General features: G+C 38.0%; 1 protein-coding gene across 1 annotated transcript; it reads right to left on the reverse strand.

The window, feature by feature from the left end:
- Nucleotides 1-12,416: 12,416 nt before the first annotated feature.
- Nucleotides 12,417-70,953, reverse strand: LOC128049527 (transmembrane protease serine 11F-like). The gene is made up of 10 exons (XM_052641769.1): nucleotides 70,876-70,953; nucleotides 53,942-54,149; nucleotides 47,293-47,411; nucleotides 33,535-33,599; nucleotides 31,471-31,634; nucleotides 29,213-29,251; nucleotides 23,919-24,120; nucleotides 20,104-20,363; nucleotides 18,869-19,011; nucleotides 12,417-12,575 (listed from the first exon to the last, which is right to left on the reverse strand). Exons 1-10 carry the CDS (start codon nucleotides 70,951-70,953, stop codon nucleotides 12,417-12,419), a joined length of 1,437 nt encoding a protein of 478 aa, XP_052497729.1.
- Nucleotides 70,954-144,179: the final 73,226 nt, after the last annotated feature.

Below are 144,179 nucleotides of genomic sequence, written 5' to 3' on the forward strand. Positions count from 1 at the left end.
CCTCCAAATTAGTAAAAGGAAGGAAATCATAAAGATCCAAGCAGAAATAAATGAAAAAGAAATGAAAGACACAATAGTAAAGATTAATAAAACTAAAAGCTAGTTCTTTGAGAAGATAAACAAAATTGACAAACCTTTAGGCAGACTCATCAAGAAAAAAAAAGAGAAGAATGAAATCAACAAAATTAGAAATGAAAAAGGAGAGGTTACAACAGACAATGCAGAAATACAAAGGAGTATAAGAGACTACTATGAACAATCATATGGCAATAAAATAGATAATCTGGAAAAAATGGACAGATTCTTAGATAAGTTCAATCTTCCAAGACTGAACCAGGAAGAAATAGAAGTTATGAACAATCCAATTACAAGCCCTGAAATTTAAGCTGTGATCAAAAATCTCTCAAAAAACCAAATCCCAGGGCCAGATGGCTTCACAGGAGCATTCTATCAAACATTTAGAGAAGAGCTAATGCCTATCCTTTTAAAACTCTTTAAAAAATTGCAGAGGATGGAATACTTCCAAACTCATTCTATGAGGCCACCATCACCCTGATACCAGAACCAGACAAAGACAACATAAAAAAAGAAAACTACAAGGCCAATATCACTGATGAACATAGATGCAAAAATCCTCAACAAAATTTCAACAAATAATTCAGCAACATATCAAAAAGTCCATACATCATGATCCAGTTGGGTTTATTCAAGGAGTGCAAGGATTCTTCAATCAATGTGATACACCATACTTACTAATTGAAAGATAAAAACCATATGATCATCTCGATAGATGTAGAAAAAGCCTTTGACAAAATTCAGCACCTATTTATGATCAAAATTCTTCAAAAAATGGGCATAGAAAGAACCTACCTCAACATAGTAAAGGCCATATATGATAAGCCTACAGCAAACATTATTCTCAATGGTGAAAAACTGAAAGCATTCCTCCTAAGATCAGGAACAAGACAAGGTTATCCACTTTCACTACTATTATTCAACATAATTCTGGAATCCTAGGTATAGCAATCAGAGAAGAAAAAGAAATAAAATGAATCCAGATCAGAAAAGAAGAAATAAAGCTCTCACTGTTTGCAGATGACATGATACTGCACATAGAAAGCCCTAAAGATAGTATCAGAAAATAACTAGAACTAATATTCTTGCCTGGAGAATCCCATGGACAGAGGAGCCTGGGCTACAGTCTACGGGGTCGCAAAGAGTGGGACACAACTGAGTGACTTCACTTTCACTTTCAATCAGTGAATTTAGCAAAGTTGCAGGATATAAGATCAATACACAGAAATCACTTGCATTTCTATATACTAACTGAAAAATCAGTAAGAGAAATTAAGAGTCAATCCCATTCACCATTGCAACAAAAAGACTTAAATATCTAGGAAGAAACTTACCTAAGGAGACAAAAGAACTGTACACAGAAAATGATAAGACACTAATGAAAGAAATCAAAGACAACATAAACAGATGGAGAGATATTTCATGTTCCTGGGTAGGAAGAATCAATATTGTGAAAATGACTATACTACCCAATGCAATCTACAGATTCAATGTAATCCCTATCAAATTACCAATGGCATTTTTCACAGAACTAGGACAAAAAATTTCACAATTCATATGGAAACACAAAAGACTGAATAGCCAAAGCAATGTTGAGAAAGAGGCATGGAGCTGGTGGAATCAACCTTCCTGACTTCAGATTATACTACAAAGCTACAGTCATCAGGAGAGTATGGTACTGGCACAAAAACAGAAATATAAACCAATGGAACAAGATAAAAGACCCAGAAATAAACCCACGCACCTATGGGTACCTTATTTTTGACAAAAGGATAAGAATATATGTGGGGCAAAGACAGCCTCTTCAGTAAATGGTGCTGGGAAAACTGGACAGCTACATGTAAAAGAATGACATTAGAACAATTCCTAACACCATACACAAAGATAAACTCAAAATGGATTAAAGACTTAAATGTAAGGCCAGAAACTATAAAACTCTTAGAGGAAAACATAGGAAGAGCACTGGATGACATAAAGCAAAGCAAGATCCTCTATGACTCACCTCCTAGAATAATGGGAATTAAAAAGTTAACAAGTGGGAGCTGATTAAACTTAAAAGGTTTTGCACAGCAAAGGAAACTATAAGCAAGGTGAAAAAACAACCCTCAGAATGGGAGAAAATAATAACAAATGAAACAACTGACAAAGGATTAATTTCCAAAATATACAAGCATTTCATACAACTCAATACCAGAAAAACAAACAAGCCAATCAAAAAGTGGGAAAAAGACCTAAACAGACATTTCTCTAAAGAAGACATACAAATGGCTAACAAACACATGAAAAGATGCTCAACATCACTCATTATTAGATAAATGCAAATCGAAACTACAATGATATATCACCATACACTGGTCAGAATGGCCATCATCAAAAAGTCTACAAAAAATAAATGCTGGAGAAGGTGTGAAGAAAAAGGAACACTTTTGCACTGTTGGTGGGAATGTAAATTGATACAGCCACTATGGAAGACAGTATGGAGATTCCTTACAAAATTAGGAATAAAACCACCATATGACCCAGCAATCCCACTCCTAGGGATATACCCTGAGGAAACCAAAATTGAAAAAGACACATGTATCCAATTGTTCATTTCAGCACTGTTTACAATGGCTAGAATATGGAAGCAACCTAGATGTCCATTGACAGATGAATGGATAAAGAAGTTGTGTTACATATACAAGATGGTATATTACTCAGCCATAAAAAGGAACACATCTGAGTCAGTTCTGATGAGGTGGATGAACCTACAACCTATATTATACAAAGTGAAGTAAATCAGAAAGAGAAAGATATATATTGTATATTATTGCATATATACAAAATCTAGAAAAATGGTAATAAAGAATCTTTACAGTGCAACAATGGAGAAACAGATATAGAGAATAGACTTATGGACACAGGAAGAGGGGAGGAGAGGGTGAGATATATGGAAAGAGTAACATGAAAACTTACATTACCATACGTAAAATAGATAGCCAAAGGAATTTGCTGTATGGCTTAGGAAACTCAAACAGGGCTCTGTATCAACCTAGAGGAGTGGGATGGGGAAGGAGATGGAAGGGGATATATGTATACCTATGGCTGATTCTTGTTGAGGTTTCACAGAAAACAAAATTCTGTAAATCAATTATCCTTCAATGAAAAATAAATTCAAAAAATAAAAAAAGACAATTTTATTTTTCCTATCTAAGTTGTTGTGCTCTAGATTAAGTACTTCTTATAGGAGTTGGAGAAAATAGAGGTATTTAGAATTAGAGGTGCAGGAGCATGAAATAGAGGACTGCAAGTTTGGAAAAAGATCATTTTGAAGTTATTCCAATAAACCAGAAGTGATAGAAATGGAAAAGAAATTAAGGTCATTTGGATTTATGAGTTCAAAGAATTGAGGCTAGATGTGGATTATCCATTTGGATGTTGAAATTGACCAGAGTGAAATTAAGAGTCAGATAGAGAGGTCTATTTTGAGCAGATGGTTAGTACTTCAGCTAATGTGTTGGGGGGTGGTGTCCAGAGCCTAGAAGTTATTAAGAGGGGTAATATGTGGTATAGCTAGAGGTATGAGCCTAAGTACTAAAAATATTAGTTTATATGTTTATGCTATTGTGCAACAGGTAATTGTTGGATGAACACAAATATTTGGAAGCTTTTAATGGGGAGTTGGAAGAATATTGACTTAGTATGAGATCCAGAGAGAAAGAAGAATCACTTGAGAGGGTTACAGTGAAGGCATATGTTAGAGACATCCAGACTGAAGTAAGAGGATGAGGAAACATTCTGTGAAATGTTGAAGGTACAGGAAAATTTTTGATTAAAAAAAAAAAGAAAGATTAAGCAGAATCAGCTGAGAAAAGGGGGTAGTAATGAGGTGTTAAGCCTATGAGGAAGACAAAGAACTGTATGAGAAGAAACCAAAGGTCTAATGAGAAAGAAGCAATGTAGAGGGAAAGATAGGTGAGTATTAGGGGTCTTCCTTCATGCAGTATAAGAGGGTTCATGGAGTGAGGAAGGGGAGGATGCCATGCTTTATGACTCATGACTCTGACGTAAAATTTAGCTGATAGCAGGCTAGCCTGATGTTCTGGGCAAGGTCAATGTGGTGTAAGGATCTATGTATCAACTCAAAGGTAGCCATTAAAAATGATGAGTATCCTAACATGTGGTCATTGAAAAATATATGGTCTTAGATGGAGAAATAAATAATTTTAAAAATGCTACTTTGTCAATTTCATTAAATACATGTATGCATATATACAAAAATTGGAAGATAAAAATAGTTGTAAGTCGATATAATTTTGTGCCCTCATCCTCTCAAAAAGTATTAGTTATAATGTTCCTGTAGGCTTTTCTAAAGTGGAATAAATAAATCATTCATTTCCTGTAATGAAAAAAAAGAAAAGCTTTTATTCTGTGGCCTACTTTTTTTCTCTATGACAATTCTATAAAGTGGATTTCGCTTAATGTATTTGTCTTTCCAATGGTTTCCTTTTCACTTTCAGGTTCTATTTACTTCTCCTCTCCACTTTTAAATTCTTCTTTTCTTCATTGTGAATTTCAACCAAGCATTAATTTCCTAATCCTCTTTCCCTAAGGATTACTACTTATAGGACAAACACTAGAGGATTGTTAAAAATTTCCCAAGCATTCACTAATCTCCACCTAGATCTAAGCAGGAAGGTAGGAGTTTGAGGTTCATAAGAAGGCACTTGTTTTGAATACAGATGAAGGGTAGCTGAAACCATTAGGAAAGTAATCCTATGTATTTCTGAAACTTGTCCTCCTGAAACTATTTAATAGGGGTATATCAGAACAACTTTTATGGAGAATACTGATGTTTGGGAGTAGAAAGGGAAGAAAGATCTAACAATGCCCTCCTCATCTCCAAAGCTAAATTTTAAGTAAAAGTTGGGACATAGATTCTGACAATGGAACAAAATGTATACAAATAGAACTTTGCAGGAAACCTTTAACATCTTTAGCATACTTTAGCATACTCACAATTACATAGCTCTGTGACTTAAGGTGAATCTTAAATGGTTCAGAATGCAGTACTAAGCAGCGTACTTGAAATATACTTTGTTAAATTATGACTTTGGAGTGATTTTGATATTTTACACTGTCAGTTATAAGGTAGCTTTAACAATATTCCCAGTTGATTGACTATAGAGTTCTCCAATATGTTATGGTAAAATACATTGTTTAGTTGCTAAGTCATGTCCAACTCTTTTGTGACCCTGTGGACTATAGCTCACCAGGCTTCTCTGTCCATGAGATTTCTCAGGCAAGAATACTGGAGTGGGTTGCCATTTCCTTCTCTGGGGGTTATTCCTGACCCAGGGATTAAACCTGTGTCTCCTGCATTAGCAGGCAGATTCTTTACTACTGAGCAACCAAGGAAGCCCAAAATATGCTGTAAATAAAATGAATTGGGACTGTATTCATTCTTAAAGTTATCAAGTGAACAACACTTTTCAAGATAAATTAATATTACTCATTCTAGCTGTGGAGTTAAAGAGCCTCTTGATAAAGGTGAAAGAGAAGAGTGAAAAAGCTGGCTTAAAACCCAACATTCAAAATATGAAGACCATGGCATCTGGTCCCATCACTTCATGGCAAATACTTAGGGAAACAATGGAAACAGTGACAGTCTTGATTTTCTTGGGGTCCAAAATCACTGCGGACGGTGACTCTAGTCATGAAGTTAAAAGATGCTTACTCCTTGGAAGAAAAGCTATGACAAACCTAGACAGTGTATTAAAAAGCAGAGACATTACTTTGCTGACAAAGGACCATATAGTCAAAGCTATGGTTTTTCCAGTAGTCATGCACAGATGTGAGAGCCGGACAATAAAAAAGAGCAATCCCCCAAGAACTGATGCCTTTGAACTGTGGTCTGGGAAAGACTCTTGAGAGTCCCTTGGATAGCAAGAAGATCAAACCAGTCAATCCTAAACGAAATCAAACCTGAATATTCATAAGAAGGACTGATGCTGAAGCTGAAGTTCTAATCCTTTGGCCATCTGATGGGAAGGGCCCACTCACTGGAAAATACCCTGATCTGGGAAACATTGAGGGCAGGAGGAGAAGGGGATGACAGAGGATGAGATGGTTGGATGGCATCACCGACTCGATGGACATGAGTCTGAGCAAACTCCAGGAGATGCTGAAGGACAGGGAAGCTTGGCATGCTGCAGTCCACAGGGTCACAAAGAGTTGGAAACAACTGAGTGACGGAACAACAAGTATGAGCTATATTATATATTATTTCTCTTCAAGAAAATAACTATAATTTCAACAAAACAGTGGTATTTGAAAAATACATAAAGCAATACTAATGATAAACACAAATGCTAAGACTGTATAAAAACTTAATGAAATCTTAGTGCGTGTGCAGCATCAGCTGTGCTGTTACCAGTTTATAATAATATACTTGTCACTTTTCAAGCTGTTTGAAACATTCTCTGAATTTGGACTCTCTCATTCAAGAAGAAAATCTCACAACATTGTGAGGTAGATAGGTTAATATTCCATTTAAAAAGTTAAGGGCAATTGGGAGCAAATATATATTTCTCTTAATTGCCTGACATGATTACATTTCTCTCATTTCTTATTAGCCAGTTAAAACTTTCAGGCCAGAAAAATACTGAAACATGTAAAAGAATGTTCATTGTAAGCGTTCACAAAATCATCTTAATCAAAACGTCTAGTTTGCTGCATTTTAGTGCACTTCCTGTAGTTTTGTTTATAAAACAGATTTTCTAATGAGGCAGTAAAAAGAGCAAAGTTCAAAGCAAACACTTTGTTTTAGCAAGATCTGAAATCTTTTGCTGCTCCTCTGCCGGGGTCCAGCCCCGGTGGATCCAGGGTGATTCGAAGGTGGGGACGGAGTCGGCGTCTTTGGAAAAATACATATTTAATCACAGATATAGAGAGATTAGAAATGGATAGTGTAGTAGGAAGATTAGTGGAGAAAAAGAGGCTGAATAACTTGGATTACGTGGAATAGCATCCATGCTCCAGATGGGAATTCAGCCAGAAAAATGAGGGCAAGAAAGAAGCGACATGGGGGAATCAGTCTTTCTGGAAACTGATCCGATTTCTTTACTTTTGGGTTTGCTTATATACCTTTTGTTACACATAGGGATGAATACAGAGTCACGCGGGAGTCAGCAGTCCTGACCTGTATCAAAATCAGGTGCTTCACATAAAAAGGTCTTAGGGATTTTATGATCCTTTCTTTCTGATAACCAAAAAACTTATTTTTTCCAAGGGTTTTTTCTTAAATCAGGCACCACCCTCCAAATAAAGTTACATTCCTATAGGGTGAGGGTGTAGTGAGTTACAATCAAGAAAGAATTTATTTAACCCAAGGTTAACATGATTAGTCTTAAAGGTTAATACTTATTTCTTCCTATATGCTAGTTATATTCATTATAAGGGTAGGGAACATGGAGATTTAGCAGCAAACATCAGCCCAACAAATGAAAATCACCAATGCTCCCCTGAAGATCTATTAGTCTTAAGATATGATAAAGTTACATTTTTACATAGCAAGGACACAGTGATTTATAACAAAGTACAGTGATCTATTACAAAAGAGAAAATCCATTAACTCAAAAAGTCTAGTATTGCTAACATCAAAAACTACCATATTTCCTTTTCTATAGTCCAAATATATTGATTAATATATTCCCAAGTGCCTAAGGATATGGAGGCCTGGCGGCAATCATTGACTCAACAAGAAGAAAAAGCCCTATGCTAATTAAGACTCTCAAAATACTCCAAAACTCTCTGTGCTGTTTATGGTTAAGAGGTAGTAAACAATCATGTGGCAGGAGTATGGATAATCCTGTCACACAAGCTAGTCTGTCAGCAGAGAGGTTTGACCTGAGACACCCTTGTCCCACCCAGAGCAGGGAATTAGCAGCAATTATTGACACAACAAATGAAAAACCCTTCACCAATATAATTCCTAACCAACCCATTATACTAATAATTTCTAACTCCCCAAAATAATTTGCCTTTAGTAAGTCTAAAACATCTCGTGCCTCTCAGATTGGGAGGCTGTAAACAATCACATGTGGCCGGACAAACCTATACAGGCGGGCTAGATAACCTTCAGAGGAGTCCGTAAGCTGAAACACTCTTGTCATGCCCAGGAATTTTTATTGCCTTGGAGCTGCACGTTTACTCCTTCTCCAAGAGAAACGGTTATGGGGGAGAGCCCCTCATAAAGTCAGAGGTGTAGGTGAGAGCATAAAACAGACTCTGGTTTTGGGGTAGATGCTCGGGAACAGGGGGTTTCCTGAGGCTTGATCACGCCTTTGCGTATGCCAAGCCTCCTTCCTCATGACCTTTGCCATGGGCGGAGTTCCTCACGCTGGCTCCCGGCACTCATTTTAAAATATGGTATAGATTCTTAATTTACACCACATAAAGGCTTTAACTAGAAAGTTTAGTGTGGAGAGATGAGAAAGAGAAGGGATATTGTGTAGATTTGTAGGGGAAACTTTCCATGGATTATTCTGACCTGCCAATTTAACTAGCTCTACAATTTCACCTACATTAAAATCATCCTTCATTTCCATAGTTATAGCTGGATATAATTTTAAGTGGTATTATTTATCTTAACCATAAAGCTGGTTTGATTAAATGACATACTTTGGCAAACACGATGTGAGTTGAACTTTTTTCCTAGGAGAAACACTGGTCTAGCAATAATCATTTCATTCCAATGACTTCTAGAACCACAATATCCCTGTCTAGTGAACATGTGTAACTCATGACTGAACTGGATGAAAGAGTTCCTGCATTCTCTTCCTCTATTGATTATCATCTAATGTATTTCCTGGGGAAATTCTCCTGGCTTTGAATTCTTGAAAAAGAAGTTTCATATAGATAATCTCTTAGGTCCTGTCCAGCTCTAACAGCTATAACTCTAGCATTAATTTCAATAATTTGTAACAAGTTCATTTTTCACTTCCATAATGACATGAATGAATGCCTTGCACATATCCCATCTCTGTCAAATAAACATGTGAGCAAAGCATCAAGTTCATTGGATGATTGTTATTAATGTGTTTTTGCTCTTAGTGTTATTGAATCATGAAGATTTTCCTGAGAGGTTGTTAGACATTATAAAATTTTTGTTTCAATCTTGCTCTAGCATTAATAATTAACCCTTTTATCCACATGGCACCCCAAATTCTACCAAGATTCTACAGGAATTATGTGCTACATCATTTACTATCAACTGAAATGGCTTTGACCTGTCTTTTTAAAAACAATGAGTCAGACAAATTGCAGAGTTGTTGTTGTTGTTTTTTTTTTCTATGAAAAGTTGTGTGTGTTATTATAGTATTCACAGCATACAAGACACAGCCCAGGCTTTTTTTTTAACCACAAAATATCTGCAAAATTCACAAAGCAATACTATTGATAAATAAAAATAACACTGTAAAAAAAACCCACTTCTGTATAATTTTAATGCATTTACAGCATCATCTGTACTAATATCAGTTTGCAGAAATATACTTTGCATTTTTTGAGCAAATTTTAAACATTCATTGATTTTTCAACTTTATTATTTTGCAAGAAAGCTTTACAACGCCATGAACTAGATCACCCAATGTCCCATATAGTAGATGGAAAACATGAGGAAAAGCTATTGCATGATCCTCGTATCACCACGCAACAGATCAAAATCAAACTAGAAATAGTATATATAAATCTATTTTTAAAATCTGCTCTTCCATTTCTTAGATTTTCATAGTCTATTGCATTTATTCCTCTCCTATGCGTCAAAATGTCATTGGGCTGAATTAAGTTAACCGTATTATAATTTAAATAAGTATACGTAGTTTCACAGATATTTATATGCAAAGAGTAGTCACAGTCTTCTGAAATAAAAATATAGGTACACAAAAGCACATATCCATCCAATCTAGACAGATTTGTTTTCTTTTGTCTACCAAAGGCTGTGTTAGGCTTTAATATAAAGAAGGTACATCATCAATCAAACAGATTTTGAACATGCTAAATATTTGCCAAAAAGTTTTGGCTGTATCTCTACATATAAAAGGAAGCATAAGGATTTAAATTTTTATTCTGCTTTTTCTGTTGATATTTAGTTGCTAGGAGTTATCAGATCAGAAATTTGGTGATTTTTTATTTTCAAAAAGGAGGTATGTATGAATAACCATTTTGTGTCTATTATATCTTAACATTTATATTAAATGACTAGGAGTTGTTTAGTTACATTTATCTTGTTTACATATACATTACATAAACACACATACATGCAAATTTAAAGTTTCGGTCATTAAAGAAACTAAGAGGCTAGATTATTCTTAGATAAATCAGAGCAACAAGTCTAGAATATGAGACCTCACGTTTGGAACCTGAGTGTGAATCCAGCTGCATCTCTGTGGCCATAGCCCTGATGACAGATGACAAGCATCTTATGACTACTTGTGTATAAACAGACTTGGTTAGACATACATTACTGAGGCATACAAAACTGATTTTGAAAACTTAGTAATTCACCTAATTTTTTACAATGTAATTTAAACTATTCTGAAATCAATTACATGATTTTAAAGAAGCAAGGTACAATTTTTAAGAAGTATATTGTTTTATTGAGTCCAAAGCACATTAATAATAATTCATAGCAGCTAATCTATATACGTGCTTCCCAGGTGGCTCAGTGGCAAAGAACCGACCTGTCAGTGCAGGAGACATGGGTTTGATCCCTGGGTCAGGAAGATTCCCCTGGAATAAGAAACAGCAACCCTGGAAAATTCCATGGACAAAGGAGCCTGGCGGGCTTCAGTCCATGGGGTCACAGAGATAGATACAACTGAGCATGCCCACACAGCATGACACATAGTCCATATTGAGAGCCCGCTGTGTAAAGACACTGTTCCAAGTAATTTACCTGTATGAATGCATTTAATCCTCATAATGGTATGAGGTAGGTACCATTTTTATTCTCACTGTAGAGATGAAAGTGCTAATGCAGAGATGTTAAGGACCCATAGTTTATACATGGCAGAGTCAACATTCAAGCTCAAGCAGTCTGATTCGAAGCCTGTGCTCTCTCCCACCAGACCCGGGGCTGGTTTAAGCCCCATGTCATTCACTTATTAAATAAATTAAGTTAATTTACTTTAAAACTCATAAAGGCATTCCTTCCCATTATAACAAACCTTTATATAGTGTATAATATATGCCAGACACTGTGCCAAGTATTGCACAAATCAGATTTCCTAAGCTGACATTCCAGTAGACATCTGACTTGTCAGAGAACTTAAGACTTATAAAAGCACTGTATATGATATAGATATATCTAAATGATAATTCTTGCCTGGAGAATCCCAGGGACGGGGGAGCCTGCTGGGGCTGCCTTCTATGGGGTCGCACAGAGTCGGACACGACTGAAGCGATTTAGCAGCAGCAGCAGCAGCAGCAGCAGCAAATGATAATTGGAGGTCTCATTCCACCAAAAATCTAAAGAGTGCTTGTTTTGTTAGTAATTATTTGAAACATCTCTGATAGCCTAGGTTCCATTGGTTCTTTTTATCCTCATTATACCCACGAAAAAGTGCTCCCTAGAGTTGTCTCCTTTTCAGTCTAGCTTCAAATGTGTGAATGGAAAGATGTTGTTAAAGAATAAACCAGAAATGCTTATTAACAATACAACATGCATCCTGAAGCTAGCACTGATGTGTATAACCCAATGTTAATAGCAAGTTCAGATATATTTAAACACCTTTTAAATGGCAATTCTCATGGTTAATGATAATGCTCTGTATTATTATTTGTAAACACAGGTTAGAATTCAAGTTATATTGCAAATCTCACACACTCCATTCAAGCCACTGAAGGTCCAGTAATCAGTCCTAGAATGCTGGAGCCCTGAATCCTCAAGGATGGTTTCTGTTTGATATTTTTCTAGATGAATCCCAAGTGTTCCAGGTACTATATGAAGTAAGATTTTGAGAGCCCTGGCAGCTCTTCATATCCTCTGGAAAATGATGTTCCCATCTTCAATGGAAGGAAAGTATATGTAAATATTCATCTGATTAGTAGGATCACAATTTCCCATGTGAGTGAGGAGTTGGTGCTACCTGTCATTTGCTGTATCTTTTTCTCTTAGGGTAGAGAAAGATTTCTGTCCCATATACACAAAGTTCACCTCATGATATTAGATTGCTCTGCCTCTGAAGGACTTCTTGACATTCAGCAAAAGAACTGATCCAAATCACAAGAATATAAATAATACATAATATGCAGGAGTTTTAGCTCTATGTGCGATGTATAAAATTCAGGATCAGTTCACACTAGATACCAGTCTTGGAGGCAATCCAGTCTCGATACTGAGACACTCTTGTGTAGACCCCAGGTTTTTTGGGAAGAGCACATGATTGTCCCCAACTTACTATACCAACAAGGTACCAGATTTCATGATTTTCATAAACCAGAGGTCCACCAGAATCTCCCTAAAGAAAAAAAAATTGAGATTGTTAACTCTAATTCAGTAGGACAATCACTGCAATCATCTTTCTTCCAGAGGAAAAATGGAAACAGTTACGTAGAACATGCAACTAGATTAAAGACAGATTATACGATGGTTTTCTTGACTGAGTTAAAATTTTGTGCTAAATTATTAAGTAAATTATTTTCTAGAAAGACCAATACTAATTTATATGGAATGGCTACATTATTTATGCTTCAGCATACATATATTTTTTGCTAGTTTTATTAGGCACTGTAAGCATGATTTAGTAAGCATTTATCTAAAATATTTAATATGAGGTTGGTATTTGTACATTGAAGGAAATGGCAACCCACTCCAGTATTATTGCCTAGAGAATCCTGTGGACGGTGGAGCCTGGTGGGCTGCTGTCCACAGACACGACTGAAACGACTTAGCATGCATGCATGCATGCATTGGAGAAGGAAATGGCAACCCACTCCAGTATTCTTGCCTGGAGAATCCCAGGGACAGAGGAGCCTGGTGGGCTGCCGTCTGTGTCACACAGAGTCGGACACAACTGAAGCAGCTTAGCAGCAGCAGCAATTTTCTGTGATCTCTTCTGAGTATGTTAGCTCTTGATTGTATTTTATGAACCTACTCTGGCTTTCCTTTCTTTCACTTACCTATTTCTATCTTATGTTTGCTTTCTGAATTTTATATAAGCCTTCTTAAATCTCTTTTGGATCAGAGAAGATTATGCAAATAAATAGATGCAAGTATCAAGGTTAAAATTGTGGTCTCAGTAGTTGAACTGCCCGTTTCAGGTCCAGCTCTATTAATTACTTGTGCGATCTTAGATAAGATATACAGGATAAATTCTCTGTGCCTCTCCCACTTGTTTCATTGTTGTTTCTTTTATCAACTATTGAGTTCCTACTATATGTCACAGGGCTTCCTTGGTGGCTCAGATGGTAAAGAATCTGCCTGTAATGCAGGAGACCCCTGGGTATTGAGGACGCCTGGGTCAGGAGTATCCCCTGGAGAAGGGAGTGGCTACCCAATCCAGTATTCTTGCCTGGAGAACTCCATGGGCAGAGGAGCCTGGGGGGCTACAGCACATGGGGTTGCAGAGTTGGACACAATTGAATGACCTAACACTTCGCTACATGTCTCAGGCATTTTGATGGGCATTGAGGATTAACAATGACCAAAAATGAACTGTCCCTATGCTCATAGAGCTTGACATTTAGGATAAGAAAAAAACAATATGAAATAAGCCTACAAATATGCAAATGACAACTGTTATGAGTGCTATGGAGACATAAAATAGGGGAATTTGACTAGTCAGGGAGGTTGGGGATATTTCCCTTGGTGAAATGTAATCAATCTAATAACTGAAGGAAGAGGAGTAAATCATGAAAAGCAAGGCATGAATGAAATGCGTTTTAGACAGAGGGAAGCATGACAAATGCTCTGTGGCATGAAGCAGCCTGGCATATGCAAAGGCTTGTAGAAATAGGAGACTGGAGAGAGGACAGCAAGTGGGCAAGTGGTACAGAATGAGGCCATAGCAGTAAAGAGAGACTATTCTATATAAAGTCCTATGGGTCTTTTTAAGAAGTTTTTATCATAAGAGAAAAATAAAGGTAAAACATTGAAGATTTAAGTGTTTTAAGGAGGGTGTTAACATGATCAGATTGCATCCTGTTAGAAACCATACTGAATTCATTCGACTAATGCACTACAGGATCATAAGAATGAATACAAAGAGATAAACTAGATAGTTAATGTGTATGGGAGGGTGTCAAGGGACAGGAAGAGGAGGAGAGGTTGAGAGAGGATAGAAAGGCAAAAGATAGTGGAGAGAGATTTAAGGAAGTAAAATCCATGGGATTAGGTGGTTATTTGAATATGGGAAAAAGAGAAATTACAATGGTTTCTAGCCTTTGGCGTATCTAACAGAATGAAAGGGAATACCATTTGCAGAAATACAAAACACAGAAAGAAGATTAGTTGGGGAGAAGAATCAGAGCAGAATCGGGTACAACATTTGAATTTGAAGTGCCTTTGAAATATCCAACTGGAGATAAACAGGCATAAATTAACATGTAATGGGTGGGATTAAGAGAAGGACACTGCAAAGGAGATAGAGAAGGAGCAGACAGAGATGCAAAATGAAAATTATTACAAGCCAAGGGAAGACAATATTTCAGTAAAGAGGGAGTGGTAAGCACTATTAAATACTGCTAAGAGGAAAAAAAGACCCCCTCAAGTTGTTGATGGTCGTTAGTGATTCATTGAAAATATTAGGAAGAGAGATTTTGATGAAACGATAAGGCAGGAACCATATTGAAGCAGTTTGAGGAGTTAGTGAGAGATGAGAAAATTGTGACAATAAACATTTTCTCAAATATTTGATGGTAAAGAGATAAAACGAGAGGCTAGCTGAAGGCATTATGGGTCAAAAAAAAAAAAAAATTGCTTTTCTTTTTTTTCTCCGTGACTTGAGAGATCTGAATAGAGAATTTAGTTACAAGAGAAATGTTGACTCTGGAAGGAGAGAGACTGTAATTGCTAATATATGCATGCTAAGTCACCTCAGTTGTGTCCAACTATTTGTGACCCTATGGATTGTAGCCTGCTAGGCTTCTCTGTCCATGGAATTCTCCAGGTAAGAATACTGGACTGGGTTGACATTTCCTTCTCCAGGGGGTCTTCCTGAGGATCAAACCCTCGTCTCTTACGTCTCCTGCATTGGCAGGTGGGTTCTTTACCACTAGTGCCACCTGGGAAGCCCAGTTGCTAGTGTAAACTTCCCCAAAAGGTCAATAAGAGGAGGCATCTGAACAGTGGGGAAGGGGCTATTCTTAGTGAAGGAGCAACTTCTCTGAAGTGACCTAAGCTGAAGGTGGATGAAAAGGGTCCAGATAAAGGCAGATCTGCAATGTTTGAAGCTTAGGAAGGTGGGGAAATTCCCTACCATGGCTTTTATTTATTTATTTATTTATTTTTGAAAATTCAGAACAGAATCATCAGTCGAGAATAAATGAGCAGGAAAAACTGGAAGTTAAGAAAAGTAGAGAATGGTGGGAGAATTCAGAGAAAGGTAGATTTAGGAAAAAGCAACAAAAATAGTAAGGTTGTCAGCTTTGTTATGTGGAACACATACTGGAGCTATGTGTTCTGTTGTATTTTTTTCAGGAGCATATGATTTCCCAGAAGCAGGCAGAGAGAGAGTCTGAATAACTGAGTTCTTCCAGGTTTGGAACTTGTCAGACATAAACACTAGGAAGAGAGAACATCAAGTGGGTTTGGGGTATAAGCAAAAATGTTTAAAAAAGGATCACAGTGAAATCTAAATTGGACAAGTGAACAGTGGAAGAAAGGAAAGAATTAATGGACTGTGAAACAGCAGAGAAGCTGTGCTCTACAAGACTCTGTGAAACTGAAGAAGGGTGGTATTCAGCCAACAAATATTTGTGCCAAGACTGATTGAGGTATTCATGAAACAGAGGTAAATAAAATAGATGCTCTAAAATAGGTGCCTTCACAGAATTCACTTTCTAGGCTAGTAAGACAGTTAAATAAAATATATTGTGCATTGAATGGTGTAAGAGCTAGAAATGAAAATAAAACAGAGAAGAGACGCAAAGAATATGTGTGTAAGTTGTGTATGTTGGGCAGTCAGGATTGGTAGGTTGGATTATAACAGTGTGACCAAAGAAATAGAAGTAGTTGAAAATCAGGCAGAAAGGACTGAGGATAGTTGTTAAATAGGAAGATTTGGGAATTTAGTGTCATTGGAGATGCAACAGGTTTTGATGATAAGTTTCAAGGTGTGGCCCTAGGAATAGGTGACTGAGGAGGAGTTAAGGTCCCTGGAAGTTGAGATCTATGAACTAAGGATCCAGTATTTAAATGAATTGATGACAATATTGCAGAAGTTAGGATGAAGGTGGAATCTATTTTAGGCATCAATGGCATGAAAGAATGAGTGGAACAAAGTAGAGAGATTAGGAGGTAGGGAGATAAAAACAAGATAAATGAGAGACGATACAGCTGAATAAAGTGCTTTTCAGAGGAGAGATTTCTCTGCCTTTTGACTACAAATTTGTTTAAGAAAATAACAATAGAGCATAAGAGGTTGTCTGACCCAGAAACTGGAGCAATAGACTAATTTTCTAATTTATAAATAGTACTACATCATGGTACTATGTCAATAGTACCACACAAAGATGGACACAATAAAGGACATAAATGGTATGGACCTAACAGAAGCAGAAGATATTAAGAAGAGGTGGCAAGAATACACAAAAGAACTGTACAAAAACGATCTTCAGGACCCAGATAACCATGATGGTGTGATCACTCATCTAGAGTCAGACATCTTGGAATACAGAGTCAAGTGGGCCTTCCTTAGGAAACATCACTATGAACAGAGCTAGTGGAGGTGATGGAATTCCAGTTGAGATATTTCAAATCCTAAAAGATGACGCTGTGAAAGTGCTGCACTCAATATGCCAGCAAATTTGGAAAACTCAGCAGTGGCCACAGGACTGGAAAAGGTCAATGTACATTCCAATCCCAAAGAAAGGCAATGCCAAAGAATGTTCAAACTACCACACAATTGCACTCATCTTATATGGTAGTAACATAATGCTCAAAATTCTCCAAGCCAGGCTTCAACAGTATGTGAACTGTGAACTTCCAGATGTTCAAGCTGGTTTTAGAAAAGGCAGAGGAACCAGAGATCAAATTGCCAACATCTATTGGATCATCGAAAAAGCAAGAGAGTTCCAGAAAAACATCTACTTCTGCTTTATTGACTATGCCAAAACCTTTGACTATGGGGATCACAAGAAACTGGAAAATTCTGAAAGAGATGGGAATATCAGACCACTTGACCTGCCTCTTGAGAAATCTGTATGCAGGTCAGGAAGCAACAGTTAGAACTGGACATGGAACAACAGACTGGTTCCAAATGGGAAAAGGAGTACATCAAGGCTGTATATTGTCAGCCTGCTTATTTAATTTATATGCAGAGTACATCATGAAAAACACGGGCTGAATGAAGCACAAGCTGGAATCAAGATTGCCAAGAGATGTATCAATAATCTCAGATATGCAGATGATACCACTTTTATGGCAGAAAGTGAAGAACTAAAGAGCCTCTTGATGAAAGTGAAAGAGGAGAGTGAAAAAGTTGGCTTAAAACTCAACATTCAGAAAACTAAGATCATGGCATCTGGTCCTATCACTTCATGGCAAATAGATGGGAAACAGTGGAAACATTGACAGACTTTATTTGGGGGGGCTCCAAAATCACTGCAGATGGTGACTTGCTCCTTGGAAGAAAAATTATGACTAACCTAGGTGAGATGAGGTGAAGTCACTCAGTCGTGTCCGACTCTTTGCGACCCCGTGGACTGTAGCCTACCAGGCTCCTCTGTCCGTGGGATTCTCCAAGCAAGAATACTGGAGTGGGTTGCCATTTCCTTCTCTAGGGGATCTTCCCAACCCAGGGATTGAACCCCGGTCTCCCGCATTGGAGGAAGACGCTTTAACCTCTGAGCCACCAGGGAAGCCCATGACTAACCTAGACTGCATATTAAAAAGCAGAGACATTGCTTTGCCATCAAATGTCAGTCTAGTCAAGGTTATGGTTTTTCCAGTAGTCATATATGGTTGTGAGAGTTGGACTATAAAGAAAGCTGAGCATTGAAGAATTGATTCCTTTGAAATGTGGTGTTGGAGAAGACTCTTGAGAGTCCCTTGGACTTCAAGGAAATCCAACCCATCCATCCTAAAGGAAAACAGTCCTGAATATTCATTGGAAGGACTGATTGAAGCTGAAGCTCCAATACTTCGGCCACTTGATGCAAAGAAGTGACTCACTGGAAAAGAGATACTGAGAAAGATTCAAGGCAGGAGGAGAAGGGGACGAGAAGATGAGATGGTTGGATGGCATCACCGACTCAATGGACATGAGTTTGAGCAAGCTCTGGGAGTTGGTGATGGACAGAGAGGCCTGGCGTGCTGCAGTCCATGGGGTTGTAAAGAGTTGGACATGACTGAGTGACTGAACTGAATTATGTCAATCTCATTATATTAAATGAAATAATGTATAGAAAGTGTTTAGCATTGTTTTTGCATAATAAACACTCAATATAATAATTTTTATTATCATTGGTTATTTAGGTAAACTGATTCTTTGATAAAATTCATGTTATTTTTTTCTTTAAACATATAGGCCCAAATTAGAAATCATTAATGGAAACTTTCCTTTTAAAGTGTTGACCTTGTCTTTGAACTTACCTTACATGCATCTACTTTTCCTTCCATGAATCCGGCACACAACATTCCTGAAGTTATCATGCCATCATATACATCCTTTCTGTTACACACCTCAGTGCTTATGGTTTCTACCCTGGCTTGCCGTAGTTTATTTTGTGTTGGTCCTATTACACAAACAAATGAAAAAACAAAAAACATGTTCTTTGAACACAGCTATATCTAAGACTCAGAAGACACATGAATTGTATATTCTTAGGAGTAAAAGCATTAGATTTTTCATTATTAATGATTGCCTAGTTTTATTTTCTGTGGTATAAATGTCTACATGCAAGGAAACAGTACACATATATGTGGTGTTGGTGGTTTAGTTGCTGTCATGTCCAACTCTTGCGTTTGTGGACCTTCAAAAGTTCTTTGAACTCTCAAAACTACACACAATATTGTATGTATATGACTTTTCATGATTTTCCACATAAGGAAGCTGAGGCTCAGAGAAGTTCATTGATTTTCCAAAATCTACTCAAGTATAAACCAGGACACAAACTGCACAGGTCTGTTTGCCCTGCTCTATGCTACACACTGTTATTTCAGAATGTCTCAAAGCAAGAGAAACAAAGCAAATGCTGAAGATATATCAACATATGACACCAGCAGAGAAGAAGGCCAGTGGTTAGGAGGAAAAAATACTGCACAAGTTAGTCTCAAAACATTCACAAACCACTTCTATGTTTATGACCATTGTATATCCTCATTAAAATTAGGAAGAATTTTAACAACAACAAAAAAAAGCATATGAAGTATACACTAGCCAGGAGTGTTTACATCTGGCGAATATACAACTTGTAGTAATTTACTTCCCTGTACTCCCATAGCATTTTGTTCCTTCTTAGTGTAACCAGAACAGTCTGTTCATCTTATCCATGTTATAGAACTCTCCTCTTCCCCACGACTGCTCCAAATAATTGTGAACTCCTCAAGGATGGGTATCTGATTCCTTTTAGTTTTTTTACTTTAACACATAGCACCTTGTTCTTCTCAGAGCCATACTTTCCTTCTCCATGGAATCTTCCTGACCCAGGGATTGAATCTGGGTCTACTGCACTGCAGGCAGATTCTTTACCATCTGAGCCACCAGGGAATCCCATACACATTAGAAGCATGAACATTTTAATGAAAAGTCTAAAGAGGTACCTTCTAGATGGCACATTAGATCCCAAGATAAATTTGTACTAAGTAAATTACATTGAACAACTCACCATCATCTACAATGGATCCAAATCCTGTGACAAATACACCTGTTTTAGGTCGCAACTTTAAGGATGAATTTGGGAGGCAAACTCTCTGAACTACATTTGAAAACTCAACTCGGGTAGCAAGCTGAGCCAAAGCAATGTCATTTTCATTTGTTTCTTTACGGTAATTTTCATGAATGATAATTTTCCTCAAACTTCGTTTCACTGTGGGTGGTGTTATAGTTATACCAAAAGTAACAATCCATCTATTTGGGTCTTTATTTCTGCATAAAAATAAAGAATAATATTAGTGATACTTAACTGTATCCTTTAAAAACAATTGAGACAGTATTCTTCACAACTATTGGAATTATGTCCCTGAAAAATTCCTATAGCGAGAGAATTTGCAAGTGATGGCCTGATGATACAAGTGAGAGTAGGAAACCTCTTAAAATATTTCACAAGCTCTAAAATTTAAAAGAATACAATAGCTAAGTGGAATTCCATGCTGCAGTTGGAAGAATAATAATGGATAGTATACAATTAGTTTATAACATTTTAATTCTACCATTTTAATTAAACATTTTAATGTTAAATTAAATTAACAGTTTTGTTCATTAGGAACTCTTCAAATTTGATTTTTTCTCTAACTTCAATGAAGTGTATAGAAATTAATTTTGACCTGTTTTGGACATTATCACCCTAAGAGGTATTTCCTTCTGTATGAGGCATTCTCTCCATTCTTATTTTATGATTTAACCTGTTGACTCTTGTTTTTGAGTCTTACCTTGATCTTTGAGACAAAGTGTAATTTGTCTTCTTCACAAACCCTCATGTGTATACAGGATTATTTCTCCACTCAGTGCCCATACCCTGCCCCAATACTCAAGGGCTAAAAGCAGCCTTAACTCATTATTGTGCTGTTAGAGCTCCCACTACCCTTTCATCTGCCCTGGTCAGTCCCCCTTACTGTTAAGGCTTTCCCTTAACACAGATGCTTTTCTCTACTATGAGATTACACTACAAGCAAATTTTGCATCCTTCTATCATCTCTTTACTCCCTGTTCTACCCTAAACCACAGTTTCCTCTTTTTCTAACCAGCACATTCAAGAATGACAAAAATATATAGAAACTTGAATTCTCTATGTAAAGGAAAATTATGTAAAAGGAAATTACACATAAGAGAATTCAAAAAGGGAATTTCCCTGTTCATGCAGGATTACTGTGTTGGTGAATCATAAAGTTTTAACTGTAATGCAAAACCTGAAAGATCAGTGGTTTGCAAAGTACTCTGTACTGCCCCAAGGATGAGCAGGCAGAGCCTAGGGGCCAAGGAATTGGGGTATGCAGGGATCTCCTCTCTCAGCTGCTCTACTTATTTACACTTTAAAGGAAGGTTTAATTCAAAGCAGAAATCTTAAGGATGAAGCATTCATTTGAAAACTAGAATTCTGGAAGCTACAAATACTTATGTTACTTCAGTCATTAAGGATCTTGTAAACCAACTAAGTAGACAAAACAGAAATACCTTCATACAGGCATGAAAAACCAGAAAGGGAGACTCAAGTAATAGGCACAGTTCAGCATGCTCTACAGATAAGAACACTGAAATTCAGAAATTAAATGACTTGGCCAGGTACATGATATATTCAGCTGGTTAGTGTCAGAGACAGATGGCCCAAGTCTCATGATATCCTGTCAATAACTTTTCCCTATATACACTTGTGTCACAGAGACTGGGATCGTTTTTCATGGGCATAAAGGTACTAACATTTGTCTTATATATGATTTTTAAAATATAGTATTTCTGTAGGAAAAAAACATAAAAATTTTAAAAGTATTTGGATAATTGTGATATTGTCTTCAAAGTACCTTTATTTTTCCTTCACAATAGTGCACTTCATTATGCAATTATATGAAATTATATCACATGCAAAATTGATCCCTTCCTCTCCAGGATCATTATCATTTCAAACTCTTTATTATTATTGGCATAAAATATACTATCACATTTCTCATATTAAAAAATAATTCCTTCTTAGAATCCACAGCCACTGTGGACTATCAAATTTCTCTGCTCCCATTCATTTAAAAACTCCTTGAAAGTGGGGTCTAAACTCACTACATCCAATCCTTATCTTTCTTTTCTCTCTTGAATTCATTCACACCCCTATCACATCTTCACAATTTCTTTTATCAAGATCACCAGTTATCTCTGTTTTATCAAACTCAGTGGCCAGTCCCTCTATATGTCTGCCCACACAGAAATGGCAGTGGACCTGCTAGAACATGTATCTCAGTCTATATAGCTTATATTCTTCACTAAATAGTTAAAGACTTTACATTCTGAGCTTATTTCTTTTTAATTTATGTAAGCAAATATCAGTTATAAATTTTTTTAATGTATGAAGAATGGAGGACTATATGAGCATGAAAAAATCATAAAGCCTTGAAAAATTAGTGAGACTCAAGTTTACCTAAGCATGATGATATTACTGAGGTTGTAAATACGTACGTGTGCATCCTTTTTCTCTTTTTTCATGAGACAGTGACAATCACCTTAAATCCATTAAGTCATTCTCACTACACATCTACTCCACAAATAAAGGTGTAGGCATCTTAGAACAATTTGGGTGTTACCCTTAGAAGGATGATCAAGCGCCACCTAGACTCACCAAGGATAGTTTCTTCTGAAAGGGTGTGTGAACAATGTTGTTGGCCAGGACTTTTTTCAGAACTTTTGTTTTTTGAGGGTTTAAAAGGAAAAACTCTCTGTACCCTGATGTTGAAACCTCAGGGAAAGAAGATAGTGTGTCCCTGATCTTGGGCAATAGCGTGCCTGTGCGTGTCTGTGTATGTGAAGTGATGTAGCTGAGTGTTAAGGGTTACAACTGTGAAAGCCCAACAGAGAGCTCTTTTCAGGTTTATATGACCCATCTTCCACACTGTGAGGGCAGTGATATAGGTTGGTAGATCTCTCCCACCATCCACACACCTCTCTAGTCCAGAAAAGCCCACATGAAATGAAGTGAAAGTGGCTAAGTCACATCTGACTCATTGTGACCCCACTGACTATACAGTCCATGGAATTTTCCAGGCCAGAATACTGGAGTGGGTAGCCTTTCCATTCTCCAGGGGATCTTCCCAACTCAGGGATTGAACGCAGGTCTCCTGCATTGCAAGTGGATTCTTTACCAGCCCACATGGTTCTTGGATAATTGGAAGCTGTTGCTTTTTAGTTGCTTCAGTCGTGTCCAACTCCGTGCAACCCCATAGATGGCAGCCCACCAGGCTCCTCCATCCCTGGGATTCTCTAGGCAAGAATACTGGAGTTGGCTGCCATTTCCTTCTCCAGAATTGGAAGGGAGACCTTCAAAAATGATACCTTTGATTTTTTTTTTTTCCTATAAGTGGTGGTGGATGTTGATAGTTGGAGGATAGATGAAATAATTTTTTAAAAGTGAAAGTGGCTGAATTTTCCTTAAATATGCAGAAGAGTTTAAATTTGTACATGTATAATAGTCTTTAAAATAATTTACGATGTAGTAGAAAAAGATCACATAGTTTCATGATGCTACATACAAGGAAACAGATGGTATGAGCCACAAGAATGGCTCTTTGGTTTGGTTTTCACCAAACCAAACATGATATATATTGAGAGAAGAGTGAGGGGATGAGTTCGATTGGGGCATGGAGCAGCCATAATGCATTTAGGGGATGGCGTGCATCCAGAGTGGAGTAGACGATAATTTGGTGAGATTAGACTCTTCCCAGGCACTAAATTGATGGTAATTAATAACTGAGTAAGCAAGACTCACAAGAGCTCTAATAAACTTACCTGCGGAAGCAGTGAGCTGCCGTGAGCAGCCATGTGTTACTGATGAGGCTGGCTCCACACTGATGGCCAGCCCCTATGAGCTGGAGGCTGGCCTGCCATGGCCACTCCCCTTCCAGAGCTGCTTCACTTCCTTGGACAATTCTTTCAGTAGATGCAAATGCTGGTAATGGCATGTATGAAGGTGTCATCCTTATTCCACAGCCTGTCACAGAAACAAGTGTTACCTTGCTTTCATGAAAACGAGGGGGGAAAAGCACATCTTGATTTGCATTGGGTGCAGATGCTTAGAGGGTCCATTGAACCTGTTGCTCTTTAACCCATTTCTAGCACTCAGTCTCTGGGGTTATTCTCTAGGGGTGCTACTATTCCCAGAGGGGTTCAAAAGAAATATTTACCAACATTTCAAGGCATCCAAACCAGGATGAACTTCTGCTTCTGTACAGAGCATATACAGATGAATAAATAGATAAGTAGATAGATAATTTAAGAGCATAAAAATGTGTAGATCCTCTGCTGAGAGTTTTCAATACATGTGTAGCAAAACACTTTTTAAATGAGAAAACTCAGCCCAGCAAAAAGAACATAAATTACTGAAGGTAACACAGCTGGCAAGAGACAGAGTTGGATATTGGAAGGATTCAGTTCAGTTCGGTTCAGTTGCTCAGTCATTTCCGACTCTTTGCGACCCCATGAATCGCAGCACGCCAGGCCTCCCTCTTCATCACCATCTCCCGGAGTTCACTCAGACTCACGTCCATCGAGTCCGTGATGCCATCCAGCCATCTCATCCTCGGTCATCCCCTTCTCCTGCCCCCAATCCCTCCCAGCATCAATCTTTTCCAATGAGTCAACTCTTCGCATGAGGTGGCCAAAATACTGGAGCTTCAGCTTTAGCATCATTCCTTCCAAAGAAATCCCAGGGCTGATCTCCTTCAGAATGGACTGGTTGGATCTCCTTGCAGTCCAAGGAACTCTCAAGAGTCTTCTCCAACACCACAGTTCAAAAGCATCAATTCTTCAGTGCTCAGCCTTCTTCACAGTCCAACTCTCACATCCATACATGACCACAGGAAAAACCATAGCCTTGACTAGATGGACCTTAGTCGGCAAAGTAATGTCTCTGCTTTTGAATATACTATCTAGGTTGGTCATAACTTTTCTTCCAAGGAGTAAGCGTCTTTTAATTTCATGGCTGCAGTCACCACCTGCAGTGATTTTGAAGCCCCCCAAAATAAAGTCTGACACTGTTTCCACTGTTTCCCCATCTATTTCCCATGAAGTGATGGGACCAGATGCCATGATCTTTGTTTTCTGAATGTTGAGCTTTAAGCCAACTTTTTCACTCTCCTCTTTCGCTTTCATCAAGAGGCTTTTTAGCTCTTCTTCACTTTCTGCCATAAGGGTGGTGTAATCTGCATATCTGAGGTTATTGACATTTCTCCCGGCAATCTTGATTCCAGCTTGTGTTTCTTCCAGTCCAGTGTTTCTCATGATGTACTCTGCATATAAGTTAAATAAGCAGGGTGACAATATACAGCCCTGACATACTCCTTTTCCTATTTGGAACCAGTCTGTTGTCCCATGTCCAGTTCTAACTGTTGCTTCCTGACCTGCACACAGATTTCTCAAGAGGCAGGTTAGGTGGTCTAGAAGGATCTATGTTGAAATTTATATCCTTACTACTGAGACTGAATGTCAGCCATGATTCTGCCTTTAGATAAATCTGTACATTGTCTTTGAAAAGCCCTGAATTTCAACCATCTTAAATATTAATGACTATCTTTTCTAAAATTTAAAAAGACTGTTTTTTAAAACATATTCTGATTCCCTGATAGCAAATTCTCAGTTGATTAGACTTCAACCCTAAATAATACCTGAAAGTGCATTAGTATACTTTATTAATGTGCCTTCTAATTATCAATGTTTATATTTTTATTAACAATGTATTTTTTAAAAAAGAGGTTTTATTCAGAAACAGATTAAAAAAATAGTTTCGAAATCATATGTATAAATTTATCACAATTCTGTCATGTAGAGTTTCTCCATTAATATGGTGCCACATCAGTAGAGTCTAATGCCTCCTCTCCCAATTTCCTCTAAAAATAAATGTGAAGGTAATAATAATAAAAATAATATCTACTAGTTATGATCTAGACCCTGTACATAGTGTTACATATACTTGCCCTAATTTTAATAACTCTGTTATTATCTCTCTGTTATTAGATCTTATTATCCCAAGACTGAAGATGAAAAATTTGAGCTTATGGTATTACTCAAAGGCAAAAGGAACAAAATCATCAAAAATTAAGGAAAGATAAGAAAAAAATATATACATTTTGGAGGTAATTTTCAGTAACTGCAGTATTCAGTGGGTTGGTTTAAAAAACAACTTCTTGGACTGCCCAACCTATTTCTTTGAACCAGAACTGTGTGGAGAACCCTAACAATTCTGACAAAGCCACTGATATTGTGATTTGCCACACCAGAAATAAAGGTATAGTTCACCAGTCCCTCGCCAAACAGAAGCTATAGTTCAAAACTTCCAGTCGTGACCCATCAACTCTTTTCTCTATGTATGCATTCAGAAGCCACCATGCCTGCACACTATCTTATCTAGGAACACAGGAAAGATGAAAGGTTCTATGAAAATGTGGTTATTTCATGCAATGGTCTGAATGTGTACTCCCCAGATTTATAGTTGAAATCCCTAACCCTTAAAGGTGGTAGTATTAGTAGGTACAGCCTTTCAGAGGTGCTTAAGTCATGAGAGTGGAGCTCTCATGAATGGATCAGTACCTTGTAAAATAGTCTGCAGAGGAACCCCTAGCCCCTTCCACCACTTGACTGTGCAGCAAGAATCTATGAGTAGGAAGTGGGCCCTCACCTCACAACAATCTCAGACTTCTAGCCTCCGGAACTATTAGCAATATATTTCTGCTGTTTATACACTACCCAGTCTATGGTAGGTATTTTTTATAGCACTGTGACTGGACTTATGAAACGCAATTTAAACAGAGAACGACAGAAAGCACTGGCACCAGTGAATGCTGGAACTGGTGGTGCCCTAAAGTGGGCGGTTGATGTAGTTTTCATATACTCTGTTTTTAAAATCCAAATTTAATCCTATATCTAACTGTATGGCATGGTTAAGATCCTCAAAATAAGATGATATATAAGCTTAGAAGACAGACATATCACTGAAAATTTTCCTCAGAAATTTTCAGAACTTGTGCTGGGTATCAGCAAAGATATTCAAGAAAACATGACCTTAATAAAACAAAGGTAGCCAAACATAAGGGGAAAATATACTCTGATAAGAGCACACACAACAAAAGATTTGTATGTCAATCAAGAAAATTCAAGAAATCACAGAAATGTCATAACAGATAATAAATCCACATAGGAGAAGAGAAAATGTGACACCAGACAACTGAGGTAAGAGGTTGTCAGGAGTATAGATCTGATGAGATCTTTCATAATGCGCTGAAACTGAACTAGAACTAGAAATAATGATTGTTATAGAGTTCAGTAAATGGACATTCAGATAAAAAATTATTTGTGTTCCTGAGGAAGGAAAAAAAACCAAACCAATCAAAACAGAGTCAATTATCAAATTTATAAAGGAAGAATATTTTTCCAGGATGAAAAAACCAGTGTTCAAGTTGAAAATCTCACAGTGTCCCAGACAAGGTTCAGTGTCAAACACACAACTAGATCTCTTGGCAAAAAAAAATGTTATAGGATAAAGATTTCCTACCTTATTCCAGGAACTAAAAAGATAACTTAAAAGAATAAAAATCACACCAGCCTTAGACTTCTGCTCTATAACAATACACTAGAAGAAGGTGGAATTATATGCACATAGTTATTTGAGAAAATTTACGATCCAAGAATTCTGTAAAACATTAAGATAAAGGCAATGGAAAGAGATTCTGATGTATGCAACTTCTCAAAAATACACCATCTATGTAGTTGTCTTAACCAAAAAAATAACTTAAAGATACAGTGTAACAAGCAAAAAGGTGAATTTAAATCAAGACTCAAGAAAGCGAAATAGTAAATGTATAACAAGAAACTTTGATCCTGAGGCTAAGTTCCGACAATTTGGCCACCTGACGTGAAGAGCTGACTTGCTGGAAAAGACCCTGATACTGGGAAAGATTGAAGGCAAAAGGAGAAGAGAGCGTCAGAGGATGAAATGGTTAGATAGCATCACTGACTCAATAGACACGAATCTGAGCAAAGTCCCGGAGATAGTGAAGGACAAAGAAGCCTAGCATGTTTCTGTCTTTGGGGTCACAAAGAATCAGCCATGGTTTAGTGACTGAACAACGATCAAGCAAGAGACTTTAGTGATGGGTAAATGACTGTGACTGTTGGGATAAAATGGAACATATTGTTCTGAAAAAGATTAGTAATAGAGTACATAAAGTTTGTGCTGGTGCTCAGTCATGTCTGACTCTTTGCAACCTCATGGACTGTAGCCTGCCAGTTCCTCTGTCCATGGGATTATCCAGGCAAGAATACTGGAATGGTTTGCCATTTCCTCCTCAAAGGGATCTTCCTGACCCAGGGATCGAGCCTGTATCTCCTGTGTCTCCTGCATTGGCACGTGGATTCTTTACCTCTGAGTCACCTGGGAAGTCCATGTAAAGATTAGTGATAAGCAAAATGTGAAATTGGTCTTCCCAGGTGGCTCTAGTGGTAAAGAATCCACCTGCCAATGCAGCAGACATAGAGATGCAGGTTTCATCCCTGGGTAGGGAAGATTTCCTGGGGAAGGGCATGGTAACCCACTCCAGTATTCTTGTCTGGAGAATCCCATGGACAGAGGAACCTGGCGGTCTATGGGCCATAGGGTCACAAAGAGTTGAACACGACCAATGGAACTTAGCACACATGCATGCAAGATGTTAGAAATATAGCTACATATGTTATGTATGTAATATCAAGAATACTGTGTAATTTTTTACCACATTCTGTGAGTCAAAACACTAAAAATTATATTTGGCATAAATGTATAAATTTAAATGTCTTAAAATGTCAACAGTAATAAAACATAATAAAAAGATTAAGTGGTTTACAACAGAAAAAAAAACAGCTTGGTATTACTGTTATGATCATTTTCAAATACAGATAACAAATAATTATACATTGTATGTTCAAAACTAATACAATGTTATATCAATTATACCTCATAAAAGAATGTGGTAAATTCTACTTGTAACTTTCTGGGCTTTTATTAATTATCTTTGCTATGAAATAGACAGTTAATCATGGGCTTTGGAACTTACGGCTGTTGAGAAGATTCCTCATCTTTTTGTTGTCGATAGCTGGAATAAACAAAACGTGAATTAGTTGGTGGAAGTGTATGTCCCTATTTTCATGTGATTTTGTTCAAATGGTTACTATAAAATGCTTATTGCCCAAAGAATCCATATAAGATATTTTTGTAACCAAGAAATATATAAATAATCCTCTACTCTGATTCAGTTCAAAATGTATAATTTTACCCTAAAAAGGTAGCATTTTGTTTTCTGATTTTCGCTAAGAAACCAAAAAAACGGAAGTTAGGAAATGAGGAAAGAATGATTAGGATAAACGTCCATGATTGATTTCTGTGGGAGTTCCGATAAAACTAAGGGAAACGACCTCTATTCCCATCACAACTGGTGTTCACTGTAGCAGCTGGACTGGCCTATGTGTGTTAGGCATATGGCTGGAAGCCAGGTTGACAGGCATCCCAGGTCCCTCACAGACCAACTCCCAGGCCTTTGACTACAAAGGGTGGGAACTTGGTCCTTGCAGGCTGATAGCTTCTCTCACTGAGGATGACTCTCACAGTGAATACGGTGGAAGTCAGCAGGTACTGGAGGCATGAAGGTCTCTTGTATACAGCCAGCCCCCCTATTTCTCCCTCCACTTTATGTCTCCCTTCTGAGACACCTTTTCCCTTTCAAATTTATCTTAGTGTTCCTTATAGTCAGTTTCATTTGATTGGGGTGGTTTGGTATTTGTTTTATTTGTTAGAAAGTAAGGAAAGTATATCATATTTTCTGCAAGAATACTGACTTTCCCCTAAGAGGAATGTGAGCCCCAAATCCTATTAGAAGTCTCCTGGACATTTTACTTCTCTTTATTTAATGTGAGCTTTGTATGTAGCAGAAGAAAATGTATGTGGTAAAAGTTTGGTTATCAAGGATGGTCATAGAATATCATTTAATACAATCAATTAAAACAACCTTTATAATAAAAAGTCAGTATACATGACCAGGTAGGCTGAAAAATGATTTTTAAAATTGTAAAATAAGAAGCTCTACAATTTTAATTTATGGTGGATATTTTACTTTAGCTTATATAATCATGTGTTAGGCACAATTATATTACCAGGAATTGAGATTTAGTTTGAGATTGCCATTTACAGAGTGCTGGAAAATGCCATGTTTTTCCTTGGAATATAATTGATTTTAAAATAAAGGTGGATACCATATTCTTCATCATTTCTAATTACTCTATGAAGAAGCTATCACTATTGTGCATGGGGATTCTATCAAAATGTATTTAAAGGATTTTCCTGGTTTTCTACCAACAGAGAAATTAGACAATCTGTGTTTTAAATTCATAGTTGTTGGGAGGGGAAACGATTCAAGATCTAAACGACAAGCCTTATTTTTTGGTATTAAATCAGAAGCAACCACATTGGGAAATACTTAATTAGAAACAATGAACAGAGTTGGAATACCTAACGCCTGTGAGACATATGCTAGAGTTCAGGGGGAGGAATAAGAAAATAAAAAGACACAGTCCCTGATCTTGGCACTTATAGTCTTATTTGAAATACATTATTCTACTTTCTCTAATTTTGTGTTGGTACAGAAAAACAGAAATGTCTCTCAGTTTGGATTCCCACTAGCTGTGAGGCAGTTTTAGTTTTACTTTTATAACCTTTTTGAGCTCCATTTTTTTCTGCTTTGGGGGGAAAATGAAACGACAGCTTTTCTGAGTTTGAGTGAGGAGATGACTACAATTGTTTTAAATTGGAAATAAGCTAGAGAGAATCTCTTTATGGTTCATGTTAGTGTTTCTTCCAACAGGCTTCAACCTTCATAAAGATTCTGTTTCTTTGATACTATGGAAGCTAACCCCCAGAACTGGCCTCTGGGAGTCATGATACCTGTGCTTTATTACCGCCCTCGCCGCCCCCTGCCGCCAATGCTTGCAGGTCCTGTCTGACACCTTCCCTGAGTCTAGCTTCCTTAAAATGGTGCAATTAATGCCTACCCTTTCAGGCTTTTGAAAAGATCCAACATGAAAATTCTTACACAGGGGTGAATTAAAAACCCATAGTGATGCCAAAGTTAAATATGAAAAAAAAAATCATAAAACTAGACTTTACCTCATAGCGAATTTTTATTTTAGTTTTAATCCACACTGACATACATCCATCAAGGGTGAATTCTTGAAATGAGAGAATACATTGACCTGAATTCTTATGAAAAATAAAAAAAGGATTGTGAAGGGAAGAAACCACAAAGATGGTAAAAGGACTTACATGTGAGTGTAAATGATGGTTTGTATATAGTCAAAGGCATCGATTCTCTCTTCAGACTTTGATATAGAATCCTTTCAATTTTTTTCCTGACTTGCTCAGCACTATCAGTAGATGGGAATCGAAACACAAGCACCATAAGAATGTTCATACCATTTTGATCTGGACTAAAGAGGAAAAAGCAGATAGAGGTAATCATAATAAAGTCAGTTCTCTAACCAGGAACTAGTTTTACACACTAGATTCACACCAGATTTAAGCTAGATTCACACTAGATTTAAAGAAACATAGTGAGTGGAATGTGTGCATATCAGATTTTTAAATGATCTCTAGGAATACCAGCTAAGATAAATAGCTGGAAAAAAACATTATTCTTGCCTCTAACTTAGCTCACCATCTAGCTGTGAGATAATTTTAGTTTCATAACTTATTTGAACTTCAAAATGAGGAGGTTGTGGGAGGAGGACAGGTTTGTGAAATCATGCTCTACACATGCACTTAAGTGATTTACTTTTTAAGGGATTCTGAACCAAGTTGTAACCAAGGTCATTATTCCTCTGTTGTGGTGTGGAAAAGACAAAGCTTTGCATTCACCAAACCCTTCTTCTAAGCTTTGCCTTCTAAGCAAGAGCTAAATTTCATTTCCTAGCCTTCCTTGAAGTTTATTGAAATTCTCTAGTGAATCCTGGACAGTGAAATGTGGGAAGAAATGATGTACCCTGCTCCCAGACCTGGCCCTGGAAGACCTCCTGTGCCATCCTCCATGCGTTCACTCTTCCCTTATTTGCCAACCAGAGATTCAGTGGGCAAGTCCATTCTACAATCCCAATCATTCCTACATCCACTTATGCTACTTCTGTTTGGACTGTACTGTGGAAATTAAATAGATCTTTATTGTGTTAAGCCATTGGTGTTTAGGGGCTTAGTAGTCAGTTAATATGAGTTTGAAACATGGATGATTAAAAAAAGAAATTATAAAAGGAGATCATTTGATAAGTTCAAATATACAAATTTATAATAATGTGTAGAGGTCTAGAAGCCCTCTAGTTATATTTTGAGAACAAATTTAATTGGAAATATATAAAAAATGAAGGAAGAAAGGAGAGTAGAAAGGGGAAAGTGGATAGAAAAGACATGGGCTCCTGACCATATGTATATTTACCATCAAGAAGTGAAGTAAATAAGTATTACAAGTATATATGTGTATTTACATATATATATGTATATGCATGTTATCACATGTGTATATATCAACATATATATAGATATATATGTTGTTTAGCTACTAAGTTGTGTCTGACTCTTTGCAATCCCATGGTCTGTAACCTGCCAGGCTCCTCTGTTCATGGGATTTTCCAGGCAAGAATACTGGAGTAGGTTGCCATTTCCTTCTTCAGGGGATCTTCGCAACTCAGGGATCAAATCTGAGTGTCCTGCCTTGCAGGTGGATTCTTTATCTCTGCACTACCTCTGAAGCTCGTGTGTATAAATATGTATGTGTGTAAACTGATTGATATCCACAATAAAATTTTTAAAATTTCATCAATTTTTATCAAAATTGATAGAAAACAAGATATATTATTTCAGTAAATGCCAAGCCTTTTGGATATTCTATTAAAATATATTCAGGATAAATTTCAGTAACTTATTTTAGTCTCTGATAATGCATACCTTCAATTTATATATGTTGCCTTTTATCAGAACAAAGAGTGAAAAGGCATTAGAAATAAAATAATGCAGGAACATCCAAGGTAAAACCTTATTGAAGAGAAAATCATAGTCTGATTTTGGGTAGGCGTAAAGTGAGGATAATCAAAAGGGGCTGGCCTTTATGTGCTAAGTCACTTCAGTGGTGTCCAACTCTTTGAGACTCTAGGACTATAGTCCACCAGGCTCCTCTGTCCATGGGATTCTCTAGGCAAGAATATCAGAGTGAGTTGCCATGCCCTCCTCCAGGCGATCTTTCCAACCCAGGGATCGAAACCATGTCTCCTGCATCTCTTTCATTGGCAGGCAGATTCTTTACCACTGCTGCCACCTGGGAAGCCCCAAGCCAAGTTTACATACCTTAATTTGATAACATGAGATTTGATAAACCGACCCTCTCCAGAATGTTGAAATATCCTAGACATCTGAATAGAAAAAAATTTAAAGTGTTAATCCTAAGAAAATGTTACTCTTCATCTTATCTAGAGACATATGGAAAAGTTAAGGATGCATTTGTTCCCAGACTTGTGAACTGGCTATATGCAGTGGTAAGACTTAAACCAAGGTCTAATCCTTGTAAAACTGAACAATCTTATCATTATAGTTTGATTCTGCTCTAACATGATGTAACAGAGTCATGTACGTTGTAGAGTTGTTTTGAGGATAAAAAAAACCAATGTATACCACATGTCACACATTGCCTGATATACTAAACACTATTCATAATGTTCATTTTGATTGTCAAATAATTTAAACTATTGGTGCTATTTTTCAAGGCAGCATTCACCTACCATATATTTTCCTCATTCTCCAATATGGCATTCTAATCTCTATTGGTATCAATTTGCTTATTTCTCACATTAATATCCCTTATGAGAGCATTTGACATAATATGTATCAACATCTGTCATGTGACTCTGATACCCTCACTTGTTAATCTTCTCTTTGGCAGGTCTATATTTCATCACACTTCATACTGTCAGTATTTTATTACTTGGCTTTTCTAGTCTGAACCATCGAAGGATTTTGGATATTCTGTGAAATTATCTCCTAAAGTTACCTGATCCCCAAAAGAGTATTGAGGCACTGCCTGAAAAGATTTAAAAAAAAACAAAAAAACACCAGAGTGAAAGTCAAAATTCAGAAATTGCAGGTCCGTGTAAGTTTACATAGGGACCAGTTCCATGGTAATCTTGCCTTCTTTGGGAAGAGGGAATATTGGTTCCCTTGCCCAATAGATTCTTCCTTCTCCTTGATTCCTCTAAATTAATAACAGTGCTCAGTAGATTTTACCTCATTAAATACTGAATTTCCCTCTCTTCCTTCCATCTCACTGCTGTGGTCTAAAAATCAGCTCCTTCAAAACTTGTGTTCAGGCTTTCGCAGTGTTCCCCTCACTGGCACCTTTATGTGATTCAACTCTGTCTTTCCTCCCCTACTTGTTACCCAATATGCCAGCAGCCAGGACGAGATCCCTAAAGCACAAGTCTGAGTATATTACACTCCTGCTTGAAACCCAGTGTCTCTTAGTATGAGCTCCACAATCTTAACCCTTCATGGGCCTTGTTGTTGTTGCTGTTTAGTCACTCAGTTGTATCTGACTCTTTGAGATCCCATGGACCGCAGCATGCCAGGCTTCTCTGTTCTTCATTATCTCCCAGAGTTTACTCAGACTCATGGCCATTGAATTGGTGATGCCATTCAACCATCTCATTCTCTGTCATCCCTTTCATCTTCTGCCTTCAATCTTTCCCAGCATCAGGGTCTTCTCTAATGAGTCAGTTCTTCACATCAGGTGGCCAAAGTATTGGAGCTTCAGCTTCAGCATCAGTCCTTCCAATTAATATTCAGGGTTAATTTTCTTTAGGATTGACTGGTTTGATCTCCTTGCAGTCCAAGGGACTCTCAAGAGTCTTCTCCAGCACTACAGTTCAAAAGTATCAATTCTTTGTCCCTCATCTATCTTTATGGTCCAACCCTTACATCTGTATACAGCTACTGGAAAAACCATAGTTTTGATTATATGGACTTTTGTGAGCAAAGTGATGTCTCTGCTTTTTAATACAGTGTCTAGGTTTGTTATAGCTTTTCTTCCAAGGAGCAAGCAAATTCTTGTTTTACGGATGCAGTCACCATCCACAGTGCTTTTGGGGGCCCAAGAAAATAAAGACTGTCACTGTTTCCATTTTTTCTCCATCTGATTGCCAGAAAGTTATGGGACTGCATGCCATGATCTTACTTTTTTGAACGTTGAATTTTAATCCAGCTTTCTCATTACCCTCTTTTATCCTCATCAAGAAATTCTTTAGTTCTTCTTTGCATTCTGCCATTAGAGTGGTATCATCTGCATATCATGGTCCTTTTTTAATCCTACTCCTATTATCTTCTTTATTACCTGTACTTTCCTAATCTTACTGTCCTGGTTCACACCTTTACAATTTTGCACACTCATTTCCCTCTTCCTTCAGTATACTTTTTTTTTCAGGTAAGTTTCTTCAATGACAATTATGGTATTCTTCAGTGACAACTAACTTGTCTTGACTTGCCTTCCTCAAACAAAATTAAATTCTCCTTTTCATGGTAAATAGATGGAGAAACAGTGGAAACAGTGGCAGACTTTATTTATTTTTTATTTTTTGGCTCCCAAATCACTGCAGATGGTGACTGCAGCCATGAAATTAAAAGACTCTTACTCCTTGGAAGGAAAGTTATGGTTATGAGCAACCTAGACTGCATATTAAAAAGCAGAGATATTACTTTGACAACAAAGGTCCATCTAGTCCAGGCTACAGTTTTTCCAATAGTCATGTATGGATGTGAGAATTGGACTATAAAGAAAGCTGAGCGCTGAAGACTTGATCCTTTTGAACTGTGGTGTTGGACAGACTCTTGAGAGTCCCTTGGACTGCAAGGAGATCCAACCAGTCCATCCTAAAAGAGATCAGTCCTGAATGTTCATTGGAAGGACTGATGTTGAAGCTGAAACTCCAATATTTTGGCCTGATGCAAAGAGCTGACTCAGTGGAAAAGACACTGATGCTGGGAAAGATTGAGGGCAGGAGAAGGGGATTACAGAAGATGAGATAGTTGGATGGCATCATCGACTCAATGGGCATGAGTTTGGGTAAACTCTTGAAGTTGGTGATGGACAGGCAGGTCTGTCATGCTGCAGTCCATGGGGTTGCAAAGAGTTGGAAATGACTGAGTGACTGAACTGAACTGAACTGAAGCCACCCCAGCATCTTGCACATGATTCTATTGTAGCAATTATCACACTGGTTTACAATTGTCTTTCCCACTCTGGACTGTATGTTTATTGTTTGACTCAATGCCTGGTCCACAGTAAATGCTCAATGTATGTTAGATGGATTAAATAAATTAATGAATAAATGAGAAAATGAATGAAAGTTCAAGAAGACCATAAAGGAGAGAAAACAATAACATGGTTGTTTTTGCTTTATCTGCAAATCATGTTGCCAAGGGTAAGTTAAACTCTGTGGGAATCTAAAGCAAGGCAGAAGCCAGGAGACCCCAGTAGTGACTCTCACCCCCTTCATAAGTGGTCATTCCAGGGGTTTGGAACAGTTCTGATTTATGTCACTTATGATTCACTAAGCTTTTCAGAACACATTTCATTTTCATTTCTCAAGGAACAAGGAGAATATGTGATGTTAAGATCTCTGCATATGTGCAGGCATGCTCACATGTCTGACTCTTTTGTGATCTTATGGAACATAGCCTCTGCTCGTCTGTCCATGGATGTCCCCAGGCAAGAATACTGGAGTAAGTAACCAGTCCCTTCTTCAGAGGTTCTTCTCAACCCAGGGATCAACCCCAAATCTCCTGCATCCTGCTTTGGCAGGCAGATTCTTTACCACTGAGTCATCTAGGAAGCCCTTAAGATTTTCAGCACTTTAATATAAATGGCCTCTGAAATTCTGAACTGTGTACATAATGGCACTGTAGGAAAGGATCAGGATTCTGTCATATCAGAGTGTAAGAAATTACTAAGAATCTATTTGAACTAAAATGTGATATTAATAAGACCATGGTCCCTTGAGGAGTTGACCTCTATTTAAGAAATGAGTAGATTCTGGTATAGTACACCATTGGTGTAACCACTAATAATAGCTTACATGTATTAAGTCCATACTACATGGTAGGCATTGGACCAACTCCTTAGTCAACTTCATACAGCCTTATGAGGTGAGTATTTTCTTTATTCTCATCAGTCCCATTTTATAGGTGAAAAAAACTGAAGCTCAAGACACTTCATTGTCTAAATTGGCATTGGAAGTGGTTGTTCTGCCATGTGAACCCAGGACATCTGGCTCGAGATCTTGTATTCTTAAGCATTAAGTGACATTGACAATCCCAAGTTACTTATATGCCTGATGACAGATTTTCAGGTTGGTGGGGGTAGAGGTTTGGGGGCAGGAAGCCCTTAAAGAAGTCCTCAAAGCATCTTTTATTTCCTGAATCTAAACCTAATAAAAGATAATCTCCTAGGAATTTGCTTTTTTCCTGCTTCTAGTTTAACAAGGCTAAGGGAACCACTTCTTTTTGGACACCTAATCATTGTTGTAACCAATTTCTGGAGAAGTTAAATCTATGTTTATATTTATCTACTGGAAGATCAGTATATATAAGTTTATGTTATATTTAGTCCAAATTACAAAAAAATTAATTGTATCCTTTTTTTTTTTAATGGTCTAAACTTAAGAGTGGTTTGGCTTGGAAATTAACAGAGATCATTCTGTTGTTTTTGAGGTTGCATCCAAGTACTGCATTTTGGCCTCTTTTGTTAACTATGATGGTTACTCCATTTCTTCTAAGGGATTCTTGCCCACAGTAGTATATATGATGGTCATCTGAGTTAAATTCACCCATTCCAGTCCATTTTAGTTCCCTGATTCCTAAAATGTTGACGTTCACTCTGGCCATCTCCTGTTTGACCACTTCCAATTCACTTTGATTCATGGACCTAACATTCCAGGTTCCTATGCAAGACAGCTCTTTATAGCATTGCACCTTGTGTGCATCAAGAGCCACATCCACAACTGAATGATCTCTGTTCATTTCCAAGGCAAAGCACTCAATATCAGGGTAATCTAAGTCTATACCCAGACCAATAATGCTGCAGAAGCTGAAGTTGAAAGGTTCTATGAAGACCTACAAGACCTTTTAGAACTAATACCCAAAAAAGATATCATTTTCATTATAGGGGACTGGAATGCAAAAGTAGGAAGTCAAGAAACACCTGGAGAAACAGACAAATTTGTCCTTGGAGTAGCAAACACCCTCTTCCAAGAACACAAGAGAAAACCCTACACGTGGACATCACCAGATGTCAATACTGAAATCAAACTGATTACATTCTTTGCAGTCAAAGATGTAGAAGCTCTATACAGTCAGCAAAAACAAGACCAGAAGCTGACTTTGGCTCAGATCATGAACTCCTTATTTCTAAATTCAGACTTAAATTGAAGAAAGCAGGGAAAACCACTAGACCATTCAGGTATGACCTGAATCAAATACTTTAAAATTATACAATGGAAATGGGAAATAGATTTAAGGGACTAGATCTGATTGACAGAGTACCTGATGAAGTATGGATGGAGGTTCGTGACATTGTACAGGAGACAGGGAGTAAGACCATCCCCAGAAAAAGAAATGTAAAAAAAGCAAAATGGCTCTCTGAGGAGCCCTTACAAAAAGCTGTCAAAAGAAGAGAAGCAAAATACAAAGGAAAAAAGGAAAGAGATACCCATTTAAATGCAGAGTTCCAAAGAATAGCAAGCAGAGATACGAAAGCCTTCCTCAGTGATCAGTGCAAAGAAGTAGAGGAAAGCAATAGAACGGGAAAGACTAGAGACCGCTTTAAGAAAATTAGAGATACCAAGGGAACATTTCATGCAAAGATGGGCACAATAAAGGATAGAAATGGTATGGACCTAACAGAAGCAGAAGATATTAAGAAAAGGTGGCAAGAATACACAGAAGAACTGTACAAAAAAGATCTTCATGATCCAGATAATCATGACGGTGTGATCACTCACCTAGAGCCAGACATCGTGGGATGTGAAATCAAGTGGGCCTTAGGAGACATCACTATGAATAAAGCTAGTGGAGGCAATGGAATTTTCATTGAACTAGTTCAAATCCTAAAAGATGATGCAGTGAAAGTGCTGCACTTAATATGCCAGCACATTTGGAAAACTCAGCAGTGGCCACAGGACTGGAAATGTCAGTGTGCATTCCAATCCCAAAGAAAGGCAATGCCAAAGAACGTTCAAACTACTGCACAATTGCACTCATCTCACACACTAGTGAAGTAACGCTCAAAATTCTGAAAGCCAGGCTTCAGCAATATGTGAATCATGAACTTCCAGATGTTCAAGTGGTTTTAGAAAAGGCAGAGGAATCAGAGATCAAATTGCCACCATCCGCTGGATCATGAAGAAAGCAAGAGAGTTCCAGAAAAACATCTACTTATGCTTTATTGACTATACCAAAGCCTTTGACTGTGTGGATCACAATAAATTGTGGAAAATTCTGAAAGAGATGGGAATACCCTACCACTTGACCTGCCTCTTGAAAAATCTATATGCAAGTCAGGAAGCAACAGTTAGAACTGGACATGGAAAAACAAACAAATAAGAAAAGGAGTATGTCAAGGCTGTATATTGTCACCCTGCTTATTTAACTTATATGCAGAGTACATCATGAGAAACGCTGGGCTGGAGGAAGTACAAGCTGGAATCAAAATTGCTGGGAGAAATATCAATAATCTCAGATATGCAGATGACAACACCCTTATTGCAGAAAGTGAAGAAGAACTAAAGAGCCTCTTGATAAAAGTGAAAGAGGAGAGTGAAAAAGTTGGCCTAAAGCTCAACATTCAGAAAAGTAAGATCATGGCATCTGGTCCCATCACTTCATGGCAGATAGATGGGGAAACAGTGGAAACAGTGGCTGACTTTATTTTGGGGGTCTCCAAAATCACTGTAGATGGTGATTGAAATCATGGAATTAAAAGACGCTTACTCCTTGGAAGGAAAGTTACGACCAACCTAGACTGCATATTAAAAAGCAGAGACATTACTTTGCCAACAAAGGTCCATCTAGTCAAGGCTACAATTTTTCCAGTAGTCATGTATGGATGTGAGAGTTGGACTATAAAGAAAGCTGAGTGCCAAAGAATTGATGCTTTTGAACTGTGGTGTTGAAGAAGACTCTTGAGCATCCCTTGGACTACAAGGATTCCTTTACTGAGCAGATAGCTCAAATTCATGTCCATTGCGTTGATGCTGTTATCCAACCATCTCATCCTCTGTTGCCCCCTTCTCCTCCTGCCCTTAATCTGGTAAAATGAAAATAAAACATTTTCCTTAAAATCAGACACAAACTGTAGTCCTTGATGTGACTCCAGGATCAAAATTAAAAGAGCACAATTGAAAAAATATGTGTGGCCCTGACTGAAAGTACACCCAGTAACCAAAAGTTATTGTCTTTGGCAAGCTTGAGCTTGCGCCTTCCCTCTGGCTGGGAACTGCATGCAGATTAGGTCTTTATGGAAGATTAGTAGTTACTGGTGAGAACTAGGAAATCCCTTTCTGGGCCCACCCATGAAAGTAATCAGACAAGTTCTGCAGATACCCTGCTTCTTTCAGGGGAAAAGCTACACACAGACACACAGACACACACACACACACACACAACAACCGAACAAAAAAATACCCCCTTCCCAAACCACAGTAGACTGCGTTCCTCTCCAAGGAAGCTTTTAGCCAGCTCAAAGAGATGTTTACTTCCTCTGAACCCCTAAAATACTGATTATTTGAGTCATATATTAGACTATTATATTTTGCAATATAGCAGCTCTAGTTTATCATTCAGTCTTGTAAGCTCTTATATGTCATATCATTTGCTACATAAATTATCTTTTTCTAATATTGTCCATGTCTAAACTTCCACATATAAACAATATTATACACTCCAAATAAAGAAGGAACTGTACTATGTAGACCTTGGCATTTTTCATTAGCTTGCACAAAAGAGGTACACAGTAACATTTTCATAAATTCATTGATTCTCCAGGTATGGTTAATCTTACTCAATGGTATGAAGAAAAAAAAAATGCTGGCTTTTGCAGTGCTTCAAGACTCTGTCATTGTATCCCATTGTTTCCTTTTTTCTAACTTATCTGTTCATTCAGAACAATTGGCTAGAGTATCCTAGATTTGTTACTGTGACAATACTGGATAAAGAGTAGGAACAAAATGCTGTGGTCCCTGGGCTCATAGAATAGAGAGATAGCCAGTAATAAACAGTTAAATACAAAGGCTGGAATTTGCTGGTGGTCCAGAGGTTAGAACTCTACACTCTCACTGCTGAGGGCCTATGTTCAGTCCTCGTCAGAGAATTAAAATGCCACAAACTGTAGAGTGGCCCCCCCTAAAAGGTAACTAAAACAGTAAAGTAATTCAGGATAATGGCTGAGGGTCTATAATTACCTCCAGAGAGGTAACATGATACATGAAGGATACAGGAAGGATCAGAAGAAGTAAGCAACAGAAAGAGTGGGATCAGGGGGTGCAGTTCCAGATAGAAGGAAAAAAATGTGTAGGCCATCTCAAAGAATTGATGCTTTTGAACTGTGGTGTTAGAGAAGACTTTTGAGAGTCCCTTGGACAGCAAGGAGATACAACCAGTCTATCCTAGAGGAAATCAGTCCTGAATATTCATTGGAAGGACTGATGCTGAAGCTGAAACTCCAATACTTTGGCCACCTGATACGAAGAACTGACTCATTTGAAAAGACCTTGATGTTGGGAATGACTGAAGGCAGGAGAAAAAGGGCATGACAGAGGATGAGATGGTTGGATGGCATCACTGACTCAATGGACATGAGTTTGAGTAAGCCCTGGGAGTTGGTGATGAACAGGGAAGCCTGGCGTACCGCAGTCCATGGGGTCACAAAGAGTCAGACATGACTGAGTGACTGAACTGAACTGAATCTCAAAGAAGACCATTATGGTCAGAGAATAGTGAGCAAGGAGGAGAATGTGAAAGTTGGAAGAATAGTCAGAACCTCTGGGTACTAGATGCCAGCAGCTTTCCTCCTCCCAGTGTGACGACAACAACAAAAAAATGTCTCCAGGAATTGCAAAATATCTTTAGGGAAACAAAAGTGCCCATAATTGGAAATCACTGGACCAGACTGTGGATAAAGGCAGCTCAGCCACAAAGGGAGTCTCTCTGCTCTAAAAGCTCCAGGAGAGACTCAGCACTTGGAAATACCACATGAGAAAAAGGAGACAGAGTGAAAAGGGGTTATAAAAGCTCGTCACATTTCTATACACTGGTAAAAACCATTTTTAAAGAATGCACTTTGAAAAGATATCCATTAACAACGACCAAAAACAACAAAAAAAAAACCCATATACACATAAAACCAAACAACCACAAAACAATCATCTCAGTTCAGTTCAGTTCAGCCTCTCAGTCATGTCCAATTCTTCACAGCCCCATGAACTGCAGCATGCCAGGCCTACCTGTCCATCACCAACTCCTGGAGTTCACTCAAACTCACGTCCATCGAGTCGGTGATGCCATCCAGCCATCTCATCCTCTGCCATCCCCTTCTCCTCCTGCCCACAATCCCTCCCAGCATGAGGGTCTTTCCAAATGAGTCAACTCTTTGCATGAGGTGACCAAAGTATTGCAGCTTCAGCTTCAGCATCAGTCCTTCCAGTGAACACCCAGGACTGATCTCCTTTAGGATGGACTGGTTGGATCTCCTTACAGTCCAAGGGACTCTCAAGTGTCTTCTCCAACACCACAGTTCAAAAGCATCATTTCTTTGGCACTCAGCTTTCTTCACAGTCCAATTCTCAATCCATACATGACCACTGGAAAAACCATAGCCTTGACTAGATGGACCTTAGTCGGCAAAGTAGTGCCTCTGCTTTTCAATATACTAACTAGGTTGGTCATAACTTTTCTTCCAAGGAGTAAGCGTCTTTTAATTTCATGGCTGCAGTCACCATCTGCAGTGATTTTGGAGCCCCCCAAAATAAAGTCTGACACTGTTTCCACTGTTTCCCCATCTATCTGCCGTGAAGTGATAGGACCAGATGCCATGATCTTAGTTTTCTGAATGTTGAGTTTTAAGCCAACTTTTTCACTCTCCTCTTTCACTTTCATCAAGAGGCTTTTTAGTTACTCTTCACTTTCTGCCATTAGGGTGGTGTCATCTGCATATCTGAGGTTATTGATATTTCTCCCAGCAATCTTGATTCCAGCTTGTGTTTCTTCCAGCACAGCGTTTCTCATGATGTACTCTGCATAGAAGTTAAATAAGCAGGGTGACAATATACAGCCTTGACATACTCCTTTTCCTATTTGGAACCAGTCTGTTGTTCCATGTCCAGTTCTAACTGTTTCTTCCTGTCTTGTATATAGGTTTCTCAAGAGGCAGGTCAGGTGGTCTGGTATTCCCATCTCTTTCAGAATTTTCCAGTTTATTGTGATCCACACAGTCAAAGGCTTTGACATAGTCAATAAGGTAGAAATAGATGTTTTTCTGGAACTCTCTTACTTTTTCAATGATCCAGCGGATGCTGGCAATTTGATCTCTGGTTCCTCTGCCTTTTCTAAAACCAGTTTGAACATCTGGAAGTTCACAGTTCATGTACTGCTGAAGCCTGGCTTTCAGAATTTTGAGCATTACTTCACTAGGGTGTCAGATGGGTGCAATTGGTGGTAGTTTGAGCATTCTTTGGCACTGACTTTCTTTCGCATTGGAATGAAACAATCACTTAGGATTAAATTTAACTAAGATATACGAGACATTTAAGAAAATAATTTTAAAGCTCTATTGAAATATAGCAAATAAATATGAATAAATGGTGTCAATTATTTCTCTAGATTTCTACATTTGAAACACGCTAAATCAAAACCTCAATATGAGGGGATGTGTGTGTGTGTGTGTATGTGTGTGTGTGTGTTTACTTGGTATGGGAAATAAAAGGGACAAGAAAAACTACAGTATACCTGAAAGAGATGATGATAAATCCAGGTGTATGGGTTGAATGCTGGCCCCCTAAAGATACATTTGACTCTGGGAACGTGTAAATGTGCCCTTACTTGGCAAAGAGTCTTTGCAGGTGTAATTAAGGATATCAAGATGAGACCAGTGTAGACATCATCCAGGAACACTTTGAATCCAATGATAAGTATCCTTATCAGAGTAGAGAAACAAAGAAACCCAGAGAAGGCCAGGTGAAGATGGAGGCAGAGATCAAGTTCATGTAGTCACATGACAAGGAATGCCTGAGGCTACCAGAAGTTGGAAGAGGCAAAGAACTCTTCTCTAGAGACTTCCAAGGCTGCTGACATCTTGATTTTAAGATTTCTGGTCTCCATAACTGTGAGGGAATAAATTTCTGTTGTTTCAAGTCACTAGTTTTTTGTAATTTGCTACAGCAGTCCTAGGAAATTGATACAACAGGTATTGACACATTGTCAAACTGTAGAGGTTAAAGTATCATGGTACTGACCCAGTGAAAAACAAGCTGATGGATGGAACAGATTAGAGATCCCAGCAGTATTCCACATCATATATGGAAACTTGAATTGTGGTGGAAATGACATGGCAGATCAACCAGGAAAGGACTGACTATTCAATCAGTGGTGCTAAAACAACTGTTTATTCACATGGGGGAAAGAACAAACTTAAATCCCTAAATCAACCATACTACACCGCTATTAGTCATGCAATAGCTGAGACAGGGAAGCAAACTAGGTGTTCATCGATGAATAACTGGATAAAGATGTGGCATATACATGAAATGAAGTGAAGTCGCTCAGTTGTGTCCAACTGTTGGCGACCCCATAAACTGTAGCCTATCAGGCTCCTCCGTCTATGCGATTTTCCAGGCAAGAATGCTGGAGTGGATTGCCATTTCCTTCTCCAGGGGATCTTCTTGACCCAGGAATCGAACCTGGGTCTCCCGCATTGCAGGCAGACACTTTACCATCTGAGCCACCTATTCAGACATAAACAAGAATGAAATCTTGCTATTTTTGACAATTTACTGACAGACTTTGAAGGCTTTATGCTAAATGAAGTAGGTCAGACAGAGAAAGATAAATACCATATGATCTCACTGATATAGAATCTAAACAAACAAGCAAAACCCACAAATTCATATCTAGAGAACAGATTGCTGGTTGCCAGGAGTGAGAGATGAGTGTTAGGCAAAATGGGCTGAGGTGGTCAAAAGGTGCAAACTTCCAGTTATAAAATAAATATGTTCTTTGGGATATAATGTATAACATGGTGACTGTATCTACTAAGACTTCATTGTATATTTGAAAGTTGCTAAGAGAGGAAACTTAAAAGTTCTCATTATAAGAAGAAAAATTATCACTACCTGTGGTGTTTCATGTTAACTACACTTATGGTGGTGTTCCTTATCAATTTATACAAATATCAACCATTATGTTGTACATCTGAAACTAACATAATGTTATATAACAATTATATTTCAGTTACAAATAAAAAATCCAAATAAAGCCACCTACAAATAAAGTTGAAAAAGAACTGTGGCAACAAAACTGTAAAAACATTGTCCTATTTAAATGCAAAACCCTATCTAAATAGGTAAGAAAAATAAACCAGTGTTTGTTTTCAACCTTTAGAATGGAACTACATATAATAGAGCTATATAAGAATAAACAGCCAAATAAAATGCAAATACTTTCTTATGTTGTTAACAATTAAGAGAAAGGAGAGTACAATTAAGAGTGGGAGTGCTAAAGTCCTCCTCCCTTAATTAAGAGATAGTCTGTTTGACATATGGTAATGTATATGTTTCAATGCTATTCTCTCAAATCATCCCACCCTGTCCTTTTCCCACTGTGTCCAAAAGTCTATTTTTTATGTCTGTGTCTCCTTTGCTGCCCTGCATGTAGGATCATTGGTACTATTTTTCTAGATTCCATATATATGAGTTAATATATGATATTTGTCTTTCTATTTCTGACTTACCTCACTAAGTATAATAGGCTCTAGGTTCATCCACTATGTTAGAACTGACTCAAATGTGTTCCTTTCTATAGCTGAGTAATATTCCACTGTGTATATGTACTACAACTTCCTTATCCATTCATCTGCCAGAGGGGTGGGGTAGGTGGGGAGTTTCGAGGGGGATTCAGGATGGAGGGTCACATGTATGCCAATGACCGATTCATGTTGATGTATGGCAGAAGCCATCACAATATTGTAATGTAATTATCTTCTAATTTAAATAAGTAAGGAAATAAAAAAGAGAGATAGTGTCTATAGCTAATCATAAAAACCATACTAATTAAGTCCCTTTTCTATAGACCCCTTACTTCCTTGTTAGAATAACTCTCATGACTTTAAATTATACTCTAGTCTAATGCTGTGGGTTTTGCTAAAGAAATCTATAGTCTCTAAAGACATATTTTTTATTAAAGAAAAATAAACTCTTTTATTTGACTTTCTGCTATAACAGGCAAGGATTTTGCTTGCCTGATATACTTTAAAAAATTAGAAATGCCTTGATAATTGCCTAGGTTTTCAAGGAAAGCCAAAATAATTGAGGGACATAATTAAATTTGAGATTCATAAGAATCATAGACACACAGTCTTGTATGTGACCCTTTATGTGTTTCAAAATCAAAATCACAAAATGACGAGACAAAGCATCACGATCCTATTTTCTTATGTTGAAAGAAAAATTTAAGGAAAATGAACCAAGAAAGGAAATCAAGAGTTTAAAAATTGATCTGTTTTTAACAGAGAAATTTAAATTTAAACATAACTTAAACTGAGAATACCTGTTTCAACCAACAATTTCCTCAGATGTTAATTAGTTGCCTACTCTAATCTACGTATGTTTAATGGCATATGACATTACTCTAAATATTTTACATGCATTCTGCTAAAACCGTATGACCTACTATATTATCCTCATTTTATAGAAGAAGAAACTGAGCCATGGAGAAATTATGTTCCTATAACAATCACATTCAATGTCAGGCAGAGAAACATTCATAAGCTTTCAAAATTTCTATTGGGCTTACCATTCTCTCAATCTGATGACTCCTTTCTATAAACTGTTTTGAGGTTCTCATTCCATAACATTCTCTATATTTTATATTCGTAGCTTTAAAAGAGGCAAGATAGTAGAATGACTTATCATCTGAAAGGTAAAAATAAACAAAAGATCCATGCTTAGACATGATCAATTGCTTGTCCCCTTCCCCCAGGAAATCGATTTACAATAACACAGCTTATTTCTTCTTATCATTATATAATTAGTCATAGTCATTTTTAAAAATATTGTGTAATTTTTATCATTGCATCCAACTAAAATAGATTATACTTTCAGAACATCCATTTATAGTGTCTATGCATATAAAATTTTTCACACAATCAGATACACAACATACAATAAAAATTCAAATGCTGAAAACAATTGCTGACAGTCATATAATAAAAATTATCATTTTCCTTAAAGAATTGTAATATAGGTATATTATAACTAAGCTGCATTATGAAGCTATATCGAACAGGTGATCACTTTTTTCTACACTAATGACAAACTTACTTAAATATAAACCAGTATTTTAAATCTGCATTTCCTTTTTGCCCATGCAAGCATCAATTTTCTGTAATGGACTCTTAACAAACCACTGTAGCTGCCATTGTTAAAGGCAAAACAGTTATTATATCTAAGGCCATATTTATTTTGGTCTTTTTCAAAAATCATCTTGATTTCTTAGCAGACTTAATCATATTCCTTGAAAGCTTGTCTTTGGCTTTACGAAGCCATCTTCTGATTTTCTCTCTTGCTCTTGGCCTCTCACCAGTTACTTTGGAGAACCCTCTAGTTCTGTCCTTTGTTGTTGCTGAATAGTGGCCAAGTCGTGTCCAACTCTTTTGCAACTTAGCAGACTGTAGCCCTCCAGGCTCCTCTGTCCATGGGTTTATCCAGGCAAGAATACTGGAGTGGGTTACCATTTCCTTCTTCAAGGGATCTTCCTGACCCAGGGATTGAACCCATGTCTCCTACACTGGCAGGGAGATTCTTTACCACTGAGCCACCAGGGAAGCCCACTTCTATCCTTAACCAGGATTATTTATCTCTTTTTAGATTCAAACCTTGCTTCATTTCCTGTTTTCTATCTTCTGAACAACTTATTCGTCTATACATTCACCCAAGTTCAGTTCAGTTCAGTTCAGTTCAGTCGCTCAGTCGTGTCTGACTCTTTGCGACCCCATGAATCGCAGCACGCCAGACCTCCCTGTCCATCACCATCTCCCGGAGTTCACTCAGACTCAATCCATTGAGTCCGTGATGCCATCCAGCCATCTCGTCCTGGGTCGTCCCCTTCTCCTCCTGCCCCCAATCTCTCCCAGGATCAGAGTCTTTTCCAATGAGTCAACTCTTCACATGAGGTGTCCAAAGTACTAGAGCTTCAGCTTTAGCATCATTCTTTCCAAAGAAATCCGAGGGTTGATCTGCTTCAGAATGGACTGGTTGGATCTCTTGCAGTCCAAGGTACCCTCAAGAGTCTCTCCAACACCACAGTTCAAACGCATCAATTCTTCGGCGCTCAGCCTTCTTCACAGTCCAACTCTCACATCCGTACATGACCACTGGAAAAACCGTAGCCTTGACTAGATGGACCTTAGTCGGCAAAGTAATGTCTCTGCTTTTGAATATGCTATCTAGGTTGGTCATAACTTTTCTTCCAAGGAGTAAGCGTCTTTTAATTTCATGGCTGCAGTCACCATCTGCAATGATTTCGGAGCCCAAAAAATAAAGTCTGACACTGTTTCTACTGTTTCCGCATCTATTTCACATGAAGTGATGGGACCAGATGCCATGATCTTCGTTTTCTGAATGTTGAGCTTTAAGCCAACTTTTTCACTCTCCTCTTTCCCTTTCATCAAGAGGCTTTTTAGTTCCTCTTCACTTTCTGCCATAAGGATGGTGTCATCTGCACATCTGAGGTTTTTGATATTTTTCCGGGCAATCTTGATTCCAGCTTGTGTTTCTTCCAGTCCAGCGTTTCTCATGATGTACTCTGCACATAAGTTAAATAAGCACGGTGACAATATACAGCCTTGATGTACTCCTTTTCTTATTTGGAACCAGTCTATTGTTCCATGTCCAGTTCTAACTGTTGCTTCCTGACCTGCATACAGATTTCTCAAGAGACAGGTCAGGTGGTCTGGTATTCCCATCTCTTTCAGAATTTTCCACAGTTTATTGTGATCCACACAGTCAAAGGCTTTGGCATAGTCAATAAAGCAGAAATAGATGTTTTTCTGGAACTCTCTTGCTTTTTCGATGATCCAGCAGATGTTGGCAATTTGATCTCTGGTTCCTCTGCCTTTTCTAAAACCAGCTTGAACATCAGGGAGTCCACGGTTCATGTATTGCTGAAGTCTGGCTTGGAGAATTTTGAGCATTACTTTTCTAGCATGTGAGATGAGTGCAATTGTGCAGTAGTTGGAGCATTCTTTTGCATTGCCTTTCTTTGGGATTGGAATGAAAACTGACCATTTCCAGTCCTGTGGCCACTGCTGAGTTTTCCAAACTTGCTGGCATATAGGGTGCAGCACTTTCACAGCATCATCTTTCAGGATTTGAAACAGCTCAACTGGAATGCCATCACCTCCCCTAGCTTTGTTCGTAGTGATGCTTTCTAAGGCCCACTTGACTTCACATTCCAAGATGTCTGGCTCTAGGTGAGTGATCACACCATTGTGATTATCTGGGTTGTGAAGATCTTTTTTGTACAGTTCTTCCATATATTCTTGCCACCTCTTCTTAATATCTTCTGCTTCTGCTAGGTCCAGACCATTTCTGTCCTTTATCGAACCCATCTTTGCATGAAATATTCCCTTGGTATCTCTAATTTTCTTGAAGAGATCTCTAGTCTTTCCCAATCTGTTGTTTTCCTCTATTTCTTTGCATTGATCGCTGAAGAAGGCTTTCTTATCTCTTCTTGCTATTCTTTGGAACTCTGCATTCAGATGCTCATATCTTTCCTTTTCTCCTTTACTTTTCACCTCTCTTCTTTTCACAGTTATTTGTAAGGCCTCCCCAGACAGCCATTTTGCTTTATTGGATTTCTTTTCCATGGGGATGGTCTTGATCCCTGTCTCCTGTAAATGTCACGAACCTCATTTCACAGTTCATCAGGCATGCTATCTATCAGATCTAGACCCTTAAATCTATTACTCACTTCCACTGTATAATCATAAGGGATTTGATTTAGGTCATACCTGAATGGTCTAGCGGTTTTCCCTACTTTCTTCAATTTAAATCTGAATTTGGCAATTAGGAGTTCATGATCTGAGCCACAGTCAGCTCCCGGTCTTGTTTTTGTTGACTGTATAGAGCTTCTCCATCTTTGGCTGCAAAGAATATAATCAGTCTGATTTCGGTGTTGATCGTCTGGTGATGTCCATGTGTAGAGTCTTCTCTTTTGTTGTTGGAAGAGGGTGTTTGCTACGGCCAGTGCATTTTCTTGGCAAAACTCTATTAGTCTTTGCCCTGCTTCATTCCGCATTCCAAGGCCAAATTTGCCTGTTATTCCAGGTGTCTCTTGACTTCCTACTTTTGCATTCCAGTCCCCTAGAATGAAAAGGACACCTTTTTTGGGTGTTAGTTGTAAAAGATCTTGTAGGTCTTCATAAAACCGTTCAACTTCAGCTTCTTCAGCGTTACTCATTGGGGCATAGACTTGGGTTACTGTGATATTGAATGGTTTGCCTTGGAGACGAACAGAGATCATTCTGTCGTTTTTGAAATTGCATCCAAGTACTGCATTTTGGCCTCTTTTGTTGACCATGAAGGCTACTCTATTTCTTCTGATGGATTCCTGCCCGCAGTAGTAGATATAATGGTCATCTGAGTTAAATTCACCCATTCTAGTCCATTTTAGTTTGCTGATTCCTAGAATGTTGGCGTTCACCCTTGCCATCTCTTGGTTGACCACTTCCAATTTGCCTTGATTCATGGACCTGACAGTCCAGGTTCCTAAGCAATATTGCTCTTTACAGCATCGGATCTTGCTTCTATCACCAGTCACATCCACAACTGGGTATTGTTTTTGCTTTGGCTCCATCCCTTCATTCTTTCTGGAGTTATTTCTCCACTGATCTCCAGTAGCGTATTGGGCACCTAATGACCTGGGGAGCTCCTCTTTTGATATCATATCATTTTGCCTTTTCCTACTGTTCATAGGGTTCTCAAGGCAAGAATACTGAAGCGGCTTGCCATTCCCTTCTCCAGTGTATCACGTTCTGTCAGACCTCTCCACCATGACCCACCCGTCTTGGGTTGCCCCGCAGGCATGGCTTGGTTTCATTGAGTTAGACAAGGCTGTGGTCCTAGTGTGATTAGATTGACTAGTTTTCTGTGATTATGGTTTCAGTGTGTCTGCCCTCTGATGCCCTTTTGCAACACTTACCATCTTACTTGGGTTTCTCTTACCTTGGCGTGGGATATCTCTTCATGGCTGGCTTAATTCTCATTTGCAATATCCCATTTTTCAGTCTTAAGATCTATGAATTCAACTTATTAATATCTTCTGAATCCCTTATCCCACCCAGAAGAGTTATATCCTTAATTCAGATCCTCATCATCCCCATAGCTAATGTCTATCCAAAACAAAATGACCTTTCTATTAAAAAAGTACTCTGCCTAGATTCTCTATCTTAAATTCTGTCATCACAATCTACTTCATGACCCAGACTGGAAATTTTAAAGTACACTTTGATCTCTTCCTATTAATCAACAGATCCTGAAAATTTTATCTCCTAAATTGTAAAACTTCATCATCTTTTCACAAATTCTGTTGTCATTAATGCTCTCATCCATTTCCTCATCATTTATTGTCTGGAAAGTGTAACAACTTTCTAACTGGTACCCTGCCTCATGTCCTGTTTTCCTCAGTTCTATTCCCCACATACCAGCAGAAAAATCTTTTTAAATTGCAAATTTGACAATATCACTTCTCCAAGTAAAACACTTTCATTTTTCTCCATTGCCAATGGAGAAGGAGTCACAACACTTTACTATGATTTATAAAGGTTTTCCTTGACCTAGGTCCTGCTTACCTCTTGAGCATATTTTTTGCCATGTTCCCTTAATAATTTCTGTTGAAATTATAGCAGACTGCTTATATTTGTCTGCATTCACCACACAGTCTTCTTAAAATTTTTCTTACATCATCCTTTTCATCTTTTTATAGACCACTCCACTGAAGTGTAGGAGCTTCAGCTTCAGCATCAATTCTTCAGTGAATAGTCAGGGTTGATTTCCTTGAGGATTGACTGGTTGGATGTCCTTACAGTCCAAGGACCTACCTCTGTATTAATTTCCTATTGCTGTTGTGACCAGTGACCAGCAATTTAGGTCAAAAGTTTGAAATAAGTTTTACAGGGCTCAAATTAAGACCTGTTTGTATGTCTGTTTGTTTTTCTGTAGGATCTAAGGGGTGAATCTTTTTCCTTGCCTTTTTTGGCTGCTAGAGGGATCCTGGTTCCTTGGCCTGTGGTTATACATCACATTGTTTTCCTCTTCCCTACTTCTATTGTCACATAGCCTTTTTCCTTCTTTGGACTTTTTGCCTGTCCTTTATAAAGATACTGGGATTACATTTAGGGCCCATCCAGAAAATCCAGACTAACAGCTCTTCAAAATGCTTGAAGCGATCACATCTGGAAAGTCCCTTTTGCAGTATGAGGTAACACTCATCAGTTACAAAGGTTAAGACACAGATGTATTGGGGTGTGGGGACATTATTCAACCTAACACAACTTCTATGATATTTTAAAAATACTTTTTCCCATTATTTATATTATTCCTTTACTTTTTTATTTCTTGAACACATGAAATATTGAAGATGAACTGCATTCTAAACACAAAAGATATTAACAAGAAAGACAGAGGTTAATGTAGTTTATTATTTTATTATATGAGTTTAAGAAATGAATATGATCAATCCCCCAATAAAGTAGGTAAGCTAGTAAGCTGAGCACATTGGACAATAATTCATCCACATTTGGGAATTCTTTCAAATATGGTTTTATTGTTATGGGTCATACAATTTTGTAAAATTTTTGGCAAAGTCTCAGTCATATGTGATTATAAATACACACACCAAAGACAAAGGTAAATGACTTTGGTTGATTGTCATTCGGTTTAAATGTGGTACTGACTCTCTATTTTTTCACCTAAGGTAGAATAATTCTGAGTTTTTCTTCTTCCTTCAGTCATAAAACAATGTCTTTTTTCTTTCAAAATTAATGTTTAACCTTTAGCCCTTTAAAGATATTTTTCATGTAATTTTCTCATATTATTAGTTTTTCTTAGAGCATCTCATTAACATATTGATTTAAAAAATATATATATGACACTCAACACATGATGTGATTTGTTTTTATTCTAAAGATAATGTTTTCATTCTTTTAAAAAAATATGTATTTGTTTTTGATTGTCTTCATAATAATGTAAATATATTGCAAGCATCACTGGCTGGAAATATGAAACATAGGACTCAATATTGGGGCAATCTATAATTTAACATCAGTAAAAGATTAATAATTAAAATGCTAATAGCATGCAAATGGAATTTTTATATGACTGAGAATTTCAAGATATTAAGTCATGGAGCACTGAGGCAATAGAAATGTGACCTGTATACTTACCCTCAACAACAAAATGAGTAACAATACCAATGGCAATTCCTATGATTGCTATGATTGCCAATGTGAAAAGAGATAGACTTATAGGGCCCCAGCATTGCTGTCTTCTTTGATATTCAACTTGTGGGTAATCAGCTTGTGAACATTCAAGTGGTCTGTGATAAATAGAAAGAAAAATAGTAAGGTTAAAAAAAAAAATTGTAGTACAGTTCTATTCCAAGTCCATGTGTGATAGAATTCTGTGAAGATAGTTTCTACTGCTAATTCACAATAACATACTTAGATTTTGATAGGAACACAAGGTTTTGTTTACCCTCCCCCAGCACCTCAATCCCAGTATGTTTTAATTAAAGCTCTACTGATGTTGACATTGAAGGGAGGGCATCTCCCCTCTACATTTTGTCAAACACGTTGGCAATTTGAAATTTGGGTGGTGAAGTACAGAGACTCATGTAATAAAAAGGTAATTTATAGATAACATCTTAATATTTTAAAACAGAAACTTTTAGCAACAAAGTTGCATAATAATCTCACTGGTATCTCTTGATTAAAAATAAAAGGTTTTAATATGTATACTTTTCAATGACCTTAAACTTTTTATTAATTGCTTATTTTAAAAGTAACAACATAATGGAGAAAAGATAGTCTCTTCAATAAGTGGATGCTGGGAAAACTGGACAACCATGTATAAAAGAATGAAATTAGAACACTTCCTACACCACACACAAAGATAAACTTGAAATGGATTAAAGACCTAAAAGAAGACCAGAAACTAGAAGACTCTTAGAGGAAAATATAGCCAGAACACCCTTTGACATAAATCAGGGCAAGATCTTCTATGACCCACCTCCTAGAGTAATGGAAATAAAAACAAAACATAAACAAACAAGACAAATTAAAACCTTTTGCACAGTAAAAGAAACCACACATAAGAAGAAAATACAGCCCTCAGAATGGGAGAAAATAATTGCAAATGAAACAGTTGACAAAACATACAAGCAGCAGATACAACTCAATATCAGAAAAAAAAAAAAAAAAAGGCAGCCCAATCAAAAAATTGAAGAAGACCTAAACAGACATTTCTCCAAAGAACTCATCTGGATAGCTAATAAACAGATGAAAAGATGTATAACATCACTAATTATTAAAGAAATGCAAATCAAAACTACAATGAGGTACCACCTCACTGGTAGGAATGGCCATCATCAAGTATCTACAAACAATAAATGCTGGAGAGAGTATGGATAAAAGGAAACCCTCTTGCACTGTTGGTGGGAATATAAAGTTATATAGCCACTATTGAGAATAGTATGGAGATCCCTTAACAGAAAACCAGGAATAAAACTACCATATAATCCAGCAATCCCGCTACTAGGCATATACCCTGAGGAAACCTAAATTTAAAAAGATACATGTACCCCAATGTTCATTGCAGCACTATTTACAATAGTCAGGACATGGAAGAAGCCCCAGATGTTCATCAACAGATGAATGGATGAGAAAATGTAGTACATATATACAATGGAATGTTACAAGGAAAGAAATTGAGTCAGTTTTAGTAAAGTGGATGAATCTAGAGCCTGTTATACAGAGTGAAGCAAATCAGAAAGAGAAAAACAAATATCGTATATTAATGCACATATGTGAAATCTAGAAAATGATACTGATGAACTTATTTGTAGGGCAGCAACAGAGACACTGACATAAACAGACTTGTGGGCACAGTGGAGGAAGGAATGGGTGGGATGAATTGAGACAGTAGTGTTGAAACATATACATTACCATATGTAAAATAGCCAGTGGGAATTTGCTCTTTGGTTCAGGGAGTTCAATCCCATGCTCTGTGACAACCTAGAGGGATGTGATGCGGTGGGAGGTGGGAGGGAGGTTGAAGGGGGCAAGACATATGTATCCCTATGGTTGACTCATGTTGATATATGGCAGAAACCAACAAAACCTTACAAAGCAGTCATCCTCCAATTAAAATAAAATTTTTTTTAAAGAGTAACAACATTGCTCTTGAAGTTCTGACTACAGTTCTTCCCATTTTTATTAGTGAAACCACAAATTGCAAGTTATACTTGATAAGATTTCAGTCCCTACGGAAACTCATTTCCATTTTACACTTGTTGTTGTTGCTCAGTCGCTAAGTTGTATCTGACTCTTTGTAACCCCATGGACCACAGCATGCCAGGCCTTGCTTTCCTTCACTATCTCCCAGAGTTTGATCAGACTCATGACCCTTGAGATGGTGATGCCATCCACCAATCTCATCCTCTGTTGCTCCCCTCTTCTGCCCTCAATCTTTCCCAGCATCTGGATCTTTTCCATTGAGTCAGCTCTTTACATCAGGTGGCCAAAGTATTGGAGTTTCAACATCCTTCAGTGTCAGACTTTATTTTTTGGGGTTCCAAAATCACTGCAGATGGTGATTACAGCCATGAAATTAAAAGACGCTTACTCCTTGGAAGAAAAGTTATGACCAACCTAGATAGTATATTCAAAAGCAGAGACATTACTTTTCCAACTAAGGTCCGTCTAGTCAAGGCTATGGTTTTTCCTGTGGTCATGTATGGATGTGAGAGTCGGACTGTGAAGAAGGCTGAGCGCCGAAGAATTGATGCTTTTGAACTGTGGTGTTGGAGAAGACTCTTGAGAGTCCCTTGGACTGCAAGGAGATCCAACCTGTCCATTCTGAAGGAGATCAGCCCTGGGATTTCTTTGGAAGGAATGATGCTAAAGCTGAAACTCCAATACTTTGGCCACCTCATGCGAAAAGTTGACTCATTGGAAAAGACTCTGATGGTTGGAGGAATTGGGGGCAGGAGAAGAAGGGAACGACAGAGGATGAGATGGCTGGATGGCATCACGGACTCAATGGACATGAGTCTGAGTGAACTCCAGGAGTTGGTGATGACCAGGGAGGCCTGGCGTGCTGTGATTCATGGGGTTGCAAAGAGTCGGACACGACTGAGCGACTGAACTGAACTGAATGAAAATTCTGGGTTGATTTTTCTTTAGAATTGACAGGTTTGATCTCCTTACTGTCCAAGGAACTCTTATGAGTCTTCAGCATCACAATTCAAAAGCATCAATTCTTTGGCACTCAACCTTCTTTATGGTCAAACTCTCACATCTATATATCACTATTGGAAAAACCATAACTTTGACTATATGGACTTTTGTCAGCAAAGTGATGTCTCTGCTTTTTAATATGGTGTCTAAGTTTGTCACAGATTTCCTTCCAAGGAGCAAGCGCCTTTTAATTTTGTGGCTGCTGTCAACCTCTGCAGTTATTTTGGAGCCCAAGAAAATAAAATCTGTCACTGCTTCCACATTTTCCCCTTCTATTTGCTGTGAAGTGATAGTACCAGATGCAATGAGCTTAGTATTTTGAATGTGGAGTTTTAAGCCAGATTTCACTCTCGTCTTTCACCCTCATCAAGAGTCTCTTTAGTTCCTCTTCGCTTTCTGCCATTGAAAGTGAAAGTTAGTCACACAGTTGTGTCTAACTCTTTGAAAACCCATGGACTGTAGCCTACCTGGCTCCTTTGTCCATGGAATTCTCCAGGCAAAACTACTGGAGTGGGTTGTCATTTCCTTCTCTGATTTCTGCCCTTAGAGTGGTATCATCTGCAAATGTGAGGTTGTTGATATTTCTCTCAGCATTTTTGATTCTGGGTTTCCCTAATGACACGGTTGGTAAAGAATCTGCCTGCAATGCAGGAGACCCAGGTTTGATCCTTGGGTTGGGAAGATCCCCTCAAGAAGGAAATGGTAACCTAAACTAATACTCTTGCCTGGAGAATTCCATGGACAGAGGAGACAGACAGGCTACAGTCCATGGGATCGCAAAGAGTCGGACATGACTGTGCGACTAACTTTCATTTTTCCACTTCCAACCTTGATGGCAGCTTGTGATTCATCCAGCCCAAAATTTCATATGATGTTCTCTGCATAGATGTTAAATAAGCAGGGTGAAAATATACAATCTTGATGTACTCCATTCTCAATTTGGAACTGGTCAGTTCCATGTCCAGTTTTAATTATGGCTACTTGACCGGCATACAGGTTTCTCAGGAGACAGACAAGGTGGTCTGGTATTCCCATCTAAGAATTTTCCAATTTGTTGTGATCCACACAGTCAAGGGCTTTCCCATAGTCGATAAAGCAGGAGTAAATGTTGTTCTGGAATTCTCTTGCTTTCTCTATGATCCAATGAATGTTGACAATTTGATCTCTTGTTCCTCTGCCTTTTCTAAATCCAGATTGCACATTTGGAAGTTCTCCATTGATTAGACTGAAGGATTTTGAACATCATCTTGTTGACATCTGAAGTGAGTACAACTGTGTGGTAGCTTGAATACTCTTTGGCATTTCCCTTCTTTGGGATTGGAATGAACACTGACGTTTTCTAGTCCTATGGCCACTGCTATTTTCCAAATTTGCTGACACATTGAGTGCAGCAGTTTAACTGCATTATATTTTAGGATTTGAAATAGCTCAGCTAGAATTCCATCACCTCCACTAACTTTGTTCATAGTAATGTTTCTTAACATGTGTACACCCATGGCGGATTCATGTTGATGTGTGGCAAAACCAATACAATATTGTAAAGTAATTAGCCTCCAATTAAATAAATTTATATTAAAAAAAAAAAAGACCCACTTGGCTTCACACTCCAGGATATCTGACTCTAGGTGAGTGACCACACCATCATGGCTATATGAGACATTAAGATCTTTGTATAGTTCTTCTGTGTATTTTTGCCACATCTTCTTAATATCGCCTGCTTCTCTGAGGTCATTACCATTTCTAACCTTCTTCATGCCCATCCTTGCATGAAATGTTCTCTTTTTTATCTCAGATTTTCTTGAATATATCTCTAGTCTTTCCCATTCTGTTTTTTTCCATCTAATTCTTTGCATTGTTCACTTAAGAAGGCTTTCTTATCTCTCCTTGCTATTCTCTGGTACTCTACATTCGGTTGGGTATATCTTTTCCTTTCTCCCTTGCCTTTCACATTTCCTCTTTTCTGGGTATTTGTAAAGCCTTCTCAGAAAATCTCTTTGCCTTCTTACATTTCTTTTCCTTTGAGATGTTTTTGGACACCACTTCCTGTACAGTGCTACAAACCTCCATCTATAGTTCTTCAGGGACTCTGTCTACCAGACCTAATCCCTTGAATCTATTCCTCACCTCCACTGTATAATCATAAGGGATTTGATTTAGGTCATACCTGAAGGGCCTAGTGATTTCCCCTACTTTCTTCAATTTAAGTCTGAATTTTGCAATAAGAAGTTCATGATCTGTGCCACAGTTAGCTCCAGGCCTTGTTTTTCGCTGAGTGTATACAGCTCCTATCTCTTTGGTTGCAAAGAACATAATCAGTCTGATTTCAGTATTGACCATCTGGAGATGTCCGTGTGTAGAGTCGTTACTTGGGTTATTGGAAAATGCTGTTTGCTATGCCCAATGTATTCTTTTGACAAAACTCTGTTAGCTTTTGCCCTGTCTCATTTTGTCTCTTACCTATCCCAACTCATGTATTACCTGTCCACCCAAAATACCTTAAGTAATTTAAATTATCTTTCTCCAACTTGAGAACTGGTGTTTATCTGCTTTATGTTCTGAATCCCCAAATAGGATTCAATATTTAATATTTTACAAGTGAGATATTTTGGAGCAGTTTTTATGTTTTTAATTTTATCTTAAAAATTCTATCTTAATTTATTTGAACTTAAATCCTTTAAATGAGATGATCTTGAGAACATTCTTGAAATTATTCTAGAGCCCAAGAAGTATAAAAATTTTAAAATATGTATTTAGGATGCTCATATTATAAATGAGGACATAGACATAGAAACAAGTAATCAATAGACAGTATGAACTATGCCAAAAGAAAATTTAGTACAAGAAGAGAAAGCAGCCTCTTAGAGTGCTGTGTCAGGGAGTTTTATCAAGAAAGAAACATCTTTAAAACTTTGATAAAAGTTGTCCAGGAATAAAAGAGAAGAAAGGAACAGAGGCAAAAAATAGTATGTGCAAAAAATAAAAACGAAAAACACTAGGGAGGTGAAACAGCATTTTGCAATAATAATTACACTGGGAAAATACATACATAAAATAAGAATTTTGCCCTTAAACAATTATGTCTTCCAAAGTATATCCATGATGGCAGGTCTTTCACAGCATTATTGTACTCAAAAGAGGACATGGTAAGGCTAGAGGGTTGAACCAGCTCATAAGGAGTCTTATAACCCAAAGTAAAGAGCTTGAAATTTATTCTGTCGAAGGTGAGGTGACAAACCCATAAAAGTTTTAGTTAGGCTGAGAATTTAGAATAATTTCAGAGGTATGACTGAAATTTACAGCAAGAGTGCAGATGGAAAGACCAGTTTGGATGTCATTTTGAAGGTCCAGGAGAAAGGGCAATGGCTTGTACTAAGGCTGAGGCAGTAAGTAGGGTGGAGAGAAGAAAATGGATTTTGCTCTAGTTCTTGAACTTTGTTGATTTCTTAGCTGTCAAACAAAGAAAAGATTAATGGCTCCCTTGTTTCCACGATAGTGCCTCCAGGCAAGATGAGGAAAATTAAATGAAGAGAAAGTGTTTCCAATGTAGACATAAATATTGTTAATAATGAGCAGTGTATGTTCCTCATATTTGGTCTCAAATGGGAAGTATCCAGTTTGCATCTTCTCTTTGACTCATTTTATTTTAATTTTGTCACGAACACCTGTTTGTATGACTCTAATAAAAGTAACTATTAAAGTTGATATCACACAGCCCAGAAACGATAAAAAAAAAAGTTACTTCTGTCTCCACATAAGTAATATATTCCTTCTCATTCATAACTGAAATCTCCAGCTCCAAAATCTATAACATTAACTATTCTCAATTGTTTAGTTATAGATATTTTGTTTGCTGCAATTTAAAAAAATTCTCACTTCCTTTTCCTGTAAGTTTTGTAAGTTTGGTTTTAGTACTCTGGGCCCTTCTGAAAGCAAGAAATGACAAAAGTCAAATTTATGGGGATGTTATTAATCATGATATTATATCATGATAACTCTATCTTATGAAGGAGATTTTTTATCATGGCCATATTTAATTTTTTTTCTTTTTTTTTCCAGTTTTTTTTTTTTTGTGCTCTTTATTTTTTATTTATTTATTTATTTATTTTACTTTACAATACTGTATTGGTTTTGCCATACATTGACATGAATCTGCCACGGGTGTACATGAGTTCCCAATCCTGAACCCCCCTCCTGCCACCCTCCCCATATTTAATTTTAAAATGAATTTTGTTTGGTAATCAGCTATTCTCAGTCTGTTACAGCTGGAATATAGACTTTTTGCCTCACGTGGAAGCCTAAATTTTAACCAAATACTCATTTCTATGTTTTGAAGTAGAGCTGGAGGGAGCATTATGCAGACACCAGATAATTATAAAGGAAGTGCTTTATCCTAATAGAGAAAAATAAAGTGGTAAAAACAAACAAAGCATTCAGGAAATTTAAAGAAGTTTATTAGCTAGACTGTTGTGAAATGTTTGTATGAGCATAATATACAAAATGCATTCAAGGCAATTTTAAGTGTGCAATGAACTTTGAGAACTTGGCTGTGACAAATTGGATTTTTTCAAAATGTATAACTGGTTCAAACTTTGAAAAAATATTGCTTTATTTTAGTTACTTATATTCCCTTTACATTATTCCCATATGTTTATTCTGACTTGTAGATTACAATTATTTACTCATCGAATGTGATTCAGACAATAAGGGGAACTTTTTACTGTTTTTAATAGTGCCTAGTATTTGATCTGTTTAAAAGAGAATTAAGCCTAAGTTTGTCCTTTTAAAGAAATGCATTAAAATGAACAAAATACAGGAACTAAAGTCTTTTGGTAAATAGAAATAAAACTTGAGTGGTTACACAGATGAAGTATGTATGGAAACAACACTAGAAAAAGTAGGACATTCAGCATCAGAAATCTAAGGTTCAAGTCTTTGGTCGTATATTGATCTTTTTATGTTGATGCTCTGATTCTAAGAATCCCTTGTCTATCAAATTAGAGTGATGATATCTGCCCCTCCCCCATTTTAATGTGGTTGTATTTTAAGAAAGTATATATGAGACATTTCCTAATTCTGAAGAACTATATGAACAGAAATTGTCAGAAACCAGAAGCTTGACAAAAGTGAAAGTGAAGTCGCTCAGTAGTGTCTGACTCTTTGAGACCCCATGGACTGTAGCCTACCAGGCTATTCTGTCCATGGGCTTCTCCAGGCAAAAATACTGGAGTGGGTTGCTCTGTCTCCAGGGGAGCTTACCGACCTAGGGATCCAACTCGCGTCTTCCACATTGCAGAAAGATGCTTTACCCTCTGAGCCATAATAATCAGTTCAGTTCAGTCCAGTTGCTCAGTCGTGTCCGACTCTTTGCGATCCCATGAATCTCAGCACGCCAGGCCTCCCTGTCCATCACCAACCCCCTGAGATCACTCAGACCCACGTCCATCTAGTCAGTGATGCCATCCAGCCATCTCATCCTTTGTCATCCCCTTCTCCTCCTGCCCCCAATCCCTCCCAGCATCAGAGTCTTTTCCAATGAGTCAACTCTTTGCATGAGGTAGCCAAAGTGCTGGAGTTTCAGCCTTAGCACCATTCCTTCCAAAGAAATCCCAGGGCTGAGCTCCTTCAGAATGGACTGGTTGAATCTCCTTGCAGTCCAAGGGACTCTCAAGAGTCTTCTCCAACACCACAGTTCAAAAGCACCAATTCTTCGGCACTTAGCTTTCTTCACAGTCCAACTCTCACATCCATACATGACCACTGGAAAAACCATAGCCTTGACTAGACGGACCTTGGTTGTCAAAGTAATGTCTCTGCTTTTCAATATGCTATCTAGGTTGGTCATAACTTTCCTTCCAAGGAGTAAGCGTCTTTTAATTTCATGGCTGCAGTAATAGATTACTCTAATACTCTGCATCTAATGCTAATAATACCTAGCATAATTCCTGACATAAATGTCACTGCTCTTGGATGAATGAATGAATGATGAATGAAAGAATTTCAGTCTAGGTCCTACATCCAGAAAAATTAGTTGCATATAAAAGCTAAACAATTCTAAAATGTGTTATTATCAATACTTACCAAACAATTATATCACAAACACTATGTTTTAGGCACTAATCATTATTGAATACACAGTAAATAAAATGAAAACACATTATCCTTGCTGTCATAGTGTTTGTAGTCTAGAAGAGAGGAAAGATAAAACTAGTAAGCATATAGATCCTTAAAAGTTGGAATAAGAGCTTAGAAGAAGTTCAATAAGATATCTGTGTTTGAAAATAAGATTTTATAGATTAGGTTGGGAGAGAGGGTGTACTTGAAAAAAGTAATGGATGACAAAGAAGATGCGTAAAATAACCTATTAGTGGATTGTACAAATCACAGGAGAACACTCGTGATAAGAGAGGTTGCTCCAAGCAAGAGTAAAATATCCTTAACCACGAAACATCACTATCAGATATTCTCTGGGTGACATAATTGAAGATTCAGATGACAAAGGATTACTTTAAAATTTATATTCAGGATTTATTTTCTGCCTTTTTTCCTTGATACAACTTCAGTCACTAATTTGAGACACTTCATAGCATGTGGTTTGGCACAGTACTATGTGCCCCTTTTCAAGCTTAATCCCTTAGTGCTTTAGTTTATTCAGTTATAAAATTGAAATTTGAGCCAATTCATTATTTGAACCAGCTTGTTACTGACATATCATTATTGGCACTACTTTCCCCATTTCTAGACTTCACAATACAGTTGGTGTGTGTGTGCTCAAGTGCACATGTATGTGTTTGATTTTCTAAGATTATTTCACCAGAGGCATTAATATATTGTTGAATAATTGTGTGTTGGTTTAGCATTGATGGACTATTTCTCAGCTTCTCTGAACTCATTGTACATATTGCTTTCCAGGGTAATATATATGTGAGACATATATATATATATATATACTTATATTAAAAATGATATATATATGAGACATATTAAACATATATATATATCACACATAAATCATGTTTAACTTTTTTATAATAGACATACTTCAGATCTATGTACTACAGTACTTTATGGATTCAGATGCAAAGCTTCTCGGAAGCTTTGTAAACTTGGGTATTATCAATATCTACTGTCTCTAAACTCCAATTAGATTAGAAGGTTTCCCAGTCCTTTTCTCTCCCACAGTCTTGCTATGAGTATTAAGTTCATGGTAAAGGTCCTAAAACTATTTGTTAATAATAAGACAATTGGCTTATTCATGTTAAACATGTCAGGTGTTCCTAGGCAAAACTTTGGTAGTACTGAACTTGGAACATACCCAGAGCCACATGACACATGATCAGGTCAGTAGGGTTGTCACATGCCCTTTCGTTATACTTATTTCAATTCTATTTAAGAACCTTTTATTACGTGCCTAATATATTCCAAGCACTGGGTGGGGATACACAAATTTAAAAACAAAACAAGGATACTGACTTAGTATTCAAGGGGCTTATGGTAGAGTAGAAAGACATAATAAAATCAACAGAGTGTCATAGGAAAATAATAGATCTACCAAGTATTGTAATAAGGAACAGAGAATTGACTAATAAAAGTTGTTTGGGAAAAGTATAGAAATAGATACAGGTAAGACTTCTCAGATAATATGACAGTTGGGTCAACCCTTGAGGGCTACAGGAAGTTATTCAGCATGTGATACAGGTTAAACATATCCTTCCCATTTTACTCCTTGCTTACAAGCAGAACAAATTCTCATGATCATATTCTCATTATTCTTTTAAAACAGAAATATGACCATAGAATTTATTTGGAAGTCAAAGAAAACTACGTGATTAATAGCATTTTCCACTACTACTGAAAAGAAGATTTGATGAAACTGACAAAAGAGAACAATTCACAGAAGATGAGAAGTGGAAAGAGTTTAAGAAAATCTGGGGAACCATTTTGGTAGTTTAAACAGTCTAATTTACTTCAGCTATGGCAGTGCAGTTCTCTTCAGAAGATTTCTTTCTATGGGAGGACTGTTAATAACACTGGAAAACATGTCAGAAACATTGGCAAAATGATGTGTAGTTAAAAACAGGAGTTGATTGGATTGCTGCACCACTTAAATGATCCAGATATCTAGGTAGTGATGACACTGGTATTTTCATGACAAGGCAAAATCTGTCTCAAACTTGATAAAGATTCCATGAAGTCACAAATCAAAGGGCGATGGAAAGAAATGTCCTTGGTTTTGTCCAAAAGACACATGTCATATTCTGTAAATGTCAGGGTAATAAGTGACTGCAGAAGCTTGAGGAGCTGGCAAAATGGGGAGAAACTGGGGGAATTTCAAGTAAGAGTTAGTCATCAAATTAACTTCCCCACCAGCCAGATATGACTGGCTTGACAGGCAATGGAGGAGGGCAAAGTTGCAGAGTGTGGGCAGAAATTGCATAGCATCGTAACCCTTTGCTGCAATGTGTGCTCTGTATATGGGCGGAAGGGAGGAGGAGGCAGAATGCTAGTCTTATTAAATCCTATTTATATAGTACAATACAGTATAAAAGCATGTGAGATATGTCAGGATATCACAAAAATGTCATATGTTTTACAAAAATTCCTTAAAATAAATGTTTAAGACCTATAAATTCTAGAGCCAGCCTAAGATCTATTCCCCTTTATACCTGACCTTCAAAATCATGATTGCCATCTTATCAGCACCCAGAAGCAACCTCTTCCCATGCTATAATATCAGCAAGTTCAGTCCTACCTCTGAAAGAAGCTACATAAGCAATATTTACTAATTTAATTTAATTGCTTATGCTACAAATATGAGCAACATTTCTATGGTTTCCCTGTGTCCTTCAAAGATATGCCAGAGAATACATAAACTGAGGTGGGAATTCAGTCCTGCTCCTGCCAGGGATGACGGTGGGAGCCCAGAGTGCCTTTTTCCTGCCTGAAAATGGGCAGCAATGGGAGGCCAGGCGCTGAGCAGTCTGAAGGGGCAGAGATAACTCAGAGACGGTTGTTAGAAGTCTGAGAGTGTAACTGCAGGAGTGCATCTGTGTTCTTTACCCCGTGCCAGGAGTCGGAAACGGTTACTACAAAAATTGCCTTAGAATGATCACATTTTTCGCCTCAAGAAGACTTATGGCTGCTATGACTATCAAGCACACTGCACCCTTTGATTTTATTCATTAACTCACCACATTTTCATTGAGTATTGACTTATTTCAGACACTATTTTAGATAGTAGGGATATAGTAGGACTGAGGATATCTTCTCTGCCTTCATGTCTCCAGGTGGGAAGGACAGACAGTGAGCAATAAATAAATCTACTCATAAATGGAAAGTGCCTGGTAAGAGGATAATGAATGAACAGGGATGCAGAGGGATTAAACAGGTTAGTGGAGACATCTCGGCAGAAGTAACATCTAAGTGGAGATATGAACAAGTGCAGGATGGAATCATTCAGATATCAGGGGAGAAAGTATTGCAAGAGAAGGAAATGGTAAGTTCAAGTGTTTTGAAGTGAGGGAGACTTGGGGTATTTGCAGAAGAGCCATAGTGTCAAAAAGGCCACTGGGCAGTGAACAAGGAGAAGCAGGGGGAACGATGAGGTTGAAGAGGGTCTTAGTGCCAGTTTATACTCTCTCAGGCCATAAGGAACTCTATGTTATTCTGAATAAGAAAGAAAGACATTATAGAATATTGGTCAGTGGAGTGTCATGATTGTTTCAAAGAATCACTGTGTGAAGAATACTCTGAAGGAGGCTAGGGGTAACATGAGGGTAGAAACAGGGAAACTGGTTAGGGGACTACCATAGTGGTTCATGGGACACGTGATGGTGGCTAGGACTGAGATATTAGCAGTGAGGAGATTGGAATTTATTATTAGATTCAGAATGTATTTTGAAAGAAGAGCTGACAGAATGCTGACGAACTGGTCATAGAATGTGAAAGAAAGAGGTTAGGAATATTGCAACACATTTTTGCCTGGGGAACAAAACATTTTGCAGGCCATGAGACCTCTTTCTCAAAGTAATGCTTATCTAGAACTCTGATGTGTAACACCAATTTTAAACAGAGCCGTTTCTGGGATGCAGAGGGCATACAGAACTCTCAGTCAGTTCAGTCACTCAGTCGTGTCTGACTCTTTGCGACCCCATGAATCGCAGCACACCAGGCCTCCCTGTCCATCACCAGCTCCCGGAGTTTACCCAAACTCATGTCCATCCAGTCGGTGACCAACCAGACATTTCATCCTCTGTCATCCCCTTCTCCTCCTGCCCTCAGTCTTTCCCAGCATCAAGGTCTTTCCAATGAGTCAACTCTTCACATGAGGTGGCCAAAGTATTAAAGTTTCAACATCAGCATCAGTCCTTCCAAAGAAATCCCAGGGCTGGTCTCCTTTAGAATGGACTGGTTGGGTCTCCTTGCAGTCCAAGGGACTCGCAAGAGTCTTCTCCAACACCACAGTTCAAACGTATCAATTCTTCGGTGCTCAGCCTTCTTCACAGTTCAACTCTCACATCCATACATGACCATTGGAAAAACCATAGCCTTAACTAGACCGACCTTTGTTGGTAAAGTAATGTCTCTGCTTTTGAATATGCTATCTAGGTTGGTCATAACTTTCCTTCCAAGGAGTAAGCGTCTTTTAATTTCATGGCTGCAATCACCATCTGCAGTGATTTTGGAGCCCCCAAAAATAAAGTCTGACACTGTTTCCACTGTTTCCCCATCTATTTCCCATGAAGTGATAGGACCAGATGCCATGATCTTAGTTTTCTGAATGTTGAGCTGTAAGCCAACTTTTTCACTCTCCTCTTTCACTTTCATCAAGAGGCTTTTTAGTTCCTCTTCATTTTCTGCCATAAGGGTGGTGTCATCTGCATATCTGAGGTTATTGATATTTCTCCCAGCAATCTTGATTCCAGCTTGTGCTTTATCCAGCCCAACATTTCTCATGATGTACTCTGCACATAAGTTAAATAAGCAGGGTAACAATATACAGCCTTGATGTACTCCTTTTCCCATATGGAACCAGTCTGTTGTTCCATATCCAGTTCTAAACGCTGCTTCCTGACCTGCATACAGGTTTCTCAAGAGGCAGGTCAGGTGGTCTGGTATTCCCATCTCTTTCAGAATTTTCCACAGTTTATTGTGATCCACATAGTCAAAGGCTTTGGCATAGTCAATAAAGCAGAAATAGATATTTTTCTGGAACTCTCTTGCTTTTTTCCATGATCCAGCGGATGTTGGCAATTTGATCTCTGGTTCCTCTGCCTTTTCTGAAATAAGCTTGAACATCTGTAAGTTCACGGTTCATGTACTGCTGAAGCCTGGCTTGGAGAATTTTGAGCATTACTTTACTAGCGTGTGAGATGAGCGCATATATGGATGCGAGAGTTGGACTGTGAAGAAAGCTGAGTGCCGAAGAGTTGATGCTTTTGAACTGTGGTGTTGGAGAAGACTCTTGAGAGTCCCTTGCACTGCAAGGAGATCCAACCAGTCCATTCTGAAGGAGATCAGCCCTGGGTGTTCTTTGGAAGGAATGATGCTAAAGCTAAAGCTCCAGTACTTTGGCCACCTCATGCAAAAAGTTGACTCATTGGAAAAGACTCTGATGCTGGGAGGGATTGGGGGCTGGAGGAAAAGGGGATGACAGAGGTTGAGATGTCTGGATGGCATCACCAACTCGATGGACATGAGTTTGAGTGAACTCCGGGAGTTGATTATGGATGGAAGGCCTGGTGTGCTGCGATTGATGGGGTCACAAAGAGTCGGACATGACTGAGTGACTGAACTGAACTGAACTGAACTGAAATAAATGCAATTGTGCGGTAGCTTGAGCATTCTTTGGCATTGCCTTTCTTTGGGATTGGAATGAAAACTGACCTTTTGCAGTCCTGTGACCGCTGCTGAGTTTTCCAAATTTGCTTGCATATTTAGTGCAGCACTTTCACAGCATCATCTTTCAGGATTTGAAAGAGCTCAACTGGAATTCCATCACCTCCACTAACTTTGTTCATAGTGATGCTTCCTAAGGCCCACTTGACTTCACATTCCAGGATGTCTGGCTCTCAGTAAGTGATCATGCCATCGTGATTATCTGGGTCGTGAAGATCTCTTTTGTACAGTTCTTCTGTGTATTCTTGCCACCTCTTCTTAATATCTTCTTCTTCTGTTGGGTCCATACCATTTCTGTCCTTTATCAAGACCATCTTTGTATGAAATATTCCCTTGGCATATCTAATTTGTTGACGAGATCTCTAGTCTTTCCCATTCTGTTGTTTTCCTCTATTTCTTTGCACTGATCACTGAGGAAGGCTTTCTTATCTCTCCTTGCTATTCTTTGGAACTCTGCATTCAAATGGGAATATCTTTCCTTTTCTCCTTTGCTTTTCACTTCTCTTCTTTTCACAGCTATTTGTAAGGCCTCCCCAGACAGCCATTTTGCTTTATTGCATTTCTTTTCCATGGAGATGGTCTTGATCCCTGTCTCCTATACAGTGTCACAAACCTCAGTCCATAGTTTCAGGCACTCTATCTATCAGATCTAGTCCCTTAAATCTATTTCTCACTTCCATTGTATAATCATAAGGGATTTGATTGAGGACATACCTGAATGGTCTAGTGGTTTTCCCTACTTTCTTCAATTTAAGTCTGAATTTGACAATAAGGAGTTCATGATCTGAGCCACAGTCAGCTCCCAGTCTTGTTTTTGCTGACTATATAGAGCTTCTCCATCTTTGGCTGCAAAGAATAAAATGAATCCGATTTCGGTGTTGACCATCTGGTGATGTCCATGTGTAGAGTCTTCTCTTGTGTTGTTGGAAGAGTGTGTTTGCTATGACCAGTGCGTTCTCTTGGCAAAACTCTATTAGCCTTTGCCCTGCTTCATTCTGTATTCCAAGGCCAAATTTGCCTGTTACCCCAGGTGTTTCTTGACTTCCTACTTTTGCATTCCAGTCCCCTATAATGAAAAGGACATCTTTTTTTGTGTGTTAGTCCTAAAGTTCTTGTACGTCTTCATAGAACCATTCAACTTCAGCTTCTTCAGCATTACTGGTTGGGGCATAGGCTTGGATTACTGTGATATTGAATGGTTTGCCTTGGAAACAAACAGAGATCATTCTGTTGTTTTTGAGACTGCATCCAAGTACTGCATTTCAGACTCTTTTTTGACCACGATGGCTACTCCACTTCTTGTAAGGGATTCCTGCCCATAGTAGTAGATATAATGGTATAGAACTCTACCAGTACGTAATTTCCCTACTGAGGCATAGGTGTAGGAACTAACTTCTGACTTTCATCATGACACACATTTTTTTTAATGTAACCCTAAATGTCCCATACAATGGAGTCCTTGGCAGCCTGATCTGTCACACAGCCCCTTCTCATCTCTAACATCTAAGTCTACAGCCTTTGCCTGCCATAAACCTAGAGGACACCTTATCACTTTTAAAGTGTCCCTCTCTACCATCTTTCCAGTGTATGAAAATCCTGGGCAGGCTTTGACCTGTAAGAAAGGAACCAGCAAGGTGAGCAGTAGATATAAACATGAGCCATGTATTCCCTCCCTGTCCCAGGGCCTCAGAAGAGGAAGGAAAGTCTGGGATCTAGAGAAGTCATCTTTAATAGAGGGACCTGCTTCCTGAGACTGGTTGCAGATACAAATATTTTTTTAAGTCTGGGAGTAGGGATATGAAGATGCCTTTCTTGATTTTCCCCAGGAATCCATATGAAAGCTTAGAATTCATAATTGAGCATAACTTATAATGAATCTGCTCAGTCACCATGCCACAGTGTCCTGTATTATATCACTACTATGCTGTACAGTCATCCAGCATATTCTTGAAACACTTCCTCCCTACTTTTCTGAGGAAATTTCTTTCACCTTTGAATAAACTGATCGTGATTTTTAGAAATGCATCCGTAAACTTTATATCCATTATGCCGGTTATATTTCCTTAGGATCACACAAAATGGATCTAACCCTTCTGTCACATGCGATTCATTCAACAAGTTCTTACTGAGCACCTACTGTGTGCCTGGCACAGTTACATACACTGGGGTATTTGCTGATGAATAAATCTAGGTACTTGTTGTGACATAAAATCAGGTGAACTTTTCCAGTTCTTTCTACCAGTGGGCCAAATCTTTTTACTGCTTTGGGAAAACAATGAGACATGTTAAGAAAGTATTTCTCATCATCTCTTAGTACCTGAGAAATGTTAATAGGAATTATATAGCAGGTGAATAGAAATGATGAAAGCAGAGCTCCCAGAGAATTTTGTAAGCACACTTTTTTCATTCAGTATCTTTTTGTCTTTGTTTTAAAAATCAATCAAGTGATGCTTCTCAAAATTAAAAACAAACCAAGAGTTTACGTTTGAATAAAGTCATATATTAATTTGACTAGGTAACACAATGGAAAGGAGGATGAGTTGGCTAAGGGTCTTTTGAAATACAAAAGACAAGAAATTTTGTGAAGACTCTATGACCAACTTTATTTATATAAAGTGTGACCAATATTTTTCAAACCTTTAAGATCACTCTTAGATGACTTTCTCTTTGGGCAATATTATTAAATATTTGGGCAATATTATTAAAATATTACCAGGAAACCCTGTTTGATTACTTTGAAATAGGTGAAGTGATTCCATCAGATAACTATTGATATTCACATGAGAATTTAAATATGACTATTCTTGGTACTAAAGACATGTAAATATCCAAGGTTAAGGTAAATAAGATACACTCCTCCATGGGCAGCACAAATATCTACGTGTTAATAAGGTGTTCTCCTGACAGCAGCCCTAAGGGGAATTCTTATTATATCTTACACATGTCTTAACATATTTGTATTCAACCTGAAGCATAGATACATATTAGATATTCTGTTTGGGCACAGTCCTCTCTGCTTCTTGCCAAATAGCATATATTTCTGGGAATTCCCATGGTTAGTAATACCTCTATAATGACCTGGGTTAAGTGAGGTTAACAACCTTCCTTAAAACACACACACACACAAAGAGTGACATATACACATAGTGACACACACAGGTTAATGGAAAGAATCAGCAACAGAAAACTAACACAAAATGCATTTTAAATACAATTTTGAATGCACAAAGGAAGCTTCACACCTCAGCAATATCTGCAGACTCAGAATCTTTTCCCCCAGTGTTTAGCCCTGGATATGACATAGCGGAAGTAAATCACTAACAGTGGGCTTTTATTATGATCTACTGTATGGTCAGTTAAAAGGCATAAAGTTTGTTTTGAGTTGAGATATAGTATATTATAGTAACTAAAAGCACCACCAGGAGTCCAGTTGTTTCTTTAAATTCCCATTTTAATTTGCCTGCAATGCAGGAGACCTGGGTTTGATCCCTGGGTTGGGAAGAACCACTGGAGAAGGGAAAGGCTAATCACTCCAGTATTCTGGCCTAGAGAATTCCATGGACTAAGAGTTGGACACGACTGAGCAACTTTCACTTAATGCCTAACTAACTGTGTGACTTCAGACAAGATGTTTAATCCCTCTGTGCTTCAGTATGTTTGTTTCTTTATTTTTAATCAGAAAATGTGTATAATACTTTGGTTTTTTCTTGTTTAGTCACTACTCTTTGTGACACCATGGACTGCAGTCTTCCAGGCTCCTCTGTCCATGGGATTTTCCAGGCAAGAATACTGGAGTGGGTTTCCATTTCTTTCTCCAGGGGATCTGCCTGACCCAGGGATTGAACCCAGGTCTCCTACTTTGCAGGCGGATTCTTTACCACTGAGTCACTAAGGAAGTCCATAATACTATCTACTTCACAAATTTCTTGCAAAAATAAAATGAAACTTTGTATGTAAAGTGCTATAAGTGCATGAATATTTTTTCTGTTATTAAAATGCCACTAACTTGCTGAGCTTTATGAAAAAAAAATCCATTATTTTCCCAGGGAAAACAATGGTAACTGAATCCAAATAACTTTCTTCTTTTTCAATACACCATTTTATTTTGATTCTCACTCAAATGGAATATATTTCTGCATTCTTATCTGACTTTCTTTTTTTGAAAAATGGCTCTAGTAGGAGTCCAAGGATGGAAATGGAGAGTAACACCTCTTCAATCATTTGTCAGACATGGTACTAGGTAACCTCAAAATAATCAAGGCCATCATGCAGTTTAATCCCATTTTTATTGTCTTTTTTAGGTAAAGCTCACCAATAATGGGTAGTTTGTAAATTCTGTATTGCATTAAGCATGATGCTGTAACATATTGACCTCAGCATTAAAACCCCAGAATGAGGTTGTTTTCCCTGCCTTTGCCTTGTTGCCTTAGTCTATATTTGAAGCTTATATGTCTACTAATACAATTTTCACTCATATCTGTTTAGTATTTCTGAAATTATTCCTTCTCTTACACTGAATATCTTAATAAACACATTCTGTTTACAAAAATTTATGACTACTGTTATGACAACTCATTTTTACCTGTTGTATTAAGATACCATGAAATAGACTGCCCAATACTTGCAGATGACAGTAGGTTCTACTACTTATTAATAACTTTATAACTTCTTGATAGATTTCAGTTCTCTGTTAAAAAGCAGCAACAATGGCTCACATTTTCTGTACTATATTAAGAAATAATGGAAATGGGATTCTGAGCACAGTGCCTGACAAATAATAGACAGCCAATGAAAGGAAAGTGTTATAATTACAGTTCATCAGCTTGAAACTATAATTCTTACACTGGTATTCCCCAAATGTCGGCAGAAATATCAACAACCTCACATATGCAGATGATACCACTCTAATAGCAGAAAGTGAAGAGGAACTAAAGAGCTTCTTGATGAGGGTGAAAGAGGAGAGCTAAAAAGCTGGATTAAAATTCAACATTCAAGAAGCTAAGATCATGGCATCTGGTCCCATCATTTCATGGCAAATAGAAGGGGAAAAGTGGAAGCAGTGACAGATTTTATTTTCTCGGGCTTCAAAATCACTGCAGATGGTGACTGCACCCATGAAATTAAAAGTCGCTCCTTGGAAGAAAAGCTATGATAAACCTAGAAAGCATATTTAAAAGCAGAGACATCACTTTGCTGACAAAGGCCTGTATAGTAAAAGCTATGGTTTTTCCAGTAATCATGTATAGATGTGAAACATGGACTATAAATAACGCTGAGTGCTAAAGAATTGATGCTTTTGAATTGTGGTGCTGGAGAAGACTCTTGAGAGTCCTTTGGACAGCAAAGAGATCAAACCAGTCAATCCTAAAGGAAATCAACCCTGAATATTCGTTGGAATGACTGACACTGAAGCTCCAGTATTTTGGTCACCTGCTGCAAAGAGCCAACTCATTGGATAAGACCCTGATCTGGGAAATACTGAGGGAAGGAGGAGAAGGGGGCAATAGAGGATGAGATGGTTAGATAGCATAGCTGACTCAATGAACATGAATTTGAGCAAATTTTGGGAGATAGTGAAGGACAGGGAAGCCTGATGGGCTGTAGTCCACGGAGTTGCAAGGAATTGGACATGTCTTAGTGATTGAACAACAATAAATCCAAATACCACCTTGGGGAAAGCAGACTTGTGTGACTTCCCCTTTGGAACATATCCCCTCTATCACATTGGTGCTGAGCATTGATACATTCTATCTCAAATTCATCCCAAAATTCTGGAATGCAATCATTAGTAGCCTCAGTTAATGATAAATTAACTAAGATTTAGATTAGTTTGGGCAAGGTGAGATTGGCAAGAATTGAGACAAGAATTTAAAATCAAGACTATGACTCTAAATCTCAAGGCACTTCTATGTTCTACATATTTTCCTTTGATAAGTAAACCCAAAGATCTGGGCAATTCCTGCCTCATTATGTCCTTACTGAACTATCATAATGGAATTTTAGCCACTCTGTTTTCACCTTTCCTCCCCATCAGTCTATTCAGCACCTTGTAAACAGATATTTTGGACATCTCATTTTCTGTGGTGTTTCTTATGCTTAAATGTCTCTTCAGCTACTTTCTGTTTCCTGAATCAAGCCTAGACATTCACTCATAGCTCTAAACCCATCTTTCCAGCCATCTGGTTGCTATTTTCAGTAAAGTTCCCAGTAGCTTGCCTACTGCATGACCTTTGATCCTCTAGACCTTCTCACACTTGAATGATTCTGTCCATGCCATCGCCTCCATCTGCATTGCTCTTTTCCACCTCTACCCCAGGCCAAATCCCACCCATCCTTCAAGATCCAACTCAATTACTATGTTCCTGTGAAGGCTTTTGGAATCCCTGGCTAAAAATGATCTTTCTCTTCATAATCACAAACTTTTTCGGGGTTCATATTCTTATATGTTGTGTTCTTATACTATTGCATGTATGCTCCCATAGTGCCCTCTACCTTTCCAAATTTAAATTTATAATAAATGATCAAATATTATTTTTATTTATGTTAATGTCTCCCCCCCTCCCTACTTCTAGGTGGCAAACAGCATAGATAGTACCAGTCTTGTTAATTGCTGTATCTCTTGTGTCTAGAAGAGTGCCTGGTATACAGTAGTTGTTCAATAAACACTTTTGAGTGAGTACATACATACTATCTTCTACCTCATTTAAAAAGTAATAATAATCTCCTATATCCTATATCTTTACTAATAACCTCCTATATCTTCTTCTGGCTTATAATTTCCTAAAGGATGGAATCTGTGACTGTCTTCACTGAGTTCACAAATGTGGGTTAAATATATTAATAAATATTTCCTATACAAAACTTGTTCTACAAGAAATAAGATTTAAGAATATTTACATTTCTAATTTTGTGCACTATATTAAATATTATATAGCTATACTCTTATACTTCAAATAAAAATATCCTAAATGGTTGCTTCTAGATAATAAACTGGGGTTTCACTAGTCAATATTTTATCAAATACTATTTGGAACTAACTCACCAGTGCCAGTAGGAATAATATATAATCCCAAGAATTTGACCATAGTGGAATAAAGGTTTGAAGTTGACTGAAGAAGCATGTTGATTCAGATAAAAACCAACTCAATAGAAAGCCTCAGTCAAGAGTCTTCTAATCTTGTCAAAGTTTTACTTTGAATAAACAAATGGTGTGTTGTTGTTATTTTTTAATTTAAGAAGTTTGTTTTCATAAACATTTAAGAAATAACATTTAGTCCCATATTACCACTAAATTAAATTATAAGCATGGTAACTATTTCGGTGGCCCAGTTCTATACATAACATGTGTATCATTATGTTTTCAAATATTTCATAATTCAAGATGTCTTATCTCCCAGTTATTCTGGTAATATTTTACTCTGAATCATTAAAAAGAATGTTGCCTGCATCTTTGCATTAGAGTTTTCCTTTTGCTTGAAATACTCCCTCCCCAGATACCTACATGTCTCACTTTATAAAGACACTTTGGTTACCCTAATAACCTGTTTTACACTGAAAGCCCAACTCACTCCCTATCTCTTTATTCTTTTTCATTTTTTTTGTTGTACTTATCATTACCCAAATTATGATATATGTATTTACTTATTTTCAGCCTCAATTAAAATATGTTACCTTAATAACAGACACATGATAGATATCAAGTAGCTACTTGATGAGTAAATGAACTTAACATTTAACTCATCAGTCACCTTCAGAACTCATCAGAAGTAGTCATTGCTTTTAGTATTTTATAGCATAAACCTCTTTATCAGGTTGAACTCCAAGTTTGTGTCAAAAATATACTCAGTTTTTTGTAATCATTTTTCAAATGTTTATACAGCTAAACAAGAGACACATAGCTGAAAATATAAGCTTTTCAAGGGAAGAAGTTTTTTCTCATGTTAATTTTCCACTTTTTTTTTTCCTATTCAACACAGTAAGTCAGCATCCAAGGGAAATAACTACCCTTCTAAGTTACCCACATATTTTTAACTCTAAAAATTTACTGGAAATAGTTTGTGAAGTACCCACGTAGCAACCTTTAGTTGGTCCTAGAAAAATCTCAAGAGTGATGGTCATGTCACAAGAAAAGCTCCTCTTCACAGGGATACCTTTCCATTCTAGCTTTTGTCAGCATTAATTTGCACTTAAATTTTAAAAACCTAGTGTAAAGGGCTTCCCAGGTGGTACAGTGATAAAGAATCCATCTGCCAGTACAGGAGATGAAAGAAACACAGGTTCAACCCCTGGGTGGGGAAGATCCCTGGAGAAGGAAATGGCTATCCACTTCAGTACTCTTGCCTGGGAAATTCCATGGTCAGAAGACCCTGGCAGAATACAGTCTATGGGATTGTGAATAATCAGACACACCCGAGCAAGTAAATAATGTCATTTTAGTCTTTTTTAGGAACACAATAACCTCAGATATGCAGATGACACCACCCTTATGGCAGAAAGTGAAGAGGAACTAAAAAGCCTCTTGATGAAAGTGAAAGAGGAGAGTGAAAAAGTTGGCTTAAAGCTGAACATTCAGAAAACGAAGATCATGGCATCCGGTCCCATCACTTCATGGGAAATAGATGGGGAAACAGTGGAAACAGTGTCAGACTTTATTTTTGGGGGCTCCAAAATCACTGCAGATGGTGATTGTAGCCATGAAATTAAAAGACGCTTACTCCTTGGAAGAAAAGTTATGACCAACCTAGATAGCATATTGAAAAGCAGAGACATTACTTTGCTGACTAAGGTCCGTCTAGTCAAGGCTATGGTTTTTCCTGTGGTCATGTATGGATGTGAGAGTTGGACTGTGAAGAAGGCTGAGCGCCGAAGAATTGATGTGTTTGAACTGTGGTGTTGGAGAAGACTCTTGAGAGTCCCTTGGACTACAAGGAGATACAACCAGTCCATCCTGAAGGAGATCAACCCTGGCATTTCTTTGGAAGGAATGATGCTAAAGCTGAAGCTCCAGTACTTTGGCCACCTCCTGCAAAGAGTTGACTTATTGGAAAAGACTCTGATGCTGGGAGGGATTGGGGGCAGGAGGAGAAGGGGACGACTGAGGATGAGATGGCTGGATGGCATCACTGACTCAATGGACGTGAGTCTGAGTGAACTCCGGGAGATGGTGATGAAGAGGGAGGCCTGGCGTGCTGCGATTCATGGGGTCGCAAAGAGTCGGACACGACTGAGCGACTGAACTGAACTGAACTTCCATTTCATTATTAAAAACAGAGTCATAGCAATGTGATAGTGATGTTTGACACTTAAAAGAAGTCTGTGTACTTGAAATATTAAGCAAAATGCACATGCACTTGAATATTGACCTGAATGCTTTCCCCTAAGACTGGGATCACAGCAGGGATCACTCCTATTCATACTAGAGGCCCTAACCTGTTCAGGGAAGCAAGAAAAAGAAATTTAGAACGTACAGAATGAAAAGAATAAACTTCTTTTATTAGCATATTATATAGAAAATGTCTAAGTATTGATCAGAAACGGACTAGTATGTAAGCTTACAAAGGTTACAGGATAGCAAATTACATATAAACATCAAAAAATATTTTCATATATTATCACTGGATGAATGAATATTGAAATTATAAAAGCAGTACAGTTATGCCTCAGAGATACAGGTTCAGTTCCAGATAACTGCAATAAAATCAGATATCAGAATAAAGCAAGTCACACAAGTTCTTTGTTTCTCAGTATGTGTAAAAGTTATGTTGATACTATACTGTAGCTCATTAAGTATGCAATGATATTATGACTAAAAAGCAATGTCCATAGCTTAATTTAAAAATTGTTTATTACTAAAACATGCTAATCATTATATTAGTCTTCAGTGAGTTGCAATCTTTTATCTGACTGAGGCTCTTGCCTTGATGTTAATGCCTTGCTGACAGAAGTGGTTGCTGATGCTTGGGATGGATGTGAACATTTCTTAAAATAAAATGACAATGTAATTTGCCACATTAATTGACTTTTACTATGACAAATGATTTCTCTTTGGCATGCAATGTGATTTGATAGTATATACCCATGGACTGCCAGGAGATCCAACCAGTCCATTCTAAAGGAGATCAGTCCTGGGATTTCTTTGGAAGGAATGATGCTAAAGCTGAAACTCCAGTACTTTGGGCACCTCATGCGAAGAGTTAACTTGTTGGAAAAGACTCGAATGCTGGGAGGGATTGGGGGCAGGAGGAAAAGGGGATGACAGAGGATGAGATGGCTGAATGGCATCACTGACTCCATGGACATGGGTTTGAGTGAACTCTGGGAGTTGGTGATGGACAGGGAGGCCTGGCGTGGTGCAATTCATGGGGTCACAAAGAGTCGGACATGACTGAGTGACTGAACTGAACCGATCCATAGTAGAACTTGTTTCAAAATTGGAGTCAGTTCTCTAGAAACTTACCACTACTTTATCAACTAAATTTATGTAGTATTCTAAATCCTTGCTATTTCAACAATCTTCATAGCATCTTTACTAGGAGTATATTCCATCTCCAGAAACCAATTTCTTTGCTCATCCATAAGGAGCAACTCCCCATCTGTTTTATCATGAGATTGTAGCAAATTAGTCACATCCTCAGGTTCCACTTCAAATTCTAGTCCTCTTGCTATTTTTGTCATATCTGCAGTTCCTTCCTCCACGGATGTCTTGAACCCCTCAAAGTTATCCAGGTGGGTTGAAATCTACTTCCCAGAGCTGCTGTTAATGTTGACAACTTGACATCTTCTTATGAATCACAAATATTCTTAATGATATCTAGACTGGTGAATCCTTTCCAGAAGGTTTTTAATTTAGTTTGCCTAGATCCATTAGAGGAATCATTATCCGTGGCAACTATGTGTGTATGTGTGCTCAGTCATGTCTGACTCTTTGCAGCCCTATGGACTGTAGCCCACTGGGCTCCTCTGTCCATGGGATTTCCTAGGCAAGAATACTGGAGTGGGCTACCATTTCATCCTCCAGGGGATCTTCCTAACCCAGGAATCCAATCCACGTCTCCTGCACTTTAGGTTGATTCTTTACCACTGAGCCACTGGAGAAGCCCACGACAACTATGGTTTTACAAAATGTATTTCTTAAATAATAAGATTGAAAGTTAAAATTACTCCTTGATTCATGGGTTGAAGAATGGCTATGTTAAGAAATAATAATAATAATGATAATAAATTAAAATCTGATAATAATAAAAAATTTTATTTATCAGTGCTCTTTAGTGACCAGGTGCCTTGTCCATTAACAGTAATATTTTGAAAGGAATCATTTTTTCTGAACAGTAGATCTCAAGAGTGGGCTTAAAATATTCAGGAAACAATATTATAAACAGATGTGCCATTATCCAGGTTTTGTTGTTCCATTTATAAATTACAGGCAGAGATATATAGCATAATCTTAAGGACACTAGGATTTATTGGAATGATAAATTAGCATTGGCCTTAATTTAGAGTTACCAGCTGCATTAGCCCCTAACTAGAGAACCCACCTGTCATTTGAAGCCAGGCATTGACTTATCTCTAGCTCTGAAAGCCCTAGATGCCATCTTTTTCCAATATAAGGCTGTTTCATTTACATTGAAAATCTGTTGTTCAGTGTTGCCACCTTCATAAATTATCTTAACTAGATCTTCAAGATAATTTAATGAAGCTTGTATAATGCATCAGCACTTGTTGCTTAACTTTGTACCTTCGTGTTCTGAAGATGGCTTCTTTCCTTAAACCTTGTGAACCCACCTCTGCTAGCTTCAAACTTTTCTTCTGTAGCTTCTTTACCTGTCTTAGCCTTCATAGAATTAAAAAGAATTAGGACTTTAGCTTTGGCCTAAAGGAATGTTGCAACTGGTTTGATCTTCTATTCAGACACTAAAACTTTCTATTCAGACACTAAAACTTTCTCCATATGAGCAATAAGGCTGTTTCTTTTCATTCATATATTCACAGGAGTAGCACTTTAAAGGTCCTTCAAGATTTTTTCCTTGCATTCACAGCTTGGCTAACTGAGGCAGGAGACCTAGCTTTTGGCCTGTACACAGGCTTTCAACATGCCTTCCTCACTAAGCTGAATCATTTCTAGCTTTGACTTAAAGTGAGAGATACATGACTGGTCCTTTTACTTGAACATTTTGAGACTATTGTAGGGTTAGAAAGTGGCCTAATTTCAATATTGTTTTGTTTTAGGGAATAGGGAGGCCTGAGGAGAGAAAGAGAAAAGGGGAAACCGCTAGTGGATGGAACAATCAGAACACACACATTTATCAATTAAGTTCGCTATCTTACATTGGCACAATTTGTGGTGTCCAAAACATTTACAATAGTAACATCAGAGATACCAACCACAGACCACCATAGCAAATATAATAATAAAAAAGTTTGAAATATTGTGAAAATTAACATAACGTGACACAGAGACACAAAGTGAGCAAATGCTATTGGAAGAATGGTGTCAGTAGACTTGCTAGATATTAGGTTGCCACAAAACTTCAATTTGTTAAAAAATACAGTATCTGTGAAGGGCAATAAAATTAAGTGAAATGAAATGAGGTATGCCTGTATTGCCTTCAATAGCATTAAAAGCCAAGGGAATTGTAGGTATTATCTTATAATAACTTTTAATGGAATATAATTTGTAAAAATACTGAATCACTATGCTGTATTCCAGAAATTAATACAATATTATTAATCAACTTTACTTCAATGAAAAAAAAATTAAATTAAAAAAATAGAGCAAGGGATCAGGGAAGATTTCCCTGAGGACATTTGAACCAAAACCTAAAGGATTCTCTGATTAGGTGAAGCTTACAAGGAAGAGCTGCACAAGCAGAGGAAGCAGTGTGTGTTAGATGAGTAGGAGCTCCGTTAGTTCATGTTACTGATATGACAAGTGTGTATGAAACATAGTGAGCATGAAAGAAAACAGCTTATAGTTATTACAAAAAGAAATGCAAAATCATTCCACAAAAATTTTAGTACATGAGTGTTCAAAATTAGCGTCTTAAATCTGGCCAGTTTTATAGTATATGAAGTTAATGCGTGCATGTGTGCGTACCAAGTCACGTGTTCAACTCTTTGTGACTCTATGGACTATAGCCCACCATGCTCCTCTGTCTGTGAGATTCTCCAGGCAAGAATACTGAAGTGGATTGTCATTTCCTACTCCACTGAAGTTCATTAAGGAGTAATAATGTATATGTAGATTTATAAAGTGAAAGTGGAGAATGAAAAAGTTGGCCTAAAGCTCAACATTCAGAAAACGAAGATCATGGCATCCGGTTCCACCACTTCATGGGAAATAGATGGGGAAACAGTGGAAACAGTGTCAGACTTTGTTTTTGGGGGGCTCCAAAATCACTGCAGATGGTGATTGCAGCCATGAAATTAAAAGATGCTTACTCCTCGGAAGAAAAGTTATGACCAACCTAGATAGCATATTCAAAAGCAGAGACATTACTTTGCCGACTAAGGTCCATCTAGTCAAGACTATGGTTTTTCCAGTGGTCATGTAGGGATGTGAGAGTTGGACTGTGAAGAAGGCTGAGCGCCAAAGAATTGATGCTTTTGAACTGTGGTGTTGGAGAAGACTCTTGAGAGTCCTTTGGACTGTAAGGAGATCCAACCAATCCATTCTGAAGGAGATCAGCCCTGGGATTTCTTTGGAAGGAATGATGCTGAAGCTGAAACTCCAGTACTTCGGCCACCTCATGCCAAGAGTTGACTCACTGGAAAAGACTCTGATGCTGGGGGGGATTGTGGGCAGGAGGAGAAGGGGCTGACAGAGGATGAGATGGCTGGATGGCATCACTGACTCTATGGACGTGAGTCTGAGTGAACTCTGGGAGTTGGTGATGGACAGGGAGGCCTGGCATGCTGCAATTCATGGGGTCGCAAATAGTCAGACACGACTGAGCGATTGAACTGAACTGAACTGATGCTGAATATTTTCTAAATGTAATAATTGTGACAATGTTGGAAAAACAGCAATAATAGGAATACTATATAGATAAAAGGTATACAAATTCTAGAAATGCTTCCTGCAATGATTATATATAAGCATCCTGGTATATTATTAATATTCTTCTGTCTTTTCCACCAGTATTTATTACAGTGTTCACTGCTTAATTGAATGCTAATTTAATTTATTATTCCCTGTGTGATTAAAATTTACTTCTCCCAGATTGTAAAATCCTAAAAGGTAGAGGTTTTCTGCTTCTTTTGTATTTCCAAAAGGCCCTTGCTTAGCATTAATCAGAAACTTATTCACTTGGAAACTTCAACTATGAATACGAATCACAATGAACCTTAGATTCACAACTTGCCAGCATTTCAGGAAGTCAAGGAGAGTATAAATCAACATCTGACACATAATTGAGATCAATTAATAGCAACCATAGTGAAACTTCCCAGAGTCAAATAAAGAATCCCTTGTCTGAGGGCAGCAAAGAAGACGCAGACATAAAAAACAGACTGGTGGACACAGTGGAGGAAGGAGAGGGTGGAACGATTTGAGAGAGTTGCACCGAAACATATACATTACTGTAGAGCCAGTGAGAATTTGCTATATGAAGCAAGGAGCTCAAATTCAGGGCTCTGTGACACTGGTGGGGTGGGGTGGGAGGTGGAAGGGAGGTTCAAGAGGGAGGGGACATATGTATACCTATGGCTGATTCATGCTGATATACAGCAGAAACCAACACAGTGTTGTAAAGCAATTATCCTCCAGTTAAAAAAAAAAAAAAGAATCCCTGCTCTGAGGTTCTACTTTGTCCCCTGAAACTGTGGGCAAATACATCACCTAACAAGGGCGAGACAAGACTTTTTTCCATTAGGTTCTTGAACTTCAGATTAGCTGACAGGCAAGGCATGTTTTGTCCTCAAAAATGGCCCAGGAGTTCTCTTTTCAAATATTGGCAAAAGAGAAATTGAAAAGAAAAATGCTAAATTATAAGAAATTACATACAAATTTTACCTTCCTTTATATGTAACACTCTCACCTGACTGGATCCATAGCTTCCATGTTAGCTTTTTAAAAAAAATTATAAGATAGCTCAATAGACTCTCAATAAATTCTTAAAAACAAAAACAAAAACTCTAGTCCCATTTCTTTGAACTAAAGTAATTTTAACCATTCTTACCCAACACAGCATAAAATGCTTCTTGAGAAATCAAATTCTGTTACTTGAAACTGAGTTTATTAGAGCATCTTAGGGGACAAAAGCAGAGTTAAAACAGTTTTAATGACTAAAAAAGATTTTGTAAACTGTTAAGCACGCACTCCTCTGACAAATATTTAGAATGTTTATTAATGCTCAATATTTTTGGCATCCATCCTTAAAAAAACTTCAGAATATTGTCTCGTAATCAGAAACCAAATAGTTTATATAAAGTACAGTCTTACAATAAATTGAACTTGCAATAAATATATACTTTATATACACACTTGTATACACACATATTGTGGGCTTCCCCAATAGCTCAGTTGGTAAAGAATCCGCCTGCAATGCAGGAGACCCCTGTGCAGGAGACCCAGGTTTGATTCCTGGGTCAGGAAGATCTCCTGGAGAAGGGATAGGCTACCCACTTCGGTATTCTTGGGCTTCCCTTGTGGCACAGCTGGTAAAGAATCTGCTTGCAACGTGGGATCAATCCCTGGGTTCGATCCCTGGGTTGGGAAGATCTGTAGAAGGGAAAAGTGACTACCCACTCCAGTATTCTCGCCTGGAGAATTCCACGGACTGTAGAATCCATGGGGTTGCAGAGTCAGACATGACTGAGCGACTTTTGCTTTCCCATACACACACATTGCCGAAAAGAATGTGGTATTGCTATTTTGTCTCTGGTAAAATAAATAATGAAATGCATAAATATGTATTTTAAAAACACAGTTGTTTTCAATAAGCAACCAGTTTTCTTTCCTCAGCTTCCTGTTTGGTTGACAGGCATAAAGGTTTGCATTTCAGTGGTATTTTGCAATCCAGTTCAAAAGGAGGAGCTATGATTAAGATTTAAATGTCCTAGATAAGAGAGATCAACAATTATCATAATCTGCATATTAAATAAACAAAATTAACGTGCTCCAGAATCTTTCTGTCACGTTTCTAAAGGGCCAGATGTGAAAGAGGTAATGAGTAGGTTAGAATGCTGCATAAGAAGGAGAAATGTAAGAGTTTCTCATTCTTGGAATTTTCCCCTCAAAAGTTGAGCTGCCATATCATTGACCAATGAACTAAACTATTACGATGGCCAAAAGATTTATTTGAGTTTTTCCATAAGCTCTTATGGAAAAACTTGAACAAGCTTTTTGCCTAACCCAATATCATACAGCCCAAATCCTGTTTCATTAGATTTATAGTTTTTCTAAAAAGTCATTCTTTATTTTTTGAAGGTCTAAGTATACACTAAGTGGTTACTTGATAGCTATTTGCTATAGTAAAATCATCTAATTCCTAGAAATTTAAAAAGACATACCTAATAGCTATGAAATTACATCGAATAATTAAATTGTATTTCCTGAGCTTTTAAAGAAAACTGACAAACTGTATGTATAGCTTAAAAAATGTAACTACTAAATTTTGTCTTTGTAAGAATGAAAGTGTGAAAGCGTTATTTGCTCAGCTGTGTGTCCTACTCTTTGAGATCCCATGGACTGTAGCCCTCCAGGCTCCTCTGTTCATGGAATTCCCCTGGCAAAAATACTGGAGTGGGTAGTCATTCCCGTCTCCAGGGGATCTTCCTGACCCAGGGATCCTGCAGTGCAGGCAGATTCTTTACCATCTGAGCCACTATCCATTCTCCCTTTCTAAGAATGACTAGGGTTCTATTATTGAATTTCATTTTCTGAGAGATCCTACATTTATTTCTATAAATGGGTCAACAGAAATTTCCTTCTATATTTGCATGAAAATCTATTAATCAATTTATTATAATATTACATTTCCCTATAGATAAAATTTTGAAAAGGAATTACATCCAAAAAAAAGCTTATTTCATGGCTGTATGTATAATAAATCATATTTCATTAAATATACTGAAGCATTTGGAATCTGGTTTTTAAATAATTTTCTTGATGAAATTAAGCTTTATAAATACAACATTAGCATTAGCAAATGTAATATAAATCATAGAAAATGCAATTCTAATCAATTTGATTCTAAATAATGTTTTTTTCATTTATTTTAATGAATGGAAAACACATAATTAAAGTAGATAATCCAGTTCCAGGCATTTAGAACAAATCTTACCACCCAGCCTGTTGAATGAAAGGCATCTTATTTAAAATTTATAAAACTACTTTCAGAAAGGCAATCATTAATAGTATCTCTTATTCTTATTAGTTTAAAGATATTCACATTCAGTTCAGTTCAGTTCAGTTCAGTCCAGTCGCTCAGTCGTGTCTGACTCTTTGCGACCCCATGAATCGCAGCACACCAGGCCTCCCTGTCCATCACCAACTCCCGGAGTTCACTCAGACTCGTGTCCATCAAGTCAGTGATGCCATCCAGCCATCTCATCCTCTGTCAGCCCCTTCTCCTCCTGCCCCCAATCCCTCCCAGCATCAGAGTCTTTTCCAATGAGTCAACTCTTTGCATAAGGTGGCCAAAGTACTGGTTTTTCAGCCTTAGCATCATTCCTTCCAAAGAAATCCCAGGGCTGATCTCCCTCAGAATGGACTGGTTAGGTCTCCTTGCAGTCCAAGGGACTCTCAAGAGTCTTCTCCAACACCACAGTTCAAAAGCATCAATTCTTCGGTGCTCAGCTTTCTTCACAGTCCAACGCTCACATCCATACATGACCACAGGAAAAACCATAGCCTTGACTAGATGGACTTTTGTTGGCAAAGTAATGTCTCTGCTTTTTAATATGCTAAGGTATATATAACACTATCAAAAAATTTATTCAAAAACCATAAATTTGTAAATGAATAAATTATTGGCTAATAAGCCATATCTTCCACATTGTTACAGATCATTTATAAGTAATATTTAAGTAACCAACAAGGTATTAATTTCCAAAATTTACAAACAGTTCATGAGGCTTAATATTATCAAAAAAATAAACAAAAATCGGGCAGAAGACTTAAAGAGAAATTTTTCCAAAGAAGATATACAGATGGCCAAGATACACATAAAAAGAGGCTCAACACCACTAGTTATTAGAGAAATGCAAATCAAAGCTACAATGAGATATCACCTCACATTGGTCAGAATGACTATCATCAAAAAATCTACAAACAATAAGTGTTGGAGAGAGTGTGGAGTAAAGGGAACCTTCCTACACTGTTGGTGGGAAAATAATTTGGTACAGCCTCTATGGAGAATAGTATGGAGATTCTTTTAAAAACAAAAAATAGAGCCTCTGTATGATTCAGCAATCTCACTTCTGGGCATATATCCAGAGAAAACTTTGATTCAAAAGGATATAGGGACCCCAGTGTTCATTACACACTGTTTACAATAGCCAAGACATAGAAGCAACCTAAATATCCATCATACGTGATTTCAGCACGTATGTAGATGAGATGGCCAAAAAGTTCATTCTGATTTTTCTGGACAATGATATAAAACCCTGAGTGAATTTTATGGCCAACCCAATATGTATGAAAATATCAGTGATTTCAGTATGGAAGTGACGTAAGTGACCTGATTTTTAGTCTATTTTTTAAAGCTTTTATAAAGATGAAACTATAAATTCTTACTGTGTATAGCTTCACTTATGATTTGACACTGAAATATTGTCCAAAGGCTTTATTCATATTAGGTCTTTCTACCTATTCAAGTTTATTTGGCTGATTATGAAAAAGAAGCAGCCCAGAGCATATACAAGAATCTGTCACTAGGTGAGAGAGGGGAAATACAAAACGAAGCAGCCGTCTAGCACTTGTAAATCAAATGATTATCTAGACTATTTTCCTTTTGACTTGCAATAGACACACTCTACATTTTGGTTTGCACTGGATTCTATTTTTTCTATTTTTAGCACTTAATTCTTGCCAATTTGCTCTATTTTATCTCACTAGATTGAGATGTGTGTTCAAGATTTTTTGACATTCTAGTATCTAAGCCTGTATTTTTTAGGTAGTATAAAGGGTTTTTCAAAGGATGCTTTGATAGGTTTTAAAATCATGTAAGTTTTAAGTTGTATTGCTCATTCCGTATATAATATACCAGAATAAATAAAACAAGACATGGAAGAGACTTGATAAGTTTGAACCATGTGAAATTTCTGGTATTCATGTTTTTACCCTACACAAAGGTCAGTTTCATATGGTTCCCACTTGTAGATCATACTACTGTATATTTTCTACAGTTATATTTTAGAGTAATTCATTTTTATTTTATATAAAAGACTTAAAATAGGGTCTGCTCTCTTCACCCAATGATAATGTTATATAAATTGTTGATGCCTCAGAGTAGCCTGATTTCAAATTCTGAGCCATAATAAGCAATTAATTATAAAATCTTAAGAACTGTGCAAAATAATTTAAAAGCAAGTCACTGGAAAAGACTCTGATGCTGGGAGGGATTAGGGGCAGGAGGAAAAGGGAACGACAGAGGATGAGATGGCTAGATGGCATCACCGGCTCGATGGATGTGAGTTTGAGTGAACTCCGGGAGATAGTGATGGACAGGGAGGCCTAGCATACTGCAATTCATGGGGTTGCAAAGAGTTGGACACAACTGAGCGACTGAACTGAACTGATACATTTTAAATATAGGCAACTATAGGGAATCAGTTAAGATTCACAGTTTAGTCATATACACTATTAAAAGAAAATATATTGTACAGAATTGAAAACAACAAATGTAAACATCTCTGAGTGTCTTTGAATGGGCTTTTGAACCTGGATTTTGAGTATTAGACTTCCTGAAATGCTAAGGTTTCAAGTGCTTCATAATCATTATATGAAACTATATAATGGTTATATGATTCAAGAGTATGAAAACTTTCTTGTCTCTACATATTCATTATCCTAACACATCCAGCCTCACAGTATTCCAGAGACACAATATCTTTTTCAAAGACTACTGCAAATAACTGCTCAAACCAACATAGACTTATCTTCTTGGTCAAAATACTGGTTTCTATGCTGTCTTCCTACACCCATATATGCACAACATATATCATGTGTGTATATATATAATGTACAAAGATATGCACATACGGTATGTGTGTAGTGTGCTACATTACAAGCAAAAATAATAAACATTTGTTGAATTAACAAATAAAGAAAACTATAAAATCTAGTGTATAAGCATCTGATATTTTCACATCGTCCACAATAAATCCTTATCAGTACCACAAGTTTCAGTTCAGTTCAGTTCAGTCGCTCAGTCATGTCCGACTCTTTGCAACCCCATGAATTGCAGCCTGCCAGGCCTCCCTGTCCATCACCAGCTCCAACAAGAGAAGACCACAAGTTACTTGGAATGAATTCTTTCCACTGTTCAGTTCTTCACCTTCTGAATCACTATATTTCAAACATTCCATAGGTCTTCTTAAACAATTATGTAATGAAAAACAAATTTGAAATTTACACTTATTCCTGATCTGTTGTCTTTTCTTATTATCTATTCTTTGGCTTTTGGCATATGTTACCCTAAGTCAGCATACAAATCTTGAATGCTTACAATGGGCCAAGCAATGTTTTTAGCGCTGGAAATACAGACAGCTCTCTGTTTAACTAGAGAGACATAATTGTAAGCAAATAATTAATCATGCAGAGAAGTGCCAACGGAAGTATATACCATCTGTTATGCAAGTTTGATTAGGATGACTAAGCCTCAGGAATAATTAAGATTAAAGATATGAGGGTAGGAAGACAGTAGGTGCTCATCTAACATGAGAAGGAAATTCATTTTAGGCAGAAGAAACGTGCTCAAGGATGGTCTCCTGCTATTCCCTACATTTAGTTCTGAACTGTACACAAAAGATAAGTAGAACCATGATACTGCTCTGGTAGTCTACCCTAGCATTTCTAAATTGCAAATTTCATCACTTCTTCCTCTTGTTTAATTTTTCACTCAACTCTCAAAGTTCAAAGACTTAAACTGGGTACAAAAGGTCCTTCTTAGTCTTACTGATCATTTCAGTTTTATTTGATAATTTCCAACATCTGTTGGTGAGTGTATCTCAAGTCTTGACTTTTGCAGGGGCTATGTTCTTTCAGCTCAAGAATACCATCTTTCTCTTCCAGCTAATCTCTACCTGCCTTTTAAGACTAAATTCAATCATTGTACTTTCAGAGAAGTTTTTATGAGATTGAGTAGGCACCTCTAGAGCACTGTGTTTACACTTTCTTTAAATATTAATCAGTTCATACAATCAGCATGTGGATTTTTGACTTGTGTCTTGCCTCTTATATTGGAGAAGGAAATGGCAACTCACTCCAGTATTCTTGCCTGGAAAATCCCATGGACAGAGGAGCCTGGTGGGCTGTCTCACTGGTAGAGAGCATCAGATATAGGGACCAAGAAAAATCAATCTATAATATAGAGTAATTTAAAAGGTTCTCTAAGGCCTTAAACAAGATAATATTCTCCATATTAACTACCTATTAGCACTTTAGAAATCATAGAATTTAAGTATTTAAAAGGACTTTAAGGCTATCTAATGGAAAGTTTAAAAAAATATTTTTGACCATGACCCACCATAAGAGATGTTCTACATCACAGTGTGGTGCACACACACAATCATATATTTAAAGCAACAGTTCCACAACATAATACACTTACTACTTACAATACCGTAAAACTACAACAATATCAAATATTATTAATACAGCAAAGAAAAAACAAAATGAATAATGTAAAATATGCAAATTATAATCCAATAAACTAAAAATAGCTTATCCACAAAAAAATATTTCAAATCCCCTTAATGCTTACAATACCCCCCAGCCCCCATTTATTTTACTGCAAACTCTCCCTATATTACCAATAAAAGTGAAGTCTTGAGAGGTAAGTGTCTTGCTGAAGACTGGATCTAGAACACATTTAAAGCTCAGGCTAGTATTCTTTCCACTACATCAGTGAGAAAAAAGTTCTGCTAAGAAGCCATCACATATCTAACTTATTCACTTTGAGGGACTGGATCCTTTGGCCCAGATATCTTTACAAATTAAGTGAACCACTGTCTAATCATCTTATTTTTATGGCATAATCTGTATTTTTAGACAAAATATTTGTATTAAAAATAGTACTGATCTGGAATCCAATTAGAGAGATACTTTAAAATCCTCAGAACTATAAGCTGTGAATCAATGCTGATGAAGCTTAAATTCAGAAATTTCATATACCTCTAACAATTCCTTCAAAGTGGAAAAGTGAATGAATAGAGATAATGCCATAAATTGGGAAGAGGAGAACCAGGCTGATAGAGAAGTCATACCAAAAAAATTCTGAAAAAAAAGAAAAAAAGGAGAATGAGAGTACTTCAAATCCTTTGCTAATTTTTTTAAAATTGAGACTGTTGACATATGTTTACCTGAAGTTTGTTAAATATAAAAGTAAGTTTTTTTCTAGTGCACATTTTGTCTTCCTCTAACCTTATCTTGGTAAACAAAAAATACATTTTCTTAAAATACATTTTAATAAAAAGTACAGATAATACTGCTATACAATGCTATCATAAAAGGGTCTATGGGGGAAGCTTCATGCATGAAATGGACATTCTTCTTCAGGATGTGCTGTTGTTTGAGAGTAAATTAAGGAGGGCAGGAACACTCATTATTTAAGTGTCATAGCCTAATGGCTTAAAGCATTACATTTAATTGAAGACAAAATCAAATGATTGTACAGTTACAGTGATCACAAAATCGTGATTGCAAGTTTGAAAGAGTCAGAGCTGAACATGTGGGAAATTGGTGTCTCTATAGAGATTAAGAATCTTTGAGAAGCAAGGTTAGACTAAGCAGGTGTTTGAACAAAATTACTCATCAAATATCAGTTATTAATTTCCGAGTCTGTAAAACAATAGCCTGAAGTTACCTAAATACAAATACAAAGTTATCTACCTTAAATTCATCAATTAATCAATCACTTTGGAGTTCACTTACAACAAATGTCACATAGAGTCTAGATTTTGTTAATGCACTAAGTCTTTAGATAAGAATATTTTAATTCATTTCATTCATATGGTAGAAACAATCTTCTTGCTACATACTTTCTATTATTTAGAGAGACTATGCTCTTACTTTTATATTTCAAATGTTCCCAGTATATACTTCAATTAGCAACATAGACAAAAATTTATACCGAGCTATTAATCATACTGAAGAAATTAAATGAACTATATTAAATACTTTATTCTTTAAGGCATAGATTTTTCTAAATGTTTAGGTATAATATAATTTACCACTGTGGATCATTTCTACTTCTACCATTTAGAAAGGACCATATTGTCTCATTTTGAGCACAGGGAGCTCTCTCTACTCAGTGCTCTGTAGTGACTTAAATGGGAAGGAAAGATAGATAAGGAGGGGATAAATATATACATATAGCTGATTTGTATACAGTAGAAACTAACAACATTGGAAAGCAGCTATACTCCAATAAAAATTTTTAAAAAATAAAACAGAATAAAACTTTAACACAAAATACAATAACACACATGAAAAACTCTTATTTTTAAAGCACTCTCCCTCAGCCAACATCTGTCCTGACCATCTCAGGAGGAAGTCATAAACCTTTGTACCCATTGATAACCCGGACTGAAAAAAGCTGAATACTTACTGGTACATCATGGAATCAGGGCTGCACCAGCTTCTATTCAGTCACTATCTGATCTTTATCAGCCAGGTCAGGGTTGGGAGGCTGGAAAATAATGAGAGTAATTGACAACAAGAAAGGAAACAAGTCTGACTAGTTTAGTGACTGAGTTCTGCAGCCTGAAAATAGTCTGATAAGAACATGATCAGTTTGCACCAGCTGGTTCCACACAGTGAAGTAATTGTCAATACCTTCACAGAGAAGCTCCATGCAGTAGAGGAAGCCCAACATCAGCAGCTGATGATTCAGAGAACCACACTTTTCTGGTTGGAGAAGTACGATCAGCACGAGGTGTGGCCTTAATTTGTTTTTTAAAAAAATTAACACAAAAGACATTGATGGTGCGTCATACTTTTTCATTAGAATCATTATTTCTTCTCCAGTTTTCAGGGAACCATGAGGTGTTGTGACGTGGAGAAGACCTGGGTTATGGACCAGGATGGTTGTCTTTGCTATCTATCTTGCTAGTATGATAGTATCTATCTTGTTGGGATTTATTTTTTTCATAAATAAATATTAGGAGTATAATAGCTTTTGATAATACTGTCCAATGTAACTCTAAAGATAATAAATTAATTCAAATAATTTATTAATCCCCAAAAGTCAAAAAAAAGAAAAGAAAATTTTCAAAAACTGAACTATTTTTCTCCTTTTTTATTAAGAATACTTTAGTCCATTTTAGTGTGTGTGAATTTCTCAGTATTTAGAGTCACTTTAGATGATTGCATTCATCCACAGAAATTTTAGTCTGACTACATGAACTGCTTAAGATCAGTGAAGTTTCAGGATGAATATTATAATTTTAAGTGCTGCATTTAAAGGCTCAGAGCTAGGAAATATTAAAGGAAAAAAAAGCTTTAAACGTGCATCTTCATTGTTCATACAGAATACTTTATCTAGGGAATTCCCTGGTAGTCCTGTGATTAATACTCAGAGCTTTCTCTGCTGTACACCCTGGTTCTTTGCTTTAATTATAATAAATAAAGGCATTGACGTATGAGGACCTAGTTAATGTATCATATGAAGGTTTTTAAATGAATGTTCCTTAGAATTGACAACTCAATCTGTTAATTCTAAAAGTTAGCAGGTAGTAGTGAAATTCACTACATGTGAATTTGACTTCATTGATATCATCACATGCAACCACATATGGGCAGGCACCATGCTGGTTCTATCGCTGTGCTGCTGATTGATTTATTATCAGTCAAAGACAATGAGTGTATGATGCAAAGCCTCAATGGGAAAAAGTTTACAATAAGATGACTTTACATCTTACTTTCTGATGACCGGACATTAAGGGGAAAGTTAAGATCCTCCCGAATTGATCATGTTTCATCAGTGTCCAAAATTAAAGAAAGGAACAGAAAAATACACCTTTTAGAATAGATTCTAAAGGTACATTTCCCTGTAATTTCAGATTTTTATGGTATATTAATTAAATTTATGAACATAGTAAGTAGTGTCATCACAAAGAAATAATTTAACCTCATACTTCCTAGTAGCCTAAGGTTTGAGTGCTGACCTTAAGTCACCTTGCACTCATTAAGGCAATCGGTGTACTACTTTGCCGTTGAAAGAAAGTAAAGGAGGTTTAGTGGAGGATCACACCTTGCCTAAAAGACTTTTGGTGGTCGTAATGATGGTTTAGTCCCTAGGTCATGTATGACTCTTTTGAGACCCCGTGGACTGTAGCCCACCAGGTTCCTCTGTCCATGGGATTTCTCAGGCAAGAATACTGAAATGGGTTGCCATTTCCTTCTCCAGGGGATCTTCCCAACCAAGGGATTGAACATTCATCTCCTGAATGTTCAATCTGCAGGCAGATTCTTTACTGCTAAGCCACGATGGAAGCCCTAGCTTCCTATCTTTCACCTCATCAAGAATTTGTTCATTAAGTTCAAAATCCTCTAAGAATCAAATTTACCCAACCTTTTCCCCCATAATACATCACATCATGACTTTGTGATTTCTCTTCTATTTTCACAACCTCCTTCCCATTGGAGTGTTCTCCTTATTCTTTCATTCACTTAAGATAACATTTAGTAAAAGCCCAATACAATTACTACCTCAATCAAATCTCTAACTGTTTGAGACAGTTTAACATGCAGCTTATGGGCATCCATACTTAGATTCAAAGTTTTGTTTTGTGACCTTGGTTATCTCTCTGCACCTCAATTTCTTCATCATATAAAATAGAAATAACATAACTTTTATATTATTTTATTTTTATTCTTGTATAGTTGTTACAAAAGTTATGTTAGTTTCAGGTATACAATAGAGTGATTCAATATTTTCATAGGTTATATTCTTTCTAAAGTTATAAAATAGTGACCATATTCCCTGTACTAAAGAGTATCTCTTTGTAGCTTATTTATTCTATACAGAGTAGCTTGTACCTCTCAATCCCCTACCTCTATTTTGTCCCTCCCTCTTTCCCTCACCAACATTTGTTATTTGTGTGCTTTTTGATGATAGCCATTGTGACAGGTATGAGATGATAGCTCATTGTGCATTTCTCTGATAACAGTGATGTTGAACATTTTTTCATGTACCTGTTGGCCATCCACATGTCTTCTTTGAGAAAAGGTGTATTGAGATCTTCTGCCCATTTTTGAATTGGGTCGTTTGTTTTTTATATGGAGTTTTATGAGCTGTTTATATGTTTTGGACATTAACCTCTAAAGACCAACAACTGGATCGTTTGCTTCTGTGATGTCTTCTAGTGTCTTAGGTAGACCAGTAGTAGGTGACCAATTAACACTTACTGGGTGATTTGTCATGTCACTTCCAAATCACAGTTCATTTTTACCTTCTACATTGATTCTAGGCTTCCCTGGTGGCTCAGTGGTAAACAATCTGCCTGCCAAGCAGGAGAATCAGTACATGTGGGTTGCAACCCTGGATCAGGAAGATTCCCTGGAAAAGGAAATGGCAACCCACTCTAGTATTCTTGCCTGAGAAATCTCATGGACAAAGGAACCTGGTGGGCTACAATCCATGGGGTCACAGAAGAGCCAGACATGACTGGTTGACTAAACAACAACAATTTTGCTTCTGGAAAGCTGGAATTTAGGTTTTGCAGTGGCTTATATCTTATTCATAAGTAGCTTATACTCCTTACTGATAACTTGATAAAACTCTGACTCTGGTACAGAATAACTTGGAAAAATTCTTTGCTGTTCTAAAATGGTGGTACACCAAGGTTGGAGTCAGGGCTTGTGGAAGCTGTCTATTCTGCATATAGAAAATAAAGGGGATGTGTTTTCTGTAAATAATTCTATTAATAAAACAGAAGAAAACTGATTAAAGTCAGTGTTGTTACTATTGTCACCATGTACCAGAATTTCTAAACATAATTAATAAAATGTTCCTCCCTGCTGAAGGGTTGAAAACTCACTAATGCCCCTAGCCTAACTTATCTTTTGCATCATGTTCCAAAGTTATCCTGTGGGCATTAAATTTCTCCTGGTCAGTAATGAGGATCCTGATACATCTTAGTGCAGCCTTCTCACCCATATTTTTACTATGTGTCACAGTAACAATACATTTCACATCACAGCAAAGTTTCCACACAGATACACATATATGTTCACTAAATGGACATTTTTACTAGTAACAGAGAATGGCACTGATTTTGAAAACTATCTCTTTAATTTGATCCGTAGCCATCCAAATTAGATCTTCCAAGAAACTGTTCTAGAATTAATTAAGTAGTCTCCAGAGGTTCTGTGAACTAGATAGAGCACAAAATTGGGAATAAACTAGACTGCTGATATTTAGGGGTAAAAATAGAATTTAAGAAACTGATTTACTTTATTTGGCGTCTACACTATTAGGGTTACACTACAGAAAAAATAGTATATCAAAGCAAGTATCAAAGAAATAAAGAGGCAAATGGTTGTCTGAGGAAGCCTTACAAATAGCTGAGAAAAGAAGAGAAGCTAAAGGCAAAAGAGAAAAGCAGAAATATACCTATCTGAATGCAGAGTTCCAAAGAAGAGCAAGGAGAGATAAGAAAGCTTTCCTCAGTGGTCAGTGCAAAGAAGTAGAGGAAAACAATAGAATGGGAAAGAATAGAGATCTCTTCAAGAAAATTAGAGATATCAAGGGAACATTTCACGAAAAGATGGGCACAATAAAGGACAGAAATGGTGTGGACCTAACATAAGCAGAAGATATTAAGAAGAGGTGGCAAGAATACACAGAAGAATTATACAAAAAAGATCTTAATGACCCAGATAACCATGATGGTATGATCACTCACCTAGAGCCAGACATCCTGGAATGCAAAGTCAAGTGTGCCTTAGGAAACATCATTAAGAACAAAGCTAGTGGAGGTGATGGAATTCCAATTGAACTATTTCAGATCCTGAAAGATGAGGCTGTTAAAGTGCTGCCCTCGATACACCAGCAAAGTTGGAAAACTCAGCAGTGGCCACAGGACTGGAAAAGGTCAGTTTTCATTCCAATCCCAAAGAAAGGCAATGCTAAAGAATGTTCAAACTACTACACAATTGCACTCATCTCACACTAGCAAACTAATGCTCAAAATGCTCCAAGTGAGCCTTCAACAGTACATGAACCAAGAACTTCCAGATGTTCAAGCTGGATTTGGAAAAGGAAGAGGAACCAGAGATCAAATTGCCAACATCCTTTGGATCATAGAAAAAACAAGAGAACTCCAGAAAAAAATATCTACTTTTGCTTTATTGACTATGCCAAAGACTTTGACTGTGAGAATCACAATAAACCGTGGAGAATTCTTTTTTTTTTTAATTTATTTTTATTTTTTTATTTTATTTTATTTATTTTTTTTTAGTGGAGAATTCTTAAAGAGATGGAAATACCAGACCACCTAACCTGCCTGCTGTGAAATCTGCATGCAGGTCAAGAAGCAACAGTTAGAACTGGACACGGAACAACAAATTGTTCTAAATTGGGAAGAGAGTATGTCAAGGCTGTATATTGTCACCTTGCCTATTTAACTTATATGCAGAGTACATCATGTAAAATGCCAGGTTTGATGAAGCACCAGCTGGAATCAAGGTTGTCGGGAGAATAACCTCAGATATGCAGATGACAGCATCCTTATGGCAGAAAGCAAAGAGTAACTAAAGAATCTCCTGATGAAAGTGAAAGAGGAGAGTGAAAAAGCTGGCTTAAAACTCAACTTTCAAAGACTAAGATCATGACATCTTGTCCCATCACTTCATGGCAAATAGATGGGAAAACAATGGAAACAGTGACAGATTTTATTTTGGAGGGCTCCAAAATCACTGCAAATGGTGACTGCAGCCATGAAAGTAAAAGACACTTGCTCCTTGGAAGAAAAGCTATGACCAACATGGACAGCATACTAAAAAGGAGAGACATTACTTTGCTAACAAAGTCCATTTAGTGAAAGATAATGTTTTTCCAGTAATCATGTATGGATGTGAGAGTTGGACTATAAAGAAAGCTGAGCACCAAAGAATTGATGCTTTTGAACAGTGGTGTTGGAGAAGACTCTTGAGAGTCCCTTGGACTGCAAGGAGATTCAACCAATCCATCCTAAAGGAAATCAGTTCTGAATATTTATTGGAAGGACTGATGCTAAAGCTGAAACTACAATACTTTGGTCACCTGATGCAAAGAACTGACTCATTGGAAAAGACCCTGGTGCTGGGAAAGATTGAAGGCAGGAGGAGAAGGGGACGAGAGAGGATGAGATGGTTGGATGGCATCACCAACTCAATGGACATGAGTTTGAGCAAGCTCTGGGAGCTGGTGATGGACAAGGAGGCTTGGCATGCTGCAGTCCATGGGGTTGCAGAGTCAGACACAACTGAGTGACTGAACTGAACTCAACAGAAATAATAGTATGTCAAAGCTAGTATCCAGGCTGAGGGGTGGTTATCACCCAAAAGCCCCTTGCCCTTCCTCTTTGAAGTCTCAAGTCCTGCCCTGATCTAAGTACCATCTTTCAATTTCTCCCCCAACTTTGAAAAAAAAAACCGTGTGAGCTAGTCACTCAGTCGTGTCAGACTCTTTGTGACCCCATGGACTATAGCCCACCAGGCTCCTCTCTGTACATGAAACTCTCCAGGCAAGAATACTGGAATGAACAGCTATTCCCTTCTCCAGAGGATCTTTCTGACCCAGGGATCAAACCCTGGTCTCCTACATTACAGAAGAATTCTTTGCCATCTGTGCCACCACTTACTCCTCATTTAATAATGTGTTAATTATTCAACTCTGGCCAGTTTCTTATTCCATTCCAAATTCACATAATACTGAAGTTCATTAATATCCATCTCTTTCTAAAGCATTTGTTCCTCTCTAATGAGTGTACCAATCTCTTAGTCATCTTAGTCATCTCTCTATCTATGCATAATTCAAGTACTTCTTACTGGAGGAATTTCTCTATGCCTGCAATACATGAATGCATCATATGTAATGTTGACTGGTCAGGATGTCCTCATGAAAGCTATAGGTAGATGGCCCATTAACTGCAAGATTAGAAATTTATGCTTAATGACACATCTTAAATATTACAAATTATTCTCCCTTGTCCACTCTTTCGTTTAAGATAAAGACTGGTTGTAATCATTATAATTTTCAGAAGTTCATTAAAAATAGCTAAAATTTTGTCAAATATATTGATAAAAGTTTAAAAAAGAATGATTTATTCTTAGTTATACATGAGTAAACCTTCAGCTGTTTTATTTAAAGTGAGAAGATGACCTTAAGTCTATTTCAATAGAGACTGTAGGGATTGATTACAGGTTAACACGCATATATTTTTTTTACAAAGTAGTATTCACATAGGTTATTATTTCCTCTGAGTTGTGTATTTTCTCACTGTTAAAATGAAGGCTATAAATATTAACAGTTTTCTGTATGTTCATGATGTAATATGATATGGCATGAAACTGTAAAAGGACATGTAATTATTGAAAATTTGTTAGGTAAAAATAATATTTCTACACAAAAAATGCAAGTTAAGTAAATGAAAAATTACTAAACTAATAAAAAATTTCAAAGTTGCCTGATTCAAGACATAAATATATCAAACTTACTAACTTCAAAATATTAGCCAATTATAAATTATAATAAAGTCATTTCTTTCAGAAAATAAAAATATTATACAATATAACTAGTAATATCCTTAAGAAATTATAAGACTCATGTAGAGAAAGCTATATACACATTTTAAAAAGAATAAAAAATACTGCAAAGATATGTGCAAAAATGTTACAAAAGATAGAGACATTTATATAAGGATAAGAAGATTTTTATATGTGAAAACTGGAAATATACAATTATTGAATAAATGTAACATTTAAAAATTGTTAAATCATTTTAGGTTTGAGGATGGGAAAAGGGAGCTGTAGAGAAGAGAAAAAATGGGCAGAAAACAATTAAAAGATGAAAGAAAATGAGAGAAGGAACATAGAAAATTGATAGAACCACTATGGAAGGCAATATGGAAATTCCTTAAAAAACTAGGAATAAAACCATCATATGACTCAGCAAGCCCACTCCTAGGTATATAACCTGAGGAAACCAAAATTGAAAAAGACACAGGTATCCCATTGTTCATTGCAGCGTTATTTGCAATAGCTAGAACATGGAAGTAACCTAGAAGTCTATTGATAGATGAATGGATAAAAAAGTTGTGCTCAAATACACAATGGAATATTACTTAGACATAAAAAGGAATGCATTTGAGTCAGTTCTAATGAGGTGGATGAACCTAGAACCTATTATACAGAGTGAAGTGAGTAAGAAAGAGAAAGATAAATATTATATTCCAATGCATATATACAGAATTTAGAAAAATGTAACTGAAGAATTTATTTGCAGGGCAACAATGGAGAAACAGACATAGAGAACAGACTTATGGACATGGGGAGAGGAGAGGAGAGGGTGAGATGTATGGAAAGAGTAACATGGAAACTTACATTAGCATATGTAAAATAGATAGCCAAAGGATATTTGCTGTATGGCTCAGGAAACTCAAACAGAGCTTCTGTATCAACCTAGAGGGGTGGAATGGAGAGAGAAGGAGGTTCAAAAGGGAGGGGATATATCTAAGTAAGAAACCTATGCAGGTCAGAAAACAACAATTAGAACTAGATATGGAACAACAGACTGGTTCCTAATAGGAAAAGGAGTACATCAAGGCTGTATATTGTCACCCTGCTTATTTAACTTCTATGCAGAGTACATCATGAGAAACGCTGGGCTGGAAGAAGCACAAGCTGGAATCAAGATTGCCGGGAGAAATATCAATCACCTCAGATATGCAGATGACACCACCCTTGTGGCAGAAAGTGAAGAGGAACTAAAAAGCCTCTCAATGAAAGTGAAAGAGGAGAATGAAAAAGAAAAAGTTGGCTTAAAGCTCAACATTCAGAAAACGAAGATCATGGTATCCGGTCCCATCACTTCATGGGAAATAGATGGGGAAACAGTGGAAACAGTGTCAGACTTCATTTCTGGGGGCTCCAAAATCACTGCAGATGGTGATTGCAGCCATGAAATGAAAAGATGCTTACTCCTTGGAAGGAAAGTTATGACCAACCTAGATAGTATATTAAAAAACAGAGACATTTCTTTTCTGACTAAGGTCCATCTCGTCAAGGCTATGGTTTTTCCAGTGGTCATGTGTGGATGTGAGAGTTGGACTGTGAAGAATGCTGAGCACCAAAGAATTGATTCTTTTGAACTGTGGTGTTGGAGAAGACTCTTGAGAGTCCCTTGGACTGCAAGGAGATCCAACCAGTCCATCCTAAAGGGGACCAGTCCTAGTTGTTCATTGGAAGGACTGATGCTAAAGCTGAAACTCCAAAACTTTGGCCACCTCATGGGAAGTGTTGACTCATTGGAAAAGACCCTGATGCTGGGAGGGATTAGGGGCAGGAGGAGAGGCATCACCGACTCGATGCACATGAGTTTGCGTGAACTCCAGGAGTTGGTGGTGGACAGGGAAGCCTGGCGTGCTGTGATTCATGGGGTTGCAAAGAGTCGGACATGACTGAGTGACTGAACTGAACTGAAGGCTGATTCATGTTGAGGTTTGACAGAAAACAATAAAATTCTATAAAGCAATTATCCTTCAATTAAAAATAAATAAATATAGGCCCTCCTAGTGGACTGAAGTAGTGGGTGAAAGCTTCAAAGAGCACCAATTTAGGTTTGTGGAACTGATGTATCATTGTAATTGAATATTTCTCACTCAAGATCAAAGATCTCACACATCAGATGGTGGAGAACTGGAGAAAATAATTAGCAATATAGTTAAAAGAATATTTGACTAGGAAACCAGATTCCAGTTTTAGAATTAGTCACTTAATAACTTGTGCTTCCTTGGTGGCTCAGATGGTAAAAAATCCACTTGCAATGAGGGATACCTGGGTTTGATCCCTGATTTGGAAAGTTCCCCTGGAGGAGGGCATGGCAACCCACTCCAGTATTCTTGCCTGAAGAATCCCATGGACAGAGGAGCCTTGTGGGCTACAGTCTATGGGGTCTCAAAGAGTTGGACAGGACTGAGCGACTGAGCACACACACCACCTTGTTTGTTATCTATCCCTCTCTATGCCTCTACTTCTATCTCTGCCAAAGGAAAGCTTGTACTACATAATCTCTGGTGTCTTTTTCTAGTCCAGAATAATTATACTTCCATGATTTTAATCATGTAATCTATGACAAACCTAATTGACTTGTAGTGGGGTCTCACAAAGTTCTGATCATCAAAATATATATATATTTAGAGATCGTCAGTGTGGTTATGGCAACCCACTCCAGTACGCTTGCCTGGAAAATCCCATGGACGGAGGAGCCTGGTAGGCTGCAGTCCATGGGGTCGTGAAGAGTCGGACACGACTGAGTGACTTAATTTTCACTTTTCGCTTTCATGCATTGGAGAAGGAAATGGCAACCCACTCCAGTGTTCTTGCCTGGAGAATCCCAGGGACGGTGGAGCCTGGAGGGCTGCCCTCTGTGGTGTCGCACAGAGTCGGACATGACTGAAGTGACTTAGCAGCAGCAGCAGCAGCAGTGTGGTTATGGACGTGATTGTGTTAAATTGCTGGGACCAGGAGATAAACATTAAAACAAACAAAAAAATATCTCCTGGAACAGTGGTGCTAAACATTTTAAAGTTTTTGATATGCAATCATTAAATGTATAATCACTGTGTTAAATATGTGATGGACTAAGTCACTAAATAAGAAAATAACAGATGACATTTTATGAGATTATATGTTTTAAAAATCTAGCTTCAAGGCTATTAAATTAACACCCTATCATAAAGGTATATTCTGATTGACTTCTCGCTTGCAAAGAATTAAAAGAAAGGTACTTAGATATTGTATTCTCATGAAACAGACATATCCTTAAAAATTACTGAGAACACTAAACAACTATGGTTTATATAAGCTATCAATATTTACTGTATTAGAATTAAAACAAATAAATTCCAAACATTTGTTAATTTAAAATTGAAGATAGCCATTTAAAAATAACATCATTATTTTTAAAACTATTTTAAAAATTGTGAATCACATTTTATATCTATCTGCTTTTGAACTCATTTCATTGCAATGGGTTGTTTTGATTGAAGTATTTTAGGCAAATTCTGTCTCCACAGAGATGTAGTTGAAAAGAAAGAATATCTTGATAGCCTTTTCAAATTATTATGGATATTCTTTGATTCTACACAAAATCTTGAAAAGCAGTAATTTCTTACAGGCTAGTTGTTGCAATATGGAGCCATATCAATGAAACTGTTGTATTCAGTTCATGTCACTTTGTGAGGGAATCTTTTGATGTGTCTGGTTTTGTAAAATATTACGCATTGTCTCTTTATGAAGTATAGGTTTACTTAGTTCACACAGTCATACAGATCTCCCAAATGCTGACATATTTCATTATGCAATATCACCACCAACCTCATTATAAAACTCTCCATTTATAAGGATTCATTACCTTTTATAAAATTCTCATTTTCACATCAGAGTTTAAATTTTATCACAAGCAACACATTACTAATTATTTTTCCTGAAGTGATTGGCTCACTTGATTAGATTTCAATGAACTGTCTATAAAAGAACTAAGTCTAAATTACCATGGTATTGTCTGTTAGTTTCTCTTTCAAGCGAAAATTGCACTATGTGATAAACAGCAGCTACTTGAGCTTTGACTCAAATGTCCAAGAACTTTCCTCAAGACAACCACCGTCCTTCAGTATGCAGCAGAGGTGTTTATGCATGTTTTCATTTTGTAACCTAGCATATTAAAGAAAGTCTGTACTCAGTGGGCAAGATTTAATAAAATTAATTTTTATTATTTCATCAAAAACATTCTTAAATGAAACAATAACTTTTTTTTTTAGAGCCCTTAAAAGGAAAAAGATTAGTTCAATTTTAAACATCACTGCTTTGATTTTATCAGTACCAGTGTCAGCCCAGAGAAACCACAAATGATATACTTTGTTTTGATGTCACCAGCCCATGAGAGACTCAGGTATATCTGAGAGTTGACGGTACCCACCTTAAGAAACACTGAATTAGACTTTTCAAACCAAACAAATACCATTTCAAACCTCCCAAAATATCTTTTGATTGACTAAAAATCTACTTCTAAGCAACATATTGAAAATGCCTTATCATTCATTTAAGGTTCAAGTATTGAAAATAAAATTTGAACAAGGCAGATAGAAAATGTAAACATAGAAGTACATTTAGGAAAGATCATGCCATAGGAAACTATAACATGGTATAAGGAGAAAAATACATTTTAAAATATGCATTAATCTCATAAATACTGCTTTCCATACCTTGTAATTTATGATCTTGAAGCGGTTCTGACATTAGATTGCATCTTCTCCTTTGCCTGGCAGCTGATGTAAACGGCCCTAGAATGAAACTCTTGAAACTTTCCTCTGAAATCCAAATTATATGAAAGACAATACCATCTCCTTCTCGACCAGGACTTGGGTCTTTAAACTTGAGTCAGGCATGCACCATGATTTCAAAATGATTCTTGACAATCTGAAGTCAGTCACATGCCATCTTTCTTTAGCCAATCATAGGGTGATGCTAAACACAACAACAGGTCAATTGAGGCATTTTCTAACACACCTATAATCACCACTATCATTATTCCTGGCTCTCTTCCAGAGAACTCTGAGGACAGCACAGATCCCATCTGGTCCTACAGCTCCCAACACGTAGCAAGAAAACATCATGCTTACTCTCTTCTCTACAAGGATGATGCAGTTTGCCCAAAGTCTCATAGTAAATTTAGGAGTGAAAATGTTGATGAAAGAACGGGTATAGAATCCTTATTTCAAGAAATACCTTTTTTACTCATATTACTTTATGCTCTTGAAGAAAATGAGTGGAATAAATAACCTACAGTAATAACTTTAGAGTATCCTTTGCTAGTACATTAAATTTCTGCTGATGAAACATTGCAGCATGAAACTAATATTTATTCAGTCCAGACTACCGCAAACCACACTTTTAATCACTTAACAATTGAAGGATTCGGCAGATATTATCATGACATAAATTATTCACAGTACTTTTCAGTTCAGTTCAGTTGCTCAGTCGTGTCCGACTCTTTGTGACCCCATGAACCACAGCACGCCAGGCCTCCCTGTCCATCACCAACTCCCAGAGTTCACTCAAACTCACTTCCGTCGAGTCAGTGATGCCATCCAGCCATCTCATCCTCTGTTGTCCCCTTCTGCTCCTGCCCCCAATCCCTCCCAGCATCAGAGTCTTTTCCAATGAGTCAACTCTTCGAATGAGGTGGCCAAAGTACTGGAGTTTCAGCTTCAGCATCATTCCCTCCAAAGAAATCCCAGGGCTGATCTCCCTCAGAATGGACTGGTTGGATCTCCTTGCAGTCCAAGGGACTCTCAAGAGTCTTCTCCAACACCACAGTTCAAAAGCATCACTTCTTCGGTGCTCAGCTTTCTTCACAGTTCAACTCTCATGTCCATACACGACCACAGGAAAAACCATAGCCTTGACTAGACGGACCTTTGTTGCCTAGTGTCTGATAAAAACATCTAATTCGAAAGGTTATTGAGTAAATACCCCAAGGAAAGAGTTTTGCAGCTACATTTTGGCTTTAAATTATTGCTAATTAACAAAGGAGATATGTTCAAACTACTATATACTACATTATTAGTGCACCCTTGGCAGTAGATTGAAACACAAGTCAACAAAGAGTTATATGAGGATGGTGATGGAGTCCAACTTTTGCAACCCCATGGACACTAGCCCTCCAGGCTCCTCTGTCCATGGGATTTCCCAGGCAAGAATACTGGAGTGGGTTGCCACTTCCTTCTCCAGGGGATCCTCCCAACCCAGGGGTTGAACCTGTGTCTCCTACATTGCAGGCAGCCTCCTACACTGCAAGTGGATTCTTCATCACTGAGCCACCAGGGGAGCCTGAAAGGACTCCTTAACAAATGCTCATTCTTCAAAATTTTTGCTGAATCCTCTACCTCTTCTCAGCTACTAAATTTTGCAAATTCTCTTGGCTCAGCCTTCACATGTTTTCTATTCAGATAATTTCTATTCTTTCTCTATCACACTTGCCTGACTCATCTAATTCCTTTGTTTCAAATGCACTCTCTATGTTCAGGAGTCCTAAACTTACATTTCCAGTCGTTATCTTCTCTCTGAACTCCATACTTGTATATTTAAATCTCCACTCAGCATACTCACTTGTATTTTACATAAGCATCTTATGCTTAATGTATACCAAATTTAACAATTAATTCTCCCTAGCCCTATAACTTCTGCTTTCAGCACTTTCAAATAGCAAGAAACTGCACTGTTCTTCACCCAGTTGGTCATGACAAAAACCTTAAAGTCATGCTAGACTCTTCTCCACATCCAATCCATTAGAAAATCCTAGCATCTCTACCTTCAAAATGTATATTCGAATCTGACCACTAGTCATTATCTTCACTAATACCACCATAATCCATGATCTAATGACTAGTCATCTGAATTACTGCATTGTCTCCTAACTGGCATCACCACTTCCATAATTAGCCCTACTCAGTCTATTCTGTATACAATGATCAGAGTAACATTATTGAAATGTCAGTCATGTTGCTGTCTTGAATAAAACTCTCAAATGCCTTTTTGGCACAGTCAGAACAAAATTAAGTCTTATCTTAGCAGGCGAGATCATGTATAGTCTTGCTTTTCTTGTTCTCCGGCATTTCCAACGTCATCTTCACTCAGTTCCAGACATGTTGCCTTTAGTCTTTGTAATTTCTATTCTCTCTCTTTGAAACTCTTGCTGCAAATACCTCCAAGTCTTGCTCTTTCACTTCTTTTACATCTCTGCTCTGATGTTACCTTATCAAAGGAACTTCTCTGACCATGTTGTCTAAAATAGTTACCTCATCACTTTCTATTCACAACCTCTGCTTACTTCTTTTTCTTAGCATTTATAGCTTGTTATCTCTACTCTCTTTTTGTATACACTATACATATGTATGTTATATTCATGTATATATATTAATTTATCAATTTATTAACAGAATGAAAATATGAGTTTTCTCTTGAATAATAGATTAATCAATTATTCATTCATATGGACTTGTACATAAACACTAATTATAATAAATAATTTTTGAGTCATTTGCTCTAGCTTTACCTAGTAGCCAATGCTTAAACAATTCTTTGATAATAAAGCACTGGAACTTACTGCTGGAACTATATATACTATATAATATTTTGTAAATTGAAAAAACTACACATATATATATGTAGCTCTAGTATAGAAACAAAAACCAACTAAGTGAAAAAAAGTAATGACTGTTTATTCAGAGCATGCTATATACAGCCAGGGATTCAGCCACCATCATTTGTGTTTGGCAGAGACTCAAAAGTAGGCACAGTGAGGGCAGCTTTATAGTATTAAAAAGAAGATTTCAAATATGCCCTGATTGGGGGCTGCCAGCATAGGAAAACTCTAAGAAGGTTAATTAGAAATGAAGCATTGTATTCGATTGGATAAAGTGTGCCTATTTAGCTTTCTCTGGTTGGTCCTAAGTTGGAAGTGGGGGAAAATATTAGGAAAGTTACCAGTTATTAATTAAGACCAAATCATTTGCGGCTGATTGCATGTTGTTTGGCCTTCTGGACTGGTTGTTGCAGATAGTGATTTGGCTTTGTGGGCTGGTTGCCAAAGCAAATGATAAGGGTGCATTTTTTATATGATCTGGACATTGCCTGTCTGTATTTTGAACCTCTAACTAGGTGACTTTTAATAAGCTAAATATAATTTATTATACACTCTAAAATATTTTATAATAATAATATTTTAACATTATCTCATTGAGTATTTTTTTGTACTCAAAAAGGAAATACCTGGAGGTACTTCCAGGTATTGCTATTGATAAATATCTACAAGTAACAGACTCTCCGTCTGAGTCCACCCAATCTGCCCTCTTCCCTTTCTGTTGATCTTGCATCAATTGTTCTTATCTGAGGCTCTTGTTCTTGGGTCCTAACACTGATCTCCACTAATATATCAAAAGATGTCACTATAGAAATTAATGGTCTTGCTCTCCTGCAAGCAATTTTTCTACTTTGTACTGAACTGTTGTTTCTAGCATACAACCATGTTGGATAAACCTACTTTTAAGAAAGAAAGAAAATCCTTGAAAGCCCCCCCACCCCAATTAAGACACCGTCTCATTTTTTTATTTTGCTTTAGAGCAAAATTTCTATAAAGGATCGTTACTTTCTAGTAAATTAAAAATACCCCCCAAAAAAGGAACAAAAGTGACCGATAAACATGGGAAACTTTGTAATCTCAGTAGAAATCAGGGAACTCTAGATTTAGAGACATATCATGGGCATCCATTAATGAGCATTTAAAAATCTCTTTAACATCAGATCTCAACACAGATATGGAGAGAAGGTCCTCTCATATGCTGTTGGGAGAAGTACGAATTCTTTCCTCAGGTCTTTCTAAATGTTAACATGATGTTTATTTAAAAATCTATCAAGCAAGTGCTTCTCCCTTCCTTCCTTACTTCTTTGTTTTCCTCTTTCTTTCCTTGGTTGTTTTCTCCATTCTTCTTTTAGTAATTCACTCCCAAATCAATTAAATGGGTCTGGGGGATGTAGGTGTCTATGGTGGTGGTGGTTTAGTTGCTAAGTGGTATCGGACTCTTGAGACCCCTTGGACAGTAGCCCACCAGGCTCCTCTATCCATAGGCTTTCCCAGGCAAGAATAATGGAGTGGGTAGTCATTCCCTTCTCCAGGGGATCTTCCAACCCGGGGATCAAATCTGCCTCTCCTGCATTACAGGCAGTTTCCCATATTGCAGATGGATTCTTAAATGCTGGTTCACCAGGGAAGCCTGTATGTGTCTATATGTGGAGGTTTAAAAAAGCTCAACTGGGATGAGGGCATCCATACACAGAAATGCCAGTGGCAGCAGGCTGGCTTAAGTCTGGAGTCATGAGAGTCTGTTCACACAGGAGCTCAGGAGTGGGAAGTAGTAAATAGAAGTAATAGAATGAGCAGGAGTCAGTAATTGATTACTCAGTAATAGCTAGACTGACTTTATTTATCTGGGCTCCAAAATCACTGCAGATGGTGACTGCAGCCATGAAATTAAAAGACGCTTACTCCTTGGAAGGAAAGTTATGACCAACCTAGACAGCATATTGAAAAGAAGAAACATTACTTTGCCAACAAATTTCCGTCTTGTCAAAGCTATGGTTTTTCCAGTGGTCATGTATGGATGTGAGAGTTGGACTATAAAGAAAGCTGAGAGCCAAAGAATTGATGCTTTTGAACTGTGGTGTTGGAGAAGACTCTTGAGAGTCCCTTGGACTGCAAGGAGATCCAACCAGTCCTTCCTAAAGGAAATCAGTCTTGAATATTCATTGGAAGGAATGATGCTGAAGTTGAAACTCCAATACTTTGGCCACCTGATACAAAGAGCTGACTCATTTGAAAAGACCCTGATGCTGGGAAAGATTGAGGACAGAAGGAGAACGGGATGAGAGAGGATGAGATGGTTGGATGGCATCACTAACTCAATGGACATGGGTTTGGGTGAACTCCGGGAGTTGGTGATAGACAGGGAGGCCTGGGGTTGGGCAGTTCATGGGGTCTCAAAGAGTCGGACATGACTGAGTGACTGAACTGAACTGAAACAAGTAAATATACCAAGGACAGAAGGAGGAGCTAGGTTTCTCACAGTATGAGAAAGAAGTTACAGTATTAAAAGAAAGAAAGCTTGAGTGAACTTTGTAACTTTGGATTGAAGTTGGAGATATTGTGATTAATTTAGTTTTCCCTACAATGATAAAGATATATAGATGTAAATATGTATATACATATACATAGGTAGTTCAGTTCAGTTCAGTTCAGTTCAATCACTCAGTCGTGTCCGTGAATCGCAGCACATCAGGCCTCCCTGTCCATCACCAACTGCCAGAGTTCACTCAGAGTCGCGTCCATTGAGTCAGTGATGCCATCCAGCCATCTCATCCTCTGTCGTCCCCTTCTCCTCCTGCCCCCAATCCCTCCCAGCATCAAAGTCTTCTCCAATGAGTCAACTCTTTGCATGAAGTGGCCAAAGTACTGGAGTTTCAGCTTTAGTTACTGATACACATATCTTCTTTAGCTCTGTCCACTACAAAAGCTTGGTAGAAACAATAACCCAATAACAATGGTGGCATCTAGCATTCAGATCTTAGTTTCTAAATACCAGTCTCCACTATGGTAACCAGAGATTTTAGAGGAACAACTGGATCACAAAAAGCACAGGATGAGCTTGGAACATTTTGTCCTGTCCTGACAGAAATTAGGGAAGTACTCAGTTATGGGAACTTGTCAAAAAGACACTAAAGCCAGAGTAAAGGGGACACCACTGTTCAAATCTATGATAACTATTGTATCCAAATAAATGATATAGTAACAGATTATAATTCATTAAGTAAAATAGGAAGCTACAAAGCAACACTTACAAATAACTAAATGTTACATTCCTGTTTCTTTATTAGAAATAGATTTGACTTACAGTGGGATATCCACAATGAATGTGAAATGAATGATGGAATTATATAAAAATCATCTCTTGGCAATCAAGTTAGTAATGACGGATTCAGGGAGAAAAAAATTAGATGAGAAATTCGTTAAGTGAAAGTTGATGAAAAATAGATTATTTGCATAGACCTGGCATATTTCCCACAAATTACCTACAACTTTAAAAAACTATCACCATGAAAAGGCCTTAAATACACCTTCTTAGTTAAATGATGAAAAGTAATGGGACCAGCAATGGGAAATCAAAATTGTGGTCCATTTGACAGGATAAAATGAAAACAGTCTGAATTTGGCAATAAGGAGTTTACAATCTGAGCCACAATCACCTCCTGGTCTTGTTTTTCCTGACTGTATAGAACTTCTCCATCTTTGGCTGCAAAGAATATAATCAGTCTGATTTCGGTGTCGATCATCTGGTGATGGCCATGTGTAGAATCTCCTCTTGTGTTGTTGGAAGAGGGTGTTTGCTATGACCAGTGCGTTCTTTGGCAGAACTCTATTAGCCTTTGCCCTGCTTCATTCTGTACTCCAAGACCAAATTTGCCTGTTACTCCAGGTGTTTCTTGACTTCCTACTGTTGCATTCCAGTCCCTATAATGAAAAGGACATCTTTTTTGGGTGTTACTTCTAAAAGATCTTGTAGGTCTTCACAGAACTGTTCAACTTCAGCTTCTTCGGCGTTTCTAGTAGAGGCATAGAACTGAATTACTGTGATATTGAATGGTTTGCCTTGGAAATGAACAGAGATCATTCTGTCATTTTTGAGATTGCATCCAAGTACTGCATTTCAGACTCTTTTTTGTTGACTATAATGGCTACTCCGTTTCTTCTAAGGGATTCCTGCACACAGTAGTAGATATAATGGTCATCTGAGTTAAATTCACCCATTCCAGTCCATCTTAGTTCACTGATTCCTAGAATGTTGACGTTCACTCTTGTCATCTCCTGTTTGACCACTTCCAATTTGCCTTGATTCATGGACCTAACTTTCCATGTTCCTATGCAATATTGCTCTTTACAACATCTAATCTTGTTTCTATCACCAGTCCCATTCACAATTGGGTATTGTTTTTGCTTTGGCTCCATCCCTTCATTCTTTCTGGAGTTATTTCTCCACTAATCTCCAGTAGCATATTGGGCACCTACCGACCTGGGGAGTTCATCTTTCAGGGTCCTATCTTTTTGCCTTTTCATACTGTTCATGGGATTCTCAAGGCAAGAATAATGAAGTGGTTTGTCATTCCTTTCTCCAGTGGACCACATTCTGTCAGACCTCTCCACCATGACCTGCCCGTCTTGGGTGGCCCCATAGGGCATGGCTTTGTTTCATTGAGTTAGACAAGGCTGTGGTTCATGTGATCAGATTGGCTAGTTGTCTGTGACTGTAGTTTCAGTCTGTCTGCCCCCTGATCTCCTCTCGCAGTGCCTACTGTCTTACCTGGGTTTCTCTTACCTTCGAAGCGGGGTCTCTCTTCATGGCTGCTCTTCAAATCCCTTATGACTATACAGTGGAAGTGAGAAATAGATTTAAGGGACTAGATCTGATAGACAGAGTGCTTGATGAAATATGGATGGAGGTTCCTGACATTGTACAAGAGACAGGAATCAAAACTCCAAGAAAAAGAAATGCAAAAAAGCAAAATGGCGGTCTGAGGAGGCCTTACAAATAGCTGTGAAAAGACAGGAAGTGAAATGTAAAGGAGAAAAGGAAAGATATTCCCATTTAAATGTAGAGTTCCAAAAAATACCAAAGAGATAAGAAAGCCTTCGTCAGCGATCAATGCAAAGAAATAAAGGAAAACAATAGAATGAGAAAGCCTAGAGATCTCTTCAAGAAAATTAGATATACCAAGGGAACATTTCATGCAAAGATAGGCTCAACAAAGGACAGAAAATGTGGGGAACCTAACAGAATCAGAAGATATTAATAAGAGGTATCAAGAATACACAGAAGAACTGTACAAAAAAGATCTTCATGACCCAGACAATCACGATGGTGTGATCACTCACCTAGAGCCAGACATCCTGGAATGTGAAGTCAAGTGGGCCTTAGAAAGCATCACTACGAACAAAGCTAGGGGAGGTGATGGAATTCCAGTTGAGCTATTTCAAATCCTGAAAGATGACACTGTGAAAGTGCTGCACTCAATATGCCAGCAAATTTGGAAAACTCAGCAGTGGCCACAGGACTGGAAAAGGTCAGTCATTCCAATCCCAAAGAAAGGCAATGTCAAAGAATGCTCAAACTACTGCACAATTGCACTCATCTCAACGCTAGCAAAGTAATGCTCAAAATGCTCCAAGTGAGGCTTCCAACAGTACATGAACCAAGAACTTCCAGATGTTCAAGGTGGATTTGGAAAAGGAAGAGGAACCAGAAATCAAATTGCCCACATCCTTTGGATCATAGAAAAAGCAAGAGAGCTCCAGAAAAAAACATCTACTTCTGTTTCGCTGACTATGCTAAAGCCTTTGACTAAGTGGATCACAACAAACTGTGGAGAATTCTTAAAGAGATGGAAATACCAGACCACCTGTCCTGCCTGCTGAGAAATCTGGTAGGTCAAGAAGCAACAGTTAGAAGTGGACATAAAACAATGAATTGGTTCCAAATTGGGAAAGGAGTACAGCAAGTCTGTAGATTGTCACCCTGCTTATTTAACTTGTATGCAGAGTACATCATGCAAAATTCTGGGCTGGATGAAGCACAAGCTGGAATCAAGATTGCTGGGAAAAATATGAATAACCTCTGATATGCAGATGACAAAACCCTTTTGGCAGAAAGCAAAGAGGAACTAAAGAGCATCCTGATGATGGTGAAAGAGGAAAGTGAAAAAGCTGGCTTAAAACTCAATTTTCAAAAAACTAAGATCATGGCATCTGGACCCATCACTTCATGGTAAATAGATGGGGAAACAATGGAAACAGTGACAGATTTTATTTTGGGGGGCTCCAAAATCACTGCAGATGGTGACTGCAGCCATGAAATTAAAAGACACTTGTTTCTTGGAAGAAAGCTATGACCAACATAGACAGCAAATTGAAAAGCAGAGACATTACTTTGCCAAAAAAGTCCATCTAGTCAAAGATATGGTTTTTCCAGTAGTCATGTAGGGATGTGAGAGTTGGATTATAAAGAAAGCTGAGCACTGAAGAATCGATGCTTTCAAACTGTGGTGTTGGAGAAGACTCTTGAAAGTCCCTTGGACTATAAGGAGATCCAACCAGTCCACCCTAAAGGAGATAATTCCTGAATATTCATTGGAAGGACTGATACTGAAGCTGAAAATTCAATACTTTGGTCACCTGATGCAAAGAACTGACTCATTGGAAAAGACCTTGATGCTGGGAATGATTAAAGGTGGGAAGAGAAGGGGATGACAGAGAATGAGATGGTTGAATGGCATCACTGACATGAGTTTGAGTAAATTCCAGGAGTTGGTGATAGACAGGGAGACCTGGCATGCTGTAGTCCATGGGGTTGCAAAGAGTTGGACACAACTGAGCAACTGAACTGAACTGATGTATGGATGTGAGAGTTTGAAAACTGAGTGCCAAAGAATTGATGCTTTTGAACTGTGGTGTTGTAAAATACTCTTGAGTGTCCTTGAACTGCAAGAGATCAAACCAGTTAATCCTAATGAAATCATTCCTGAATATTCACTGGAAGGACTGATGCTGAAGCTTCAAAACTTGGCCACCTGATGTGAAGAACTGACTCACTGGAAAAAACCCTGATGCTGGGAAAGATTGAAGGCAAGAGGAGAAGGTGATGACAGAGGATGAAATGATTGGATGGCATCACTGACTCAATGAACATGAGTTTGGGTAAGCTCCAGGAGTTGGTGATGGACACAGAGGCCTGGAGTGCTGCAGTTCATGGGGTCACAAACAGGCAGACACAACTCAGCAACTGAACTGAGCTGATAGTCTTAAAAAATATCAGAATAATGAAAATCAAAGAAAGACTGAAGAACTCTTCTCGATTGAATGGATCTAAACAACAAAATGTAGTGTGTATTTCTGGGTCCCTTGGCTATAATAAGTATGGTTGGGATAATTAATGACACTTGAATAGAGTATTTGGATTGGGACGTAGTAATGTATTTATGTTAGCTTCTTGATTTTGATGATTTTGCTAAGTTACTTTGGTCATGTCCAACTCTTTGAGACAGTATGAACCATAGCCTGCCTGGCTCCTCTGTCCATGAGCTTCTCCAGGCATGAATACTAGAGTGGGTTACTCCAGTTGGTTACTCCTTTGGGTTACTCCAAGGATCTTCCTCACCCAGGAATTGAACCCATGTCTCCTACATCTCCTGCATTGGTAGGTGAGTTCTTTACCACTAACGCCACCTGGGAATATGTTACTGTACTAGAACGATGCCCTTGTTTATAGGAAATACACACTGTAGCACCTATGTTGGAGTGATTAAACACGATGATTGCATGTTACAAATGGCACAGAGAAAATAAATTTCTTGTAATATTTTTCCCACTTTCTCTAATTTTGAAATTATTTTTTAAAAATAGAAAAGAAAAAGAAAATCCTCATGAAGATTACACCTGAAATAAAACCACAGCCTTCACATTATTTTCTATAATAGAAAAGAAGGAAAGATAACCATTTAAAGTTCAGGTAAAGAAATCCACTTGGCTGAGTTTGTTAAAATTGTATCTTTTTAAGTTAACTTTAAACAGCAGTTGGTACAATTTTGTGTCTATTAAATGCAATAAATATTCTTGCATAATTCTGGTTATTTCCATACCAACAGATAAGTATATATTCCATATTTGAGTTATATAACTATATTAAATTCCTGGAACTTGTACCTGCAAGTTTGAAAATCTTGTTTCATTTTTGTTTACATTCTTAAATCTTAAATTTTCCATATTTTAGCAATTTAGATTCTATAGCTTATATAATAGATTCTAAAATGTTTTGTCTAAATCAGATTAATTTTGGCTTTTCTAAATATATAGATATCCTGCTTAAGAAATAGTTTTTTCATAAAAATGGCTGTCTCAACTTTTGAGTTTATGAAGAAAACGATTGACAATCAAGTGATATCATTATTATCATTATTTTATATTCATGTAAAATCAAAATAATTTTGAAGTCAGGAATTGGTTAAATATGTGCTGTTTCCTCTTTATTAATTCATATTTTCAGTGCTTGCTTTATTAGATCTGATCTTTTCTGCTGTTTGTTTTTTCTGCATTCATGATTAAATGATTTGGATGAATTTCTCATTGTCTGACTCTTTGCAACCCCATGGACTATAAAGTCCATGGAATTCTCCAGGCTAGAATACTGGAGTGGATAGCTTTTCCCTTCTCCAGGGTATATTCCCAGTCAAGGGATCAAACTCAGGTCTAGTGCATTGCAGGCAGATTTTTCACCAGCTGAGCCACCAGGGAAACCCAAGAATGCTGAAGTGGGTAGCCTATCCCTTCTCTAGTAGATCTTCCTGACCCAGGAATCGGACCAGGATCTCCTGAATTGCAGATGGATTCTTTACCAGCTGAGACAGCAAGGAACTCCTCTCTTTGAGAGATGATGCTTGTGAAATGTTAAGTTTATGTGGATCCGTTCATCGTTGCCGTTGATTTCTTTTAATATGGAGCATGGTCTCCATAGCTGGGAGATATGTTATAAATATGATTGAACAGAGATGACAGGTGTGAGGAAAGAATCAGCTCTAGGTAATTTCTCCATTCTTCTTTTATCTCTTTTAGGAGATGTATTGAGATCAACATTTACCCACTACACTCAGATATGCCAAGAAATATGGTTAATTTTCTTTTTCTGTCAAAGATGTCATCTTTCCCCCTGGCACTTCTTTACCCTGGGCAGTGTGCAACAGGACTGAGATACCTATGTTTTGCTTTTAAATTCTTTCAACGTTTTACTCCCTAACTGGAATAGATTAGTTTCTTAAATTCAAAATTACACTTTCTATTAGGTTGGTTTAAAGATTGTTCTTCAGATAAATGTCCATTTTTACTGTATTTTTCTCTTGGATTCTTACTCCTCCCCTGATCCTCTCCAAGTATATTGATGTATGAATAAATAGTGCTTGTGACTAAGGCAGCTGAGCAGTGGAGACCTCGGATTCATGGGGTATTCCCTTGATCCTTGCTCTTCTCTGATCCGGTCCGTAGATAATACTGAGGTTTTCTTGCCCAGCTTATCTTCAGGATAGCATGATGGCACCCAGCAATGTAGTCTGATCCTGGTCGTTTGCTCCTAGTCTCCAACTCCCTTCTTTCTGTGACTAGTTTGGGTCCAGGTCTCAGCACCTCCACACTTCATCACTGAAATACATGGACACAGCCTTTTTTCTTGTATGCAGAGTAGGCCTTGAAGAATAAGCCTCAGGTTTATCTATATACTTACATTTCTTTCTCAAATGTGCCACATCTCTCCTTTATCAAGCTCGGTAAGACCACATACAGGGCTTCTCCTAGAACTTCATAGCTTTCCCTAGCTATCACAGTTCCAGCATTTCTGGACTTACCCATTTCTATTTTTATTTGCTACTCCACTCATCCTGGAGTTCTACCTCAAGAGGAGACAGGAGAACATGTGTATCTAACCACTCTTCCCAGCTCTGTTTCTCCACACACATCCCCACCCACCCCCACACACAATTTGCCCAGGTAGAAAGGATGGAGGGTCACTTCCTCTTTTTCACCAATGTAGACTCACCTTGCTTCATAACTTCCTTTCCTGAGGAAGTAACCCTCAAAGTTTGGTTTAAAGAAGAAAGAAATATTTTGTATATGCTATGAAAGAAATTTAATGATTTTATCCAAGACTGGATCTAAAAATAATTGGAGCTAAAATTTTTGAAAAATATTTTTATTCCTTGATAAGGCTTGGCTTTCAAAGTTATTGTTTTCTCTCATCTGAAAGCAAACCCTACTTTGGATTTTAAAAAGTGCATCTTTCTCTTACAAAATTTTCATTGTAAAAATTCCAACTCCAAAGATAGAGAGTTGGTCATGCACAAAAGTGTGCCAAAGAAAAAAGTACTGTAACATAATTTATTAAATATTGACTTATTATATGTTTTATTATCCTTCACATCCCACAATACTGTGTTTCTTATAGTAGCTGAATTGAATCTTCTAGAGAATAATACTATCTTCTACTTTTCATAAAGTATGGAAACCACTAGATTTTCTAGCTACTTGTTTTGTTTTCATTGCCCACACCCCATCTAGACCCTCAACTGGACTTTTTTTTTTTTTTTACCTCCTTGAGTCTAGGCTTCCGTGTTTAAGTGTAATTATTTACCCTTTGACACATCATTGTAGTCATAGGGAATTACAATCAAGAAATTTACTGGAAATAGAGTGTTCTTGTATAAACAGCTTGCTTCTGAAACACTCAGGATTTTTTCTTGAATCATAAATTTTCATTTGCTTTTATGTCTTAAAGGCACTAATGTACATTATTAGATTCATAAAATTATAAGTCTACACTCAAAAATTGTACACATAGAATGTCATTAAATAATTAAATAATTATGGTATGAGACAGCTGTCACAATATGAATCTATTTAATTTACACCTTAGGCTACAACAAATATCTGATGAGAAAACAAAACAAGACTAACACTTTATAATACCTTTGGGTTTTTTTTGTTCTTAATTATATTGTACGTAACACTGGAAGATTCTTCTTTTGCAATGAAATTACATATGGCCTATAGCCCTTTGGAATAATTAAAGGACACATCATTGTTTCTCTCATTTTCTCATGGACCAATTATATTGAACAAATTCAAGTCACGAGAACAGTTAAAATTCATAGATGCAATGGTAGCTCCACTTACATAAAAAGATATTATCTTAATAGGGTTTAACCTTAAATTTCTGATTAGGAAACTATAACAATAAAGATAAAATCTATTTATTAAATTTCTATCATATGTCATGGGCTTTGTTATATCCTTTTTAATCTATACAAGAGCACTTTGAGTTGTATTATTATCTTATTAGTAAAAGGTGAAGAAATCAATGCTCTGAGAGGCCAATAAACTCAAAGTCACACAGATAGTAAGTGGCAGAATCAAGATTTTAACATATACATGTTTGCTTTTTCCATTGTTCTATGTCAGCTATTAATTTGAAGAGACATCTTGATAGACGGTGGTCTCATTTTCTACAGGCTCCCTTTCCAAAATTTAAGCAAGGGCTGCGAAGAGATGGTTTTCAAAAACTGCCAATCTCTCCCACCCCTGATTCTACTTCCACAGATTTAAGAACTGTCAAATCCCAGATAGTAATTAGGGTGAGTTACAGGTCCTATCTGGTGACTTCCTAATGGAAACGGTTGACTCATGCCAGATATCTTCTGAAGGACAGTTCTTGAAAATCCAAATGACTCTTTTGTCTAAGAAGAGGGAATACCACAAAAAGATGGGATTGAGAAGAAGAAAGTGTAGAAATCCAAATGGCAAAGATCCATTGACAAGTTTAAAAGGAAATACAATCAAGATAAACAATTTGGAGAGCTGGGGTAAGTCACAAATCACAATCTTAATTAACCAATTGGCTGAGCCTTCAGCTAAAGGCTGAAAATAAAAAAGGTGAAAATGACAAGTGAAGAAGAAAGCAGCAAAGGAATAGAGAATTCAGCTCAGAGCTCATTAAGCTCTGAAAGAAAAGTTTTCTTTTTTTTTTTTTTTTGGTCAGTGTAAAACAACTGATACCAGAGCATATATGCCCAAGGGCTCTCTGTGATTCAAAGCATGGGAAAGACCATGACTCACAACATAATGAAAAAGCACCGCACAGATACAAGGGGACAAGAAAAACAGGCTCTGTTACTCTGATTCAAACTACTTTACTTCCTTAATGTGATGTTATCATGCTGTTTCCTTTACTCCCTTAAGAAAAAATACTATAGACTACAAGAATGGAGATGGCAGGTCATTATAATGAAGAGAGGAGGAGATGGTGAGGTGGTAGAGAAGGAGGGAAATGATCCTGAGTGTGTGGTTTTGTGTGTGTGTGTGTTTGTATGATAGAACAAAAACTCAGGGCTGGAAGAGGAGGAAAAATTATATGTTTAGAACAAAAACTCAGGGCTGGAAGAGGAGGAAAAATTATATGTTTGAATCATGAAGCATTTTGTTTTATTTTTGAGAGTAATATAAAGCTACCAACTCTGATCAAAAGATTTGAAAAAAAAATCACTCCATATTTAGATCTGGTTAGATAAAGGTTGAGGGGAATCAGCATTAATCTATCAATGGGGCCTAAGAAGTTAAGTCACCAGATAAAATACAGGGTGCCTGGTTAAATTTTAAATTCACATAAACAATAAATAACTTTTTAGTGTAAGTATACTTTATGCAATATTTAACATCTTCCCACATTTCACAATTGCCCAGGTTTGAAACCCAGCTGAAACATTTATTTGCAAGGATAAGCAATGTTTGAAAATATATTTACACTAAATATTTTTAGTTTACTGAAATTCAAATTGAACAGAGGGTGACTGATCTGTGAATATACTTCTCTAGGGGTGTATTGTCATGTAATAAGACATTACCATATAGACAGAGAGTGCTACTGCTTTAACAGAATAAGCCAACAGCAGTTTCTATGATCAACTAGAAGTTTAAGAAGGAGTGAGTTTTTCTATATGACACAACATTATAACTAAGAATTTAACTTTTGGATGAGATATATTTTGGTTTAATCTCTAGTTCTGTAGTTTTCTAGCTATATAAACTTGGGAAAGTGACTTTTCAAACCTTAGTTTTCTAATTATTTAGTAAAGCTACTAAGAATCCCTATCCTACTAATTGCTTCATGAGAGCACAATTTTTATAGCCTTAAAGGACATATCCCACCAAAAGGGCTCCCACTTGGGTTAATGTTCTATTGAGCCATCATAGAATTCTTAGTAATTTTATCTGTGAACATATCCGTGAGAGAGGCAACACACTGGGTAACAATGAGCACATATGATTATGATCAAACATAGTGCCCACAACTGTAGACTCAAGTCCCAAGGCACGAAGGGCAGTATAGGTGACAAGAAGTGGGTCATATTGTCTGGAACACATGTGCATACCTGAGCAGGCTGCCAGAATAGAACCTTGGTTCAGACTGCTAGTGGAAACTGTGACAGCAGAGGTAGCTGTCAGCAGTGGCAGTGACCATGGTCCAGGGAAGTTCCCCATGTGGACACAAGGATGAGACAGATGGTAGAAGACCCTTCTAGCTCATCTTTCTATTCTAAAGCTTCCCCTGCCACGTCTGCACAAATATTAGCTCTCTATCCTGAGCTTTGTTAGAAGGAGTGCAAGCATTCAACTGGTAAACTTTCCTAATAAATTATCACAAAATAAGAATACCCCGGCTTCCCAGGTAGCACCAGTGGTAAAGAACACGCCTGCCAATGCAAGAAACATAGGAGATGTGGGTTCAATCCCTTGGTTAGGAGTTATATAGGTGTCTTCCCTGGTGGCTCAGAGGGTGAAGGATATGTCTGCAATGCAGGAGACCTGGGTTCGATATCTGGGTCAAGAAGATCCCCTGGGGAAGAAATGGCAACCCACTCTGGTCCTCTTGCCTGGAAAATCCCATGGACAGAGAAGCCTGGTAGGCTACTGTCCATGGGGTTGCAAAGAGTCGGGCACGACTGAGCGACTTCACTTTGAGTTATTAGAATTCTTAAAAATGTTTAAAATCTCCAGTTTTGAAAACTGCTCCACCATTGCACAACAAATACTTATGGGCTTAGAAATTAAAATTTCATGTAAAGATCATGGCAGTCAATGGAAAAGAAGACTATTTTCAAATGATAATTTGAATGAAGTAATTACTAATGCAAAAGATAATTTAAAAATTAAGTTTTCTTTGTATAGGCACTTTGAATTATGTACAAATTATGATGCCACTTTCAATTTTTTGTATGACCTCTGCACATGACAGGAAATGTCTGATGAAACATTAAAATTCCATTATGTAAATTTGAGTTTAAAATTAATTTCAGACTTATTCAGAACTGATTTCTATGAATAGTTAAATATTTTTAGAAAAAGAGTTATGTGAGAATCATCAGCTCTAGAAGTACTGAAACTTGTATTTTTTAATAATTTATTAGAAATTTATCCAAGTGTCCATTCCTATAGAACACTCTTAAGGAAATTCCCTGGTAGTTCAGTGATTAGGACTCTGTGCTTCTACTGCTGAGAGGCTGGTTTCAATCCCTGGTCAGGAAACTAGGATCCCACAAGCCACATGGTGTGGCCAAAAACAATAAATAAAACAAAATAAAATACTTTTAAGAGGTCCAGTTGCAGTGGCATCAGTGAAAAGAACTTCCTCAAAATTAAAAATTCTCAAAATTTTAAAGACTTAAATGATCCATGAGGTAATGAATTAGATTTAGAGATATTTAGTTTAAAATAGATACAAAATTTTACACAGGTAAATATTTATAGATATGTATATATTGTCACCCTGCATATTTATCTTATATGCAGAGTACATCATGAGAAACGCTGGGCTGGAAGAAGCACAAGCTGGAATCAAGATTGCTGGGAGAAATATCAATAACTTCAGATATGCAGATGACACCACCCTTATGGCAGAAAGTCAAGAGGAACTAAAAAGCCTCTTGAAGAAAGTGAAAGAGGAGAGTGAAAAAGTTGGCTTAAAACTCAACATTCAGAAAACTAAGATCATGGCATCCAGTCCCATCACTTCATGGTAAATGGATGGGGAAACAGTGGAAACAGTGTCAGACTTTATTTCGGGGGGCTCCAGAATTACTGCAGATGGTGACTGCAGCCATGAAATTAAAAGACGCTTACTCCTTGGAAGAAAAGTTAGGACCAACCTTGACAGCATATTCAAAAGCAGAGACATTACTTTGCCAACAAAGGTCCATCTAGTCAAGGCTATGGTTTTTCCAATGGTCATGTATGGATGTGAGAGTTGGACTGTGAAGAAAGCTGAGCGCTGAAAAATTGATGCTTTTGAACTGTGGTGTTGGAGAAGACTCTTGAGAGTCCCTTGGACTGCAAGGAGATCTAACCAGTCCATCCTAAAGGAGATCAGTCCTGGGTGCTCATTGGAAGGAACAATGCTAAAGCTGAAACTCCAGTACCTTGGCCACCTCATGGGAAGTGTTGACTCATTGGAAAAGATTCTGATGCTGGGAGGGATTGGGGGCAGGAGGAGAAGGGGACGGCAGAGGATAAGATGGCTGGATGGCATCACTGACTCTATGGACGTGAGTCTGAGTGAACTGCGGGAGATGGTGGTGGACAGGGAGGCCTGGCGTGCTGTGATTCATGGGGTCGCAAACAGTCAGACACGACTGAGCAACTGAACTGAACATATACACTGGACATATATATATATATGTATATACATATATTTACTGTATATACACTATGCTTGTACATATGTACATGTTCATCAAGGTCATCAAAATAAGTTTGAGAAACTGTCATAGATAAAATGATCCTAAGAAGACATAACAACTAAATATTGATATAACATGGTAGCTGGGATGGGATCCAAGAATAGAAAAGGACATTAGGAAAAAACTGAAGAAATATGAGTAAAGAATGGGTTTTATTTTAATAAAAATGTATTAATATTGGCTCAATAATAACAAATGTACCATATTAATGTTAGATATTAACAACAAGGAGAACTTTGTGGGGACATATGTACACTGCACTTTTCTGTAAACCTAAAACTGTCTAAAATTATGCTTATTTTAAATAAATTTTTAACTAAAATGTTTACATTTCAAAAAAAAAAAAGATGTGGTCTTGCCAAGAGCTATTGATATAAATTTTTAAAATACCAATTGAAAGCAAGGTTGATAAAAGTATAAATTTTCATAAGTTAAGAAATAAATTTCCATAAAAGTCCCAAAGTTTTATGATAAACTAAGATATGATATACAGTGTTGCTATTTACTGTGACAGCAATAATTATATTTTTATAACTTATTAGTTTTTAATGTTACTCATGCACCATCAATAAATAATAAGACCTTTTTAGAGGAAAAAGCTTAAAGGGCCTCAAATTTTCACATTTCACTAGGCCCTACAAATTATATAGCTGATTTACATAATTTCTATATCATAAGACTATTAGGATGTTAAATGAGATTATCTGTGTTAAGCACTTAGGTACCACCTGCTGCATAAGAAGTGCTCGATAAACAGTTAAGTATTGTTATTGAGGAGTTATTGTCAGTGCCCAGATATTAATACACGAGAACAGTCATTCTTCAGAGAATGTTTGCAACACCTCAGTTGGATTTTTAACTAATCAAAGCAAAATCACTTTTAGATTCAACAAATTAATGTTACACAGATGGTGAGAGATACTGGTAAATATATTTGCATGTAAAATTAAATATTGGAGAAGAAAAAATGTGATGAAAGAAAGTTCAGGAACAGTTTCTGGTTTAAACAAGATTTGCTGATATCCTGTTGCTGTAATGAGAGTTTAAATACTTTGTTTTCTTTAACTGTCAACACTGCTGTGAAGTGTAAGCACAAAGCAGGAAACCAAACTGAGATCTGGGAAGCTGAGTAAGATGCTCAATTCACAATATGAGTAATAGAATTGGGACTGGAATCAGGTTCTTTTATTTCCATGTAGTTTTCTTTTCATTACCTCACAATGCCTCACATATCCCATGGTGCAGTTGCTATTCTCTCCTTTTTTTTTTCCTTGAGATATAGTTGATTTATAATGTTCTTTAAGTTTCAGGTTTACACATAATGATTCACAACTTTTAAAGGTTATGCTTGATTTATAGGTATTATAAAATGTTAACTATATTCCCTGAGTTTTACAATATGTCTTTGTAGTTCATTTATTTTTTACATAGTGATATATACCTCTCAAACTCCATCTTGTCCCTCCCCTCTCCCTTTTTCTCACTGGTAACCACTAGTTTGTTCTCTACGTCTGTGAGTCTGTTTCTTTCTTGATATATTCCCTAGTTTGTTTTATTTTTTAGGTTTCACATATAAGTGATATGCTATAGTATTTGTCTTTCTCTGACTTACTTCATTAAGCATAACACCCTTCAGGTCCATCCATGTTGTTACAAAGGGCAAAATTTCATCCATTTTTATGGCTGAGTAGTATTCCTTTGTACGTGAGTGAGAACACACACACATATATACCACATCTACTTTGTCCATTCAGCTGAGACAGACACTTAAGTTGCTTCCATATCTTGGCTATCATAAATAACACACTGAGATGCATACATCCTTCTGAATTAATGTTGTTGTTGTTGTTGTTTTTTCCCGTGGGTATATACCTAAGAGTGGAATTGCTGGGTCATATGGTAGTTCTAGTTTTAGTTTTCTGAGGAAGTTCCATACTGTTTACCACAGTAGCTACATCAATTTGCATTCCCAACAGTGTATAAGGGTTCCCCTTTCTTCACATCCTTACCAACATTCATTATTTGTATTCTCTTTTTGAAGATAGCTGTTCTGACAGGTGTGAGGTGATATCTCCTTGTGGGTTTGATTTGTATTTCTCTGTTGATTAGTGATGCTGAGCATCTTTTCACATGCCTGTTGGCCATCTGTATGTCTTTGGAGTACTACTGGCTCTGGTTAACATTTTCTAATTTTAGTGAATGGAATGATTGCATATCTTAAATGGACTTAGTTTGAACAGGTAAGAATTAAGAGTGGTTTATTCCCCTACTTCTTTTACAAGCTTAATTTCCATAAATAGTTTTAACTCATAATTTCCATAAATAGCTTTTTCCTTATAGTGGCTATAATACTCTGTCATGAATTCACTCCTCTCCATCTCTGTTGGGTTATGACTAGACTCAATTTTTATCCAATATTTGGTCAGGCAGTCCCGTGGAAGTAACTGCTCCCAGCCCCTCATGGGATTCTCAAGCAAGACTGACATGTTGTCTCATTCTTTATACCTTGTGCTTTTCACCCAGGCCCTTCTTTTACTTATGAGACATACAGGAGGTGCAGTGGCTTGCCCAGCTTGGTCTGTGAGACTGAATGTGGACAGGTAGGCAGTATCACTGACCTGCTTCTACTTACTAGCTCCCCTTATGTATTGTGGTGTGTGCTATGAATGCCATCACTCCGGTCTTGCTATTTAGATTCCCCATGGCTCCTGGAAGGACCAAATGGTACCACCTGAAAGTGTGCCACTATTGATTCACTATATGGTGAACTTTGTTCAAAGGCAGAAAGGAGAAGGTAGATCAACTCTTCTTCCTTTTGCTCCCTGGTCAGACTATGCAGCAACACAGTAGCGCATGTAGACTTTCTTAAGATACTATGTTTACTTGATATAAAGTTCTAGCCAGACTGGTAATCTACATTTGCTTTCCATGCTTTCCTGTTCATTGGCACCTTTCCTTCACTGTTTCTTTCCTAGAATTGCATGCCCAAAAGTAAAAGTAAGGGGATTTTTTTGCTTCAGGCTGTTTTCAAGAAAATCGAGACTAAGATCATTGGTGATTCTAAGATCCCCTATAACTAGGTTTTCTGCCTAGAGGTCAAGTCTTATTCCCCTTATTAAAAAAAAAAATCAGCAATAGCTTTACATTGTAGATGCAGAATCTTTGTGTTCTTGCCTAAAACTAATTGATTGAGAGATAAAAGATAAATGGAAGAATCGTATCTATTGGGCTCCAAGTATGTAGAGGAGGCTGTCCTAATAGGAAAACCATGATAAATTCATAGGTTAACAGATGATTTGGTGGGGGAAAGAGTTATTCATACAGCTATTCAAGTCATTAGCACTGTAACAATTCTTATTCTTGATTTGCAAGAGGTAGAGTTTAGGCTTTCGGGGGGATGGGCATATCAGAAGTAACTCTGAGGGCGTAATAGGTGAGTATATAGATAAACAGGTTATTCCATGTGTAATTGTTTATTTGCTTACTGTTTTGATTTATAGGGCTTCTCCAGTGGATCATCAGTTAAGAATTCACCTGCAATGCAGGAGATGCAGGAGATACAGATTTGATCCCTGGGTTGGGAAGAGCCTTTGGTGGAGGAAATGGCAACCAACTCCAGTATTCTTGCCTGGAGAATCCCATGGACAGGAGTCTGATGGGCTACAGTGCATGGGGTCGCAAAGAGTTAGACATGGCTGAGTGACTGAGTACAGCACAACACATTGTGATTTATATTAATGCATTCTATTCATTCGTGGCCAAACAACCGGAGTAAATTTGCTACTTAGTGTGTTTAAATAAAAACAACCAGACTGTAGAGAAGAACACAGGGTAACCACTATTTTCACACTCCTCTCACAGGAAGATAATGAAGTGAAGACAACAACCCGGTCAAATTCCTGGGAGAGGAAGCTCAATAACATAAAATTATAGAGTTACCAATTTTTGCCCTATAATTAGTGGTAATCTAATTGATATGTCAGAATAAAGGTCAGGGAACGAATAAACATGTCTAGGTAACAATCTGGGTTGGTCATAACTTTTCTTCCAAAGAGTAAATTAAAAGACGCTTACTCCTTGGAAGAAAAGTTATGACCAATCTAGATAGCATATTGAAAAGCAGAGACATTACTTTGCTGACTAAGGTCCATCTAGTCAAGGCTATGGTTTTTCCAGTAGTCATGTATGGATGTGAGAGTTGGACTGTGAAGAAGGCTGAGCGCCGAAGAATTGATGCTTTTTGTTTGTTTGTTTGTTTTTAATTTTTATTTTTGCTTTATTTTACTTTACAATACTGTATTGGTTTTGCCATACATTGACATGAATCCATTTTGAACTGTGGTGTTGGAGAAGACTCTTGAGAGTCCCTTGGACTGCAAGGAGATCCAACCAGTCCATTCTGAAGGAGATCAACCCTGGGATTTCTTTGGAGGGAATGATACTAAAGCTGAAACTCCAGTACTTTGGCCACCTCATGCAAAGAGTTGACTCATTGGAAAAGACTCTGATGCTGGGAGGGATTGGGGGCAGGAGGAGAAGGGGACGACAGAGGATGAGATGGCTGGATGGCATCACTGACTCGATGGATGTGAGTCTGAGTGAACTCCGGGAGTTGGTGATGGACAGGGAGGCCTGGCGTGCATGGGGTTGCAAAGAGTCAGACGCGACTGAGCGATTGAACTGAACTGAACTGAACTGAGGTAACAATAATGTGACATTAATATTAAAAATTCAGATGTCTCCTGACATAATATTATTTACTGAGTACTTTGCATCGCATCAAATTTCTGGTTAAATGTTTAGTTCTCCCTTTGATGACTTGCTTGCTTAATGTATAATCACAGATCTTGTTTCTAACATGCCTTTAAGCAATATCGTGACGTGATCATTTTCCTATTGTAACTGGGGTTGCAGGAGTTCAAAATGTTTTGGGAATGAATGACTAGGCATCCAAGTGACAACATATGTTACCTAATTTTAAATAATATGGTAGAGGCTTAATCTGTCTGAGTTTAGAGGAAGCTCTGATTAATGTCTCTATCATTTGAGCACTGAAATGAATGGTTATGTCATTTACTTATATCTCAAAAGCAATGTTTTTTCACATAATTAAGCTGCAGCCTTTTTAAAGACTCATTTCCCTCTTATGTGTGTCATGATTGGGCTAGTTCTTCTGTGGCATCTCTTATTATTAATAAGAAATTCTCATTTTTATGCAAACAGATGACTGTAAAGAGGAAGTGAAGAGTTTTCTGCTGCTATTTTAATTTACTCACTGTGAGGACAAAGATGACAGCCTATAACCTCATCAATTCACTTACCTTGTAGCATGCATTTGAATCTAGTATTTTACAGACTTGTTCATTTATTCAGCAAACATTTACTGGAGGCCTATCATGTAGAGGCACCATTATAGGTGTTGGTGTTTTGGTAGTGAATGCACTAAAATCCTTGCTTCAGGGTAGCTTACAGCCAAAAAGAGGAGACAGGGAGTAAGCAAATAGACATAATATACTTCCAGGTTGGTTTTTGTTTGCTAAAGAAACAAATTAAAGCAGAATGAGACAAATTAAAGCAGAGAATGGTGAGGTCCTGGGCACTATTTCATGGTGGAATGAGGAAAAAAATCTTTGAGGATATGAGATTTAAGTTGAGACCTGAAGAATGGCATTCTTTGAGAAATGTTAAAACAGTTTTAATTCAGCAGCTCCTTTAAATAAATTTACATTTTATAAATTTCAATAGCGTCTATACATATTTGGAAGTGGGAAGTAATATATATTCACAAGGTATTGTTTGGAGCACTAATAGATTTAGGATTCTTTATGATAACTACACACCCCAGTCCTTCCTTTAGGGCTCCAAAGCTGAGAAGCACTTCTCTAGATTACCTCCATATGCCAGGTCTGATCCTTGTACTTCATAGTGTACATTTCTTTTCTAGTGTGCTCAAATGTGCTATCTTCATTATTTTGTTCAAGTTCATTATTCTCCTCACTCAAAATGCCAGCCTTTCCCTACAGTTTCTTCCTGTCTAAATCCTCCCTTTCCATCAAGGCCTAAACTACCCTAAAGCTTTTCTAGCAATAGGTCTTATCGCTAGAAAAAAAATATGTACTTTTTCTAACTTGGTCTGGCCTCCCTTTGTCCACTAGTATTTTATATATTTAGCTTATGCTCTCCAGGTTTGTAGGCAACAAACATAATTTGTATTTCCTGACCAGATTCAATAACTATGTTTATGGTTCTGAATATATGTAAATTCAGAAAATACTTGACAGTCCTCCTGCAGTGGGGCCAGCAGACCCCTCCTGCGCACAGGCGTGGGGTTGGACCCTACCAGCAGCTGCTCCCCGTCTGGCCAGGCCAACCAGCACAACTGGGCATTGTCTGGTGCCAGGTAGAAATGGCTGAAGGAGTGTTGCACTTTCTGCATTCTCTTGGGCAGGTGCAACAGAGGAGAGCAAAGCCCCTGCCCCCGGAAATTTGCAGTAATCATTACTGTCGCTATAGTCACAAGTCCCTCAAGGAGGAGGTCTAGAGCTGCCTCTTCGAAGGTTGCTGTCCACTGAACATGAAGCTCAAGAATAAACCCATACCGCTGTGCGCTGACTTCTCCCTCAGGGGCCTCTGGGGTGCCTAGAAATAAGAAATGGAGTTTAGAGGTTATAAAACAGGCAGTTATTATGTTAAATGCCATCTTGCATCTGAGTTCGCTGCATATTTATACTTTCTCCTCACTAGATAATGTGGTTTCTTTTAAAGTAGAATCCATTACTTAATAGATGCATTTTTATTTATCCTGAAACTTAATACTGTTCTCTGCAGGAGTAGATTTTAAAAATAGAACTTAGTCTGTGCTTCTTCCCAGAACCATTTTTAACCTTCCCTAGATGTGAAACCACCCACATTAAAAGCTGTTTGCCCTCTGAGCTGTTACCGATCTCCATACAATTGATGCTTGGCATAGGTTAATAAGAATATGCACAAATCATCTCAGTTGATATTCCTTGTATTCCTTATTTATATTCCTGAAATAAGGATTGAAAGGGAATTTTTTCCTTTGTCTATTCTCTTATCTCCTAGTGGGACTATACTTTGCCCATGCGTAAGAATTGCCAAGTGATAACTATGCAAGTTTGACTTTCATGAAAAATTGTGAAGCATGATGCTTGGATTGCATTGCCCTCTGCTGGGAGAAACAATAGAACATAGGTGTTCTCTCCTGCTTGCAAAAACCAAAAAGCCCAAGTAAAAATTAAATGTTTAGTATCTCATAAGCAAATATATGTGTCACACACACACACACACACACACACACACATACATATATATATATGGAGAAGGAAATGGCAACCCACTCCAGTACTCTTGCCTAGAAAATCCCATGGGCAGAGGAACCTGGTAGGCTGCAGTCCATGGGGTCGCGAAGAGTCAAACACGACTGAGCGACTTCACTTTGACTTTTCACTTTCATGCATTAGAGAAGGAAATGGCAACCCACTCCAGTGTTCTTGCCTGAAGAATCACAAGGACAGAGTCCTTGAATCAAGGCAAATTGGAAGTGGTCAAACAAGAGATGGCAAGAGTGAGCGTCGGCATTCTAGGAATCAGTGAACTAAAATGGACTGGAATGGATGAATTTAACTCAGATGACCATTATATCTACTACTGCGGGCAGGAATCCCTTAGAAGAAGTGGACTAGCCATCATGGTCAACAAAACGGTCTGAAATGCAGTACGTGGATGCAATCTCAAAAACGACAGAATGATCTCTGTTCATTTCCAAGGCAAACCATTCAATATGAGAGTAATCCAAGTCTATGCCCCTACCAGTAACACTGAAGAAGCTGAAGTTGAACAGTTCTATGAAGATCTACAGGACCTTTTAGAACTAACACCCAAAAAAGATGTCCTTTTCATTATAGGGGACTGGAATGCAAAAGTAGGAAGTCAAGAAACACCTGGAGTAACAGGCAAATTTGGCCTTGGAATACGGAATGAAGCAGGGCAAAGGCTAATAGAGTTTTGCCAAGAAAATGCACTGGCCATAGCAAACACCCTCTTCCAACAACAAAAGAGAAGACTCTACACATGGACATCAACAGATGGTCAACACTAAAATCAGAGTGATTATATTCTTTGCAGCCAAAGATGGAGAAGTTCTATACAGTCAGCAAAAACAAGACCAGGAGCTGACTGTGGATCAGATCATTTGGCATCATCCTTATTGCCAAATTCAGACTTAAATAAAAGAAAGTAGGGAAAACCACTAGACCATTCAGGTATGACCTAAATCAAATCCCTTATGATTATACAGTGGAAGTGAGAAATAGATTTAAGCGACTAGATCTGATAGATAGAGTGCCTGACGAACTATGGATGGAGGTTCCTGACATTGTACAGGAGACAGGAATCAAGATCATCCCCATGGAAAAGAAATGCAAAAAAGCAAAATGGCTATCTGGGGAGGCCTTACAAATGGCTGTGAAAAGAAGAGAAGTGAAAAGCAAAGGAGAAAAGGAAAGATATAAGCATCTGAATGCAGAGTTCCAAAGAATAGCAAGAAGAGATAAGAAAGCCTTCCTCAGTGACCAATGCAAAGAAATAGAGAAAAACAAAGGAATGGGAAAGACTAGAGATCTCTTCAAGAAAATTAGAGATACCAAGGGAACATTTATGCAAAGATGGGCTCGATAAATGACAGAAATGATATGGACCTAACAGAAGTAGAAGATATTAAGAAGAAGTGGCAAGAAAACACAGAAAAACTGTACAAAAAAGATTTTCAAGACCCAGATCATCACGATGGTGTGATCACTCACCTAGAGCCAGACATCCTGGAATGTGAAGTCAAGTGGGCCTTAGAAAGCATCACTAAGAACAAAGCTAGGGGAGGTGATGGAATTCCACTTGAGCTGTTTCAAATCCTGAAAGATGATGCTGTGAAAGTGCTGCACTCAATATTCCAGCAAGTTTGGAAAACTCAGCAGTGGCCACAGGACTGGAAAAGGTCAGTTTTCATTCCAATCCCAAAGAAAGGCAATGTCAAAGAATGCTCAAACTAGCGCACAATTGCACTCATCTCACACGCTAGTAAACTAATGCTCAAAAGTCTCCAAGCCAGGATTCAGCAATATGTGAACCATGAACCTCCAGATGTTTAAGCTGGATTTAGAAAAGGCAGAGAAACCAGAGATCAAATTGCCAACATCCGCTGGATCATGGAAAAAGCAAAAAAGTTCCAGAAAAACATCAATTTCTGCTTTATTGACTATGCCAGGACCTTTGACTGTGTGGATCACAATAAACTGTGGAAAAATTCTGAAAGAGATGGAAATACCAGACCACTTGATCTGCCTCTTGAGAAACCTATATGCAGGTCAGGAAGCAACAGTTAGAACTGGACATGGAACAACAGACTAGTTCCAAATAGGAAAAGGAGTACGTCAAGGCTGTATATTGTCACCCTGCTTATTTAACTTATATGCAGAGTACATCATGAGAAACGCTGGGCTGGAAGAAGCACAAGCTGGAATCAAGATTGCTGGGAGAAATATCAATAACCTCAGATACGCAGATGACACCACCCTTATGGCAGGGAGTGAAGAAGAACTAAAAAGCCCCTTGATGAAATTGAAAGAGGAGAGTGAAAAAGTTGGCTTAAAGCTCAACATTCAGAAAAGTAAGATCATGGTATATGGTCCCGTCATTTACTTCATGGCAAATAGATGGGGAAACAGTGGAAACAGTGTCAGACTTTATTTTGGGGGCTCCAAAATCATTGCAGATGGTGACTGCAGCCTTGAAATTAGAAGACACTTACTCCTTGGAAGGAAAGTTATGACCAACCTAGACAGCATATTCAAAAGCAGAGACATTACCTTGCCGACTAAAGTCCGTCTAGTCAAGGCTATAGTTTTTCCAATGGTCATGTATGGATGTGAGAGTTGGACTGTGAAGAAGGCTGAGCGCCGAAGAATTGATACGTTTGAACTGTGGTGTTGGAGAAGACTCTTGAGAGTCCCTTGGACTGCAGGGAGATCCAACCAGTCCATTCTGAAGGAGATCACCCCTGGGATTTCTTTGGAAGGAATGATGCTAAAGCTGAAACTCCAGTACTTGGACACCTCATGCGAACAGTTGACTCATTGGAAAAGACTCTGATGCTGGGAAGGATTGGAGGCAGGAGGAGAAGGGGATGGCAGAGGATGAGATGCCTGGATGGCATCACTGACTTGATGGATATGAGTCTGAGTGAACTCCAGGAGTTGGTGATGGACAGGGAGGCCTGGTGTGCTGTGGTTCATGGGGTCGCAAAGAGTCGGACACAACTGAGTGAATGAACTGAACTGAACTGAACTGAATATACATCTTATACAGAAAAATAATTCAGAGTAATACCTTATTAAATACAAGCTATTTTAGTCATTTAAAATGTAATTCACTTTATAAAAATTGAATTAATGTAAGTTTCAGTAATATGTTTGTGGAGAGCAAGAATGTATGTTGTAACAAATATGTGTACCATATATAAACATGTCACATTTGAGCTTAAAGAAATATAATTACAACTTTTCAGTTCTTTGTGGCTATGCAGCTACATGATTTTCCAGGACTACTTGATGCAAAATTTTCAGTCTTGTCAGAGTTTATATCAAGCCACACATCCCAGTTTAAGGCGGGGGAAAGCATATTCACCACATTAATGAATGTCACATGTCAATATTAGACTTATTATTTATAGGTAATGTATCATTTAGAATGGTATTTTAAAATGAAGCTTGTTTTTCCTTTGTTTACAAAGTAACCATGCTCATTATGGAAAATATAAATATCACCAGAATTAGTTGTTAAAATCATCCTATATTTCCTTTTAGACTTTTTATGCCAGTTTTACACAGGAGAGACAAACCACATGGTTTTTTATTGTAACTTTTTTTTCCCCTAAGCATTATTATATATAAAAAAAGAACCAAAAAATTCTCAGTTGTGTCCAGCTCTTAGTGACTCCATGGACTATAGCCTGACAGTCTCCTCTGTCCATGGAATTCTTTAGGTGAGAATACTGTCATGGGTTGCAATTTCCTCTTCCAGGGGATCTTCCAGACCCAGGAATTGAGCCTGGGTTTCCTACATTGGAGACAGATTCTTTACCATCTGAGTCCCCAGGAAAGCCCCCATTATGATAGAAATTTGTGTAATTCTAGACTTCTCCCTACCTGTTTTGTTGTGGAATCTGTAGTCACAAAAAACACCTTGGAGGGCACTCAAGACAGTGGAGTGTGGTTTATTACACCAACGGGTCCAAGGGAAATCAGTTCCCAACAAGGACCCTGATGTTTCTGAGAGGCCTGGTTTTATACCCCCACTACCTGGCTGGTTACATGTTAGCAATCTTTTTGTTGCATATGATTGAGTTTTAACAACAAGTAGGTGCTAGGAGAACAAACAATTGAGATTAAAGAAGGGGAACAACAATGATTATACATCATGGGAGGGTGTCTCCATGGTTAATCTAAGAGGGGGCCCAAACAAAACTACAGTCTTTGTTTGCCATCCGTAGGGAGGGAAGTCTCCAGGAGACCTGGTTTTCACTAGCAATGCTTTCCTCACTCTTGGGCAGGGTTCAGGCCCGCTTCACATCCTGTCTTTAAAATGGATGACAGGCCTCAAGATGGAGTCTCTCCTGATTTCCTCACAATGGCCCCAACAGTTTCTCTTTCCCTCTTCTACCCACTTGAAGGAAAAAATTTAGCTCTCCAATACTAGACTGAGATTTTGCTCTTTACACCATAAAGAATCACTTGCTTATTATCTGATCTTTCCTCCTTGACTTCTATTCCTTTTTGATCTGAAAGTGCAGTGTGAATCTCCCTTAAATCTTTACTGTTAGAAATTATCTCTGTGCCAGGGGTCTATTTTAAAGAACTAGTTTCAGTCAGAGTAGTGTAAGGCTCTCCAAATATCCAAGCACTCTCTCACATTTCTCAGCCCCGTTAAAGTTAGAAGGGGTCATTTGAGGAGATACAGCTAATGGTCTAGGAGTATCAGTGGATGCATGTTTGGTTCTGTTAGTGGAGCTATCAGCAGCCTTCTCCTCCTCTGTCATGGACTGTGGAACCCACATGTCCATGTGACAATGCCACAAGACAAAAAAAGCCTTAGTTGCTGCTCCAGCTGCCTTGGAGAGCTGTCCTACTGTTGTAGGAAGGAGGACCACTTCCAGGGCCCAAAACTGGGCTCTTGTCTAACACTCGGAAATGAATTGTCTGAGGAGACGCACGTGCTGACAAAGCAAGAGATTTTATTGGGAAAGGGCACCCGGGTGGAGAGCAGTAGGGTAAGGGAACCCAGGAGAACTGTTCTGCCGCGTGGTTCACATTCTCGGTTTTATGGTGATGGGATTAGTTTCCGGGTGGTCTTTGGCCAATCATTCTAATTCAGAGTCTTTCCTGGTGGCACACGCATCGCTCACCCAAGATGGATGCTAGCGAGAGGGATTTTGGGAAGTGGACGGACATACGCTGTCTCCTTTAGACCTCTCCTGAACTCTTCCAGTTGGTGGTGGATTATTAGTTCCCTATATCTTATCAGGATCTCCTGTCATAAAACAACTCCTGCAAATAGTTACTGTGGTGCCTGGCCAGGTTGGGAGGTTTCAATCAGTGTGCTTCCCCTAAAACTACTGGCAGTGAGACAGACTAGGACCTGCGACCCTTTGCAGGGGTGCTGCAGTGCTTGCATCTGGACAAGCCTCTCCTTGAGCAACAAAGTACAAAGAGACTATATGGGACTAAAAACAACTGCATGAATATGCAGCTGGGACAAATTTTGGACCAAAGGATACAAAAAGACACACACACACACACACAAAAACCCAAAAACCAACAGCCACTTCTGAAGTGCTCTGCTGTGCTTAGTTGTGTCCGACTCTTTTGTGACCCCCACGGACTGTAGGCTTTGTGAGATGAAAATATCTCCTGACATATTAACAAACAAGAAATGACTCAACCACCAGCAATTTCTGGCCTCCAAATATGAATGAAGGCTCCCCAAACTGAGATTCACTCCCCACAGTGATGGCTGAGGAGCTGGGGGATTTCAAGAAGCAAGGTGAACAAGGAAGCAGCCCAGCCCAGATAGCTGAGGTGCATATGAAAGGAATGAATTCAGTGAGCTCAGAGGCTTGCATCTTCCCATACAAAGAAGGCTAAATTCCTTGACTTGATACGTGATCTTTGATGTTCAGACTGTCTGCTCCCTTTTGTTGCAAGCTTGTATATAGCCTGATTTTCCCTCCTGTTTCCTTAGAGCTATTTTCTCAGAGCTGCTGAGATGCTCTCTCCCAGGCTTAGAGTCCTAAACATTCCCACCAAATAAAATAACTCTACTTTCAGGTTGTGACTGTACTTTTTAATTGACACCTTTAGTGTCCTTTAATGGCTCCTCTGTCCATTTGAAAATCCTGGAGCAAAAACAGAGTACTGCAAACACGGTCTGAACTCAATGGGACCAGAGAGATGGGCAGAGCACAAAAGCCACCCCTCAGGCCTGACCTGCAGGACACAGCCCTAACCTCACCTTACCCCTCATCCCTTCTCAAGGAGCAACTGTTACTTGTTCTCGCTCCCCTCTGCTGCAGCAGAGACCCCAATAAAGCAATTTCTGAATTGCCTGAATCTCTTGTCTAGCCTCTAGTTAATGTCTATTGATTGGGGAAGGCCAAGAACCCTGGCCAGTATCAATAATAGTCTTTGAGGGAGAAATAAATTTGGATGTGTTAAACTATGAAGATTTAGGTGTGTGTTAGCACAGTGTACTCTAGCCTACCCTGACTAATGCATGATGCTATGTTCAGTCACGGTGTTTGACAATGTGTTTTCTCTATTTTGGATGCCATTACCAAGTACCTCCGCCCCTTTACCAGGAAGTCTTTTCCTGGATTCTTCTTGTGTATGTTATAGGGCTTTATTTCACAGGCACTTCCTCTGATAAATCTTTGACTGAGCTTGTTAGGTAGGTAGAATATGGAAAAGGAGTCCAAAATGGCGGTGGCTAAAAGACAAGGAAGGGAAAAGCCAGCAAAAATAGAACAAAAGAAGGTCGGAGGACCAGAGTGAGGACCTCAAGTTAAACAAACAACACTCCTGGCTGGCCCAATTTACACAGGACAGGCCCAGGGAGAGATAAACATAAAAATAGAGGAGCCAAAGCTAGCTCTCTCTCTCTCTCTCTCTCTCTCTTCCGCACGCTGGGGTGCTCTTCTCTTCGTGTCTTTGGATCGACATGCCCTCATGCCTCAAAGATGGATGTTCCCTGCCATCTTCTAAATAAAATAGAGCTGTAATACTGAGCTGTAACACTGATTTGTCTAAGAGTTATAACATGGTCCATTCAAGACCTGGGAACTACAACACAGTCTATCCAAGACCTGAGAGCTGTGACACGCCGAGGGGGCTTTAATGTCTGTCACTCCAAATCTTTGCTGTGACGAGACAAAGAACCAAGGAACATACACTCGCGTGACGACATCATCACTCTTTCTGGTTTCTTGCCTCTTCCACATGCTTCTGTCATTTATGAGTATATAGATTAGTGATTTTTTGGTTATATATAGTTGATAGGATTATTTTGGATATTAGTTATGAACATTGCCCTTGAGAACAAACAGTGGTTTTAAAAGGGTGGCCATTGATTCTGGACAATACTTAAGATCCTTTCAAGAGGTCTGTGAAATCACACCAATGTGCAAAAGCAGTGGTGGCTAAAACTGCTAGTACCTTAGCAAATCAAGGTAGTGGAATCAAACCATACTGGGAGTCATAATGTATGCGCTCAGTTGCTCAGTCATGTCCAGACTCTGCGACCCCATGGACTTCAAACCACCAGGTTTCTGTGCGTGAAATTCTCCAGATGAGAATACTGGAGTAGGTTGCCATTTCCTACTCCAGGGGATCTTACTGAGCCAGAGACTGAACCCAAGTCTCTTGTGTCTCCTACATTGGCAGGTGGATTCTTTACCACTGGGCCACCTGGATTGCTAAGATTATTTTGGATATTGGTTATATAACCTACCCTTGAGAACAGTTAGTAGTTTTGAAAGTGTGGCTGTTGACTCTTGAGGATCTCTAAGATCCTTTTGTAAGATGAGCATGGAGAAAAAGCGAGTGAGCCAGGCATTCAGGCAGAGAAAGATTTATTATAGGAAAGGAAGAAAGACAGAAAGAAAGAAAGTGACTGGCTTTAGAGAGAAACTAGTGCTCTTTTTACATTCAATCCTTCTTATACCCTATCGGTGGGAAATTGTGCTCTGGAGGGAGGGAGCCTCAGTTTATTTTTAGCCAGTAGCTGGAGTCTTATGGTCATGTAGTTGAAGGGGTCTCAAGGTCGGGTGGTCACGTAGTCTTAAGAAACTGGCACCAGCAGGGGAAAACAGGATATCACCTTAAGGAAGATACAGGATGCCTACCAAGGCAATGTGGCCACTGTGATTTCACCCCTTGTTTGTCAGGTCACCACAATGAGCCATATTTTAACTATACACTGTGAGCTCCTTCTTTACAGCATTGGACTTTATTTCCATCACCAGTCACATCCACAACTGGGTGTTGTTTTTGCTTTAGATCTGTCTCTTCATTCTTTCTGGAGTTATTTCTCCGCTGATCTCCAGTAGCATATTGGGCACCTACTGACCTGGGGAGTTCACCTTTCAGTGTCCTATCTCTTTGCCTTTTCATACTGTTCATGGGGTTCTCAAGGCAAGAATACTGAAGTGGTTTCCCGTTCCCTTCTCCAGTGGACCACATTTTGTCAGAACTCTCCACCATGACTCATTTATTTTGGGTGCCCTTATGTGGCATGGCTCATAGTTTCACTGAGTTAGACAAGGCTGTGGTCCATGTGATCAGATTGGTTAGTTTTCTGTGATTGTGGTTTTCATTCTGTCAGCCCTCTGATGGAGGAGGATAAGGGACTTATGGAAACTTCCTGATGGGAAAGACTGACTGAGCAGGAAACTGGGTCTTGTTCTGATGGGTGGGGCCATGTTCAGTAAATCTTTAATCCAATTTTCTGTTGATGGGTGAGGCTGTGTTCCCTCCCTGTTGTTTAACCTGGGGCCAAAATATGGTGGAGGTAATGAAGATAATGGTGACCTCCTTCAAAATGTCCCATGCACACACTGCTGCACTCAGTGCCCCCAACCCTGCCGCAGGCCACCGTTGACCCACGCCTCCACCAGAGACTCCTGGACACTCACTGGCAAGTCTGGGTCAGTCTCTGGTGGAGGTCACTGCTCCTTTCTCCTGGGTCCTGGTGCACATAAGGTTTTCTTTGTGCCCTCAAGAGTCCTGTGTAAGTTCTGGTAGCTCTATGGTGGGGTTAATGATGACCTCCTCCAAGAGGTCTTATGTCATACCCAGGTCTACTGCACCCAGAGGCCCTACCCCTGCAGCAGTCCACTGTTGACCCATCCATCTGCAGGAGACACTGAAACACAGTTCTGGCTCAGTCTCTGTGAATCTCTGAGTCCTGGTATGCACAAGGTTTGTTTGAGCCCTCCGAGCATCTCTGGCAGCTATGGGGTTTGATTCTAAATGTGATTTTTCCTCTTCTACCATGATGCTGGGGCTTCTCCTTTGCCCTTGGACATGGAGTATCTTTTTTTTGGTTGGATTCTTCTGTCGACGGTTATTCAGCAATGAGTTATAATTTTGGAGTTCTCGTAGGAGAAGATGGAGACAGAGCCAAAGCAAAAACAACACCCAGTTGTGGATGTGACTGGTGATGGAAATGTAGTCCAGTACTGTAAAGAGCAGTATGGTATAGGAACCTGAAATGTTAGATCCACGAATCAAGGCAAATTGGAAGTGGTCAAATAGGAGATGGCAAGAGTGAACACTGACATTTTAGGAATCAGTGAACTAAAATGGACTGGAATAGATGAATTTAACTCAGAAAACTAGTATATTTACTATGGCAATGCCAAAGAATGTTCAAACTACCGCACAATTGCACTCATCTCACACGCTAGTAAACTAATGCTCAAAATTCTCTAAGCCAGGCTTCAGCAATATATGAACTGTGAACTTCCTGATGTTCAAGCTGGTTTTAGAAAAGGCAGAGGAACCAGAGATCAAATTGCCAACACCCACTATATCATTGAAAAAGCAAGCGAATTCCAGAAAAACATCTATTTCTGCTTTATTGACTATGCCAAGACCTTTGACTGTGTGGATCACAATAAACTGGAAAATTCTGAAAGAGATGGGAATACCAGACCACCTGACCTGCTTCTTGAGAAATCTCTATGCAGGTCAGGTAGCAACAGTTAGAACTGGACATGGAACAACAGACTGGTTCCAAATAGGAAAAGGAGTACGTCAAGGCTGTATATTGTCACCCTGCTTATTTAACTTTCATGCAGAGTACATCATGAGTAATGCTGGGCTGGATGTAGCACAAGCTGGAATCAAGATTGCTGGGAGAAATATCAATAACCTCAGATATGCAGATGACACCACCCTTATGGCAGAAAGTGAAGAGAAACTAAAAAGCTTCTTGATGAAAGTGGAAGAGGAGAGTGAAAAAGTTGGCTTAAAGCTCAACATTCAGAAACGAAGATCATGGCATCTGGTCCCATCACTTCATGGGAAACAGATGGGGAAACAGTGGAAACAGTGTCAGACTTTATTTTGGGGGGCTCCAAAATCACTGCAGATGGTGACTGCAGCCATGAAATTAAAAGACGCTTACTCCTTGGAAGGAAAGTTATGACCAACCTAGATAGCATATTCAAAAGCAGAGACGTTACTTTGCCGACTAAGATCCAAGTAGTCAAGACTATGGTTTGTCCTGTGGTCATGTATGGATGTGAGAGTTGGACTGTGAATAAGGCTGAGCACCAAAGAATGATGCTTTTGAACTGTGGTGTTGGAGAAGACTCTTGAGAGTCCCTTGGACTGCAAGGAGATCCAACCAGTCCATTCTGAAGGAGCTCAGCCCTGGGATTTCTTTGGAAGGAATGATGCTAAATCTGAAACTCCAGTACTTTGGCCACCTCATGCGAAGAGTTGACTCATTGGAAAAGACTCTGATGCTGGGAGGAATTGGGGGCAGGAGGAGAAGGGGACGACAGAGGATGAGATGGCTGGATGGCATCACTGACTTGATGGACATGAGTCTGAGTGAACTCCGGGAGTTGGTGATGGACAGGGAGGCCTGGCATGCTGTGGTTCATGGGGTCGCAAAGAGTTGGACACGACTGAGTGACTGAACTGAACTGAACTGTGGGCAAGAATCCCTTAGAAGAAATGGAGTAGCCATCATAGTCAACCAAGAGTCCAAAAATGAAGTACTTGAATGAAATCACAAAAAATGACAGCATGATCTCTGTTCGTTTCCAGGGCAAACCATTCAATATCACAGTAATCCAAGTCGATGCCCCAATCAGTAATGCCAAAGAAGCTAAAGTTGAATGGTTCTATGATGACCTACAAGACCTTCTAGAACTAACACCCAAAAAAGATGTCCTTTTCATTATAGGGGACTGGAATGCAAAAGTAGGAAGTTAAGAGATACCTAGAATAGCAGGTAAGTTTGGCCTTGGAGTACAAAATGAAGCAGGTCAAAGTTTAACAATGTTTGGCCAAGAGAACACAATTGGTCATAGCAAACACCCTCTTTCAACAACACAAGAGAAGACTCTACATATGGACGTCATCAGATGGTCAATACAGAAATCAGATTGATTATATTCTTTGCATCCAAATATGGAGAAACTCTATACAGTCAGAAAAAATAAGACCGGGAGCTGACTGTGGCCCAGATCGTGAAATCCTTATTGCCAAATTCAGACTTAAATTGAAGAAAGTAGGGAAAACCACTAGACCATTCAGGTATGACTTAAATCAAAACCCTTATGATTACACAGTGGAAATGAGAAATAGATTTAAGGGACTAGATCTGATAGAGTGCTTGATGAACTATGGACAGAGGTTCATGACATTGTACAGGAGACAGGGATCAAGACCATCTCAATGGAAAAGAAATGCAAAAAAGCAAAATGGCTGTCTGAGGAGGCCTTACAAATAACTGTGAAAAGAAGAGAAGTGAAAAGCAACGGAGAAAAGGAAAGATATAAGCATCTGAATGCAGAGTTCCAAAGAATAGCAAGAAGAGATAAGAAAGCCTTCTTCAGTGATCAATGCAAAGAAACAGAGGAAAACAAAGGAATGGGAAAGACTGAGATCTCTTCAAGAAAATTAGGCATATCAAGGGAACATTTCATGCAAAGATGGGCTCGATAAAGGACAGAAATGGTATGGACCTTACAGAAGCAGAAGATATTGAGAAGAAGTGGCAAGAATACACAGAAGAACTGTACAAAAAAGATCTTCACTACCAAGATAATCATGATGGTGTGATCACTCACCTAGAGCAAGACATTCTGGAATATGAGGTCAAGTGGGCCTTAGAAAACATCACTATGAACAAAGCTAGTGGAGGTGATGGAATTCCAGTGGAGCTATTTCAAATCCTGAAAGATGATGCTGTGAAAGTGCTGCACTCAATATGCCAGCAAATTTGGAAAACTCAGCAGTGGCCATAGGACTGGAAAGGGTCAGTTTTCATTCCAATCCCAAAGAAAGGCAATGCCAAAAAATGCTCAAGCTACTGCACAATTGCACTCATCTCACACCCTAGTAAAGTAATGCTCAAAATTCTCCAAGCCAGGCTTCAACAGTATGTGAACCAGGAACTTAGCTGGATTTAGAAAAGGGAGAGGAACCAAAGATCAAATTGCCAGCATCTGCTGGATCATCAAAAAAGCAAGAGAGTACTAGAAAAACATCTACTTCTGCTTTACTGACTACACCAAAGCCTTTGATTGTGTGGATCACAATAAACTGTGGAAAATTCTTCAAGAAATGGGAATACTATACCACCTGACCTGCTGCTTGAGAACTCTGTATGCAGGTCAAGAAGCAATAGTTAGAACTGGACTTGGAACAACACACTGGTTCCAAGTCGGGAAAGGAGTACGTCAAGGCTGCATATTGTCACCCTGCTTATTTAACTTATTTGCAGAGTACATCATGAGAAATGCTGGGCTGTATGTAGCACAAGCTGGAATCAAGTTTGCCAGGAGAAATCTCAATAACCTCAGATATGCAGATGACACCACCCTTATGGCAGAAAGCAAAGAAGAACTAAAAATCCTCTTGATGAAAGTGAAAGAGGAGAGTGAAAAGGTTGGCTTAAAGTTCAAGATGCAGAAAACTAAGATCATGGCATCCAGTCCCATCACTTCATAGGAAATAAATGGGGAAACAATGGAAACAGCGTCAGACTTTATTTTGGGAGGCTCCAAAATCACTGCAGATGGTGACTGCAGCCATGAAATTAAAAGACGCTTACTCCTTGGATGGAAAGTTACGACCAACCTAGACAGCATATTTGGAGAAGGCAACGGCAACCCACTCCAGGACTCTTGACTGGAAAGTCCCATGGGCGGAGAAGCCTCGTAGGCTGCAGTCCATGGGGTCGCGAAGAGTCAGACAAGACTGAATGACTTCACTTTCACTTTTCATTTTCATGCATTGGAGAAGGAAATGGCAACCCACTCCAGTGTTCTTGCCTGGAGAATCCCAGGGACGGGGGAGCCTGGTGGGCTGCTGTCTATGGGGTCGCACAGAGTCGGACATGACTGAAGCAACTTAGCAGCAGCAGCAGCAAACAGCCTATTAAAAAGCAGAGACATTACCTTGCCAACAAAGGTCTGTCTAGTCAAAGCGAAGATTTTTCCAGTAGTCATGTATCGATGTGAGAGTTGAAATATAAAGAAAGCTGAGCACTGAAGAATTGATGTTTTTGAACTGTGGTGCTGGTGAAGACTCTTAAGAGTCC

This window comes from Budorcas taxicolor, chromosome 6 (assembly GCF_023091745.1).
Source record: "Budorcas taxicolor isolate Tak-1 chromosome 6, Takin1.1, whole genome shotgun sequence".
In the NCBI taxonomy this organism is placed as follows: Eukaryota; Metazoa; Chordata; class Mammalia; order Artiodactyla; family Bovidae; genus Budorcas; species Budorcas taxicolor.

Excerpts from the sequence above, each read along its gene's own strand:
- LOC128049527 (XM_052641769.1), bottom strand. The coding sequence starts at position 70,953 with ATGGATATAAAGTTTACGGATGCATTTCTAAAAATCACGATCAGTTTA. Across the intron at positions 54,150-70,875 it reads AAAGAAATTTCCTCAGAAAA|AACTGTACTACAATTTTTTT; the intron begins GTAGGGAGGAAG and ends GACTTGGAATAG. Across the intron at positions 12,576-18,868 it reads GAAAAGTAGATGCATGTAAG|GGAGATTCTGGTGGACCTCT; the intron begins GTAAGTTCAAAG and ends TTTTTTCTTTAG.